Genomic DNA, 144,179 nt, shown 5'->3' with positions numbered 1-144,179 from the left:
CTCTTCTAATCAGCCAATATGTGGAAAAGGGAAGATATCAAATCGGTGCCCCCATTCCCCACTTGATTCTTTGTGTTTTTCCAGCTGTGTTTGAGCTATCATGAACAGCTAAGAAGCATTTTACCTTCAGTCCCTCATTTTTTTGCAATAACCCTGACGGTTTCAACTCATAAAATACCGGTTATAAATACTTGTGATTCCATTATGCTACTGTTTTACCAGGATGTACTAATAACGGCTGGCATAGGCAAGATGTTGTAAAAGTTGAATTTAATAGAACTATTTGGTGAGATTGTGCGGTAAGTCATAACTTCCCTAACACACAAAACTCTAGCAGTTTGTTTCTTAGAATAGTGCTTTTGATATCATTTATGGTGATTATGGCAAATATTTCTGTATGTATTTTAGATCCTCCTGCAAGCAGGAACTCGTGAAGAAGCCTCATTGGCTTATCAAAGCCGCAAGCTGACCGAAGTCAGTCTCTTACATTCATATTTAACGTCCATGATTACGAATTGTCAATTGTCAACAACTCTGTATCTGGACGACACACATTAATCTTGGAGTGACTCGAACCGGGGACCTTATGATTGGAAGGCAACGGCGTTAACCACTGACCTAACACTAACACTCCATATAGCTTTAAAGCACAAATAAGCATGTCATGCATATTCAGATTTCAGAATTATTTAAACTATGTAAAGCTTAAGGGACCCTTACTTAAACATAGCTGACCTATAAGATAGGCATCTAAGCATGCAGAATAGTAGAGTTGCTATTAAGGCCATGTTGTTTTAGAAAAGTCTTCTAAATCGTTTAGAAAAAAAAAGGTCATGGTGTTTTTCCGTGTTACTTCCTAAAAGCACAGAGGAGAGAGAGGGGGGTAGAGAAGAAGATGTTTTGCTTGTTTTTGTGCGGGGCATCTCTGTGTGATCATTAATATGGGGAAACACATTTGCATATTAATTTGTAATAATTTGTGACTGGGATTCTTCTAACTGTTTGACAATTAACCAATACTTTTGGGATGAAACAGTGAATTACACCTTTGCAGCTATTCAGGGAAAATTTAGGAAAGATCAGGGAATAAATTAAAGTTTTGTTTCTCGAAAGACGAAAAAGACAAAATATGCTTAAATGAGAAATGTTCAGAAAACAAACGAGAAAGTGTCAAACTATTGGATAAAGAAAAGAAGAAAACAAATATAAGAAGTTATGAAGAAATTGTCGACTCTGATATTTTGGTGTCTACATTTGCGCTGCGTTTTGTCCAGCCAACGCTCCCCCTCCCCACCCCACTCCCCAGTGGCGTAGGAAGGTACTTTTGAGTGGGGGGGGGCGGAAGACTGATGGCCGGCCTGGGGAGGGGTCTAAGGGGAGGGGTCTAAGGGGAGGGGGTGTCCCCCTCTGCTGCTAAGCATTTGCATGTAGAGTGGGCCTATGTATAGGACCCTATACGTAAGGCCACACGTACCGAGGTCGACCCCTCCTAATTGTTCTGTTGGACATGGGTACTATTGTACTATATATCATGATTAAAACTGAGTTCACCAAGAACCCTCCGTAGTTCTTGTAAGTGGGTACAAATGCGTGCTACCCGTAAACATGAAGATTTTGGAATATTATTTCATAATTAGAGTAAAACGTTTCGTTTCGTTTATTTGGTTTATCACTTCACGAATAAACACAACAGATTCAACATAACATAAATTGTTATTACAGAAATTATAGCCTACATGAGGGAAAGGAAGTGCACATGCAGAAACCCCGGCAGGGGCTTGAAGATGTGCACTCCCGTATACAATACACAAAAACATCGAAAACATGAACAACTACTAGCCAAATATAAACGTATATAAAGTAATAAACAATGGTGATTTGCGTCACGGTAAGCTTTTAACATAAAGGCCCTATATTCAATGCTGATTTGTCGCCTTCGTAGAAGGAAGTCAATTATGATAATTTTCTATGGTGGGTTTCACGCAACGTTACCTCTTGCAGTAACTATTAGCAATATATATTATACATGGACAACCTGAAACGTGATTCCCTATTAGCAGTGGCGTAGGAAGGTACTTTTGAGTGGGGGGGGGGGGCTGAAGACTGATGGCCGGCCTGGGGGAGGGGTCTAAGGGGAGGGGGTGTCCCCCTCCCCTTTGGATTTTTTTTGCATTTCCAGGTGGCCTCAGATGCAATTTGGTGCAATATAGCACACTTCAACACCCACTCCATTTTGTAAAGAATTTTGCATTTTCACCTGGCCTTAGATGCAATTTGGGCTTCAAATGAGATTTTTTTCTCATTTGGAAATGAAAAAGGGGTTTTCTGACTTGCGGAGCGGGGGGGGGGGCGGAACGATACTTCCGCACCCCCCCATATTTTTCACTGCGCCCCCCAGCCCCCCGGTTCCTACGCCCTTGCCACTCCACTCGCCTACCATATTCATTGATGGGCAGAATCATACATGAGTTATGGAATCGACTCCAAATAGTAATGTTTGTGTTGAGGTTGTAAAGTTTGCTCTTTTTTGTAATCTTGTTTGTTAGATAAAACACTTTCTCGTTTCTAACATCTATGAAAACAACACTGCTTCTCAATCGTACCATGTCAAATGGTCCATAGGATTGGACATAACTCCCCCCCCCCTCTACCACCACACACCCACACACGTGAAGTAATCACTAACGACTCTGCCTCCAGTTTGCCATGATGGGTTTTTCTTTCCGTAACTTCCAAGTTTTGAATAAACTAAATTTATGCCGTACTTTTTTTATCCTTAAATGATGTTGTCTGTTAATTCTCTCTGCTCAAATAGGTAAACCCTCCTCTTCCCCCTCACATTCCACACGATTTTAAACCTGTGTCGGGTCCCTGCATGTTTAGTCCACACTTATCCTGCTGTGTTACATTTAAAAAACATTAAAATCCCCATCCCCTCTTAGGGCCCGTTTATACTGTTGCACCTTTGCTTGCTACGTCACTTACCCGAAGAAAAAAGGGTTCAATATTTGACGGTTAACCAATTAATTATTTCATTATAAATCGTCTTATGGGTTAATTATTTAGACAGTTAACCGGTTATTGAAAATCGAAATGTTTTCTTCTTCTCATGAATAGCTCATACAAGTATCCGTACATTCGACCACCGATTTTTAAAGTTGGTTTCCTCCATATTGTGACAATATCTTGACCGCATAACACTGCATATGGTAAGATAAACACACAGTAAAGAAGTTTGCTACTCTTATCGTCGTATTTCAGTTGTGGTAAAATGTGATTGAGTAATGAATTTTGTCTTGATATATCATGTTAGGCCAAACCTGCCATAGACGTGTTATATTGTAACATTAGGGTCATAGTTTTCAATTTTGGAAGGTGTGTTTGCGTTTTCTTCCCACAAAGTGGGGACACTAAAGCTACGGTGTCTCTTAAGTGTCAAATTACTTGATATGTGACATAGATGGTGCACTCTGCTTTCCTTGGACTGTCATATTAGAGTTCAATTCTGCCAAAAGTCCCTCTTTAACGATCATTTACTGAACAATTCTAGGAAGGTGTGTTAGTTTTGATGAAACCTTCCAATCGACATTACTTGCTTACACTAATATATGACTGAATCAAGCTTACCTATACGCATAGTCAGCCTTACTGGTAAGAGGGAACAATGTCTAAGTTTTGTGCCCCATTTTTTAAGAGTCCGGATATTTAAGAGTAATTAACCCGTGTATTGATATGATTTTCATGACAGCTAATCAGCAAAGGAGTATGTTCAATGTATTCGACAAAGGGGGCGACATGTGCAACATATGCCCACATCCCCCATCCCCACCCCCAAACACACATAACTGACTCCGCTTCCTCTAATGCATAAACGTAGCAAACTATTCATCCTAGTTTGGTTGCATATGGTAGCAAATTGGATACATATTTAATTGTTTAACGTTAATTTTGTATTAATTTCTCTTTTCTCATTCTCCATCAGTCAGCCCACAATCTAAGAAGCTCGTTTTCCGAAAATTTCATTCCATTTTTTTTGTAACCTGCTTTCAAAATCTTTGTAAGGCAAATAGTAAGTTTGTGGACACGTGGGTAAACCGACCTGAAGGGAGCCAGAAGGGGTAAGTGGGCCACAGCTCCGAGGCATGGGGTTAATCAAGGGTCCGAAGAAGTATATAGGCCTATGGGATAAGCTAAAATGAAATGTATAAATATTTTCATAAAGAAGATCTGAATGGGCGGGGGGGGGGGGAGTGGGAAGTGACATTACTGTCCTGAGGGGAGAGAAGTAGAAAGGTTAGTGGGTAAACTATAGTCACGCAGCACGAGGTAGTTGACATGCGCATGACGGCATGAGAGAGGAGTGCAAGGGAGAGAGAGTCCTTTAAGTAAAGAGAGATAAAAGAATTGTGACTGTCAAATAAACCACAATTAAAAACAAACATGGTAGAAAAATATAGTAGGTGACATTTACATTTTGTATTACTGTTTAATTTGTATGAAACTGTTACAGAATTCCATTTTCAAGTTGTGACCATTTAACATCCATACCTGCATGAGTATGTGATTGTTGGCAAACCTGTATGAAAACAGCGGTGTTATGTTTTCTCTGTCTGGTGGTGCAGTGTGTGATGTAGTACCACTTGCACGAAATGGTTACAAATTTCATGAAAGTTATGATGAAAGTCCAAGTATAGGTAAACAGATTTTTTTTTTAAACTTTGCGCTACTCATTTTGTTTATTTATTATTGCTATTCATCCCAGAGATTTCGAACACAGTTTACTGTAATTTAATTAGGAAATATAACTGTATCACGTCGTCGGATAATCCCGGTTAAAAAAAATCTGTGTATACGTTTTCGTATCCGGTTAATGTAAAGTAAAACGATTTTTTTTTTACAAAATTTATATCATCATATATTTGTGAAGTTTAGTCCTTTAATGCAGAAGTCTAAATAGAAGTTTAAATATTTCCACGAAAATATCGAGATTTATTTTTGTGTAAATGTTTTTTTAATTGGGTTATACCAAACATTAACAATTCTAACGTCACTAATTTGCATTGAAAATTCCTCAGGAGAATCAAAACGATCTTATTCAATATTACGTTAACAGCATTTACATTGTTTTTTGGCTGTTCATGATTCGTCCTGCACGGTTTCCCACATTTGATCACTGAACTGGATAATCATGTATAGCCTATATTTGTATATACCAACAATGGTATTTTTTCATATTCCGTCTTTGGCCTAATCAATATGTCACTGGATTTGATTTTTGGTTTAGCTTTTACAAAATAATGGGACAATCATATCATTCACTATTAAAATCTGTTATTGTTGTCACTGTGACAGTCGTCGTACAAATTATCTTCGTTGTCTGCACTTCTGTTGAATTCTCGTGGCGCTAAGTAGCACTCTTCTCTATTTGCAAAGGTGTTATTGGTCATATTGCCATCAATACTCCTCCTTGGCAGCGGGGCTTCATTCTCTTTTGTTTTGTATAGTTTGTAACAAACAACTGCAAGACAAACAACGACAATGACCAGAATAACAGAGAGCAAAATAATAGCAATTAATAGAGGGCGTTTGAAGGTTCCTTCAGTGTTAGGCGATCTTATTTCGTCATCAACCATTACCGTCTGCACGATGGTTAAGTTTTGCCCGTTTGAAACTGTACACAGGTAATCCCCTTCTAAATCTTCATGAATGTTGTTGATGACAAGGGAACAATTGAGACAGGTCCGGACATGGATTGAGGACGTCACCTCCCCCTGGGCGGGGTTTCCTACCGGAATCTGCCAATCGACATCCACGATTGGAGGGTCTGCACCAGTTACAGGACAGAGTAAAATTAAAGTGCTTCCTTCAAGGACTTCTAGAGTCAGATTAGCATTCTGGTCAAGCTTTGGTCCACAAATAAATTCGTTTTTGGAAAGAGATGACAGAGGACGTCCATTCACAAAGGCTGGAATCTCACAAATCGGTTCTACTGAGTTATTATTGTTCAGGAATCTTCTAAGACGAGATGTGGTTAAGCTAACATATCTCTGACTGCAATCACAATTCCAAGGGTTTTCATCTAGGATGAGAGTAACATTATCATGATGAACATTTTCAATGTCCTCTTCTTGAAATCCAGAAATGTTGTTGCCGTGTAGGTTGATGACGTAATTTCCCACATCACCGTTTCTGTCATTATCAACAAACCAAGAGACCGCTGTGAAATTAGTCAGGTCGTTGTTGTTCAATAAAAGATAGATTTCGCGGATGGAAGAAGCCACAATACGGACAGCAGTTAGATGAATGTTTACTAGCTTGTTAAAAGACAAGTCCATGGTAACTCTCTGAGTCATGCATTCGTCGGAAACATTCATGGACATGGCTTCATGCTCCACATATGACAGGTCGTTAGATGACAGATCCAGCACTATGCGAACATGTTTCACCATTGCGTCGCAAGTCAAGTTTAAGGCGATGGCACCCTCTGGTAAACGTTGAATGGCGTTATGTGAGAGATTTATTAAGAGGTATGTATCAGAGATACATGCACGAGGCTCCCAACATAGGTCCACTGTAGCGATTTGATTGTGACTAAAGTCATAGATGCCTCCATGTAAAGGTGTTGCTAAATCAGTTATATTGTTGTTCACAAAGTTCACCTGTTGGAAGTATTCTAGATTTCCACAAACGCTGAAATTTGAAAGTCCCAGGCCACTGCAGTCCAGTGTATCGTTAGCCTCATTGCAATAACTTGTGCAGTTATATCCACATAAGGCTTGCCCAACGTCCATGTGAAATAAAGCTATCTCAAGTAACATGAATATAGGAATAACTAAATGATACATCTTGATTTTTAATTTCCGCTGCGAAAATTCCAAGATCTCTTTGAAAAGTTATAAACTGAATATGCTAAGTTTCGCCAGTTCTATACCATCCCGGCGTTTGGTATACATTGCTGTTTGGGCGTTACGGTGTGTGTTGCAACGATCACTCAAACAGGCTGTGCACTATTTTTATTTCCTGCATTGAAGTGGATGCTATCTTATCTCTTCTGTAAATCGTGTTTTATTTAATATTCCTGAACAAAGATGTTATTTCAAGAGGTTCCCGAGTGTTCTTCGCTGATTTAGGCGATCTTGTAGTATTTGATTAACCTCGGTTGGTATGTCGTTGATAACCTATCAAACAAGTTGTTGTGAAAAATAAGTTGATCAGTGATTTACTCCTTTAAATATTAATTCTTCTAACAATCAATTGATGCATTGGAAATACTGGGGATAACCACAACTTGTGGAAGAAAAACTGCCGTTTCTGCGGGTCTCCACTATGCACCCCCCCCCCATTCCCGCACCACCCGCGGTTTTTTGACATTGTCCATGGAAATATTGGTAGTGTCCTCAAATGTTGACGTTGTTTACAATGTAAGCCTAGGTGAACAATCCGTCCCGTTCATCGGTGGCCCGACATCACGCCCTTGCTGCGTTAACCCTTTGAATCACGTTGTCCTGGCTACTCAGTCTGTTTTTACCTCCATGGTTTTACATTTAAACCATGATGACAGTTCCTCAGAAACAATCAAAAATGAAAGAGGCAACGCTTATCAGGTGAAATCAATGCTAACTTCTAGAAGGCAATTAAAAGAGTTTCGAGTGCACATGTTGTTGGAATCTATCTGTGCAGACCGTTTCCGGTGTTAACAATAATTGATGAAAGAAAAATTAATCATTTTGACTCAGAGCTAACCAGGCTAGGCTATTGAAAATGTTCCAACATAGGCTATTGGATAAACATAAACAATTTGCCGATGATCATGATGCTAGATGTCATCATCATTTCTGTGTTAAAGAAGCCTTCCACCAAGTTAAAATACTTCAATGGTAAATATTTACAGAACACATGTGACACTGTGATTCTTCTTCTATTTTTAGGATGATGTCATACATTTAAATATTAGTTGAACCATTAATAACATTCCTTCTTCTAGCTCCACAGCACAATGGTTCCCGGTGTGGATACACATGTACTTCCTTATGTTTATAGCAACTTGTTCCCGGCTTGAATACTGTAACCATTGTAGAAGATCAACTCTAGTTCAGTATAAAGTTTGATTCTGGTTTTCTTACAAAGGGACTATTTCTCTGTAATTTTTTGGCAAAAATTTTGTGTATTATAACTTGAAACGTACAAGTAAGATTATGATGTTGACTGTAAACCTTATCAGGAGACTATATATGCATTGGAAGCTTAACAATTACTCCCCAAGAGGGAGTGGCATAGCTTCTTGGGATAGCATAGTATTACCTACCTAGTAGTTTTTGATCATTACATTATGAAGACTTGGCTCAGCTTATCTATAGATCGAAGCTATCATCTCTGGGCTGAATGCTTTCTCTAGTGATTCTGAAAGGGGGAAGGGGAGGGGGGATGCACTGTTTTGTCCGTTGGTTATAGCAGATTCTGATCCAATTGACAGAAATAATATTTTGATATGCAGGTTTATGAACAGAGAAATTTCAATGTAATAGTCAAAATACTCTTTTCCTACGAGAAAGTGGTATGCAAAATTTGGCTCTTCTCATTAGCCGATATGTGGAAAAGGGAAGATAGTTGTGTCAAAAACATCATATCAAATCGGTTCCCCTCCCCCCCACCCCCTCTGTTGATTCCGTTTGGAAGCTAAGAAGCATTTCTGCCTTCAGTCCCTCATTTTTTTGCAATAATCCTGACGGTTTCAACTCATAAAGTACCGGTTATAAATACTTGTGATACCTTTATGCTATTGTTATGCCAGGATGTACTAATAACCGCCCGCATAGTCAAGATGTTGTAGCAGTTGAATTTAATAGAACTATTTGGTGAGATATTTGTGCGGTAAGTCTTAAATTCCCTAACACACAAAACTCTAGCAGTTTCTTTCTTAGAATAGTGCTTTTGATATCATTTATGGTGATTATGGCAAATATTTCTGTATGTATTTTAGATCCTCCTGCAAGCAGGATCTAGCAAAGAAGCCTCATTGGCTTATCAAAGCCGCAAGCTGACCGAAGTCAGTCTCTTACATTCATATTTAAAGTCCATGATTATGAATTGTCAATTGTCAACAACTCTGTATCTGGACGACATACATTAATCTGGGAGTAACTCGAACCGTGGACCGTATGATTGGAAGGCAACGGCGTTAACCACTGACCTAACACTAACACTCCATATATCTTTATAGCACAAATAAGCATGTCATGCATATTCAGATTTCAGAATTATTTAAACTATGCAAGGCTTAAGGGACCTTTACTTAAACATAGCTGACCTATAAGATAGGCATCTAAGCATGCAGAATTGTAGAGTTGCTATTAAGGCCATGTTGTTGTAGAAAAGTCTTCTAAATCGTTTAGAAAAAAAGGTCATGGTGTTTTTCCGTGTTACTTCCGAAAAGCACAGAGGAGAGAGAGGGAGGTAGAGAAGATGTTTTTGTGCGGGGCATCTCTGTGTGATCATTAATATGGGGAAACACATTTGCATATTAATTTGTAATAATTTGTGACTGGGATTCTTCTAACTGTTTGACAATTAACCAATACTTTTGGGATGAAACAGTGAATTACACCTTTGCAGCTATTCAGGGAAAATTTAGGAAAGATCAGGGAATAAATTAAAGTTTTGTTTCTCGAAAGACGAAAAAGACAAAATATGCTTAAATGAGAAATGTTCAGTAAGTAAGCAAACGAGAAAGTGTCAAACTATTGGATAAAGAAAAGAAGAAAAGAAATGAAAGAAGTTATGAAGAAATGGTCGACTCTGATATTTTGGTGTCTACATTTGCGCAGCGTTTTGTCCAGCCAACCCTCCCCCTCCCCACCCCACCCCACTCCCCTCGCCTACCATATTCATTGATGGGCAGAATCATACATGAGTTATGGAATCGACTCCAAAGAGTAATGTTTGTGTTGGGGTTGTAAAGTTTGCTCTTTTTTGTAATCTTGTTTGTTAGATAAAACACTTTCTCGCTTCTAACATCTATGAAAACAACACTGCTTCTCAATTGTACCATGTCAAATGGTCCATAGGATTTGGACATAACCCCCCCCCCTCTACCACCACACACCCACACACGTGAAGTAATCTCTAAGGACTCGCCCTCTTGGTGATGGGTTTTCTATCCGCAACTTCCAATTTTTGAATAAACTAAATTTATGCCATACTTTTTTATCCTTAAATGATGTTGCCTTTAATTTCTCTCTGCTCAAATAGGTAAACCCTCTTCTTCCCCCGCACATTCCACACGATTTTAAACCTGTGTCGGGTCCCTGCATGTTTAGTCCACACTTATCCTGCTGTGTTACATTTAAAAAAAACATTAAAATCCCCCTCCCCCTCCCCTCTTAGGGCCCGTTTATACTGTTGCACCTTTCCTTGCTACGTCACTTACCCGAAGAAAAAAAAGGTTCAATATTTGACGGTTGACCAATTAATTATTTCATTATAAATCGTCTAATGGGTTAATTATTTAGACAGTTAACCGGTTATTGAAAATCGAAATGTTTTCTTCTTCTCATGAATAGCCCATACAAGTATCCGTACATTTGACCACCGATTTTTAAAGTTGGTTTCCTCCATATTGTGACAATATCTTGACCGCATAACACTGCATATGGTAAGATAATCACACAGTAAAGACGTTTGTTACTCTTATCGTCGTATTTCAGTTGTGGTAATATGTGATTGAGTAATGAATTTTGTGTTGATATATCATGTTAGGCCAAACATGCCATAGACGTGTTATATTGTAACATTAGGGTCATAGTTTTCAATTTTGGAAGGTGTGTTTGCGTTTTCTTCCCACAAAGTGGGGACACTAAAGCTACGGTGTCTCTTAAGTGTCAAATTACTTGATATGTGACATGGATGGTGCACTCTGCTTTCCTTGGACTGTCATGTTAAAGTTCAATTCTGCCAAAAGTCACTCTTTAACGATCATTTGCTGAACAATTCTAGGAAGGTATGTTAGTTTTGATGAAACCTTCCAGGTGTCCACCATAATGAGGTGAATTAGGTGGCTGCCTTCTGAGGGCAAAATATTAAGAGACATTTGTGAAGAAATCAAGTGAACAATATACTATATAGGTATAGGAAATTTAATTTCCAAATGCTTTCTTTGTACTGAGCTGGGAATATGTAATTATTTATATGGCCATGTACGTGGAGGGGTGCAGAGCTGCGTGTGTATATCCAAAGCTTAGGGACCGTGACGGCCGTCGGGCGATCGATGATGTATCATATACCAGGGGCGTGTGTAAAGTTGGGAGGGGTGGGGGGGGGGGCGGATGCCTCCATCGTCTGTCGGGGAAAAATTTTCAGCAGGAGAATATTTTCACATTCAGTCGGGGAAGAATTTGTCCACGCCCGGGCACACATCCTCAAGGGTGTTTGGTGTTGTATGTGGTGTGGCGGGTGTGTGTGATGTTGTGTGTGGTGTGCGGCGGGTTATATGGCGTACACCAAATTCATGAGTATATCAATTCCTGTGGCACAATATCTGACACTTACATCATCAAAAATGTGTCTGTTATCAGTTTGATATAATTATGACTCATATATTGCTGTACTTGAAACCTGTGTAGTTGAAAAGGACTTGTTTTTGACTGATTTACTTCAAGCAAGGCTAAAAGAATTTCCCGCCTTGCAAAATCTTGTCCAGTAGCAAACTCTCAACGACCTAACATCATTGTAACATTTTCTGAAAGATAACTTCTCTATCTTTCCAAATCCGTTTTTCGATCAAACTGCGCTAAAGTTCAATACAGGGGAATTTGAAATGCAGCGTTTGGTCAAGATAAATTGGTGGGGACACGGTATATCATGTCCCCACCACTGAAAAAGTTGGTGGGGACGCGTCCCGCTGTTCCCACCAAGATCTGCACCCATGCGCCATTCTCCTCTCAATCATATCAATTTGGCCTTCAACAATTTAACGATAAGAGGAGTGGGCATAGAAGGAGCTGGAAACTCTTTTATTATGATAATATTTAATATAAACAAGCAAAGCGAGCATATTCTACCTAATCGCTTTGTGGAAGCAATAATAAGGAAGTGATATTTCAGAGACTATTCGATTCCAATAATTGCAGTCATCTATTCGTATTGTATCGATACACATACAAAGTGTAGAGACATGATATGATTCATAGTTTCAGGTCCCTTGTGGCCTTTTCCCTTGCATGTGTGTGTAATTACTTGCTTACACTAATATATGACTGAATCAAGCTTACCCTATACACATGGTCAGCCTTACTGGTGTGAGGGAACAATGTCTAAGTTTTGTGCCCATTTTTTAAGAGTCCGGGTTTTGAGTGTAATTAACACGTTTATTGATATGCCTTTTCATGACAGCTAATCAGCAAAGGAGTATGTTCAATGTATTCGACAAAGGGGGCGACATGTGCAACATACCACATCCCCCATCCCCACCCCCAAACACACATAACTGACTCCGCTTCCTCTATTGCATAAACGTAGCAAACTATTCATCCTAGTTTGGTTGCATATGGTAGCAAATTGGATACATAATTAATTGTTTAACGTTAATTTTGTATTAATTTCTCTTTTCTCATTCTCCATCAGTCAGCCCACAATCTAAAAAGCTCGTTTTCCGAAAATTTCATTCCATTTTTTTTTGTAACCTGCTTTCAAAATCTTTGTAAGGCAAATAGTAAGTTTGTGGACAAGTGGGTAAACCGACCCGAAGGGAGCCAGAAGGGGTAAGTGGGCCACAGCTCCGAGGCATGGGGTTAATCAAGGGTCCGAAGAAGTATATAGGCCTATGGGATAAGCTAAAATGAAATGTATAAATATTTTCATAAAGAAGATCTGAATGGGCGGGGGGGGGGGGGAGTGGGAAGTGACATTACTGTCATGAGGGGAGAGAAGTAGAAAGGTTAGTGGGTAAACTATAGTCACGCAGCACGAGGTAGTTGACATGCGCATGACGGCATGAGAGAGGAGTGCAAGGGAGAGAGAGTCCTTTAAGTAAAGAGAGATAAAAGAATTGTGACTGTCAAATAAACCACAATTAAAAACAAACATGGTAGAAAAATATAGTAGTGACATTTACATTTTGTATTACTGTTTAATTTGTATGAAACTGTTACAGAATTCCATTTTCAAGTTGTGACCATTTGGCATCCATACCTGCATGAGTATGTGATTGTTGGCAAACCTGTATGAAAACAGCGGTGTTATGTTTTCTCTGTCTGGTGGTGCAGTGTGTGATGTAGTACCACTTGCACGAAATGGTTACAAATTTCATGAAAGTTATGATGAAAGTCCAAATATAGGTAAACAGATTTTTTTTTTAAACTTTGCGCTACTCATTTTGTTTATTTATTATTGCTATTCATCCCAGAGAGTTCAAACACAGTTTACTGTAATTTAATTAGGAAATATAACTGTATCACGTCGTCGGATAATCCCGGTTAAAAAAAATCTGTGTATACGTTTTCGTATCCGGTTAATGTAAAGTAAAACGATTTTTTTTTTACAAAATTTATATCATCATATATTTGTGAAGTTTAGTCCTTTAATGCAGAAGTCTGTTAAAATATTTCCACGAAAATATCGAGATTTATATTTGTGTAAATGTTTTTATTAATTGGGTTATACCAAACATTAACAATTCTAACGTCACTAATTTGCATTGAAAATTCCTCAGGAGAATCAAAATGATCTTATTCAATATCACGATAACAGCATTTACATTGTTTTTTGGCTGTTCATGATTCGTCCTGCACGGTTTCCCACATTTGATCACTGAACTGGATAATCATGTATAGCCTATATTTGTATATACCAACAATGGTATTTTTCATATTCCGTCTTTTGCCTAATCAATTTGACACTGGATTTGATTTTTGGTTTAGCTTTTACAAAATAATGGGACAATCATATCATTCACTATTAAAATCTGTTATTGTTGTCACTGTGACAGTCGTCGTACACATTATCTTCGTTGTCTGCACTTCTGTTGAATTCTCGTGGCGCTAAGTAGCACTCTTCTCTATTTGCAAAGGTGTTATTGGTCACATCGTCATTAATACTCCTCCTTGGCAGCGGGGCTTCATTCTCTTTTGTTTTGTATAGTTTGTAACAAACAACTGCAAGACAAACAACGACAATGACCAGAATAACAGAAAGAAAACTAACAACAATTAATAGGAGGCGTTTGTAGGTTCCTTCAGTGTCAGGCGATCTTATTTCGTCATCAACCATTACCGTCTGCACGATGGTTAAGTTTTGCCCGTTTGAAACTGTACACAGGTAATCCCCTTCTAAATCTTCATGAATGTTGTTGATGACCAGGGAACAATTGAGACAGGTCCGGACATGGATTGAGGACGGCACCTCCCCCTGGGCGGGGTTTCCTACCGGAATCTGCCAATCGACATCCACGATTGGAGGGTCTGCACCAGTTACAGGACAGAGTAAAATTAAAGTGCTTCCTTCAAGGACTTCTAGAGTCAGATTAGCATTCTGGTCAAGCTTTGGTCCACAAATAAATTCATTTTCGGAGAGAGATGATAGAGGGCGTCCATTAACAATGAACGGAGCCTCACAAATCGGTTCAACTGACATATAATAGTTCAGGAATCTTCGAAGACGAGATGTGTTTAAGCTTACATATCTCTGACTGCAATCACAATTCCAAGGGTTTCCATCCAGGATGAGATTCACATTATCATGAAGAACATTTTCAATGTCCTCTTCTTGAAATCCAGAAATGTTGTTGCCGTGTAGGTTGATGACGTAATTTCCCACATCACCGTTTCTGTCATTATCAACAAACGAAGAGATCGCTGTGAAATTAGTCAGGTCGTTGTTGTTCAATAAAAGATAGATTTCGCCGATGGAAGAAGCCACAATACGGACAGCAGTTGGATGAATGTTTACAAGCTTGTTAAAAGACAAGTCCATGGTAACTCTCTGAGTCATGCATTCGTCGGAAACATTCATGGACATGGCTTCATGCTCCACATATGACAGGTCGTTAGATGACAGATCCAGCACTATGCGAACATGTTTCACAATTGCGTCGCAAGTCAAGTTTAAGGCGATGGCACCCTCTGGTAAACGTTGAATGGCGTTATGTGAGAGATTTATTAAGAGGTATGTATCAGAGATACGTGCACGAAGCTCCCAACATAGGTCCACTGCAGTGATTTGATTGTGACTAAAGTCATAGATGCCTCCATGTAAAGGTGTTGCTAAATCAGTTATATTGTTGTTCACACAGTTCACCTGTTGGAAGTATTCTAGATTTCCACAAACGCTGAAATTTGAAAGTCCCAGGCCACTACAGTCCAGTGTATCGCTAGCCTCATTGCAATAACATGTGCAGTTATATCCAGCGACGTAGCCAGGAATTTGAAAGGGGGGGGGGGAGTACTTTCTGCGACTGATATGGATTTTCAAAATTGTAGGCACGACTATCTGAGCGGAGCGCCACCATCGGTTGGCGCGGAGCGTACAAGAAAATGTTTGGTTTTACAAACCCCCCAGATGGCCGGAAACGGCCCTTCCCGAATGTTCATTCTGGTTCCATGGCCTCTTGCTAACTTGAGACACCTCATTCAATATCACTTTTAAACCAAAAAACAAACGAGTTAAAATAGTACGTAATTCAATACTACATAATGTTCGGTATTTAAAATTAGCAAAGTACATGTACAGAGTAGTCTTACTTTTCAACTGCTGATACTTGTAGATACATATATAGATAGGCCAGTAATGTCTTTGATACAACTATAGCCAGTAATTGTCTTTGATACAACTGTAAATGTTTAAGTTAGCCTAATATTAGAGAAGGCGAGACCTATCCGGCGATTGCCATCTGATGCAAATTTCTCAACTGTTTTCTCAACTGAAATATTATCTGCGTAAACGGGTTCTTAACTAGATGTTAAAAAACTGACAAGATCGGATTCTAGACTTTTTCGGCGGGTAGAGTGTTGAATGAAACGGCACGCGATAGAAATGACAGCCTAAATTAGAAGACTAGGTCACCTAATTTAGCCATATTCTTGCTACGTTCATTTCAATAGTTATTCCTGTCTGGACTCTTAAACTCGTCCAGCAAGCTTATGGATTTGAAATATGGGTGTTTTCATAAAAGATAACTTGGCCAAAAAAAGTGTGTAGGCCCGGGCCTACAGTGCTACATACAGGCTACGCCCCTGATCACGGATATCATATTATCAGCAGATTTTGTTTCCTGTTTGAATTCTTTTACATGTTCTTTACATAATATATCAGAAAGACAAACATAGTGCTCTTTTACAATTTTTCCAGTAGGATGATTCTTGTTTATTGTCCAATGTCTGGACTTTAATACATTTGACGAACTTAACTGATGGACAATATAAACTTTCATATTTTGTAATATAGCCAGATATGCAGTGGCCTAAAAACAAATATCGTTATCGTTAACAGTGTAATAATTATTTAAAGGAAGTGCGTATCACGTACGATTGCTATAGCTTAGCTTCATAACATGCTGTTCGTGCACAACTTAGGACGAATCATAGAAAGGATGAAAACGAACGTTGTCGACGTTGTTGTGCATACGGTTCGTGACATTCCATAGAGTGCGGTTAGGTAGGCAATATGTATTTTATTACGCAGTAGCCAACTGTAGGCTTGTAATAGGCTATCTATGCTAAATTTAGCTAATTGCATCTGCCAAACTAAGTTAGTAGTTGAATCAGTAGGCGTGAATGTTACTACGATTAAAATCGAGTTAACGGAGCTGACGAGTATTCAAGATCAAAAGAGCACTGACAAAATACCCTGCTAAAAAACAACAGATAAAAAAAAAAAAAAAAAATCGAAACTGAAAGGGGGGAGCAGTCGCTCCCCCTGCTCCCCCCCTGGCTACGTCCCTGGTTATATCCACATAAGGCTTGCCCAACGTCCATGTGAAATAAAGCTATCTCAAGTAACATGAATAAAGGCATAACTAAATGATACATCTTGATTTTTAATTTCCGCTGCGAAAATTCCAAGATCTCTTTGAAAAGTTATAAACTGAATATGCTAAGTTTCGCCAGTTCTACACCATCCCGGCGTTCGGTATACATTGCTGTTTGGGCGTTACGTGTGTGTTGCAACGATCACTCCTCAATCAGGCTGTGCACTATTTTTATTTCCTGCATTGAAGTGGATGCTATCTTATCTCTACTGTAAATCGTGCTTTATTTAATATTCCTGAACAAAGATGTTATTTCAAGAGGTTCTCGAGTGTTCTTCGCTGATTTAGGCGATCTTGTAGTATTTGATTAACCTCGGTTGGTATGTCGTTGATAACCTATCAAACAAGTTGTTGTGAAAAATAAGTTGATCAGTGATTTACTCCTTTAAATATTAATTCTTCGAACAATCAATTGGTGCATTGGAAATACTGGGGATAACCACAACTTGTGGAAGAAAAACTGCCGTTTCTGCGGGTCTCCACTATGCACCCCCCCCATTCCCGCACCACCCGCGGTTTTTTGACATTGTCCATGGAAATATTGGTAGTGTCCTCAAATGTTGACGTTGTTTACAATGTAAGCCTAGGTGAACAATCCGTCCCGTTCATCGGTGGCCTGACATGACGCCCTTGCTGCCTTTAAACGACGAGAAATTAACAATCACGTTGTCCTGGCTACTCAGTCTGTTTTTACCTCCATGGCTTTACATATAAACCATGATGACAGTTCCTCAGAAACAATCAAAAATGAAAGAGGCAAGGCTTATCAGGTGAAATCAATGCTAACTTCAATTCGGAGGAAATTAAAAGAGTTTCGAGTGCACATTTTGTTGGAATCTATCTGTGCAGACCGTTTCCGGTGTTAACAATAATTGATGAAAGAAAAATTAATCATTTCGACTCAGAGCTAACCAGGCTAGGCTATTGAAAATGTTCCAACATAGCCAATTGGATAAACATAAACAATTTGCCGATGATCATGAGGATAGATGTCTTCATCTTTTCTGTGTTAAAGAAGCCTTCCACCAAGTTAAAATACTTCAATGGTAAATATTTACAGAGCACATGTGACACTGTGACTCTTCTTCTATTTTTAGGATGATGTCATACATTTAAATATTAGTTGAACCATTAATAACATTCATCCTTCTAGCTCCACAGCCAAGGGCGTAGGAACCGGGGGGCTGGGGGGGGGCGCCAGCCCCCCCAGTGAAAAATGTGGAGGGGCGGAAGTATCATTCCGCCCCCCGGTTCGCAAGTCAGAAAACCCCTTTTTCATTTCCAAATGAGAAAAAAATCTCATTTGGAGCACCAAATTGCATCTTAGGCCAGGTGAAAATACAAAATTAAGTTTACAAAATGGAGTGGGTGTTGAAGTGTGCTATATTGCACCAAATTGCATCTGAGGCCACCTGGAAATGCAAAAAATTCCAAAGGGGAGGGGGACACCCCCTCCCCTTAGACCCCTCCCCAGGCCGGCCATCAGTCTTCAGCCCCCCCCCACTCAAAAGTACCTTCCTACGCCACTGTCCACAGCACAATGGTTCCCGGTTTGGATACACGTGTACTTCCTTATGTTTATAGCAACTTGTTCCCGGCTTGAATACTGTACTGCGTTTAGGTTTATAGCCACTTGTTCGTATAAATATAGTACCTGGTTCTAACTATATAAATTGAAGTATTATGCACTTAACATTGCTGAGTCACCCTGTGACACACCTGCACAACACTTGTTATTACGAGGTGCGACGTGAGAATTTACTAAATAATGGGAACTATATCTATCCGTCCATTCGTCCATCCGTCCATCCTTCATCCATCTATCCATCACTTCAATGTACTCAACCCATAGACTCAGACACTCCTCCCCTCCGGTGACATTCCTTTTTCCTGTTTAGTTATGTTTTTGTTTTGTTTTGGAATAATTTGAAGTAATGTAACTTGCACGGTTAAGCATGTTCAAAGTCAGTTCAAAGCCGGTAACCTTCAAGTCATATCATGTATATACATTGGTCGCCAAGAAAACGAAAAAAAGGAGAGGGAAGTAGGGTATGTGTACATGTTATATTCACAGCTAACAACAGCAAAGTTTATATCTTTGCAGTGTGTAGGTTTTTCGCAGGGTATACAATGTGGTAGTGTGCGTCGATTGTGCTGGCGAGAGGGTGTGGGAAGGAGCGAGTTAACTATCTCGCTCAGCTCTCTTTCCCTGAACATTTACCCTTTCGTTACACGATTTACTAAAAAGACGAGAGCATAATTTCCATGAAATAATACTAAATTTACTTCCTCCTATACAATGCATCCCAGCGTGAGACAACCTTAATGGGCGAACTATTTTAGCGCAATCATTTCGCATCAATTGATATAGAACGAACTTTTCTGTTATCGTAACGTGCTATGGGTTCAGTGTTCGTTATTGCTAGGCCTACAGTGTGACCATGTTGTTTTCTCACCTGATGGAAAGAGGAAGTGATAGAGAGAGAGGTGGAGAGAGCGTAAAAAGAGAAAGAAATCGTTTCCAATATGCTCAAAAGAAAGTGTTCCCAAAAGAAGATAACTTTCTTTTTGATTTCCTGTTATAACCTATTTTCATGATGACGTGATTAAAAAGTACAACATAATAGAAACGTGTAACTTAATCACTTTTCATTGGTTAAAGGCATTGAAGTGCCGCCCTCTGAAAAAAAATTAACTTTCCGTTGCTTGCAATGGAGAAGTTATTTTGCTACTCGCTACAAAATGCAGACAGTAATGAAACGTGATACCTTGTTATCTTTCATCTGGACCCGAGATGTCCATCGCTGCTATGTACACTGTGCTGTGGGTATTGACCGTAGCTGTATGTATTGACTGTACAATATTGTCTAATTACCGACGGAAGCAATCGGTGTGTGTATTTTCTGCAGAGGATCGATGGTGGTGTCTAACAATTCTGTTGCACCTCATTCGAAACTAGGTCAGATGACCGGCATCATAAGTTTCTTTGTGCGCGAGTCTTCACTCCCTTTAATCTAAACAAGTCAATTCTGTAGTGTCTTTCTGGCCCGGGGGAAAGTATACCTAAAAACTACAAAATAACTCGAATGACAGACAAACCCAATGACAACTGTGTAACGTAATTGTATTTTTGTTCTGCTTTGGAATATAGCACGCTTGGCTTTTATATTGAATGAATAACATACAAGTTAAGAAAACATATGATTAGCAAAAGATCCTTATCAATGCAAACTACTTACTCATGAAATACTAACTGAAAGAAGCCCAATATAGAATTTACTCCTATGACGATATAGTAAAGAAACTTCACATAGATCGATATAGTATAACAGTTCCAGGAGAACTAATAACTAAACACGAACCGGTATCCCAATACGTTAGGTCATGACGTTCGCATGCCCCATGGGCCCATTGTCGAGGTCAGTCCGGTTAGGTTCGAAGCTGTTGCATGCATTCCTCTAGATTTACCAACTCTTTGCTTTTCAAATCTATGGTAATCCATTTTTGCCTGTTATCTTTTATTTAGAAAGTATCAATATCGCAATATATCTTAGAAATCCGACGAGGGAATGATAAATGTGAGTTCATGTTAGATTCTACTCACGAAGACGCAATTGAAAGTTACAAGTACCTAACCTCTCCCAATATACATACTCCTGGGAGGTTAATACCTAAAATAGCTATACACAGTTGACAGATTTGATTGCAATTGAATACAGTCATGCACGCTCCAAGTAGCTGAAAAGCTGAAATTTAGTTAACAACAGCACACTTACGTTTATCAAAAGATTAGGTGAAAAAAGAAAACTATGTTTTTCCATGAAATTGCATAGGAAACACTGTTTATCGCTCACTTTATTTTAACTTTCCTCTACTCGGCTCGTAACCCACCTTGAAGCTTTCGAAACCAGTTTTTGTTTTACTTTATTCCTTTTCGTTTTTGAACACTGTTTGTGAAGTATCATGCAGAGGTAACAGTGGTTTTAAGGTTTGCGAACGTGTGACGTCACATTGTCATTGGGAGATGAAAGCTCTTTTTTTCCTTTGTTTTTCTTTTTTTTTCAAAGTGTACGTAAACCAGTGTGTTATTAATATAAACAATGCCTGTTTTACTTCAAATTAGAACTTGAACATTTTCATTGAATCAGCATATTGGAAAACTCAATATATATCAATAAAAAAGAACAGACAGGAATAAATATATAAGTAAAATAAATCAAATTACAGCATAATTGGCTCGTTAATGTATATGTTATGTTTAGACTTATTCTAGTCTCCGGTCTTGTTATAAAATCCACGGTATCTCACGTATGCAATTTTAGTTTTGTGATGTGTTTTGTGGGATGTGTTCGTGATTAACAGAAACTTCCATCACCCGAGCTAACTGTGATCATGACTGCTTGCAGCTTCTACATTATCTAATCATTCTAACACTAATTTCTTCAATTAACAGGATAGTAAGAGGAAACACATGATAAAGCTGACATCGGAATCAGAAGCTTATATGCAAATTAGCCATTTAATTTAAAAAAAGAACAGAGCAGGTTGTTCCAACTGTGCCTCTATTGCAAAATGTTCTGCTGGAAGATTCATTTAAGTCTAGACAGTTTTTAGGTACTATATACCGCTAACTATATGGAACTTCGCCATTGAAATTCATACAATAATACAACATGATATGCATGGCTTAAATGAACCAAATTCTATCCCCATTCAACGCACACACATCAATGCAACTGATTTGTACAAGTTAACTGTTTTAAACGCGTTTCTCCGTTTTCCTTCTTTCTTTCATTGTTTACCTACTGTTTACGTAAATGTGGTTTATGTTAATGTTTACGTAAGGTACTTCATCTTCTTCATTTCTGTGAGTCTTGAACACGTCTGGCTTCAAGTAATAGTGTTCGTTGTCTTCAATGGATTCCTTCTCGGCCACATGGTCGCAATATCGGTCTGAACCAGGTGCATTGTGGGCTGTTTCAGATTTGCTCTTTGGTGGCAGCGGGATTTCCTTGTCAGTTGGTTTGTGCGATTTATAACGAACAACAATCAGAGAAACTATGGCAACGACCAGAATCAAAAGGATGATTAAAAGTAGTAAGAGAGGGCGTTTGACGGCTTTAGTCGAGTCACATGACGTAGTATACGACGCACTAGTAGTTGTGTAGACACCAGCTCTTATGACGTCATCCACCATCACCCTTTGCATTATTGTTAAGTTTTGTCCATTTGAAACTGTACATTGGTAAACCCCCTCTAAGCTCTTTTCTATGTTGTTAATTACCAAATAGCAATTGAAACAGGTCCGAACGTAGATAAATGACACTTGTGGCCCATTGGCGAGGCTTCCAGAAGGAATCTGCCAATCAACACTCGTTACTGGAGGGTCTGCCCCAATTGCAGGACAGAGTAGCCGTAAAGTGTCTCCAGCACTAATATTGACACTGAGATTTGCATTCTGGTCAAGCTTTGGTTCACAAATAAATTCATCTTTTGAGAGAGATAACATCTGACGTCCCTTCGTAAAATAAGGAGCTTCACAAATTGCTTCCACTGAGTTATTATTGTTCAGGAATCTTCGAAGACGAGATGTATTAAAGCTTACATATCTCTGACTGCAATCACAATTCCAAGGGTTTCCATCTAGGATGAGATTAACATCATCATGGAGAACATTTTCAATGTCCTCTTCATGAAATCCAGAAATATTGTTATCGCGAAGGTTGATGACGTAATATTCAGAATCCAATTTATCATCATCAACAAATGAAGAGACTGTAAAATTATTCAACTTGTTGTTATTCCATAGAAGATGGATTTCATGGATTGAAGCCCTGGCGAGAAATGCATTTGGATGAACGGAAAGTAACTTGTTAAACGACAGATTTAGTGTGATTCGTTTAATGCATCTTCCTGGAAGGTCAGATATCACGATGGATGTCCTCTCCAAATATTTCATTTTATTAAATGACAGATTTATCACGATTCGTCCTATCAGTAACGGAAAATATTGAATGGCAATTCCTTCTCTCGACAGACGCCTCATGGCGTTATGTGAAAGATCTAGCAGATAGTCATTACAGCTATATGGTCTAGGCTGCCAAGATACACGAACTGTATTGATCCGATTATAACTCAAGTCATTGCTGCATCCAGTTAATAGCGTTACTAACTCAGTGATATCATTCTGGGTCAAGTTCACCTCTTGGAAATCACCGAGGGATCCACATTCGGGGACAGTTGTAAATTGCCGATTGCTACAGTCTATTAACGTAGGCCTACTGGGATCAGCATTACATCTACAAGGGCAGTCGGCACCACAGGTAGTTTGCGCGATGTTGATGTCGAAGAAAGCAATAGAAAGGACCATCGATAAAGATATAACTGAATTATGAAACATCTTGGTGTTTGTCGTCGCTTCTTGTTCCAAGAATATAAAGCACGTTTTGTTCCAAAAAATAAAGTTGGATTTCTCATAAGTTTTAACTTCAATATGATGAGATGACAATATGAAATTATTATCCAGATCTTGTCTCGTTTTGATCTAGCTATAGTTATCTGTAGGCTATACTGTTGGTTTTGTCTTCCTTCCGTGTACTAAAATGTACAATAAGAACGACTTAGGCCGTACTTCCTTTTGAATAATGTATTACTCGATCATATAGAGAAGTGTGTCCAACTTCATTGACTATAATAATCACCACCAAGAATCAAATATATTAAGTATCACTAATATCAAATAGGTCTACTACTCCTCTCCAATATTTTGGCACGTTTATCGAGTCGGCTTGCTTGGTAATTCAAGTTTTGTGTATTTCAATAGTTGATCAATCTTTCGTTGAATGACACTATCCCTTCGCCACAGAACTTGAAGTGTCAATCATCGGGATAGACTGTTCGGTGATATTAACCTTTATCAATCAAGTTGAACAACGATAATAACATTCTCGTTCCAAGGCAAACGGTTCATGTTTCCTGACAGGAAACCTTTCACTCATAATGATTTTGGGATCCAGCACTTCCTTGTATGCTTGATTTCGAATGATTTGCTCCAAACTTAATTTAGTTTGCATGAAAAGGTAATGAAACAAACATCAGATATGTTGCGTGTCCCTAAGGTTTGTCGGGAATAGGGCGGAGGGTGTGATGTGATATTTTCACCTACTAAATTCGTTTCATCCCGTAATTAGTAAGTCTCAAATACCCCAAGACGTCATAACTTCCAAACAGAAACTTCCCAAAGTTAATGGATGCTTACACCACCCTATGAACATTTGAAGAAAAAAAATGTTATCCAGTTTTACCCTCATTTTTATCGTCATCCGTCCAAAATTTAGTTGTCAAAAAGTTGAAATTTCGACCGCCCAAAAGAAATCAATATAATTAACAAGTAAAAGTAAAATGAAATATCACCAAATTTTGAGATTAAGTCAAAAATGTCGATTCAAAATATCAACATTGCGATTTAAAATGAAGTTTTGACGGGGTTTATCTAGAGAAGAAACATTTTTCTAATTTATTTCCGATGTTCTTACTAAGCTTCCGTAGAATCTACAATATCAAATTATCTGAACATGATATACTATACCGATTTATAACACCGTCTTCCTGTCGTTTTAACCTGAATAAATTGAAAGTATGATACAAAAACTAGTTTAATATCCGTTATATTTACTTTTCCTTGTATCCCGAATATAAATGGACACTGATACATAATACCATTTGTCGAACCTATGAATGCAAGTCAGAAAATAAGCAACTGATGATGGCGTTATTCAAAAATATATATATAGATACCATTCAGTAAGAATTATGTTTAACTAAACATATTTATTTGCATTAGTTTACTTGTTAACTAGATATTCCACGAGGTTAAACAGTACTCGTTTGAACATGCCACGAAAATATTTACAGGACATATGTGATTGATTGCCTAAATATACATTTCCTTTACCCAAATAAAATATATCTATTATATTTATTTATGCTTTTCTTCCGAATATTAATGAATCATTGTGCATAATACAATTTGTATAACCAACGTATACTGCAAGCCAAAATATTTCATGCTATAAGCAGTTGTTAATGGAATTACTGAAAATTTACATTAATCTTTCTACTTAATTGAATATATTTTTAAAAATTGTAATCGCTTTACTTGTTAATAAGATCTTCATGGAGATTAAACAGTGTTTTTTCTTCGAACTATTTAAATTTACAACCATTAAGCAAGTTTCATGAATAGCCTGTTTCATTTCTATGATCAGAAATCACAGAAAGAAGAACAAACGTGATAATTATATTATGAATTAAAAGTTGTTGTCTAAATTACTTTTAATTAAGCATAGCTATAGTAAGATACAATGTCATTGTTACCTAGAAATATTGAAAAGATTTGTCATTCTTCTAAAATCTCATTACTGGTTTCACTTTTTTTCATCCCATATCCTTTTAAAATTGACGTTTTATCCCTGTAATTATACAACCCAGGTGAGAAACCGAACTCACGATATGGGTATTACTTCATCTGTGTCTGATGGTGAATGATAAATTACTTCAATCATGAGTACTTTCAAACCTTAGGCAAAAAGTATCCAGATCGAACACATTTTATGTTAGAGAACCATTTTATACGTAGTGAGTTGGAATGAATATATATATATATATATATATTTATATATATATATATATATATATATATATATATATATATATATATATATATATATATATATATATATATATATATATGAATTAGATATAAATGATGAATTAGATCGGCCTGTTATCACACAGTTAATCTTGTTAGTTTAAAACTTGCTTTATTTATATTGATTTGTTTCATCACAATTTAAAGTGTGAAAGGAAGTCTCCTATATAAAACCTGCAAGGCTTAACAAAGTAGGAGACTCCCCAAAAAGAAAAAAGAGAGAAAAACTTAAGAATAGAAAAGAAACGTTAATAGTAGGATCTACAATGATGAAATAATCGAATTGACGCTAATTGAAATTAATAATCTTAATAAAAAATCCTAATAATCTTTACAATGATCTTAATCACAAACACACACAAGAATAAATCCATCAATAGTGAAAAATAATTTCAGTTTGGAGATTCCTTTTGAATACAGAGTAAGAAGGCTTATTCTTAACATTATCCTGGAGAGTATACCACGTTTTTATAGCACGCATACGAGGGCAAATACGAGGGCGAAGACGAGGGCGAGCACGAATACGAGGGCTTTGATGAACATTCAGCCATCTTAACTTCAGACTGTGGATAGTCACTTGGAAAAATAAAAAAAACGCACCGATGAAGCTGTGTGTAGTTAGAACATAACTCTGCGGAAAATGAGTTTCAGTTGCGTAAAATACGCTGAAGTAGTTTACCTGCAATGATTGGATGAAACCCTCTAGAATGTTGTAAACTGTACTACACTACAATGAATCTGCACAGTGAAAACAAAGAAGATGAACCAGTGTTAGTAATATGAAACCTGACGACGACGACACTTAACAATTTAGTTAACTATAGTCTATAGCTTATGTAAACTTATTGTTACTTATTTGACAATGAAAAAAACAATTCATGATCAATTGATGAATTGTTATGTTTTTCAGTGATTTGTTGTCATTCATTTACGTACACAGCACCATTAATTCCATCGAGTTCATAAATATCTTCAGTTTCTTTCGTATCTTTCGTCTTTGAACTTTTTGGTTTTATGTAGCCATCCTCGTCTTTGTCGACATCAAAGGCCTTGTTTTCAGCACTGACGTCATGGCTTGGTAAACCAGGTGCATTCTGGGAGGTTTCATTCTTACCCTTCTGTGGCAGCGGGATTTCATTCTCTTTTGTTTTGTATAATTTATAACAAACAACTACAAGACAGACAACGACAATGACCAGAATAACAGAAAGAAATATAACAACAATTAATAGAGGGCGTTTGGAGGTTCCTACAGTCTTAGGTGACGTCGTTGTGTAGCCTGCAGCCATCGGTGTACTATCGTCAGCTACTGTTACCTTCTGTACGATGGTCAAATTTCGCCCGTTTGAAACAGTACACTGGTAGGACCCTTCCAAGACTTTCTGTATGTTGCTGATTACCAGGGAACAATTGAAACAGGTCCGAACATGGATGAATGACATCTCCTCCCCCTGGGCGGGGCTTCCTGAGGGAATCTGCCAATCGACATTCGCGATCGGTGGGTCTGCGCCAATTACAGGACAGGTTAACTTTAACGTGTCTCCAGCATTGACGTGTACATCTAGATTTGCATTCTGATCAGGCTTTGGTGCACAGACAAAATCACTCTCGGAAAGTGATAACAGAGGACGTCCATTCACAAAGGCTGGAATCTCACAAATCGGTTCTACTGAGTTATTATTGTTCAGGAATCTTCTAAGACGAGATGTATTTAAGCTTACATATCTCTGACTGCAATCACAATTCCAAGGGTTTTCATCTAGGATGAGATTCACATGATCAGGAAGAACATTTTCAATGTCCTCTTCATGAAATCCAGAAATGTTGTTGCCGTGTAGGTCGATGAGGTAATAGTCTTGAACGGATCTAATATTATTATGAAACGAAGAGACGGTGAAGTTATGAATATTGTTGTTATTTAACAAAAGATGGATTACCCTGAAGTCAAAAAACAAGCGGATTGCAGTTGATTGAACTGCTAGTATTTTGTTAAAAGAGAAGTCGATTAGTAAGTCAATATAGCTGCCACCCAAGTTTTGTACGAAGATGGATGTTTCCTCCAAATACTCTATCTTATTAAATGACAGATCGATCACAAGGCGTACCACTGCTCTGTTGAAATTTTGGAAAAAAATTCCAGTTCTTGATGAAAGAAGAATGGCGTTATGTGAAATGTCTAAGTAGAAGTTACCACACTGAGAAGAACCAGGAAGCCAATTTACTTGGACTGAATTTATCTGATTATGACTAAAGTCGTAGCTGCATTCTTCCAATCTTGTCTCTAACTGAGATATCTCATTCTTGGTAAAGTTGACATTTTGGAAGTTATATAGTGATCCACAAACACTGAAGTTTGAAAGTCCCAAACCACTACAGTCCAACGTCCTCGTGACACTGTTACAAAAACAAGGACAGTTAGATCCGCAGAGAGTTTGTCCAAAGTTTACGTTGAATAAAACGGTAAAAAGTAACACCAATAAAGAAATAACCGAGCAATACATCTTGAATCTTCCTTCCTATTAATAAAAACTTGAAAAGTCTGTAACTATGCCGTCGATGTATTTTACTAACTATCCTGTCAGATTGTCCAATGGTAGTAGAATAAAAAATCGTTTTTATTCCGACCGTTGCGTTCGGAAATAATTCACCAAATAATATACACTTATATGTAGCCTTTAACTATATACTATGCAATACTGTATACTATATATGTATTTAACTTCCGTTTACCAAGTCTGCAGTTAATACTGCATATATATATCATACCAACCGCACATAATATTACTGTTCAGTCCACCTGTCACGCTTCGGCGTTTAGTAATAATAATAATAATAATATAAAGCATTTATATAGCGCCTAACATCACAAAGGCCACTAAGCGCTTTACAGTAAAAGGTGAAACAGAAAAATGCAAAACTACAAAACTGCAAAATATCAATCAACGTATAAAAACACTAAAAAAACACCTAAAAGAACAGGAGATACAAATAGACATGGTAAAAAGGCGGATAAAGGTATAAGAAAGTTAAAGTATGGAAAAAGTTATGAAATGTCATTGTTAAAAAGATATGTTTTTAAACGGCTCTTAAAAACAGTCACAGATGGAGCGGTTCTGATGTCAACCGGGAGCTTGTTCCAAATGTCTGGGGCTGCTGCTGCAAAGGCTCGGTGACCGTAGAAAGACGTGTTGGTGTTCTTGGGGGGCTCCAGTAGGGCAAGAGATGCAGAACGAAGTAACCGGGGTGGTGTGTAAGGCAATAAAAGTTCAGAGATGTAAGTAGGTCCCTGATTGTTAAGGGCTTTGTATGTAAGAAGCGAGACTTTGAAAACAACCCTGTCTCTAATCGGTAGCCAATGTAAATCTCGGAGAACTGGTGTAATGTGATGATGGTCATTGCGCTTTATCTTAGTGACAAGTCTCGCTGCAGCATTCTGAACTAACTGGAGTCTCCCAAGGTCACGAGCCGGAAGACCATAAAATAAACTATTGCAATAATCCAAACGGGACGTTACAAAAGCGTGTACAAGGCGTTCTGTTGATGAATTATCGAGGAAGTGACGTATTTTGCCGATTTTGTATAATGAAAATGAAGCGTTTCGAGCAACTTCTCTGACATGACCTCTCATCTGTAGAGTGTTGTCAAGCGTGACTCCGAGGTCTTTCACAGCTGCAGACGGATGAATTTCGGCTCCGCATATAGATATATTTGGAAAAGGGGGAGATTTCTTGAACCTAGACGTAAGATGAAGAACTTCGGTTTTGGATTCGTTCAACATAAGCTTGTTTTTCACACTCCATGTTTTAATGTCAGCGATACATATCTCCAGTCTATGAATCGCATTGCCGCGATCCATCGGGTCCAAGACGAGGTACAATTGTGTGTCATCGGCGTAGATCATATGTTCGATACCATGGGACTTTATTATATCGGCGATAGGTGCTGTATACATGGTAAAAATGGAGGGACCGGCTACTGATCCTTGTGGTACACCTTCATTAATTGAATATTCATCGGACTGAACACCATTGATGTTAATTGCCTGAACTCGGTCTCTGAGATACGAAGAGAACCAATCAAGAGCTGTCCCACCAATGCCGTAGCGATCATGTAAGCGATGAAGTAAAATGTCATGGTCGATCGTATCAAAAGCCGCTGAAAAATCCAATAGTATTAAAGCCGCGTCCTGGTGATGGTCGACTGCTTGGAGGAGGTCATTGTAGACGCGGAGTAAAGCAGTTTCAGTACTATGGAATTTACGGTAAGCAGACTGCTTCTCGGCCATCAGGTTATTACGTTGAAGGTATTCATAAATTTGAGAGAAACCGACTCGTTCGATGGTCTTGAATAAAAACTTCAAGTTGGATATTGGTCTGTAATTATTGAGATCATTCTTACAGAGGTTGGCCTTCCTAAGCAATGGTGTAACTCTGGAGGTTTTCAAAGAGGACGGTATCTTTCCAGATGTCAAAGATTGGTTTACAATCCGCGTGATGCAAGGGAGTACAGCCTCGATGCATTCCTTCAGAAGATCTGTTGGTAGCGGATCCAAGGATGATGATTTCATGGACGATTTCATAATGACGTCGCGAATTTGACCAACTGTCGCAGCTGTGAAATTAGTGAAAGAGCACTGACACAGATCCTCAATGTAAACAGGTGAGTCATCATCATGCATCCGACCGTGAAGATCCTTAATCTTAATCGTCGAAAAAGCTTGCAAACTTATTTGCTAGTGTTTTAGCACACGTAAAGTCTGGTAAAATACGGCTTCTGGTGTTATCAGGATTAGAAATTTTGTCAACAAGGCGGAATAATTGACGGTCATCGCAGTCGGCAATACATCTTTGGTGGTGAGCCCGCTTAGCATCGTTAAGCATTTGACGATAAGTCTTACACTGTTCATGAAAAATTTGTCTGTGTACTTCCAGGCCTGATGCAAGCCACTTCCGTTCACAACGGCGCTTGACACGTTTCGCTTGACGCAGTAAACATGACCTGTTTTTGTTTTTACAGTTCAGGTTCCTGCAGTGGCCCTAGTGAGTGGTACAAAGAACGCTTCATCACAAGACAAATTTGAACCCCGAGGTTGGTCAGCCGTGAAACCACTTGGTAACTGACAAGGTAATATCCTGTTTTACACCATGGAGGCGGTAAAAACAGTTTTTACCTCCATTTTTACACATACAAAACACCTATCTTTATTTCTAGCAGATACCGGATGCGCGCATGATTGTGATATAGGCCTATATCATTAACAGAATAAAATAAGAACTTCATACAGTTAACGAAACTTGAAACGACATTATTAAATGTTTAAAGCCCTTTAAAGACAGGAAACTTAATGTATTACTTGGATTTGGAATTTTAACCGCTCACTATGTTTAGTTTAGTTTAATTTCCTTTATTTGGGTTCATAATTATGGTCAACGTGGACGTCATCAAATTTTTGTCTATGTTCATCTGGTTATTTCCATTAGTTCACGTTTTCATGCATTCCTCAGTCAAATAAATGTACAATAACTACAACTATTATTTTAGGGGATGAATCACAACGGACGAGTGACGACACTCTGGTACGGGGTAGTTAAATGTTTCTTACCAGTTCGTCTTAGCAATTTCCTCTGAGTATAGGCTACTAGCATATAATGTCCCTGTTATGCAGGCTGGTACAACATTTACGTTTGTCGTCAATAAAAATGCCACAAATGCACACCAATGACATTTCTCTTTCCTTTTCATTTTCGGAGTTTTGGAAATCTACGGCACAGTAACCCAAGGAGTTATAACTACAGGAGAAACGTCTTACAAAATGTATCATTCTTTGTACCGAGAAAAGCAAGTATCAACCTAAAGCCATTTTCTAACGCAGAGTGTTCGGCATATGGTTGCTTTGAGTGAAGCGGAAGGAAGACTAAGTCATCGTTGCGAACTTGAAAGAAACATTGCGAACTTCACACGATGAAACATCCTGGGGGCCGGCGAGAGAAGGACGAAGAAATTAGGTCGGTTCAATATGAAATCTTGTAAATAAGTGCTTATTGTGGTCTAGGTTCATTACAGCTTTATTTGTACTACTGGTCGCTATAGAAATAGCAAAGCAAAATTAATTGTTGACATAACTTAATTAGAGTGATAATGGCATCAAATAAATGAACTATTCTATTCATCTTGCCTTTCACCCCAATAGAAATGAACCATAATACCCAATTTAAAACAAATGCAAGCGATAATGACACATGTTATTTACACTTGTGAATGGCAATTCCTAACACAAAATTGATGTATCGTATTTCTTGACTGATTTAAAAGATTTTTCTTGGTGCTATAAGAGCGTTTAAATTTGGAATTTTCTGATTTTCTGAGACTGGACAGAACGTTAAATACTTCTGGTCATTCCTTCTGTTAGTTGAGACAGTCAATAGGCTTATATTCTGATGAACAATTTCGACCAACGATTAATGGGATACCAATAAGCGCAATTTAATGTACAGGATTAGTGTACAGGATGATTCACAGTCACGTGACAGTAGCGCTAGATATTATTTTGAACGTAATGGAGTAAATTTGTGGACAATTATAAATGACTTCGTTCAAGTACTTTTATGATAATTCCGTTTCCTTTCCTTAATGTCATTTGCTTAAAATGCTGCACTCAGACTGTCAGTCTTGTGTCAACCAACGCTGTCAACAACAAAATGCTGCTAAAAATCATTCAAAGGGATATGTAGTATTTAATCGGCATATGACGTGAACTTTCTCTACAACTTTAACGTTTTTGCGCGTGAGTCATTTCAATTCCGTTTTGTCGAATTAAATTGACATATGTAAGTTTCTCGCGCTCTGATTGGATGAAATCGACGTCTGTGTATACCATAAGTCCCGAAATCGACATTTGTCGAAATTAAAATTGACATATGTCGGTTTCGTGCTATGATTAAATTATATATATGCATATTCATAGGCCCCAGTTGAAATTAGAAAACGTTATGTTCACACCGTTCTTTTCATCAACATTTGCATAAATGCCAAAATTGCAAACCATAACCATGAGGGAAATACAGCATAAAGGACCAGTAGTATCTTGATATCCATTTTAATTGTGTTGTAAGTATCACTATCTTTGCAAACTAGCTAGGGTAACCTTACCGGGCAGCTTTTTAATTTATCAATGCCAAAGTCAACATAGCATAGCAAGGCTTGTATAGTCTTTCCCACATGTCGATTTCATCCAATCGGAGCGTTTGAAAATAACATGTGACAATGATCGTCCAATGAGAGCACGAAAAGCCGACGTATGTCAATTGAATTTGACGTATGTCAATTGAATTCGAAATATGTCGATTTCGTCAAATTGGAGCACAAGAGAATGTAACATTTGACATTGATCGTCCAATGAGACCACGAGAAACTTACATATATCAATTTAAATCGACATATTTCGATTTCTTCCAATCAGAGCGATAGAAAAGAACATGTGATACTGGTCGTGCAATGAAAACACAAGAAACCGACACATGGCAATTAATTTGACATTTGTCGATTTCTTCCCACGCTTACCCACGCCTCCCACCCCCCTCACCCCCACCCACTGCCCGGCTTTGGACCTTTTTCGTCTCGATAAATATGCATGAGGTATTCTGCCCTCTTTAAGCCAACACTTAAAATTGACTATCATGGAACCTCATTGTTTACTTGTAATCAGTGAAAGCTATCCTAACAAACCACTGTTGGTATATTAATTAGATTTCAATTCTTCCAGAAGAATTAAAATTAAAATAGAAACTAACCGCAATAAAAAGAGAAGAAAATGAAACATAGAATGGCTAACATTTTGTCACTCTATTGTGCAAAAGAACTATAATAAAAAACCTTTTTACGATGTAGACGCATATACTTTGTTGATAAATTAAAGTTTTAGTCAAATATCATTCTAATCTATTTTAAATTAAGAATCGAACTACCTTAATAAATTCATGTTTAGAAGAAACGGATTCTTTCAAACCAGAAAAGTAATTATGAAAAGCGTCTGATTGTCAAGCAGCCTTTGTTGACTATTATTCGATTGAAAGTTTAAAAATCTACCTTGAAAGAGTAACAGCTAACTTAAGAAGAACAAGGATCTTTCAAAAACAGAAGTAAATGATGAATAAGACCAACTGTGTTATCACACAATTAATCTTCTTTGTTTTAATACTTGCTTTGATGAACATTCAGCCATCTTGACTTCAGACTGATTAAACTGAAATGTTCCTTCCTAAAGAAAAGTTATACGCCATCATTTGCAATCTACCGTATTTGACAAACGCTTTACTAAAAACATATCATGTTTTGAGACAACTTGGGTCAGTTTAAAGATGTTCAAGGTTCATGATATGTTTTGAACTGAGTTGAACTGAATTTATTTTCTACATTCCATTATTTTACATTTTGAACAGTATAGGATAAATATAAATGGTATCAAATACAGTAAACAGTAAATATAGAGTATTGAAATAATATATATGTGAGATGGAAGTAGAAGAACCAGAAATAAGTGGATACTTTTCTGGTCTGGTCCCTTTGTAACAAAGAAAGTGCAAAGTACTTTCTTTTTTGCAAATTAACCGAACCAAGCAGGATACCGCTAGAAAGCAAATGTCTTTATTATTCTTTATTCTGTACAGAAATTATTTAATTTGGTTAGTTATTATTGTTGTCATTGATTAACGTACACATCACCGTTAATTTCATCGAGTTCATAAATATCTTCAGTTTCTTTCGATTCTTTAGTCTTTGAACTTTTTGGTTTTAAGTACTCATCCTCATCTATGTCGACATCAAAGGCCTTGTTTTTCACACTGACGTCATATCTTGGTAAACCAGGTGCATTCTGGGAAGTTTCATTCTTACCCTTCTGTGGAAGCGGGATTTCATTCTCTTTTGTTTTGTATAATTTATAACAAACAACAACAAGACAGACAACGACAATGACCAGAATAACAGAAAGAAATATAACAACAATTAATAGAGGGCGTTTGGAGGTTCCTACAGTCTTAGGTGACTCGTTCAACGACGTCGTTGTGTAGCCCGCAGTTATCGGTGTACTGTCGTCAGCTACTGTTACCTTCTGTACGATGGTCAAATTTCGCCCGTTTGAAACAGTACACTGGTAAGACCCTTCCAAGACTTTCTGTATGTTGCTGATTACCAGGGAACAATTGAAACAGGTCCGAACATGGATTAATGACATCTCCTCCCCCCGGGCGGGGCTTCCTGTGGTAATCTGCCAATCGACATTCGCGATCGGTGGGTCTGCGCCAATTACAGGACAGATTAACTTTAACGTGTCTCCAGCATCGACGTGTACATCTAGATTTGCATTCTGATCAGGTTTTGGTGCACAGACAAACTCACTCTCGGAAAGAGATAACAGAGGGCGTCCATTCACAAAGGCTGGAATCTCACAAATCGGCTCCACTGAGTTATTATTGTTCAGGAATCTTCTAAGACGAGATGTATTTAAGCTTACATATCTCTGACTGCAATCACAATTCCAAGGGTTTTCATCTAGGATGAGAGTAACATTATCATGAAGAACATTTTCAATGTCCTCTTCTTGAAATCCAGAAATGTTGTTGCCGTGTAGGTCGATGAGGTAATAGTCTTCATCGGATCTAATATTATCATTAAACGAAGAGACGGTAAAGTTATGAATATTGTTGTTATTTAACAAAAGATGGGTTTCCCTGATGTTTGTTGATATAACGCGGATTGCAGATGAATGAACTGATAGTATTCTGTTAAAAGATAAGTCGATTAGTATTCTCTCAATATAACTGGAACGCAAGTTTTGTACGATGATGGATGCTTCCTCCAAATACTCTATCTTATTAAATGACAGATCGATCACAAAGCGTTCCGCCGTTCCATAAATAAGAACAGCAATTGCACTTTCTGATAAACGTAGAATGGCGTTATGTGAAAGGTCTAAGTTGAAGTTACCACATTGGATAGCAAGAGATAGCCAATTTACTTGGACTGAATTGATCTGATTATGACTAAAGTCGTAGCTGCATTCTTCCAAACTTGTCTCTAACTGAGATATCTCATTCTTGGTAAAGTTCACATTTTGAAAGTTACTTAGTGATCCACAAACATTGAGGTCTGAAAGTCCCAAACCACTACAGTCCAACGTTCTCGTGACATTGCTACAAGAACACGGACAGTTAGATCCACAGAGAGTTTGTCCAAAGTTTACGTTGAATAAAACAGTAAAAAGTAACACCGAAAAAGAAATAACTGAGCAATACATCTTGAATCGTCCTTCCTAATAATACAATTTTGAAACGTCTGTAACAAACGTCATCGATTTCTTGTAATAATAATCCTGTCAGATTATAAATCGTTTTTAATCACAACCGTTGCGTTCGGAAATAATTGATCAAATACTATACACTTATATGTAGCCTTTAACTATATACTATGCAATGCAATACTGTATACTATTTATGTATTTAACTTCCGTGTACCAAGTTGGCAGTTAATACTACGTATATATTATACCAACCGCACATAATATTACTAAAGTCCACCAAAAATTCATGCTCTAAGCGATAGGCAAACATGAACTGTTTTCATATGGAAATTATAAACGGCCCGTTGCTGTTGTATACGCACAGGAAGCGTTTCGATTTCACTCTCCGAAATTGCAGTGGAGCACTGCACACTGTGCTGTGTTCAGATTAGCCACGTAAAGGAGGACTTCAAAACTTTCTTACGATGCTTTTGATTTTCTGGTGAAAAGTACGAGCCTTAATATTGACCAATCAAGTCGAATTTTATATCACTAGAGAGAGGAGTTAACGAACTTTACTTCATTCCCAGCAAGCACAATGTAAGCATTGAGAGATAGGGACGTTTTAAGACGTTCACTGCTTTCCGAAGTGGTATTTAAATTTTTCAGATTATAAAGCACATGGTTTAGTTCACACGCATCATAAAGAACGACACATCATTGTAAAAAGGACACAATATTCTTCAAAATGATATAAGACTTATTTTGTAGCGATATTTGCTGCGTAACGAGGTGTTTATACCGAGTCCCGCAAGGATTCAGTATCACGTTTTTACAGTTCAGGATCCTGCAGTGGCCCTAGTGAGTGGTACAAAGAACCCTTCATCAAAAAGCAAGTTTAAACCCCGAGGTTGGTCAGCCTTGAAACCACTTGGTAACTCACAAGGTAGCATCCTCCTTTACACATACAAAACAGGTATCTTCATTTCTAGTAGATATCGTGATGCGCGCATGATTGTGATGTAGACATACACTATTAATAGAACAAAATAACTTCGTCATAGAGTTAACGAATCTTGAATAAACAAAGCCCTTTAAAGACAGGAAACTGAATGTATGCTCAAGAAGAATTGGAATTAGAAACTAAGCGTAAAAACAAAGAAAGTGAAACATAAAATGGCTATAAGATATCGTCACTATATCGGGCAAAAAGCTATGATAATAAACCTTTTACGATATAGACTCGTATATTTTGTTGATGGATTAACGTTTAAGTCAAAATTCAGTCTAATTCATTTTATATTAAGAATCAAACTACCTAGTTAATGAATACATTTTAGAAGAAACGGATTCTTTCAAACCAGAAAAGTAATTATGAAAAGCGTCTGATTATCAAGCAGCCATTGTTGACTATTATTCCAATGAAAGTCTGAAAAATCTACCTTGAATGATTAACAGCTCACTTTAGAAGAACAAGGGTCTTTCAAAAACAGAAGTAAATGTTGAATGTGACCGACTGTGTTATCACACAGTAAAACTTCTTTGTTTTAATACTTGCTTTGATGAACATTCAGCAATATTCTTGACTTCAGACTGATCAAACTGAAATGTTCCTTCCTAAAGAAAAGTTATACGCCATCATTTGCAATCTACCGTATTTGACAAACGCTTTACTAAAAGCATATCATGTTTTGAGACAACTTGGGTCAGTTTAATGATGTTCAAGGTTCATGATATGTTTTGAATTGAATTGAATTTATTTTCTACATTTCATTATTTTACATTTTGAACAGTATAGGATAAATATAGATGGTATCAAATACAGTAAACAGTAAATATAGAGTATTGAAATAATATATATGTGAGATGGAAGTAGAGGAACCAGAAATAAGTGGATACTTTTCTGGTCTGGTCCCTTTGTAACAAAGAAAGTGCAATGTACTTTCTTTGTTTGCAAATTAACCGAACCAAGCAGGACACCGCTAGAAAGCAAATGTCTTTATTATTCTTTATTCTGTACAGAAATTATTTAATTTGTTTAGTTTTTAAGTGATTTGTTATCATTCATTAACGTATACAGCACGGTTAATTTCACCGACTTCATAAATATCTTCAGTTTCTTTAGTTTCTTTCGTCTTTGACCTTTTTGGTTTTAAGTACTCATCCTCGTCTACGTCGACATCAAAGGCCTTGTTTTTCACACTGACGTCATATCTTGGTAAACCAGGTGCATTCTGGGAAGTTTCATTCTTACCCTTCTGTGGAAGCGGGATTTCATTCTCTTTTGTTTTGTGTAATTTATAACAAACAACTACAAGACAGACAACGACAATGACCAGAATAACGGAAAGAAATATAACAACAATTAATAGAAAGCGTTTGGATTTTCCTACAGTCTTAGGTGACTTGTTGAACGACGTCGTTGTGTAGCCTGCAGTTATCGGTGTACTGTCGTCAGCTACTGTGACCTTTTGTACGATGGTCAAATTTCGCCCGTTTGAAACAGTACACTGGTAAGACCCTTCCAAGACTTTCTGTATGTTGCTGATTACCAGGGAACAATTGAAACAGGTCCGAACATGGATTAATGACATCTCCTCCCCCTGGGCGGGGCTTCCCGTGGTAATCTGCCAATCGACATTCGCGATCGGTGGGTCTGCGCCAATTACAGGACAGGTTAACTTTAACGTGTCTCCTGCATTGACGTGTACATCTAGATTTACATTCTGATCAGCCTTCGGTGCACAGACAAAATCACTCTCGGAAAGTGATAACAGAGGGCGTCCATTCACAAAGGCTGGAATCTCACAAATCGGTTCTACTGAGTTATTATAGTTCAGGAATCTTCGAAGACGAGATGTATTTAAGCTTACATATCTCTGACTGCAATCACAATTCCAAGGGTTTTCATCTAGGATGAGAGTAACATTATCATGAAGAACATTTTCAATGTCGTCTTCATGAAATCCAGAAATGTTGTTGCCATGTAGGTCGATGAGGTAATAGTCTTCAATGTCAATACTATAACCAATAAACGAAGAGACGGTGAAGTTATGAAGAATGTTGTTATTTAATAAAAGTTGGATTACCCTGATGTATGTACTAGCACTGACGCGGATTGCAGTTGGATGAACTGATAGTATCCTGTTAAAAGATAAGTCGATTAGTATTACCACAACGTTATAGTTGGGAAACACCTCTGATACGAAGATGGATCCTTCCTCCAAATACTCTATCCTATTAAATGACAGATCGATCACAACGCGTACCGCTTCTGCTTCATTATAAAATTGGAAAATAATTGCACTTTCTGATAAACGAAGAATTGCGTTATGTGAAAGGTCTAAGTGCAATTTACCACATTGAGAAGAACCAGATAGCCAATTTACTTGGACTGAATTTATCTGATTATGACTAAAGTCGTAGCTGCATTTAGTCAAACTTGTCTCTAACTGAGATATCTCATTCTTGGTAAAGTTCACATTTTGAAAGTTACTTAGTGATCCACAAACACTGAAGTTTGAAAGTCCAAAACCAATACAGTCCAACGTTCTCGTCACATTGCTACAAAAACAAGGACAGTTAGATCCACAGAGAGTTTGTCCAAAGTTTACGTTGAATAAAACGGTAAAAAGTAACACCAATAAAGAAATAACTGAGTAATACATCTTGAATCGTCCTTCCTAATAATACAATTTTGAAAAGTCTGTAACAATGTCATCGATGTATTGTAATAATGATCCTGTCAGATTGTTTAATGGTAGTAGAATAAAAAATCGTTTTTAATCACAACCGTTGCGTTCGGAAATAATTCACCAAATACTATACACTTATATGTAGCCTTTAACTATATACTATGCAATACTGTATACTATATATGTATTTAACTTCCGTGTACCAAGTTGGCAGTTAATACTACACATATATCATACCAACCGCACATAATATTACCAAAGTCCACCAAAAATTCATGCTCTAAGCGATAGGCAAACATGAACTGTTTTCATATGGAAATTATAAACGGCCCGTTGTCGGAGAATTAATCGCTGTTGTATACGCACAGGAAGCGTTTCGGTTTCCCTCTCCGAAATTGCAGTGGAGCACTGCACACTGTGCTGTGTTCAGATTAGCCACGTAAAGGAGGACCTCAAAACTTTCTTACGATGCTTTTGATTTTCTGGTGAAAAGTACGAGCCTTAATATTGACCAATCAAGTCGAATTTTATATCACTAGAGAGAGGAGTTAACGAACTTTACTTCATTCCCAGCAAGCACAATGTAAGCATTGAGAGATAGGGACGTTTTAAAGACGTTCACTGCTTTCCGAAGTGGTTTTTACTTTCTCAGATTAGAAAATACGGGGTTTAGTTCACACGCATAATAAATAACGACACATCATTGTAAAGAGGACACCATATTCTTCAAAATGATATAATAGATAGTTTTCTGAGTACTATACTTAAAAAGTTATGAAAAGAGCCATTTTAACCTAGTTTAACTAAAGACTTATTTTGTAGCGATATTTGCTGTGTAACGAGGTGTTTATACCGAGTCCCGCAAGGATTCAGTATCATGTTTTTACAGTTCAGGATCCTGCAGTGGCCCTAGTGAGTGGTACAAAGAACGCTTCATCAAAAAGCAAGTTTAAACCCCGAGGTTGGTCAGCCGTGAAACCACTTGGTAACTCACAAGGCAGGGGCGGGATTTGAGTTGTGAAAGTGGGGGGACAAACCTGCCATCAAGACTATCTAAGCGGAGCGCCACCATCGGTTGGCGCGGAGCGTACAAGAAATTTTTTGGCTTTACAAACCCTCCATATGGCCGGAAACTGCACTTCCCGAGTGCTCTAAGCTGCATGCACCACTGATCTGTACACTAACGTTAGTGTACAGATCAGTGGCATGTACCCATCCTTAAAATATGGATCTCATGTCTGCAATTGTATCTAGATAGTTAATTATCATTTAAAAATTTGAAGAGGATTGATAGTATAACGTATGGTCAGATGGTGATGTACAAATTTTGATATACGTCACTATCTAAGCGGAGCGCCATCATCGGTTGGCAAGGAGCGTCGAAATTTAAGCAAAAGGGAAATCCTAGATCAGCAAATATAACACCTCTGGTAACAATAAATCACATCTAGACAGTTCTTTCCCCCTAAAATTATTAGTATATTGTGCATTCTACCGATCAAGAATATGTTCAGCACCCACTTCGAAATTCTCCCCGCGGCCCCCACTTCTTGGAGCACTTGGCAAATATTGGGGGCTGAACATACCTTCACCCCCCCACCCCACTTTTATGCAAAACCAAACGTAAGTGTTTCATTCATCATCGAGAATAGATCCGAAAACGGAACTCAAAGCCGCACATTATTTTATCGGCCCTACCGAAACTGCCGAGTGCTGTATACTGTAACAATGTATTTAATGTGTTACTGTGTTAGTGCCAATTTGTAATTTACATTATTCGATTTGCATGCATCATTCAAGGATTTCGAGCAGTAAAGAAACTGCATTGCCATTGCATATTGTTGAATTACACGGGGGGAGGGGTGTCATGTGTCAGTATATTGAATTTAATTATTGATATACCCAATATGCAAATTTGGCTTTCGTAAATCGTTTCTCAATTCAAATCTCAATCTCAAATCAATTCCTGAAGCTAGGATGTAGCACATGCCGCGGATTCATCACATGCAGAATTGAATCGCTAGTTTGTTAGCTCCGGATTCGTAACCTGTGCTGCGAACCATGTGCTAGCTCTAGCTCCAGTTATTCTGCATGCTTCATGCTACTATGTTAATCACAAATTCGACTTAGATTCGAATCAAATAGGCCTATTTTGATAGAGCTGTTGTGGGGGAATAATTTCGATTAGGGTTGTGCACATTTGTCTGCAAAAACGACAAAAAAAAACTAAGGTCCTGGAAAAAGTGGGGCAAATGCCCCCTCTTGCCCCCCCCCCCCCCCGTAATCCCGCCCATGTCACAAGGTAATATCCTCCTTTACACTTACTAAACAGGTATCTTCATTTCTAGTAGATATCGTGATGCGCGCATGATTGTGATGTAGACATACACTATTAATAGAACAAAATAACTTCGTCATAGAGTTAACGAATCTTGGATAAACAAAGCCCTTTAAAGACAGGAAACTGAATGTATGCTCAAGAAGAATTGGAATTAGAAACTAAGCGTAAAAACAAAGAAAGTGAAACATAAAATGGCTATAAGATATCGTCACTCTATCGGGCAAAAAGCTATGATAATAAACCTTTTACGATATAGACTCGTATATTTTGTTGATAGATTAAAGTTTAAGTCAAAATTCAGTCTAATTCATTTTATATTAAGAATCAAACTACCTAGTTAATGAATACATTTGAGAAGAAACGGATTCTTTCAGACCAGAAAAGTAATTATGAAAAGCGTCTGATTATCAAGCAGCCATTGTTGACTATTATTCCAATGAAAGTTTGAAAAGTCTACCTTGAATGATTAACAGCTAGCATTAGAAGAACGAGGTTCTTTCAAAAACAGAAGTAAATGATGAATAAGACCAACCGTGTTATCACACAATTAATCTTGTTTGTTTTAATACTTGCTTTGATGAACATTCAGCCATCTTGACTTCAGACTGATTGAATTGAAATGTTCCTTAAGTTCCTAAAGAAAAGTTATACGCCATCATTTGCAATCTACCGTATTTGACAAACGCTTTACTAAAAACATATCATGTTTTGAGACAACTTGGGTCAGTTTATTTAATATAGTTTATGACTCAATAGCTGTTCAAAGATGGTATGTTTGAAAATTTACCGAACCGAGCAGGATACCGCTATAGAACACAAATGTCTTTATTATTCTTTATTCTGTACAGAAATTATTTAATTGTTTAGTTTTAAGTGATTTGTTGTCATTAATTAACGTATACAGCACCGTTAATTTCATCGAGTTCATAAATATCTTCAGTTTCTTTCGTTTCATTAGTCTTTGAACTTTTTGGTTTCATGTACCCATCCTCTTGTTTGTCGTCATCAAAGGCCTTGTTTTCCACACTGACGTCATATCTTGGTAAACCAGGTGCATTTTGGGAGGTTTCATTCTTACCCTTCTGTGGCAGCGGGATATCATTCTCTTTTGTTTTGTATAGTTTATAACAAACAACTACAAGACAAACAACGACAATGACCAGAATAACAGAAAGAAATATAACAACAATTAATAGAGGGCGTTTGGGTGCTAAGATAGGGTCACGTGACTCGTTTAACGAAGTCGTTTTGCAGCACTGATCTGTACAGATCAGTGTTTTGCAGCCCTCAGTTACCGATGTCATGACTTCATCTACCATTACCGTCTGCACGATGGTTAAACTTTGCCCGTTCGAAACAGTGCATTGGTAGGCACCTTCCAAGACTTTCTGTATGTTGTTGATTACCAGCGAACAATTGAGACAGGTCCGAACATGGATTGATGACGTCTCCTCTCCTTGGGCGGGACTTCCTGAAGGAATCTGCCAATCAACATTCGCGATCGGTGGGTCTGCGCCAATTACAGGACAGGTTAACTGCAGTGTGTCCCCAGCATTGACTCGTTCGTTTAGGTTAATATTTTGGTTAAGCCTTGGTTCACAGACAAGTTCGTTCTCGGAAAGTGATAATAGGGAACGTCCATTCACAAACTCCGGAACCTCGCAAATCGGTTCCATTGAGATACCATCCTTTAAGAATCTTCGAAGACGAGATGTGGTTAAGCTTACATATCTCTGACTACAATCACAATTCCAAGGGTTTCCATCTAGGATGAGGTTAACATCATCATGGAAAACATATTCGATATCCTCTTCATGAAATCCAGAAATGTTGTTGTTTTAAAGATTGATGACGTAATAATCATAAACGTTTCCGACATTATCAAGAAATGAAGAGACATTGAAATTACTAAGATTATTGTTATTTAACACAAGATGCAATTCATCAAACGAAAAATCGATAAGGACAGCACTTGGATGAACAAATAATAACTTGTTAAAGGACAAGTCAATTGCTAAAGTTACTTGGGATCGTATGGTGCGAATGTTATTTAAAGAAATGAATCCATGCTCTAAATATTCCATGTTATTAAACGACAGATCTATTACTAGTAAACGTTCCACCCTGATACGATCATAATCCACAATAAGTGCACGTTTAGATGAATATTGAAGTGCGTTATGTGAGAGATTTAATAGGTAAGTTTCACATGACGATCGACAACGCCGAACCGAAACTGCTACTGAATTTATTTGATTTTGACTAGTCATGGATGCATCCACATAAAGTTGTAGTTAACTCAGTTATATCGTTGTTGGTAAAGTTTACCACTTCGAAGTCCTCAAATGGTCCACAGACGGTTAAGTTTGACAATCCCAGGCTACTACAGTCCAAGGTATTGCCATCACAAGTACAAGCACAGTCCGATCCACAGATAGTTTGCGCCAAGTTGATATCGAATAAATATAGACAAATTATCAACAACAACAAAGATATAATTGAATGATACATCTTGGTGTTGTCTTATATATTAATTATTTATTTATAATATTATTTATTATATATTATATATAACGGAACAATTAGGAGGGGGTCGACCTCCAGTATACAACAGCTATCTTAACGGTTAATATTGTCATTAGCTATTATTTTGGTACATAGAATGCCTAATAATTGGGCCAAATTGTAGAAAACATTCTAGAAAATAGATCTTCCGTGTAGCCGGCTACAATGGCTCACCACTCCTGCTCAGACAATAACATATATGCAAGTGGAGCCAACAGAGCCACAGAGTTGTAATATATTATTGAGTGACATTTTCTACATAATTTAGGCAGCATATGGTGGAACCGAGAATTCGAACACCTAAGCCGATCAAATGGCATAAAAGTGTTTTGATCAGTAAAGCACTGTCTTGACGTTTTTTCTCGATTGAAATGGCATATTAAACTAGGTTAACTTTCTGCAACATGACGAAAGTTATTTTAGGGGCGTTCGAACTTTGATACCCATTCAACTTTCGGTCTTGTCAGTGTACAACTATAGAATACTCCGCCCACAGGCCCACCAGCACTTATGGTCGCCCCATCAGCAGGCCCACGAACGTTTTCTATCCTAAACACCGTCCTCACAGAACACACAATTTACAAGATAAAACATTTCAGGGTGGCTGTGATGTATATTGACCCACTCTTTTGAATCTTATATTGATATTGATTTCACTGGTGAATTGTTGTTCACTGGTGGACTGGTGTCTAATTCATTCTCCATTTCTCAACAAACAAGTAGACGTTTTAACTGTGGACACAACCAGTGGGTATTTGGATTGAGAACGAAGGTCCTGGATGAGTCCTGAATTGTCGAGGTCTTTAAAAGTGTACACCATAATCTAAAACCGAGACTTGGAGTACACTAGCAGCCAATGTAGATCATGTAGAATTGGTGTGATGTGTTCGTACCGTCGAGTGCTTGTCACTAGTTGTGTCAGTTACATATGTGTAAAACGTATGATGATATTACAATAGTGAGTGTTACTGCAGTCGTTAATTTCTGTTGGCGTGAAACATCAAATTATTTAACTTCCCTCTTCGAAGCCAGCAATTAACTCAGTATTGAAAATATCTCGAGTACCTTACAAAATATTCTCGACCAGTTACGGTTCATCGGTTTGTATACCGATGACTTGACTGTATAGGGTTCCTACTCAGGGTAAAAGACCTTTTAAGCTGAATTGTTCTCTCCATGCCAGATTAATCAGCACGGTGGATCCTATTACTGAATGCACTTTATATTCAATACTATTGTTTACATATAATTTGAGTTCCTTAATATTGTGTGAAGGGAAAAGTTTGAAACAAATTATTGTTTTGGTATGAAAATAACATGATGACATCATCGTATATGTTATGTATGTATATATATATATATATATATTATATATATATATATATATATATATATATATATATATATATATATATATATACAGTCTACTGTATGTAACCTAGCTAATATACGAAGCTCTGTATGGACGGTGTTTACCTGTGTGCATGTTGAATTGTATGCTTGACAGCCTATCATGCTCTTTCTCTACGTATACATATGGGGAAGTCAAAAGAATGGGAAGCTAGAAGCTAAGCCCCCCTCACCCACCCCCTCCCCATGGCAGATAGAATAATACAAAATATCCAAGTGTACAGTATAAATTAAATTTATAACATGTGGTGGTTGTGGTGTAGGCCTGATATGTGCAGGTGCAAATTCTTAATTCATTCAACGTTGTTTCTCAGCATCCGCCACTTTACTCAATTCACAAAGGTCATGGGGCACGACTGCTATGAGAACCCTTCCCTGGACGACTTAATATCATAGCCCTCCCCACCCCCCCCATTCCCCACCCCATTCCCCACCCAACCTACTACATAGACAAGATGGTTGCGCACCTTGCTTTAGTTGTTTTACAGGCGTTAGGCCAATTTACGACCTCGTATAGAGTGGGGCATATATGTGCTGATACAAACATCTTCACACAGCTAAATGTTTCTATTTCTCTTAATGTTATGGTGAGTCGATGGTAGGGAATATTTGTCATATAGCCTTGAGCCAGGGATGGAGGCGTGCAGCTGTTTTGCACAATCAGTTTCTCAGAACGGACAGTGGGTCTTGAATTGAGGGTTTCGGTTATACCCAAAACCATTTATGGGAAGTGAATGGACGGGATGTGAGGGTGTAGTGGTCGAGTGGGAGATTCACAAGCAGGGCTTGGGGAATGTCGTCATACCATGTTGCATCTTAAAGTTGACAATTTCATTTTCTTTCTTTTTCAAATAAAAGGCGAAATTACTCACTTCCCATGTAATTTGTGATTTTAACATGTATTCGATTGATCACTCAATGGTTGCGCCATTCACTGGCCCACTCAGAAGGCCCACCCGCACCCATGGTCGCCCCTTCAGCAGGCCCACGAACGTTTTCGACCCCAAACACTGTCCTCACAGAACTTCTGACGTCTGTCGTCATCGATGCAAGGTCGCTGCCTACCACGGAAATAGTGGAAAATAATATTGACACAATTTACAGGATGAAACTTTTCAAAGTGGCTGTGATGTATATTGGCCAACTCTCTTAAATCTTATAGCGCTGTATATATCTCCACTGAGTAAATAATCACTAGCAACAATACACTGGGTATTGATTTCACTGGTGGACTGTTGCTGGTGTCCAATTCATTCTTCATATTCTCAACAAACAAAGGATGATTCAAACGTAATAGAAAACACCAACAATAGGAGTGGTTAATAACAATAGGCTAATGTTCAGAAGGACCCAAGTCAAGAATTGTACTGCGATATATTCACAATGAAAGGGATTAAATGTTGTTTATCTTTCCCCTTCTCTTTGTACGTATTACATTTTTAAAAGGAGACGTCTGGAAAGCATAGACTGCATGAGATAAGCGTTGCGTGGTTGTATAGATCGAGAAAAAGAAGTGAAGAAGAAGAAGAAGAAGTATCAAGGAAAACTTTAAGAAACTATACGTAAGTATTCATTTTTTAAATTTTTATTTCACAATTGTGACACAAAAAGTAGTTTAAGCCTTTGCTGCAATTGTTTACAATTACTTTCAAGTCTTCATGTTAGTGACTTTTAATTCAGGGGTGGCCGGAGGACTGAGTTGAAGTTATATTTTTATTTCAATCATTTGCTTAAAACAAACAAACAAGAATCAAGATGGATATTCAATCCAAAGAACTTTCAAAGTAATTCCTGACATGTATAATATTTGTGCTGCCTTTTCCTCTGATCAACAAAGGCTCAGCCCTTTTTTAGGAGATATATGTGGGAGTTAATCTACACCCTTCCACTCCCTGCAGCACCAGCTTTATACCACTCTACCCCCTGTCACCAGGAAAAGGCCTCGCTACCCCCCCCCCCCCCCCCCCCACCTCCCCGCCAACACACACACACAAATGGTTTGATTTTATATGTAGATAAAGTAATATATGAAAGGATGTAAGGTATCATATAGTGTATAATTCGAAACTGGTATTTAGTTGCATATATTTACGGTTATTGTGAATAAGAGTAGGAGATAATTCTCTAATTAAGCACTTTATCTTCCCGATAAAACTCACGTTTATACGGTCTCATGCCACATGCATGTTCTATTGTGAACACAAAGGATGTGAACACAAAGGATGTGAATTCAAAGGATTTGAACACAAAGGAAGATGATGAATGAGACCATATTTGAGTTGTTTCATTGTATGCCTATATATATTATAGTCATAGCCTTATAGCCAATACGTTCTGGTATAGGCATATTTGACTTTCAGTATTTTTGTATAACAAATATATGTCAACAAGATTTTTGCTCCTCCCCCCCCTCCTTCTGTACAGAATAAAGTCATCATATTTTTTTCTTTCAAAGTATGATTTTGAGGGTTTAAACTTTTCTTTCCTTTTTTTGTCGGGATTAAAATACCAGAAATAGGTGACGTATATAGTATTTCGTTATGAATGTAATGCGTTATGAATCTTTGGAATCCGAAGAAACAAACGATCGTGCAATTTGCGACAACATCCAGGTAAGCATTTCAATTTTGGAGATTGAACCATGATATTACGAATTATCTTTGATTTGTGGTATCGCCCATCCCATTTGTTGCACGGCGTATTCAAGATTTAAAGGAACGTGAAATTATCTTGCTTTCCGTAGATATATTTATTTGGAAGTTTTTTCACTGTTCTGGATGTTCCAACTCATTACGATTTCAATTATATATATATATATATATATATATATATATATATATATATATATATATATATATATATATATATATATATATATATATATATATATCTATATTCTTCATTGTTTATGTCATAATGCGGCATATGGTTTTTAGTGAAGAGCACAAACCCGGAACAGATATTGCCCTTAAACAGTCATAGAATACTCACGCGATATATTTTTAACGTTGTATGCAATCAATGTTAATTTATATCATAGACATTCTTCATAGACATTTATTAGATACTCCTCTCATGGTCATTTCCTATGCCGGAAAAATCCAAACAAGTTATCAACTGATTGAATTCGGTTTCATTTTCTATTTCACACGCTGTAACAATGTGTTTGTAAAATGTTGCTAGACATTGCCACCAATTTCCCTGCAAAATAGGAAAGATAACAGCAGTATAGGGAAGTGGAGAATGTGTGTACATCCTCAACTTCCCTATACTGCATAAGAGTCGCCATACGAGGGTCATGACTCTCTTTTCCCTTTCTATTCTGCTGTACTCATAACGTAACCACAAGGTGACTGGGAGTCTCCTTGGCAGATATCCAACTAACTACCAAACTAGCGTTCCATGAGAAAACAATGGTTAAAGTAAGCAGGGGCGTATCCAGGATTTTCTTACCCGGGGGCGCGAATTACCATCTAAGCGGAGCGCCACCATTGGTTGGCGCGCAGCGTACAGGAAAATTTCTGGTTTTGACACACCCAGATCACCGGAAATGGCACATCTCGGGCTTGAAAATGACCAACTAGATGTTCACTATTGCCTGAGTAACCAAGTTTTTTCCCAATATTTTTTTTCTCCATCCGTAACCTTTGTGAAGATTGTCACCAGTCACACATCATGTTCGACCTTATCGCAGATCTCCTGTGGATCATTGCTTTTGTAGGTGATTCTATGCCGCGGCCCACAATACCCGTCAGCCCCACTTTTCAAGGTTTAAAGCCCATTATTCGTTCAGAATTTGAAAATTCATACTTCTCGTGAAATCAATTCACTTAAAAACATACCCATAATGTTGCACAAAATTTCATCTATGGACAGCCAATGCAGAAAAACCTCCATGTTTAGGAATGTTTGTCATGGAAATTTCGAAAATTCAGACACAGTTGACATATTGGTGCATGGGCGCAGATCAGTCTTGGATAATGCGGTGGGGACGCGTGTCTGTTCTCTGATACTATCTAAGCGGAGCGCGACCATGGGTTCGCGCGTAGCGCACAAGAAATTTTTGGCAAATACTCCTCCCAGATCGCCGGAAACAACATTTCCCAGACCCAATGATGCTCCCATACATCCTTAAGTTTTAGATCTCGTGGCTTAGAAATTTAGTTTGGGGCATGGCAAATGCATGGGCGTCTGCAGAAAAAAAAACTCCAAGTAGACTTTTGTATACGATGGGTCTGGTTTTGTAACTCATCGGGAAGCGATTAGAGGGGTGGGCGTAGGGTTGCGGGGCGCGCGTTTTCATGCAGATGGGAACAATCTCAAGAAGTGATGGGTGCGTCGCCTCCCCCCCCCCTCCCGCCGGCAATGATATGCCTTTGGATCCAATACATGATATTCACAGGAAATGTGCTCAATTCTCAAATCGCATGCGGAATTTATTTTTAGATTCATTGTATGAGTTACGGTTCTAGGGGTGGGTAACAATTAGCATTCAGTTCGCGTTGTATAACATTTTAACTCTGCAAGACAGACAGTGTTGCATCGAAAGACATATGTCTAGTGCAGTTCGCATATAGATCCTGGGCTAATACCGAAGGCATGTTCCCCGACGACTCGGTCGAGTTCAAGAACAGCCACAGTTGGTTTCATAGCACAATTTTACAATTGTTTAAGGCGTCCATACACACACACGCGTCATGATATACTATATATAGTATATATATATATATATATACATTAGTGAGAGAGGAAAAATGGAAACGTCAAAAATGGAGTTGTCGGTGTATGGGGTAAGCTGAGGCGCACGCCCCTTCCGAAATCCTCGATCCGTCACTGGCTACCCTGTGTATATAATAGGGATCAGAGCTGTAATTATGACTGTTCCTCTTTCTCTTCCCGGTGTCTTGGCGTTTATCTTCTACTCCCTCCCTTTCTCCTTTTTCTCTCCTTCTTCTTTTTCTTTTCCCTTCCTTCCTCTCCTTCCTCCTCTTTCCCCGTTCTTTTTTCCCTTTTTTCTTATCTCTCTTTTTCTCTCCTCTTTTTCTTACCCGGGGGGCTCTCGCCCTCAAAGCCCCCCCTGGATACGCGCCTGGTAAGGATTACTCATCGCGCTCGTAGGGTAATCAACTTTTCCACTGTGTACATTTTTTATTTGTGTACATTTCTTAAGAAAAATTACGTTTTTTACTTATTTCAGTGACAGAAAGATTTTATGAGAGAGAGGGAGAGAGTGATCCACTTCTAGACATACCCTTTCCTTGGATATGCCCGTGATAGCCATACCACTTAAAGGCATTGAAGACTCGTCCCAAACCGCGTGCCGCCCTCTCTAATAAAACATATATATAAAAACAGTTAACTTTCCGTTGCTTGCAAGTGAAGTTTTTTCTTGTCGCTACAAAATGCAGAGAGTAATGAAACGTGATACCTTGTTATCTTTTATCTGGACCTGAGATGCCCATCGCTGCTATGTACACTGTGTTGTGGGTAATGACCGTAGCTGCACGTATTAACTGTATATACACTAGTGTCTAATTACTGACGGTAGCAAGCTGTGTGTGCATTTGCTGGGATCGATTGTGGTGTCTAACACTTATGTCACACCTCATTCGAAACTAGGTCAGATTACCGGCATCAGACGTGTCTTTGTGCGCGAGTCTTCACTCTCTTGAATGATTTGATGGGAACAACGACTTCCATTTCGAATGGGAGACTGTGACAATGAAAGACTCAACGGCTAATTATGTACCTAACTGACATTTGTAAAATCTTCCTGTGTTTCAGTTTCCAGCCGGTTCCTTACAGAGCAGAGCCGTGCCAAGAGTGTGTTTCTTTACGGACTTGCCTAAATAACGAATTCCGAAATTTTGATCGAGATTTGTTAAAACGGGTGACACCGGTTGTCTATGATGCACCGCCTTCTCTCAGCGGTAAGTATAAACCAACTTCCTTATAGCATGTATGGATTGGGTTGGATAACCCCTCGCCTTTAATTTACTTCAATCACCTTTTTTTGGCATTGAAATTGGTCAATTGGGTCAACATTGAGGGGGGGGGGGGACAAATCTATTTGCGTTTTGCAGGTGATATATACTACCAATGAAAAGTTGTTTAAAAAAAATGTTAAGGGGTGGGGTGGGCCAGTCGGTCTGAGTGCCATATAGTCACTTTTGAGACCGAACATACAGACGGAAGTTTTAATTAGCCAAATCCTAACGAAGATGGACAGGTATTTCTAGTTCCTTTTTTATTTCTCGAATTTCGACCTCAACCGTTTTATAATCAGCCAAAAAATTCATTTATACTTCTACATGGTTAAAAAAGAGAGAAAGAAACCTGTCCTGTGGAATATTTCCCAGTTAGTTTTCTGTAATTCATTCACTTTCTTCTACTCTTGCCCACTTTCCGCCCCAAAATAGTTATAACCGACCCCCTCCCCCCCGTCCCCCCGGTCCCTACCCAGTAATGGATTTCGACCATCGTAACAATTTAGAGACTTACGATGTATAATCCTCCGCACTATTTTGATAAATAAATATTTCTTCACATATTAACCAATGCTTGTTTACAATCTTCGAATCAACTATTTTAAATTGAGAACCATTAATATATAGCAACGTTCGTTTCTTAATTTAGTCATCAACACAGAGAAAAGAATCCACAGACAGGAAAGAGCAAGATCGTCATGGAAGAAGGGTAAAACTTTATCTGTGGCTAGTATGGACGTGTCGTCGTCATCTTCCGACGAGACATCATCGCAGGTTAACAGCGAGAAATCAAACTCCCTAAACGGAGATTGAGTAGATGAGACAACCCTGGCAAAGAAAGTAACATGTTACGGTGTAAGATTACATGCTAGGGGGGGGGGGGGCAGAAATAACAACACAGTGATGCATTATTAGGGGTTGCGATTCTGGGTCGGAGATATACGTATCCCACATTAATGAAGACCTTAGAAATGCACTTTATTATACATTAAGAAGTGTCCCCTTTTGGTGGTAGGAGGTGGGGGGGGGGGGTGGATGGGGAGGTGGGGCACAAACATCGTTGTCACGAATGTTTGTATCCTATGTGAAATGTATACATTGATGTACTTTTTAAGGTAGTGACATTATCGACGAGAGAGCTATGAAACTTTTTAACTTGGCCTAACAGTCGTTTGATACCAACACATATTTGAAAAGGTTCTAATTGAAAAAGAAAGTTCAAGAAACCTTTTTTTATGTGAAATGAAACGATGTCAGTTATATTCAAGAATGAATAATCCGATTGTGAGATTAACAAATAAGAACGCTTTTTCGAAATTTGCATCAACCGAAAGCCTATTAGACCCTTCCGAAAAATGTGTTTAATTCGTTGCTAATAATTAACGGTAGTAATTCGTTGCTACGATTAGTTAATTCTTTCCAAAGAAGTAATTAATTCGTCAGAACGATTAGAAATTGTTCCGAATGGTATTAAGTAGGTTATCGTAGGATTCTGTTCAATATATCCTAACATTTCATCCAAAATGAAAGCTTGGCAGGTCGCATATCACTTTAAATTAAGCAAACTGTATGCGACGAATAGAAAATGTTTCTGAACAGGCGACGGTGTGTGAGAATAGCATCGAATCATTAGTTACTTGCAAATCAAACATTGATTTGGAGGCGGCGAGGGGAGGGAGGGGTGGGGGTATGTAAAGTTTCTTAGTATCAACAACAATTGCAGTTTTGAATTTCATCGTTTGGATTCGCACTTCATTCACTAAACCTGGCTACCGAATTCCAACATTGCAGCTGCTATTTTAAAATATTTTTGTAATCTAAGAATTTTGGAAATCATGAGAGGAAATTAAAACAAACCAAAAGAGCTCTGTAGATCTTGAGAATTAAACCTTTTATTGCTATTTCAACCCCAAAATATAAAACTTGTAAACTATGTGCAAAAATAACATACAAATCCAGTATAATCAGGCAATGCAACAATAATTGAAATTGTATTTAGACAAAAATATTTCTTTCGAACATATGTGGAAGACAAAAACCAAACCACATTTTTGTTTATGTTATTTTTTACTCCAAATCATGTGTGATTGACTTCAATACACATCATATCAAAATATATACCGAAATTAAAGCTATACATCTCCCATATACATAGAGTACCAGAAACAAGGTGTTACTTGATGGTAACAGGGTATATTACATTATTGTGGAGTGTTCGCTCTGTAGTTAACGCCGGTGCCTTTCAATCATAAGGTCCCTGGTTCGAGTCACTCCAAGATTAAAGACCAACTATGGAGACTTTTCGATGAACATAAAATCCCACCATTTTGCATGTATGTAATCCTTAACTCACTCCAATTACATTGCTGTAATTAACTTTACCAATTTCGGACGTTAAATACGTGAAAAATGGGAAGAAAAGTCAGCTTTTTATGAAACCTATTTCAGACATTCCTGAAACATTCCGAAGACATCATGTGACTCTGTGACGTCACTGTTTGTATACCTCACTCACAACAATACTTTTAGTGTGTAAAGTCGTATACTTGAGCTGCCAAAATTAAACATCAACGATCTTACTCCTTTTCCCCGAAATGCCACAATTCTGTGTTGTTGGAGGTTGCAGTTATACCTCATCCAACAAAAGCATCAGCTTTTTTAGATTTCCGAGTAAAAAAACCGACGTAAAACGCCGCAGACTTTGGATCCATTTTTTGAGATCCACGCGGAAAGATTTTTCAGCACCCGGAGTATCTGATGCCCATGAGTCCACATGCATGACACTGCCTCTGTGTATGCTGCAAATGTCTCATTCTGCGAAAATTATATACCGTCGATAGCTGTGTCGGACCATGGTCGGACATAGCCACTGATCTGTACACTAACTGTTAGTGTACAGATCAGTGGACATAGCTAATGTGAAGTTGACCGTAAACAAGCTCTGGACGTCCTTACATGTAACATTATATCACGCAATTGACAGTATACAGGCGCGTATCCAGGGGGGGGGGCGTTGGGGGCGCGCGCCCCCGGGTAAGAAAAAGAGGAGAGCAAAAAAGAGAACAAAAAAGAAAAAAGAGAGGAAAAAAGAGGAGGAGGAGGAGGAGGAGGAGGAGGGGGAGGGGAGGAGGAGGAGGAGGAGGAGGAGAAGAAGAAGAAGAGGAGGAAGGAGGAGGAGGAGGAGAGGAAGGAAGGGAAAAGAAAAAGAAGAAAAAGAGAAAAAGGAGAAAAGGAGGGAGTTAAAGTAAAACGCCAAGACACCAGGAGGAGAAAGAGGAACAGTGACATCATTACAGCGCTGATCCCTATTATATACACAGGTTAGCCACTGACGGATCAATGATTTCGTAAGGGGCGTGTGACTCACCCCTATCTCGTATGTTATGTATCGTACGTTTAGTGTCAACAATAGTATCCTTCTACAATGTGTTCATAATTCATATGACCCATTGGTTAGGTGGTCCAAGGCGCGCTACTCTTTATTAGGGCCTAAAGTGATAGTTTCAGGTCCCGGTACATTAATTTAAAAAAATGATGAAGTAGTGGTCATTTTAGTTGGTTAAGAACTATTTGGACCTGCAAGATGCATTATAGTACCCTTCTACATAGTCATTAGAGTTCATATGACTAAACCTCTTTCCACGACCAAATGTTGAAAATCTTGTAAGCAAGCTTTTGTCTTGCCAGAGGTGTTACGTCGATGCCATTGTCGAATACGTAACTGAATAGGTAGCAGTTACTCATTCGCGAATATCGAACGAGGAACGTGGAATAAGTATCTAACTTCACATCGGTCAAAGTTTAAGCTAAGGAGCGCGAATTATGATCTGTATATAAAGCTCACGAAAGGTTGCACGAGCAGTTCGCTTCCTGGCAGCCGTTGGCTAACAATTCATACGTAATTGTAATTTGTAGCCTATTCTGTACGGGTAGTAACTGCCAAAGAATTTGAATGGCGAAGGTTGTTCATTTTGTTTTGTGGAGCAAGTTAGTACTTCACATTGTTTGAATTAGCGAGCGTGAGAAATTAGGCTAGCATATCATATAATAGTATCGCTTAGGCCTAACGATAGGCTAGCTCATGTAGGCACTGGCGTCTATAGTAATTTGGATTGTAACCTAGGCCTAATATGATATTCACTAGACAATTAACGTAAGTAAAGTAAGTCACTTTATATCTTCCGACAAAATACTAGACCTAGCTGGTTGGGCCTAATTACTTTCTGGTTAAGGCTAGTACAGTTAGGGTAGGCCTAACTTAATTAATTGTCTTTCAAATTCCTATCAGACTAAGTAGCCTACCATAGCCTAGGCTATGCCATCTAGCCTAGCACTTAACAGTAACACATTCTCAAGAAACTAACTCGCAACCGGAAAAATTAGCTTAGGATGAAAGCTCTCTCTTTGCTTTTTTTTTCCAGCATGACAGGCCGGCTCCTGTTAGATATTTAATTATTTTTATAGGGTTGAAACAAACGTTTTTCAGGGGAGGAAAGAAAGACGGCTTGGCTGTGGAAAGAATTCATTTAGGTAGTGAAGCAACTATACGTAGTAAATGTATCTTATGATTTAAGAGAGTTTGGTGAAAGAAAGGAACATATTTCAAAGAGACACTTATAGTAATTGAAGAAACTGGTAAATGGGAAAACAACAATTTTAGGGGAGGAACCAAGGAAGGCATATACCTATACTATAGGCTAAAGTTTCTATGTTATTTCATTCCCACAATGAATGCCATACAACCCATAACCACTATGGATTCCACGCATGTTAATTACCCCATTTTCGCATACAAACAAACGGGCCTATTCACAAACACTTTTCATCTTTCAATCACTGAACATTTACACAAGTACAGTACAGTAAGGTACCTGGTCACAATTTTCTAATTCCTTCATACTGTACTATCACAACTTTCTTTAGCTTACTCTACAAAGAAAATAGGCCATCAGAGCCTACAGTACAGAACAATAGTCACCTCCAATGAAAATAGTATGTTAGTTTCCTTAACCATGTTATTTTTCACCCTTAACGTTACCTTTCTCCCTTAAATCTTTCCCTACAGTTATTCCACTTACAACATCTATTCTTTCCACATAGTCTAGCCAATATGCCTCCCATGAAAAACCTTACTTAACTCCCCTGAGGAAAATAACGTTGTTAGGGGAGGGAACAAATGGCTCCAGGCTAGACCTACCACCAAATGAAAATGGGAAAACCTAGGCTAGCCTACCAAAGCGGAGGCTAGATAGAGATCAGGACGAACTAGCTTATCCTAGGCTTGTTATACAAGCAAAGGTACTTTGTAAAATGAAATTCTCAAGCAATTAGGCCTAGCTCTGTGGTCTAATTGATGTTGGTGATGGTTCAAGTATGGAGAAAACTCTATATGCAAGCTGATGTTACCTAGCGTAGGCAACTAAATTGATATACATGTATTAATTTGATCAACTAGCATAATTTTGACCTGAAGCTAGGCTTAACAGTATTGGTCCAACTCTCGGCATATCTTTATCAGATCATAGACTTCTTTTGATGCCTAAGGCATGATTTTATAGTCGGCAGAACTGTTTCACTGAAACTTTGATCATTATTAAACCGAATTCAAACTTTGCTAAGTCGACCTCTCATTGTTGAGTAATTGTCTTTAATTTGGTTTTTAATTTGAAAACATTGCAGATTAAGTTGTGAGGAACACAACTCATGGTAAACACATATTAAGAGTATTGAGAGATAAGTACAATATATAGTATCTCTGTCCTTGTCCAGTGATATAGAATATTATTATGCAGGTGCTAGAAGTCATGGAAGCACATGAGGGTTTACCATGAATATACCAATATGTTGTTGGTAATTGTGTAAGGCCGAAAAGCCAGTTTTCATCTTTGCTAAGTGTACATGTTGTAGCTTAAGTGTCGGTCCTTATTTCACTTGTCAAGTTTCTCGTTTCAAGAATGATGTTTATTTCAGAAATTTTTCAATTTTCCAGTTCTTCATGAATGTGCTTGCTAAGTTTGTTTTAACTAGTACATGCTCTCAAAAATTGTTTGGCTGATGAAATGTTCTCAAAATTGTGTTCAATTCATTCCTTACTATTGGCTTGACCATTATAGTGAACAATGTACATCAAAGGAAGTTTTGGCATTTTGTGAAGTACTCCATATGTAGGTTTGATAGCAATGTCTAGTAAGGTTCATTAATAAGTCATATATTGCAAGTATTAAAAATAAACAGGCACTTAGTAACAAAATGAGGTACAGTTTATTCTTGTTTGTAAACATTCATCGGAAAGGTACAGTATCTGCATACGCAAACTGGAAGATGATCTTATGTAAAACTACTAAAATACTACTAAAATTTATTTCACACCATAGCCATAGGTATATATATACATATTGCTTTTATATTTGTCTTTACAGCATTGCATTGGCCACACTGATTCACAAGAAGACTCCATGAACTGACTAATATCCTGCTGGAGGTCTGAGACATTGAAGATTCTGTAATGCTTCCGTTTGGGTATGCAGTTTACTATAGTAACACAGAAATATTTAAGCTCTGGTATTCGCTTCGTTTATTTCTGCCGTTAAACCACAATGATGTACATTTGTTTATACATAGTTATATCAATGAGGCAGCAGTCAGGGTTGTTTAGGTAGTCAGGGGGAGGGAGGAAGGGAGGGAGTGGATAAAAATGAGTCTAGTTGCAATGTCTATCATTTTTTTTTTTTTTTTTTTGGCATCTTTTACAGTACTGTCTCAGGTGAAAGAAGAAGATGAAGAAAATGTCAGGAAAATTGTGAATATTGGATATCTGTAATGAAGCTGGATCAGGTTTAGAACAAGTGGTTGAAAGATCATTAACACCAAATATGAGAAGATCCTTCAAGCCTGTCCTCTACAGGGAGATCTGGAAGTGTTATCTCGAGGTGATTTAACAGAAATTGGAGAAAAAGTAAGATTCAAGGGAAACATCAATGTGAGCCAGTATCATGAACATCAGTCTTGTCCTCTCAACAGTTGATTGTTGCCAAGATCAGTGCTTAATGTAGGAGACATGGTGCCTTAGCCTGTTGGAACCAGTCAGTATTTGGTGTGGTGTGTTTTTGTGAAAAATGTACGAGACATCATGGTGCCTTAGCCTGTTGGAACCATTCAGTATTTGGTGTGGTCTGTTTTTGTGTTAAATGTACGAGACACGCCTTAGCATGTTGGAACCAGTCAGTATTCGGTGTGGTCTTTTTTTTAGCTAAATGTACGAGACACGGTGCATTAGCCTATTGAAAAAAGTCAGTAATTGGTGTGGTGTGTTTTTGTGCTAAATGTAGGAGACACGGTGCCGTAGCCTGTTGGAACCAGTCGGTAGTTGGTGTAGTCAGTTTTCGTGCTAAATGTACGAGACACAGTGCCTTAGACTGTTGGAACCAGTCGGTATTTGGTGTGGTAAGGTTTTGTGCTAAATGTACGAGACACAGTGCCTTATCACGTTGGAACCAGTCGGTATTTGGTGTGGTCTGTTTTTGTGCTAAATGTACGAGACACAGTGCCTTAGACTGTTGGAACCAGTCAGATAGTGGCATGAGAAGCTAATTAAAGTAGTCTGTTTTTGTGCTAAATTATTAAGACATGGTACCTTAGTTTATTGGTATTAGTTTTTAATTAGTGTTGTCTGTTTTGTGCCAAATGTAGGAGACATTGTGCCTTAGCCTGTTTGAACCAGTCAGTATTTGGTGTTGCCTGTTTTTGTGCTAAATGTATAAGACCTCAGCCTTAGCCTATTGGAACCAGTCGGTAATTGGTGTGGTGTGTTTGTATTAAATTGATAAGTTCTGCCTTAGTTTATTGATATGAGTTGCTACTTAGTGTGGTCTGTTTTGCGCTAAATTAATGAAACCCGTTGCCTTAGTTTGTTGGAATGAATTTGTAATAAGTATTTTGGTTGTCTTAAAGTAATAAGACATTGTCCCTAGTTTGATGGAACGAGTTGGTATTTAGTGAGGTCTTTTTTGAGAGTTGTTCAAACCAGTGTCCAATAACTTCTACTGACCATATAATTCCATTTCTTTCACAAATTGCCCCTCTAGAAGAGTACACATCTTTTGTCTCACGGCTGACAGTTTGGTTGTTAACAGGGTTTGACTTTTTTACTTTTGCTGTTACTTTGAAGAAAAGTGACTAATTTGTTATGTATTCCTCTGCTTTCATCAGAGATCTGTGGCCTATGTTGCTCAACAAGCTTGGATCCAAAATGATACCGTGAGAGGAAGCGTTCTGTTTGGTAAAGATCTCAACTCCACCAAATACGAGAAGATCCTTCAAGCCTGTCCTCTACAGAGAGATCTGGAATTGTTATTTGGAGGTGATTTAACAGAAATTGGAGAAAAATTAAATTTCAAGGGAAACATCATTGTGCGCCAGAATCATTAACATCAGTCTTGTCCTCTCGACAGTTGATTGTTGTCAAGATCAGTGCTAAATGTAGGAGACGCGGTGCCTTAGCCTGTTGGAAGCATTCGGTATTTGGTGTTGTCTGTTTTTGTGCTAAATGTACGAGACATGGTACCTTAGCCTGTTGGAACCAGTCGGTATTTGGTGTTGTCTGTTTTCGTGCTAAACCTACGAGACACTGTGCCTTAGCCTGATGGAAGCAGTCGGTATTTGGTGTGGTCTGTTTCGTGATAAATTAAAGAGACATTGTGCCTTAGTTTGGTGGAATGAGTAGCTAATTAGTGTGATCTGTTTGTGCTATCAAGTTAATTGAAGAGGAGTGCTGTGATAATTTGTTGGTAATAAGTGTGGTGTGTTTGTATTAAATTTATAAGTTTTGCCTTAGTTTATTGATATGAGTTGCTAACTAGTGTGGTCTGTTTTGTGCTAAATTAATGAAACCCGGTGCCTTAGTTTGTTGGAATCATTGTGTAGTTAGTAATTCGGTTGTCTTAAATTGATGATTGTTGCCTTAGATTGTTGGAAAGAGTTGCCAATTAGTGTGGTCTGGGTTGTGGTAAATTAAAAAGACAGTTGATTGTTGTCAAGATCAGAAAACTCAAAGATGAGCTGATTTGATGGAAAAACACCAGCTTAGCTGGAAAGCTGTCAAGGTTAGTCATAAGAAAGAAAGGTTCCTAAAAATGTAATATATATTTACTTATGTTTCCACCAGTAAAGTTTCAATCACAGCCTAAACTTTGGTGGAAGTAGTTGCTTATTAGTGTTTAATGTTTTGTGCTAAATGTATGAGACTTACTTTGAAGAAAATTTGCTAATTTCTTTTGCATTCCTCTCCTTTCATTAGGGATCTGAGGATTATGTTGGTCAACAGTTAGCTTTTTGACATAGCGCCACCCCATCATCCTTCACTCTGTTACTTACCCGCCATTTACAAAACGTACGCGTCCTTGGATACCAACACAACGCTACCGAGTACACTTTCGATTCATAGTGTGTCTCTTCAAAAGGAGTTCCTATTCTTTCCGTCTGCCGTCTTAGGCTGGAGACTAATTCTTTCTGGTAAGTGAAGTCTATGATCAATTTCATTGTATAGAAGCCATTTAAAAACCGTAGGGAGGGGCTGTTTTGCTAATATGACAACCCCTTACCCACCTATAACCGCCCCCCTAGTCGAAAACCTAAACCTTTCTGATTTTGGCATAGACATTAATGACTGGATCCCTGTACAAAAATAGCAGAAAAAGACAAAGTCCAAACTCTGTTGAAATAAACCCATCTCCTAACTCCAAACCAACCACCAAAAAGTCTGCTCAAACAATCATTGTATCAGGAATCTTACCAGAACTATCAAAAAACCCAATAACACTTGCTAAACTAATCAATGAAGAAAAACCAAATGCCATGATCTCAAATATAAACCGTCTTCGTAGTAACAACATCCTAATCACCCCCATGGCCCTAAATCTGCAAATATCCTCATGAAACCATGGACTAAACTAGGCAACCCCAAACCAAGAATCCCCCAAAAAGTAAGACTTGAGAAACTTCTCCGTAGTACCCTGTGGCATAAACCCTTAAATTCAAATGAAAGATATTGAACAAGAACTCAAGGACCAAGAATACACCCTTAATACAACTTAAAGACTCATTAGCCATGCCACAAACAATCCAACTTGGAAAGTAAAAATAACGTTTGAAGAACAAGAACCTCAACAATCCCTAATCAAACAAGGTTTCTACTTAGGATACTATAAACACAAGACAGAAGAATACCACGAACCCCCCCAAATCACTCAATGTTTAAAATGTCAACTTTTTGGACACACCCACCATACTTGCCAAAATCAAACCAGATGTGGCAAAAACCACAGAGTTGAAGACTGTCCCAAACCAAAAGAAAACATAATGTGCCAATTGCTCAGGGACTCATGCCACCCTTTACAAAGGATGCCCAAAATTTAAACAAGCTAAAACTGAAGCCAATAACAAACAACAACAACAAAGAACCTAAACGAATGTAACCAAATGTACCCCTAAAATTGAAATAAGAAATAAAATCGCCATTGAAGAAAAACTTAATATCGCAACCTTTGTAATTGAATTAGTACAATGCACCTTCCAAAAAGCCGACATTAATATTAAATCCGACGACCTTGCCAGTTATGCCACTGTGTTAACACTAAAACACCTAAACTTAAATATCCCCAAAACTGGAATTATGGAACATCTCCACCAACCTTCAATATTTAGCCCTCTTCAATCACCTACATGACAAGCACACTCCCTCCTTCGGTCAAGTTCCTCCACCTAAACATCAACAGTATCCTTCCAAAATTAAGCCTCCTACTTAGTATATTCACCAACCACTCTCCTGATATCATTTCGTTAAATGAAACTAAACTAAATACAGATTCCCACCTTAGCATCCCTGGTTACCAAACTTTCAGACATGATATCTTTCGCTCTATGGGAGGGGTACTTATTGCTGAAAAAAAAACAACCTCAAAGCCACCCTCCTCCCAAATCCAACCCAAACAAACAATTGAAATTGTACTCGAAAGAGACAATAAACCTCTCCACATTACTAGCTATAATAGTCCCCAAATGAGCCCATATCCACGTACAATAAAAAAAAGTTCTAATAAAAATACGATACTACTAGGAGATCTAAATGCCCACCACATCATTTTTGGTAGCACCAAAATATCTGAAAAAGGCATATCCCTCTTAGAAATATGTGATAAACACAACTTAACAATAATTAACCAAAATACCAAAACTAGGATAAACCCAATAAACAATTTTACTGAACTACTTGACTACGCCATAACCTCGAATCACCTTGCAACTAAAACTCATTCTATTCAAATCCTAGAAGATGACCTAATCAGTGACCATTTTCCACTCCTTTTTGAGCTAGACATAAACCTCAGTCGCATCCAAAATATCGAATTAACGTATAATTACAATAAAACAGGCTGGACATCATTTAAAAAGGAACTCGTAACAAACAACACTATCCCCAATTAAGGATTCTTGTTTTTCAAAAGGCAAAATGCAAGATGGACTATATATGAAAGATGAATACCAAAAAATTAAGAAAAGAAATAGGGTTGGGGGAGGGGGAAACAGGCAGAGACCATCATGCTACTACCCTGTTAATTTTGTGTAGGACCCTGGTTAGTTTAAAAGGAAGAAATCCCTTTAGTACCCTTGAGTTTATGAAAGGTTTCTTCTTTGGGATAACGGTGGAGAGACATATCGATGTTCTCTTTTGGGTCTGATCGTCAAGAAAATGCAGATTAAACTGTCCATTTGGAACCTGGGAATTGAACCCTGCTACTGGAACAAATGATTTCCATCAGAGCATAGACAATGATTCAGAGAAATATGGCATTTATATTAATAATCTGTTGTTTTCTTTCCCAAATTTTTCTCTTTGGTTATACAATGAGTGAAAAGATTAATTCAGTTGGAAGCAGCACCGCCCTTTTTCACCCCCTCTTTTTTTGGGGGGGGGGTGGAGAGACCTATTAGCCCTTAGGGTCTGAAAATATTACAATAGGAGTATTGTAGTGGACAGGACAGACAACAGTTATTTTTGCTCGTAGCTGAATGTATGATGTCCAGGGATCACAAGGAAGTATCAAAAGCCCGATCAAAAAATGCCGTTTTTTTGTACTATCGAAATTTGTCAGAATAAAGAAATTGAAAGCCAAAATAAAAAGAGTTTATCTGGCCTTGTAGACTGCAATTTAACCAGTCTCTGTCTTCTCCAAATAATAGAAAGTGGGTATCCATTTCTGTTTGTGACAGCAACAATAAAAAATGACTGCAAATTATCAAGTTTTTGTAAACTTTCTCTATTCAGAGATTCAAATCTCAAATTCCACTCCAATATACCCCCCTAGGCTACTTATGAACTGTCAGGTAGCTCAAGCTGACAAACTTACTACAAAGATGAGAATAGGCATTATGTGGTTCCTAATTGAATGACATTTCTCACAACTAATTGAATTGACTTCCCCCACCCTCCGACTACTCTCACCCATAGAAAATAACCTCCACCCAAGAATACTTTAAAAAAAAAAATGCCATGGCTTACCAAGAACCTCTTTTCGTTAATTTTCAGATTCCAATGAACCTTCCATCAGCAAAGGAATGGCTCAACTCGGTCTGAAGTACAATCGACCGCTGGTGGAAAGGCTGGACCGGTACAATGCCAACCAGCCGGACCTTGCCACCAAGCCCAACTTCACGGCATTCCCACCGGACTTCAAGCTGTCACCGTGCAAACCGCTCTTCTTTGACATATTGCTGAACCACATAGAGTTTCCCTTCTTAGACGAGAAACTGAAACAGAATAAATCGGCCGCGCAGGGGGGTTTGGGTGGGTTCCTGCATGAATGGTGGAGTGGTGGTGGAAAGTAACTCTAGATTTTCCAAGATGTCGGAAAAAGGATCAAAAGATCACGTCTCTCTGGGATCAAATGCGATCCCCAGTGGGAATGCCAGCAGGGGAATAGGAGTGATATCTTTTACCAACCATGTTATTTTTCTTTTTTTACTCTCTTCTTTGGTCTTCCTTGTTACAGTATGTATGTGTTGGCATTATACAGTTACATGATTATATCTGCATGTATTGCATGTCGTGGTTCCGGGTACATTCAGGTGAGGCACCCACAGATTGATATATCACATTTCATAAACATCCATCATAAGACCACAGGAATGACACACGTCAGGTCAAATGGGTTAGTCCAGGTTATTTGGAACTTCAAATGGATGTAACTCCTTTCCCCTTAATCTGCGTCCGTGAGGTCTTTTGTATACATAAGCCGGTAGTATTTGGGAGGGCTCTCACTCTTCTCCTGCGTGTGCTGTTATCATCGTTTATTTAAGTTTTATTGGATTTTAGTTGTTTTTTATAGTAGAGAAAACTACACCTTGTTGCATTGCAAACACAAAGATGGGGGAAGGCCAAAAAGAATAACGCTCACTTTTTTAACGTGGCTTGTCAAAAAAAATTGAAGAATATTCAAAATGGGAATTGGAATTCTATATATTTTGGATTTGGTGTTTGTGTGTTAATCTCGTTTAGAGAAAAAGAAGAAAAAACAGCATCTTTAATCGATGGGGCTCTAAAGTTTTAAAAATGGGTTTCGGTTGTTGATTTCTTGGTCTACAAACATTGTGGTGCTTGATCGACTGACACTTTATGGGGATGTTAAGGTGACTGAATTTGATATTGGCAGGAGTTATGGATGGTAGTTGGAAGGACCAGGGGTGGGGGGGGGTGGTGAGGCGAAGGATCGAGAAGGAGAAATGAAAGTGAAGAGGGAGAATCTTTGAATTGAATTTTCAGTTTGCAGCAGCACAGGTTTACTGCATGAAAAGGCTATATTTAAAGAAACTTTCAATAATGCATTCTTCGTGTATATAATTTGGTTGTGGTAGTCGGAGCGGCGGGGGGGGGGGGGGGTGATTGAGACGGCAATGAAAGGGAGCAACCTTTCCACATTTATGTTGTTTGTGCTATGGTAGTATCGTTTCCTTTTTCAAACTGGAGGGCAAAAATGTAAAAGTTAAGAGTTATCTAAAACTAGTTCAAAATCAGATTTAGTTAATTAATGAAAGTTAAAGAAAATGATATTGATGGTAGCAGGGGTGCCATGGTATTATTGTAAACTGAATCATCAATCAGCCATGGAAGGCCACCTCCTTCTTATTGGGAACTTATTGTCAAGCAAACCTATGGATTCAAGCCCTGTCTGGCAAAAGTAAGATGGGGTTATTATTTTTATCTAGGAGAAATCCATTCTTTTTCCCCTCATGTGAAAATGGTCTTCCAAATGTTTAAAAAAAAATGTCCAAAAAGAATATACCGTTGTGAATTGGATAGCCACCTGGTGTGAAGTAAAAGGCCATAGGGCATATCCCATATGTACATGTGACTGCTTAGCATCATTTAATAGCTGCCTTCCAGGCTGATATTATAAATAATAGAAACATTATAGAAACTAACTGCCTGTTGTTAACCAACCATCTCAATAGTAGATGCAGGTATCACTGAGAATGTTTATGAAAGATGTATTGCATGTTTTGATTAGTATTTGATAAGGGATAACCTGTTACTGGACAGGTAGTTGAAGGGTATTAACTGTGGTGGGAGGGATGAAGAAACATCCTGTCCATGAACTGATTTGTCATTAAAAAAAGAAGTTATTTCCAAGCATCACTCTCTTTTTTTTTCTTCTTTTTACTGGAGTATTGTAAAAGGAAAAGCAGTGGTTGAGTTTGAGCCAGGGACCTTGAGATGCAAAAGCAAAAGTCTTTACCACTAGACCATAAGGTGGGCCTCTGGTTTCAAAAGCTTTACAAATATTTAAAGATCCTGCTGTTTGGACTTAAGTCTTTTTTGTAAAAGATTTTCTCCACTACTCCATTTGTCCACACGTGAACCTTGTCAGGGGGAGGGGTGGCGGCGAACTCCACTTGTCCGCGCCTTTACCTTGTCAGGGGGCCGGGGGCGGCGACATCACCTTGTCCACACCTTTCCCCTGTCTCCCCTTTGGTACTCACCTTATCCACCTGTCAGGAGGAGGGGGACCGCCCGCCTTCGGGATTCACCTTATCCACTTGTCAGAACTCCTTTTGCAAAACTCACCTGGGACTTGAACCGAAGCAATCCAAACCAATTGCTTACTGAACGATGGAACTACCAATTGCACCATTTCGGTTCCCTCTGGAGAAACTTTGTTTCTTATATTTATACTCCCACTCCCTCCAGAGAGTAGAAAAGTAAAAGGCTCTGCCTGGACATGAACAGCAGACATGGAGCTTGTCTGGGAATCGAACCGGAGACATGTAGTTTGTCTGTCTCTCTCCAGTCCAGAGCACTACCAACTGCGCCACTAGAACTGTTGAAAATTAATGCTCGTTTCTAATATTTAAACTTCAAAGTCCAGAATGGAATCAGTAAAAGAGCAAAAATATAAAATGCTCTGTCTGGGGTTCGAACCGGAGACATAGAGTTTGTCTGTATCTCCAGTCCAGAGCACTACCAACTGCGCCACTAGAACTGTTGAGAATTAATGCTCGTTTCTAATATTTAAACTTCAAAGTCCAGAATGGAATCAGTAAAAGAGCAAAAATATAAAATGCTCTGTCTGGGGTTCGAACCGGAGACATGTAGTTTGTCTGTCTCTCTCCAGTCCAGAGCACTACCAACTGCGCCACTAGAACTGTTGAAAATTAATGCTCGTTTCTAATATTTAAACTTCAAAGTCCAGAATGGAATCAGTAAAAGAGCAAAAATATAAAATGCTCTGTCTGGGGTTCGAACCGGAGACATGGAGTTAGTCTGTCTCTCTCCAGTACAGAGCACTACCAACTGCGCCACTGGAACTGTTGAGAATTAGTGCTCGTTTCTAATATTTAAACTTCAAAGTCCAGAATGGAAGAAGGAAAAGAACAGAAAATCAAAATGCTCAGTCTGGGGATCGAACCGGAGACATGGAGTTTGTCTGTGTCTCTCCAGTCCAGAGCACTACCAACTGCGCCACTAGAACTGTTGAGAATTAATGCTCGTTTCTAATATTTAATCTTCACAACATTAGGAGGCAAATAAATAGTAAATCAAATGCATCCTCTGGTGTTTGAGCTCAAGACAAGGAGTATGTCTCATTTCTTTCAGTTTATTGACAATTTCTTTGTACAAAACAATAATAAATATGTAAAATTTTACAACATAACAACTGTGCCACAGTAACTGTAAATTGAGAAATGATAGGCTTTTCTAATATTTTAACTGCAAAATGAGGAAAAGAAATACCAAATCAATACATCCTCTGGAAGTTGAATTCTAGACAGAGAGTTTGTCTTACTTTCTAAGTACACATCACTAACCACTGTAACTGTTTAGAAATAATTATTAGTTATTTGATTTAATTTATTTTGTTTTTTTTTTCCCACGTGCAAATATACAATGTGAAAGGAAGTCTTCTATAAAGCATACAATAGCTTAACAATGTAAATGACTTTGGTCAGCAAAGCATTATTTGGACAATATCCCCAACAAACAGTAAACCAGCGTCGTAAAAGCTTTTTGTCATAAACAATGGTATTATCAATTTCTAATAAAATTATTGGGAATTTGTTCACCCAAGTCTTCCGAAGGTTTCTTAAAGGTAGCTAAGCTTACTCAAAACCATACAAATTTGTCCAATGAAGGTATTTTTAAAAAAACAGGAAATATCCTGGTCATGAACATTACAATTAAAAAGCAACTCTTTACCGGACGGCGACAGAGAGGAATGAAAAAAGAGCTTCCAATACCCCGTGTTGGCATTATTACAATAACGCTTGACCCAAGAGGTTTTGAGAGCACCAACAAAGCTGTGAACATATATTATTTTTAAACCTCCCTTTTCAATGGGGTTAAACATAGTAAGTCTCCTTACTTTATCAGTTTTCCCGTTCGAAATAAATCAAAAATAGTACTTTGGATCTTATCAATAAAATCTTTTGGAGGGCTAGGCAGATTCCTTTGGGACCACGTATCTCCCGAACAGAAGAAGATATGGACCTGGGAGTTGCAAATTTGGGCTCCTGAGCATCGATTACTCCCTGGTACGTCATTTGGGCGAAATCGATCTGGGGTCAATTTTTTGCAATTTTTATTTGCGCCAAAAATAGGTGTTTTGTCTTGAAAAGTTAAAAAAGTACCTCTTTTTGGTACCCAATTCCTAAATAAACTTCAGATTCGTAATCAGCGTGTCGCGAAGTACCAGAAAAGATACACATTTATCGACTTTTCGACAACAAGTTTTTTCACCTCAAAATAAAGTAAGACCGAAAAACTTTTTACGACGAACAAAGGCTTAAAATCTTTTGTTGTCCCTAAAAGTTTTTCGTTTTTCTATTGTTCCTCTGAAGTTGCAAACTGAGCGAAAAAAGTGTCATAAGAGTGCGCTCGACGCATCTTGCTAGTGATACGTGATTGTAAAGCAGTCAAATCAAACCTTTGTTTGTCATCTTGAGTTTTATCTTAACATTTATGAATAAATGGGTCAGTTTTAGCAAAAACTGCAAGGAGTACGTACCCATTACGGTTTTTTAGGTGAAAAACTTTTTGTCGCAAAGGCGATATATTTTACAATAAAGGATATTGCAGGACACCATCACTTATAAAGGACATTATTTTACTACAAAGGATATTGACATTATTTTACTGAAAGGATACCCTGGAACACTATTTCATATAAATTAAAGGAAACTATTTTGTTGGGATCGGACATTCATAATACCATTTATTGGGTTCAACTATACTGATGTCGTAGAATATCTGATGTCGTGGAAGATCTGAGGTCGCAGAATACTTGATGTCACCAGCAGGCCAACTCACCAGAACAGACTTTTGAATAGTCGTGTGTATTTCTCTATATTTTGGGTGCGCACCTCACGACTGTAAGTTTTTTCATTTTATTCTTTGACTGGGCCCAGATCGGCTGTACATTGTTTGTTATTCATAATTATAATTTCTTTTGATCCAATCCAGTTGAGTTCTCCATTTTTTTTATGTGTCTTGCTCTGTGTTTGGTCATCACACCAAACCCAGAGTTTTCTGATCAAGAACAAACATTTATTTTCAGTGGCTAACACCCTTACATACAGTATAGATCTACTGTTAAAAAATGAAAACTTCTTATAGTGTGGTGTTATATAAGTGTAGATAACACCAGTTGAGAATCCCAGTTCAAACTATTAAAACATAAGCAGTAAAACATAGTTCACCCAGTTTAACCCAGCAAAACATAGTTGATCCAGTAAAACATAGTTGAACCAGTTGGACCCAGTAAAACATAGTTGAACCAGTTGGACCCAGTAAACAGTGTTGAACCAGTTGGACCCAGTAAAACATAGTTGAACTTGGACCATGCAGTTGGACCCAGTAGAACATAGTTGAACCCAGTAAATCATAGTTGAACCAGTTGGGAACCCCAGTTCACCCATTTCAACGTAGTTCAAATTTGGGCCAATTTCCGTATAGAAAATTTCAGTTGAACCCAGTTCAAAAGTTCAACTGGAATTTCCACTAGGGTTGGAATTGGGTGTTGTGTGCATGGGGCGTGCAAGGGGGCAAAAAAATGATTTATGATTTATGAAAAAAATAGAAATCATATAAACGAAAAGCCTTTCCCGGTCAGATAATTACACAAAATTGGTGTATAACAAAGACAAGGGTGTCTTCTACTCCACGTCTAATTTTAATGTCGATGGGTGTTTCAGAGAGGACAAGAGAGGGGGCTGAAAAGAGGGGGTTTTCCAAATTGTGCACTTATAAAGAACACATATTTCTATCGGGTCCTTTGGGCCACCTATCTCCCGAACGGAAGCAGATATGGACCTGGGAGATGCAAATTTGGGCTCCTGAGCATCGGTTAACCCCTGTTACGTCATTTGGGCGAAATCGATTTTGGATCGATTTTTGGCAAAAACTGCAAATCAGGTTTTTTGCCCCCCACGCCCCCAACCAACTTAAATAGCAATAAACAGACAAACTACCAAACTATTGCAGCTGCTATTTTAAAATCTATTTGTAATCTAAGAATTTTGGAAATCATGAGAGGAAATTAAAACAAACCAAAAGAGCTCTGTAGATCTTGAGAATTAAACCTTTTATTGCTATTTCAACCCCACTAAATATAAAACTTGTAAACTATGTGCAAAAATAACATACAAATCCAGTATAATCAGGCAATGCAACAATAATTGAAATTGTATTTAGACAAAAATATTTCTTTCGTACATATGTGGAAGACAAAAACCAAACCATATTTTCTTTTATGTTAATTTTTACTCAAATTCATGTGCGATTGACTTCAATACACATCATATCAAAATATACACCGAAATTAAAGCTATACATCTCCCATATACATAGAGTACCAGAAACAAGGTGTTACTTGATGGTAACAGCGTATATTACATTATTGTGGAGTGTTAGCTCAGTGGTTAACATAGGTGCCTTTCAATCATAAGGTCCCCGGTTTGAGTCACTCCAAGATTAATGTATGTCGTCCAGTTACAGAGTTGTTGACAATGTATAATCATGGACGTTAAATATGAATCTAAATGGCTGACTTCGGTCATCTTGCGGCTTTGATAAGCCAATGATGGCTTCTTTGCGAGTTCCTACTTGCAGGTGGATCTAAAATACATACATACATACATAAATTGTTGGCTATTAGTTATTTCAAATTGCAGTTATGGAATGGCGGTTTTTGTTTTCCTTGTTCTATTAGTGTCTTGCTTGCCCTATGTCTGATCGTTTGAAATGGCAAAGGGACTAAACATAGAAACTTATTTCTGTAATTTCAAGTTACTTTAGTTATTGTCAATGTATAAATGAACCAATTAAATTCCTTTGACTGAAGACCCATATAAACATCAAATTGATATTTATATCCCAGTACAACAACTCTTTTACCGAATTGCAAACACAAATATAAACACCAGAGTGTTCGCTGATTGATGGCTATAATCTTTGATACTTTCTACAACAAATGTTGACCAACTTAATGAGAGAAATGTCATCATCTGTGCTTCATTTAATACTTTTAATGAACCTGACATGGTAGTTGGTAAAGAGATTTACTTCTGTGGTACTTATAGTGAAAGCCCAGACACTTTCAAGGAAGGAAGAACTCTCTTTTATATTTCAAAATATAAAATGGTCTTACTGTCTCAAATCTCATCCAATATGACAGTTTTATTCAGCTGTTTATATTTCAACATGAAATTAGGCAAAACAAAGAATAAAATAAAAAATATTAATTCCCTTGATATGTAGTACTGCACTTTTCATAATCAATGGAAAAATAGACTAAACTATTTCCATTTATAAGCCAGAGGTATTTACAGGTTCACATCTCAAATTATTTTGCAGGTTTAATTCAGCTATTTATCATGAACACTACAGTTACAAAATATTCTAAATTCCCTGGGTACTCAAATGCTACACTTGAGTTGTTGATAATCAAATACAGAATACAATAACTTATCAACCCTCCAGTGATGTTTTTTCAACTACAAAATTCAAATATTTTGTAAAGTCTCAAACCAAATTTTTACGTATTTTAATTATGCAGCTGATTGTGACTAACATGTCACATGGCAAAGATACCACTAGCCTCGATATTTTGTTCTGAACCTGACTTTTAAAATAATTGATTGAGAACAGAAGATACAACCCTCACTATTATTTACAGAGCTTCTCTGTTGTTTTGAAGTCTCATATTCAACGAATCTACTAATCAGGCTTATCACAACCATGTAAGAAGGGCAAGTTCGGGCTTCAGAAAGTGAGAATATTTTAATATTTCATTTCTTCTATGACATACAGCTGCATCAAAATGTTCATTTCCACAATCTGCTGGTAACAAACACCATCGTCATTAAAGACACGAGATAGTGTTCTATTTCACAATTTAATCTTTTAAAGAACCTTTATGATCTTATTGATATAAATACTGCATGCTTCGTTAACAAATCTTAAAATAACAAGCTAACATTTTTGTCTCAACTAATAATGTTATCCTCAACAACGCTACAAGACATGCTGGTAACATTCGCTGTTGTCCAGCTCGTATACGAACTATGGAATATTTAGCTTAAGATATCGTGCCTGCAGACTTGGAATACAATATCAACAGATATTAACATGTTAAAGTCTGCTTCACTTTGTACAATAATAACAACTAAACAATACGTTGAACGTTATTAATATTATATCTCTCATAACACTGTTTGACAGAGCTTATAAATGGAACTCATATTATGTATCTAATTAGCACTTGATATATTATACAATAATCGACAAGAAATTCAAATTATTAAATCAATCTCAAGTAACTGTGAACAAAAACGTAAATTTATCTTTTGTTTCTGTTTGGTTGTGGGTATTCTACATTTTTAGGTTTTATAGAACAGTTCCTCTCACACCTCTCAATCCTCCATATTGTTATATGTTATGTTTGTTAGGTTTTATAGAAGACTTCCTTTCACAGCTAATTTCATACACATTCTTATATGTTATGTTTACTGTATTTTTACCTGTCAGTTACAAAAAACAAAACAAGTAAAACTTGAACTGACTTGAATAGAATTGAATTGTTTTCATATTACATTACAATAGTATTGTGTACTATAGCATATGAATCAGCTGTCCATAGGAACTCCAGCCCTTAAGCATTTCGACGTGCACACATACATGTAGTGACAACATCAGAGAGATTTTGGGGAAAGGGAGAAGGAGGAGGAGGGGTTAGGGTAGTGACCCCGGTCAGCACTAATTTGACACTCAGTTCTTACTTCCTAGCACCGATCAGAAATTGATAACTTTCTGACCAGCGCCCACTGATTGTCATAAACAGTACTTACGGTAAATGAATAAAAAAAGAGAACCAGGACATTTTAACTCAATTACCCGAGTCAGCCATGACATTGAAGAAAAACCGGCAACCAACACTCCACCTGGTCCTGGCTTCACCCCTGCTTGCACCCCTAATATGTGATCTCAAATCTCAACGGCAATTAGCTGCAAACAAACAGAGGCAAAGTTTGGAAATCAAATTGTGGGCAGACGCTAAGATTATCTTTGAGCTCCAAAATGACTACCATTTTTGTTTAAGTTCTCTCCCCATTATGCAATATTGTTAATGTATCAGCCTCAGTTGTTGATTCATTGCAGATTACTTTTATTAGCAAAGATTCAAAGTTTATTGTTAATACTGTCATTGATACCATGATCGCTTATATGTCTATCCACAAAGCACTAGCATTTCAACTTTATTGGTAAATAAAGCCTTGCATAAATAAAAATTAACAATCCTGGTTTAACACCACAAAATTCCTCAAGCTACAGACATTTCCAAGTTACCTATAGGTGGCAACTTCAACTGTCAATATCTAAAAAAACGGTACATAGGAACTGAATGCAAATTTCACTAGAATGCTTAGATTATGTTCCTCTTTAACATATGAAAAAGAAATTTTGACCTGGACTATTCTTTGAATCATTAGGCAAAGAGGAACATGAAATGAACAATCAAACAGCAAGATATCAGCAACTTTTTTTAAAATGTTTATAGGCGACTGCAAAATGCAGGCCTCGGAAATCAGGTTACGATACTAGCTAAATGCTAGAGGATTTTGCCGTTTGCCAGTAGATAAAAGACAAGACAAGGCATTGGCAACTTTCCAACTTGCTAGTAGACATTAAGAACAACTTTACAATGCATTACAAATATTTGTCAGGGACAACAGTTGTTCGGTGCCGTTCTATGGGTGCTCTGTTGCTCATATGAAGATGAAACAACATGCATGGTTTTGGTTGAATTGTTAGAATTGATAACATAAAGGATTTTGATGAACATTAAGAGCTGCATCGAGAAGCGGGCACCGCCATCAGTATTTGTGAAGATTTAGCATATTTCAAAGCTCAATATCTGAAAACCAGAAAAGCTATCAAATATTCGCTATTCAAAGACTATCAAATGATGCATACATTTTTCTTACCTCAAGTCACTCCTAAAAGCAAAGCAGATAAGCAATCCCCAGATATATGTTCAATTGTATCAATGATCCAAATCAAGTAGGTTTACTTAGCCACAAAATGGAGACACATTTGCTCTCGTCTCTCCTCTTTTACTTATATATATTTCAGATGCATTTAAGGAACAAAAACAAAACAGGAGGCAGGATAACTCCAGGGAGAGTCACCGTAGCAACAGACCTGATACAAGTGACTGGAACTGTCATCATCTGTGGCATCGATGGGTTTTGAATGTTGTAGACAAAATTAGCGTTATGACATGCAGCACCTATAAAAAATAAATAAATAAAGACAGGATTAAAGTGTAGCAGTGGACAGTTAAGGGAGAGGGTGTAAGTCATGTGCACATACAGTAAATTACTGCCAAAGTGTGACTCTTTAACGACCCGGAAGAGAAAAAAGAGGAATCAATTTAACAAATCGGGCAACCATCATTATGTTATTGGATAGCAGTCAATTTGTGCAGATACTGGTATCGTCTTTGGAGTATCTTTCATTCCATCAAAACACCCTGCACATTCATTATACAATTTATACAGACTTGCCTATCATGTTATAGCACAACTCAAATATAACGCATGAATATGTATGTAAAAAATATGTATAAAAAATGTATAAAAAATATGTATATGAAATAATATGTATGAAAACCTTGAACGAAGGAAACACAAACACCAACCATCATTATTGGTGACTGAGAGATAACCATAGGCGTAGGAGCCTAATTTGATTTGGGGGGGCTGTAACGACTTGCCCGAAAAATAAACCAAAGGTTTTTTGAGCGCTACGCGCGCATTTAACATGTTAATGTGCATATCATATAGGCGTTCATTGGTTATTACATCACATGCCAATAACATACAATCTTTTTCAGTGTTATTACCCTTCCATATTGGTTATCATTATTGGGGAAGTTGTTACAATAATAATGATCATAATAATATAAGTTTAATCATTGGAAAACACATTGCAAATTATTTTTCTTTCAGTAGGTGCCCGAAAATTTCTCAGCATATTGCCCGAATTTTCCCAAAATTTTGGGATGGGGGCTGCAGCCCCTGCCTCCTACGCCTATGGAGATAACTGTCATGAACGACTCCATCCCCAACCCCCCAACCCCCATGCCCTCCCCACCTCCACAGCTAAAGAGACACAAACACCAACCATCATTATTAGACCAAGTAGTTGTCATGAACGATTTCCCCAAGCTGCTAAGAAAAATGTTGTTCCATTTGGGAGATATCATGGATTATAAATTCTAATTACACCTAATCTTTCTGATATTTCTTTTAAATATTATTATCTGACATCTATATACTTTTACCTCTTTTAACACCAAGATCTTATTGCCTAGAGTCACTTTTGAAGGTTGACTTAGATTGTGACTAAAAAATATATATATTTTATCAGTAGGAGTTGTGAGTAAACCCAAATTTTTGTTTTATTAGTAGGAATTGTGAAAAAATCAGCAAAATGTTATGCAAAATAGGCAAAATGCTACGCACAATAGGCAAATTGCTACATGAATGAAAAATTTGTATAAACAGTTTTTGCATGCTGAAATATTACTAATCTCAGTATTTTATGATAAATAATTTCCATAAAACCGAAACATGCTACCCAAAATGTGAGCACTAAAGTTTTCCCCATTGTTCACGATTTACTAACACACATACATAAAGAAGGAGAGGTTCTTTATTAAAATCCTTCCCCTACCACTTTATGATTTGTATCGATGAAATTGTAGTCACCGTAGATCCATAGTCACACTGTTTGCAAGGCAAGTTACGTTTGCTTCATTTATGGATCACCACCAAGTAATGACCAGATAGTTTGGTGGGTAGAACCCTAAGGACACTTGTTTTATTACCATTCTAGCCAAATATTTCTCTCTCCTTAAGTTTGTTTATTATTTCCCCAGTCACCTTTGAGGTACAAAGTTGTTCCCATTTTCAACTTACCATACGTGCCATTTATTGTTGCTGCTACGACTGCTCCTGAGAAGTCGGGGTAATGTCGAACGATCCTCTTAATCGCATTAGTACAGGCATCGTCAGGGTTTATCCCCATCCTCATCTGTTCCACGACGAAGAAACTAAACAGACCAAAGGGAAATAAATTCAGTTTTCCAATTAATAATGTATTCCGTTAAGAAATAGTCTAAAAGATGGCTAATCTGTGGACCTATCATGATCTCATGGAGTACTGACACGGAGCAAATCGATCACAGTTCCACAATGATGCAAGTCCCGTCAAAAAGGTTAGGATCTTTGGGTATCCGGGAATAACCTCCTTGCAAACAACAGCACAGCGGTGGCTCGCAAATTTACGGTACAGCATGAACCACGTCGATGTGGACGAAAAAAGGTTCCACCAAGAAAAGTTGCATATATTCAATTCTTGAGGGAGGAGGTAGAGTTTAATAATTGAAACGGTATCTTATCATTATGTCTTTATCACACTCCTAATGTCATGTTAGGATCACTAATTATTCTCCAGATCAAGGTGATGACATAAATATGACATAAAACTAACATTGTATTTTGTGCATGTTTTTGTTCCTTCTGTTACTGCTACTTGTCATTTAGCCTCTGAAGAAGATCCTGCTAGGATCGAAACGTCAGGCCAACTTACTTTTACACATTCTCTTACACTGGCTCTCTAGTGGATAAGCAGTTTGCTAACAGTTTTATTTTATTATAAAACTAACATGTCTGTATGCTTTCAATCTCACAGCAGATCACATCCCAACAACGACCCTATTAGCTAGGCCCTCTCAAGAAAGTTCAACTCTGTAATTAGCGAAAAAGGCAGTGTCTTACTTCGAGACTAGAAAATAACAGATTTTCTGTTAACAGCTCAGGTGAAAAAAATTTATGAATTATACTACCCTGTAGATGGAGTAAAAACTGATACCTAAAATGAGGCCTTCTTTATTTATGTAAGAATATTCACAATTTTTCATCGTCAGTTTTAAATCTGGCAACTTCACCTCACTTGTTGGTATAATTGGAATAATAAGAACATATTAGGATACCTCTATCACTTACACTGTAAATTGCAGATCAATTGGAACTTAGGTTTCTGCCTTAAGTTATCCTTTTCACATAATGTTCATCCTATATTACTGTGCCAATTGCTATCAACAACTAACTAACCAGAACTGAATGTTATATCTCCCAGATTTAAAAGCCAATCTTTTCTGGCATAAAGTCACCAATGTCCAAACTCCAATTTGATAGAACTGTAATGTTAAAATTTCAGGAGATCTTTGAAGTTTTTTTTTTTCTTTACCATCAACGTTTAGTCATATTTAGAAACGATACAAAACACTTGGTTTAGGATCTCACTGAATGGGACTATGCAAAACTTTATAAAAAAAGGGAAATAATCCTACTATGTTTTTTATGGTTTAATAAAGATAACGTTTTCAAAGTGTCAAAACTTCAAACAAACCGACTCATAAATTTCTGTTTTGTGAAAATACTGAGTCAGCTGAAAATAAAGACTTTCTACGAAGATTTCGTAAATTTAAAAAGGACACACCTCGGAAGGAAACGCATCATGATGTCACCGTCTCCAGTCGCGGCTGCTCCCCCAACATCGTTGTCGGCGTATCCCCCCGCACCGGGGATGGGTGAGTCTCCTACTCGACTGTAACAACAAGGAATGAAACACGAAGAAGAAGATGGCTTAGACATCGTATCTATCTAATACCTCCATACTATCATAACTGGCCGTTTATTGATCACCATCTCCATCTAAGAGCTGCGAAGCTCAGTTGAAAGAGCAATCCTGATATTAGCATGGAACCTGTTCAAGCCAAGAACTTCTTTTTGTTTGCTACTTCACAAATCTCCACAATACTGTAACACAAGTCATCTTTTGTTACTGAATATGTTGTCCGTACAAAATCATCTCCATTGCAGTAAAAGTCTTTATAAAGGTTTCCATGGTTACATAACCACTGCTTGTTACTATTTCAGAACAGCACTAATGCTCTTACATCTAACAACAAAGACACAGTGTTGTGTACAGGCAACCTTAGTTACATAACCACAGCTTGTTATTGTTTCAGAACAGCACTAGAAGTGTATTTCTACTATAACAATGAAGAAATAGTGTTGTGCACAGGCTTCCCTAGATACACTGAATATGATAACTGCTTTCTTTCTACTGTTCCAGAATCATAGATCTAAGTGTGTGCTCATACTTTTGTATGCAAGAACACCGACAAGAAAGTGCTAACAGTTAAGAAAAAGAAGAGAAACGAAAAAAAAATACAAAAAGGTAACTATGGTCCAATTCTAAAGGTAAGTTTGGTTGGAATGCATTTTCTTCATGAACATTACCCATGAACTTTATGATTGAGGCCATTGGTCGAAACTCCAGCAGCGACATTATTCATTCGGTCTATGGCAATCATACCAATCGTGTCGTGGTTTTCTTGGGAGATGTCCTGATTGGCCGTGGGAGGAGTCATTTTTACGCCGCCCGGAGATGGCTTATAGGGTCCACAGGACTTGGATGGATCAGGCCATACATTCTGAACAGACAATGGAAACACAGCTGTCAAAGCAACTAGATACCAGGAAACAAGAGAGTAACTAACAAACAGACCTTCACAATCGTTTCCGTAATATCTTGATTCCATCCGATGCTAAATTCTCAGGTCGGGTCTATTAGTTTGAAGGAGTGGTTTCATTGAAAATAATTAATTAAATGATTTAACATCTTACTGTTATTCACCATGATTACCAACTCACAGGTCTGTGCTTATCATTTCCCATTTCAAGTCATTAATCTGTCTTCATTAATATCAGAATAATGATTAAAGTCACAGGAATGTCTTTTAAAATTGAAACAGTTTCTGTTTATACAGCCAGTTAAAAATTCATGTACTTTCATTTAATTGCAAATGACAAATGACATTAAGTTACACATTACATTAAATCGCAAATTACATTATAGATAGTGTTTTTACTTTATTGTACTATAGGTGTAAACAAGATACTTTTTAAGACCATAAAAAAAGAACTCAATTAAATTTCCAATTCATGTTTGAAATCAAAACAAACTTAATTGGGACTAAAATCTCCTAACAAGAACAGATGGATCATACATTTATCCTTTTATGACTATAAAAAGAGAAGAACAAATAAAACGATGCAACAACTACACCTAAAATGCAGAGATGTAAACAATCAATATCTCTCACCTTCCAAAAATTTGGTTGGCAATTATTTTTCTTCCATTCATTGAAGGCCTCTCTGAAAGCACGACAAAAGTAACAATGTCACACACAGTAACATGTTTACAGAAAATAATAAAACCCCTCACATCTGGCATCTTTATTTCATCACAGATAAGGAAAGAACTAAACCTTTCAGCTATGTTTAATTCGGTAGAGCTCATAACACGATGTTCAAGAGACTCATATTACATAAATTCGTACAAACCACATGTAAGAGAAGCAGAATAACAGCAGGAAGGTGCAACAAAGATGAAAGAAACTAAAGACATATTTTGTACAAATAATTCAGTGGTACAGTGGAAGATGTTATATTGTAATGATCACAAGAAGTGATACATCCTTGCACTTTCAAGGGACAATCAAATGTACTTTACATTAATATATTATCCTACGGAATATAAATCATAACTATTTCTGAACTTGTGAATCAAGCACCAGGATAATATATTTCAACTCTGCAATTTTTTTCCTCGACAGTTAAACCCTGAAGCGGGCCTAAAAAGTGGCACATATTTACATATATATAAATATATATATATATATATGCATATATATGTATATATATATATATATATATATTTATATATATATATATATATATATATATATATATATATCTTGAGAACCACATCTTAAGAAAAATTTATGCCAAAAGTCGTCACAACTTACACCGATTTATTTGTTGAAAGAGATTCTTCTTTGAATCCGATCGCTACGGCAAATTTAGTAGCTGTGAAGGAAAGATAACAAAAATCTGAAATTCGAAATTAAGAACACATTTAGCTTTCAAACACAAGGAGGTTAAGGGGAAGCAAGGGGAAAGGGGAGGTAAGAGTAAGAGAGGGGGGCACAAAACAGTGTACTGACATGACGTTTTAAAAAACAATTACACCTGAAAAACAAAGGGGTTTGTGATTCCTGCCACACTTTTTATGTTGGGTACAGTTTCTTCCAAAACAAACTTTATTTTCTGGAAGAAACTGGAAACCAGCATTTATGAGAAAAAAAAATTATAAAGTAAACTTTAAAATTGTGAGGAGAAAGTTTGATCAGGGAGAGAGGTTAGCAGCTCCTTGATTTTATTGTCTGTCATCTACAGGTAAACTCATTTAAGTGGGTGCTCAATCAGTGAGGCACTTCACTGTCCTGGGATCTATTTGTTATAAATTGATAACCCCTTTGACCCCAGTTCTGGACAGAGAACTTACTTAGATCAGCTTTTCTCATCTTATGATCGATGTGAACACAGTGGTTCTATACCTGAAGTAAGGTATACTGTAGCAATAGCAACTGCAGTAGGGTTATAACTTAACACTATGTTCTGGATGACTAAAAGTCTCTTGAAAAGTTTCGTAAATTTTCATCACTAAAGTTCTCATTAAAGTTTCAATATTTGAATAAATTTTATAAACAATGTACCGACACACTAAGTGAAATATATATATATACCAGCTGTCAGTATTTATAGGGCTTTACAGCTATAGAGATTACTTCACAGATAAGCTCAAGATACAAAAAAAAAAAACAATTAAATTGAACCAACCTGATTCACCGACCAAAAGGGTGTGCTTTGAAAAATTCATCACCGCCCGTGCGACTGAAATGGCATCCTTCACCCTCCGTAGATCTCCAACGGCTCCAATCTGCATAGTCTTGCTACATGTGAAGAGAAAGAATTTAAGACAAATAACTTTGAAATGTTGAAAAATGGAAAGAAAAGAGACAAAGCATCTATTGTAAACAGCTCTTGATTATTTAGCACAATTATTTTCTGAGTTGGGACAATTTTCCTGTAAAGAAATTTCTTTGTCAACAATGAACCACACACCCCCTACCCCGCTCCCTACTATCTCATCCATCCAACACTCAATAAAAAAGTAGAACAAATTTTCAGGGTACAAGTACCTTTGCACTATTAGCTATATAAGCAAGTAAGAAATAGCTAGAGTAAAGTGGAATTCATGGAGAAAGACAGACAGACAGACAGAGAGAGACAGACAGACAGAGAGAGAGACAGACAGAGAGACAGACAGACAGAAATCAAATTAAATAAAATTAAACTTTTGATACGCTTGTAGACAAGAGCTGAGCAAAAGGGATCTTTATTGTTGAGAACTTTACAGAGCTTATTAGAATGGACACTGACTGAAACAAACTTATTCTAGATCCGAGGCAGTCTGTCCTCACCAATGCACGAAAGCTCCCAAAAGAGAAGAGAATGATAAGAATATTGACTAACCCATCCATGACCATGGCATCCAGAGTGGTCTCCCCAATATCATCAGGGCTGAAAAAATTTGAAAAAAGAAAGAAAGATTTATGGTATTAGACAAAGTCATGTCTGTATTCAATAACGCAACACTTTACATGTTACCCATATTCCTAGATTCACTGATATAGCTAGAAACATAATGTCCTGAAGGATTTTTTTGTTTGTCTCTCCGAAATTGACACTACTTATTGCGCTACCTCTTCCATAGGTGCAGCACCTCCTGTGAACATGCTACATAATTTCGGCTACTTGTGTTCTGGTCTGGAACGCATCAGGTTTATAACAATGTCCATTGTGACACAAGACAGAATGAAAGAAAACAAATAACAGAACAAAAAGCCAGCCACCATGTACAGATACAACTGTTTCAGCTCTCAGATTATGTATTCCACTAACCAGGACAGGTGCCCATTTTCAGTCTCAACAAATGTTTGATGTCGTTAGGGCAAGAAATTACATAATTAATGAACAATGGAAAACTGACAGCAGGAAAATTAGAAGCAAATTTGAAAAGAAACAATAAAGGTTTAATTATTAAAGAATAAGATTTGACCAGTGTGTACCTTCAGGAAGGACTGTGCTTTACCAAACGGACTTTATATCCAGCCCTCAGTTGGTGGAACTCCCTACATATTCTGCCATTTGTTTTGCTGGGAATACCACTCAGAAGCCACAATACACAATTACAAAAATGATAAATGTTAATTTTACGCAATTTTAATATTGCCATTTCTTTTTAATTTTTATGTTCAACGCTTTTATAGACCTCAGAAGAGAATTATGATGGAAGTTGTGTTTTAGGGGTACAACAGATCATTGAGATTGATTTAAATTACTTACTGGTTTCCGTAACCCACTGATCCATCGCACTGAAGTTCTTCACAGGCTGAGCAACCCTGAACGACAATATCTATTGCTGGTGCCCCAGCATCTAAAGGCTGCCAAGCTGTAATATGAAGCAAGAAAGAAAATACTTTGAATACTGAATGTTTTTATATACAATTTTGCAATTAAAGTGCAAAAAAAAAAAAACCCAAAACAGAATGCAAAAATGCATAGAAGTTTTGATGACTTCATTAGAATAGGATGCTGCTTGTTCACCAGAAACAGCTCTTCTAATATAGATGTCCTGATAATTTCTACCATGAGATATCATGTTTAAAGGTTTCAGGGTTTTACAGCGGGTCACCCAGATGACCTTTGACCTCCACCAAAAATGATCTGGATGCCAAGTATGAAAAATATCCATGCTTCTTAACTTGAGATATCGTGTTTACAAGGTTTTCAGTATTTGACCTCTGGTGACCTTTGACTTCCACTAGAAAGAACATAGTTCTATTACTCAATATAACACATCCACATGATACATATGAGAAGTATCGATGCTTCCTATCTTGAGATATAGTGTTTGCAAGGTTTTCAGTGTTTGACCTCTGCTGGCCTCAGATGACCATTGACCTGCACCACAAACAATAAGGTTCTTTCTCTCAATGTGACATATGTACATACAAAGTATGAAATGTATCCATGATTCCGCTCTTGAGATACCATGTTTACAATGTTTTCAGTTTTTGACAGCTGGTGATCTCGCATTACCTTTGACCTCCGAGAAAAACAATAGCCTTCCTCTTCCTAACATGACACATCCACATGATACGTATGATATCCATTCTTCATAACATGAGATATAGTGTTTACAAGGTTACAAGCCTACCCAGGACAAACAAAAAATAGTCAACTGTGGTAGGGTACATCGATTGAAAACAACATACTGTCAACAACCTGCTGTAAATGTTATCAACTTTCACACCTCTATTATAAATTAAAGAAATGTATTTTAGATCCTCCTGCAAGCAGGAACTCGCGAAGAAGCCTCATTGGCTTATCAAAGCCGCAAGCTGACCGAAGTCAGTCTCTTACATTCATATTTAACGTCCATGATTATGAATTGTCAATTGTCAACAACTCTGTAACTGGACGACATACATTAATCTGGGAGTGACTCGAACCGGGGACCTTATGATTGAAAGGCACCTGCGTTAGCCACTGAGCTAACACTCCTAAATGAATTCAATGGAACTGAAACCAATCATTAGCATAATTGTAGCATTTTTCTGACGTGGTATCTACGATATTTAGTACTCACTTTGAGAGGTTGCCATGGAAAAATTCCATGTATTGATGATGAGAGGTAAGAGATCTCCATTCATAGCCAAACCGATGGGTAAGTACAGCTGAAGACACAGTAAGACTGAGGCAAGATGTTGCTTTCCTATCATCTTCATTGTGTTGATATTTTTTAATGCTACTTAACAGAAACCTTGAATAACAGAAACAAAAGAAAGAAAGAAAAGAGTGGCAGTTCAAAAGTGCAACATTTGCAGAAGTACCACAGATTGATTTCACTGTTATGAGCATTCACATTGCTGCAATACTTTTAAAATGGTACATGAAATAGGCAGAGGGTTTTCAACCACAAAAGGTTTGGAATTGCTACTCTCAAGGCATCATCAGTGGCGGAGCTAGGGGTATTGGTCAGAGGGGGCGAGAATGGTCTGTAGGGGCGCTTTCGACACTATCTAAGCGGAGCGCCACCACAGGTTGGCGCAGAGCGTACAGAATTTTTTTGAGTAGAGATACTCCCTAGATAGCTGGAAATGACCCTTTCCGGGCATTGCTAATTTGCAGATAAACGAAGAATAATTAGCCGTAAGAGCATTTTGTCAGAAAATGACACCAACAAAATGTGACAAATGTCAATAGGTAGATGAGAGCGCAATGAATTCAATAATCGCGAATAAGTAAAAAGTGGCAAAAAGCTGAAAAGGGCGCCAGCAGTCCATTTGAGTCTGTCAGGGGGGGCATTCGCCCCCTGACTATATGGACGCTCCGCCACTGGGCATCATACCCGAGCAACATTTACAATTGCACCAGAGAGGTGAGGTCAAGGGGCAAGCCAAGGGCCTCTTCATGTACATAAATTAAGTACTACTACCAGCGTTTTCTGTATGTATCATTGTAACCGTATGTGTATCTTCACCATCAGGTGAGACCTTGACAACTAAGAGTTCATGAATTTCTTGGCAAAATCCATTTCCATCCACTGTTGACCACTATAAAGTAGTTCATAAGATTTAAGGGTTACTGGACTTCTTACATTCTGTAATGTTTGGTTTTAAGTACTTAAAAGTATGGAAAATTCACAAACATTTTCAATGGCTAAACTTAACTTTGTATAAAGTTTGTATTGCCTGATTAAAAGGGCTGAGTGCTTAAAGAAGGTAAAGTAAGAGTCAGAGTATGATTTTTAACTTCCTTTGAAATTTGATTTTACAGGACTCAATATACTTGTAAACTGTCAATTCAGATTGTCTTTGAAAGTCACATGAGAAGAGTGGACCAATCTGGTTCTTTTACTTGGGTGTCGAAGAAATATGTCTCTAATAACCAATTCCTCATATTACCCATGTTTTATCGTATCGTCTGAACTATCCTTGTGTGATCCTCTCTTTGGTGTGTATTCTCTTTGATGCTGCATTACATAAAGTGATTCCCAATTTAGGGAATGGGGATTACATTATGGCAGAAATTAAATGTACCTTTACCGACATTAAAGGAAAGGGCCCAATTCCTTTCTCACCACTGCACCACAGTATGTGATGATATATCATAAGGCTCAAACAATCAGAACTGCCAACATATTGAAACACGTAACATGAGGGATGTCTATTTAACAACTGCCATTTGGAAGTTTTATGAACAAGCAAGGAATTTCTACTGTTGCGATCATTTTCAAAGTGGGCATTATGTTTAAGTGAAATCCTTTAACAGAGTATAGTCCATAGGATAAAACGTTATACTAGACTTTCCATACTGGCTACAACAACCTTAGGTTAGAGAAGCAAGTTACAAAACAAACATTGCATAATTAGATACACTGATTTATTTGGTCCAACAGGAGCACACATATATGCACTTTAGTTTAGTAATTCCCAAGGGTTAGGAAGCCATGGAACCTCATTTTGAACCCTATCTATGTGATGATCCTAGATGAACACCGGCTCACCAAGCCTTCTCTTTTCGAACTGAACAAAACCCAAATTTGCAAACAAGAAATACCTAATCCACAATAGACAACGCTGCAATTTTGCAATGCACAAATTTGAATAGGTCAAAACAATCTGGTTCCTGGAAAGGATTTGAACCTACGTATAAAGAGTCGAAAGTTAGTAGTACTAGTACGTAGTAGCCATAAATCTAGGCCGACGTTGGCATAGGCCTTAGGCTGCAGTAAGTCTAACGTGGGGCGAAGTCACCGCGTAGATGACCTAGTCTAGACTAAGTTAGAGCCTGGCCAGATAATATAATATAGCTTAACTAGCCTTAGTTAGGACTAGGGCCTAGTCTAAATACGTTAGGTTACTAACTTATAATAACTCAATACAACAAGTTTGACAAACAACTTGGAACTTTGATTTTTGAAGGGGAGAGCAGATATGTCGTCAAGACGAAGAAGATACTGAAATTCGTCAATGCAGCTTACTGTTTCTTCTACTATTGTGTCTTTTTGACTCTTGAAAATGGTGAGCGACTTCACGGTTTAACTATGTTTACAGATCAATTTCCTACTGGAACTGGCTTACAGTAGTAGTAGTGGTTCTGTTTATGTTGATACATGTGACAAAATCAGATCTCTGCCCCTATTTTGCGCAACTGTTCCTATATTGCGCCCTCTTTTCGTACGAACCACAATATGGCCGTGGGTAAAAATAAACGCCTCTCGAAAGGAGGCAAGAAAGGCTCCAAAAAGAAAGTGTAAGCACGAATATCTATACTGTTTAATAAATATAACTTCTATCTTTCGGTATGAGTGAAAAATAAGTAAACTGTTGTCGTGATGAAGAAGATAAATCATGATTCTGTGTTAAGCCCGTAGACGTCAATTGTTATAACGTCAAGTTAGGCTCTGCCAAATTACGTTATTCACAATAGCCTAATGTTAAACTACCAAGTTGCACATTTTGAAGTCTTCATAAACATAGCCTACGGTAGACCGCATATTACTAGTAGTTAGGTATTAAGAGTTACTTCGCCAATCGATAGCTTACATTCTTATGTAGGCTAGGTAGTGAATATGGGCAAAGGATATTGTTTTGGTGGCCCAGCCCTGAGCCTTATCCCAGTTTTGTGCACATAGCAGAACAACAGTGTTACTGTTGAGTGTTGGCCTATACAAACTGGCCTAAGGACAGGCAGCTCAAACTTTATGTTCATGAATGATGTTAATAATGTTCATGTTACATAACTTGAGCATTCAGTGTGCAAAACAAGAGATATTCTATCAGTAAAAGTATTTATTTTAACTTGGAGCAAACTTCCTACCTGATACCTAGTCGTAAGAAATGATCGAATTGATGCTCTGGTCACTGAATACTGCTGATGACATATCAAAGAGGGGTTCATCATTCACATATTAAAATTTCAGTGTTTGATTTGATGGTGAGATTGCCCAATTTTTCCCATTTAGTCACAATTTAGTATGGGATCTCAACCTCAGAAATTTGGTGAACAATACACATTACATAATACCATAGTACTAACCTACTCCTAAACTAGTTGTACTTTTTACTAAAAGTACTTTACTAAAAGTACTTACTAAAAGTACTTTTTACTTTGTTAGTCCTGACCTATGTCTTCTTAATTGTGCCTATTAGTAAAGTGTTGTTGTGTCAATGCAGCAAATTAAATGTCTTCCAAATGTTCCGAAAGCAATGAATTGATAAATTTATCCTCTTATTTTTGATCAGCATTGACCCTTTTACCCGTAAGGAATGGTACGATGTAAAGGCTCCAGCCATGTTCAACGTAAGGAACGTTGGTAAAACCTTAGTCACCAGGACCATTGGAACAAGTAAGTATTTAGTTTCTTATTTTGTTGAAATGATGGTTGTTGGAATTGTGTCAAACTTCTCAACCGCTTATATTTTTGTTTTGCCAAATAAATTATACTTTCACAAACAGTGAGGGGTAGGGGCCTGGGCCACCTTTTTTAAATATTCATTTTGACACCAAAAACAAGTTAAAACAAATGTTTGTTCAACACTTTTAAGGGAAATAGTGGGAAGCTTGTCTCATTGTATTCCTCACTTTTTACCAATATTTACCTTGTTATGTATCACTTTTTTGTCATATTAGTTTTGGTGAACCTTGGTTTTGGCTCGTCTGGTTTCTCTTAGGCTTCTTATAAGGCTTGTTCTTGGGAGTTTTGATGCCTTAGGCAAGTCTTCAGTCTGTTCATTTGTGACTTAGCCAACTTAGTATGTCAGAATCACAATGTAGAATTTTCTTTAACACTTGTTGTGGCAGAAGACCCAGTCTGAATGTGCCTTTAAGTTCTGAGTATAAAGGCATATTTCCAACCATTTAATATCTAATATCTGGTGAAAGATGAATTCTGCCACAAATCACTGTCACTATTTGTAAATATTTGCAGGATTATTATAGATCACTAGCAGAAATGGTTATTTTCAAATAAATACAAAAACAAATTTAGTTTCAACAGGATATTTCAGTAATCTGTACAACGTAGTCTTTTGTTTATCTTAATGAAGGGACGCGGAGGGGAAGTCGAAGGAAGGGTCAGCCTGCTCGTTAAGACCAGATTCAGAGACAGCAGTATACGATTTCACCAATTTATTCAGGGTAGAAAACAGAAAACGTAGAGAACAGGAAAGCATAGAAAGCAGCCCCTGCAATATCAAAGTGACAAAATACAAAATATATGAACAATAAAAGTTACGACATACAATACGATATGGAACACTGGCAGTTACCATAAGTTGAAAACACTATAATACAATGGTATGAGATATAACTCGAATAAATAACGCATACATATCCTCAGAAAACCTAGCACAATTCACACAACCCTACGGTGATGTTTGCTTATAAAATCATAAAGAAAAGTAATCAATGTAATCAACTATATCACAAACTATGACAACACAACAACCATCTTAGTGTTACAGAGATAAATATAAAATAGGAACACATTCGTAGTGAACTGAAACTCGTAGTCTAAATGACATTTTACCAACCTCGCATAATCTCAGAAATCTAATATCTCAACAACACAAACTAATAAAGGATAACAAGCTACTATTAAAAGTTGAAGTACATTCCCAACAGATACTCTTTAATACAGAAGGTGAATTATGGAATGATAATCTCTCTTGTTAAACCAGCTCTAGGTGAAATAAGACAACCAGATCAAATCAAAAAACAAAATATCAACATTAAAATGGAACAAAATAACAACAACTCCTTTAACTGTACAAACTGCTTGACTCTCTATACCTACTCACCAAGCCAAATATGTCAATTACAAGTTGTGCCCTCGTAGACAGACCTTCACCATCGCACAACCGAGTAGCCTGAATTAATAAAACCAACATACAGCTAATGATATATTGTTCATAAAACACTATAAAAGAATGGTGAACAATGTGTTACTGACCATAGTAAACCTTATCACTTAAATCATATAAACAACAAACAATGAACAAGAGAACATTTATAACTAAAAAGATATAAACCACTGCAAAATCCTTATAACCAGTGTTACGTCGCTATACAGAATTGTAATATGCACTGATCCTTAAATACATATTGTGACAATCATCTTAATCTTACATTATTCTTTTAATGAGGTTCAACATATTAACAGTAAAATATTAATAACACAGAAAGAAACACTGCTGAATGATCAGTACAATTACTCCCTACCATGCCTATATAACCACAATGTGAACAGTCTAGGCTTATCCCTCTGATTCTTGCCAAAAGGTGTAACCTAGGGCCTCCAAGAATTGATGAAATTATCAATTATACATACTGAATTTGTAACATGGAATATGGATAAATAAAATATAAAATTAAGCTTACATAAGATATAAATTGAGTGTTCACATGCTGTAATATGAAGCTGAATAAATCACATCGAAATTTCATACAAATAGAAACTCTTAACTTTGTAACGTTAAATTTCGTGGAACTGATACCCACACACTATTTAAGTGACCAACTTTGCACTTAGACAATATCGTGATTATACATAATTTCAATCAATATCTTATAGCCTCATTTTAAACCAAAACAACAACTAAAGAAACAGGTGTGACAATATTAAAAATTTACTCACCAACAGAACCAAAATTAACTCTTTATCATCGTTTTATACTGGAAACGGACAACTTTTCTTCTCTGATTCTAATAAAGACCATGCTCCTTGAAATTCCCACATGCAACTCCTACCCACGCCAAGCCAGGAGGGTGCATTAGCATAAACTCAGGCTAACAAGCGCATGGATATTCTTAATAATTACATCCAAACCCCATATTACTTCAGAGAATTGACTATAGCACCAAATTATAAGTATTTTTTAAACATGTATACATAAGAAAGTAAGAATCAATAGTAAAACAGACTTACAGGATGAAATTTAAGCAGCACTACTTTAGCTTAAAGATGTATCTACATTAACAAAATCAGGGAAAGTGAGGTTATAGACAAAGAGATGCTGTTGACCACATGCTGCCCATGTGGACCAAGCTATGAATAATTCATGAGCCAGTCAATTGCAGAAGAACAATAACATGATTGTACTAAGGACCTATTTTCAACTCACTACATTAATTTATGATTGTTACTCTTCAGAGATGGCTGCCGATGGTCTGAAGGGACGTGTGTTTGAGGTCTCCCAGGCAGATCTTCAAAACGACGAAGGTGCATTCCGAAAGTTCAGTCTGATCGTTGAGGATGTTAGAGGCAAGAACTGTCTGACCAACTTCCACGGGATGACTCTGACCAGGGACAAGTATTGCTCTATGGTCAAGAAATGGCAGGTGAGATAATCCAAGTAACAGAGACGTCAATCACCAAGTCTCATGGAAGATAATATGATATGTGAAATATAACTCAGTTCAAGATAAACTGTCATTCAGTGATGTCAGAGTTGAAACTTCTCTTAGGATGGCTTTTTTGGTACTTTTGGGAAGGTGAGAGGGGGGGGGGTAAATTAAAGTGGGGAACTTTTCTTTTTATACATGTTGAGGGGAGGGGCTGGATAATGACTGGAAGTGGTCACATTCAATGTTGTGCAGGACATTGAAGTTGCCTGCACTGAATTTGATGTGTTGATGTCTTCCTTTGATTGTTCTTACTAGACCTTGATCGATGCCAGTGTGGACCTGAAGACCTCTGACGGTTACTTTCTCCGCATCTTCTGCATCGGCTTCACCAAGAAGCGACAGAACCAGATCAAGAAGACTTCCTACGCCCAGACACAGCAAGTCCGAAGGATCAGGGACAGGATGATCAACATCATCACAAAGGAATGCCAGAACAATGACCTGAAAGAGGTGGTCAACAAACTCCTCCCCGACAGCATTGCCCACGACATTGAGAAGGCCTGTCACAGCATCTACCCACTCCACGATGTCTACATCAGGAAGGTCAAGGTCCTGAGGAAACCCAAGTTTGATAGTATGTTCACCATTTAAATTACATTGCTGCCAGTGGTAAATAAGCTCCTGAGCAGCTAAATGGTTGTTGCAACCATGCAATATTGTATTCAGATCAATGAGAAACCTTGTAGCCAAATAATGTGTGAATATTATTACATTGCTGGCGAGGGACATTGCAAACTTACAACCTGAATTAAGACACAGCTTCCTGTGTCCTTTCTGTTGATTTCTGTTATTTACGATAACCATGCCCACACATACACAAAAAAAAAGAAGCTATTGCCTGGCTATAGTTGCCAGTGGATTTCACTGGCAGCCAGTAGAGAAAAATATACAAAAGGATTTTTCTGCCTGTAGACATTAAGAACATAGTTACATGATAAATCTGTTAACAATCACCAGTCGAAGAATTGGCATATCTGTACCTGACATAAGTCCTGTATTAACGCTTATAATCAGTAAATATTATTGGACTGCTATCATAAGCCTGTACAATAGCCGATTTCTTTGGTAATTCAGGAAAATGCCAGTGGGAACTTGATATTTTAGCAAGTGGCTGAAATGGTGAAATTCTAGGCCGGAAATGGTGAAATTCTAGGCCTGTAACAATCTCAAAGTAGAATGTTTGTAGTAATTTCCACCTGATTGTCCTTCCCTCTTTTAGATGAATAGTTGTTTCAGTGAGGTATATTTTTTTTTCCCCTCATTCAGTTGGTCGTCTGTTGGAGTTGCACGGTGAAGGAGCAACAAAGACAACTGGAACAGAAGGTGAAGAGGGCGCTGCAGTGGAACGGCCAGAAGGGTACGAACCACCCATCCAAGACAGCGTATGAGATCGTTGATATGAAGTTTTGAAAGAAATGTACATTCTTGAAATTGGTGACAATTCAAAGGAGATTAAAAAGAACGAAAAATAAATCAGTCCGTATTTTGTCTACTTTTTTTTTTTGTCGTAGATAACTTTGTTTATACTTTTCATGATTTATAAAATTAGTTATTTGAACAGATCTGAAACAATAAATTATCATAACAAGTTTGAAACAAGTAAAAGCAAAGCAATGAAAGACTTTTTTTATTTGGACGGACTTTTCCTGGAATAGCTGGTCTAGCATAGAATATGGAATTCAATATAAAGGATTAATATAAAGTATTCTAATTAGTTCACAAACCTGAGGACTCTGCAGAGACTACTATATAATATTGGAATTTCAAAGGAAATATCTAAAATATAAATATCACCTCATTAACAATTCAATCAATACATTGTTAAAGGAGAGAATCTGACATCACCAGTATGTATAGGACATACTGTAGGGTACATAAAACACATACTTTAAACTTCAAACAAAACTGTTAGCAATCTGCTTATCCATTAAATACTTTTTAAAATTACATTTTGTTGCTTTGCACTTGCCTGAAGGGTTGTCTCTTCAAATGGATTTGAATACTGATGAGTTCATAGCTATGCAAATAGGAGTCCATGTGTGTGCTATAGTGTCAGTAAGTTTATTTCATTGAGTAACCTAATTTTGAACAAAACAGCTGAAATAGGATGATGGTTGGATTTTGCTGTTTATAGATAGCGACCTTGGGTCAATTGCAACTTAAGCATTATTAATAAGAGATCAAGGATGCTAAGAAAAAAATCCAAAAATGTACTTCGATATTTTGCAAGCACAACCAAATTGTTATCTTTGGTTTGAGAGAGAGATTGTATGGCATCACATCAATTTCCAAATAATGCCACACTGGTTGTTTATATATATTTCCCAATAGTATGTTATTATGGAAAGGAGGGATAACCAAAACTAAAGAAAGTGGTGAACATTTGACTTTTCATATATACAAGCCGGGAGGGAGAAAAGAAATTAGTTGTGGTTTTCACATTGATCGACCACAAAATCGTTATTTGCATATCTATATCGAACTGCTACACATGGAAGGTGTGAACATAACCTAATATAAAGAGATGCAATACAAAGATGCAAGATAAAGATGCAATACTAGTTATACAGAATGAAGATAAATTACCAAGGTCATCCCATAGCAAACATGAAATGAGGTTGAAAAACATTACTCTATAAAACTAAGTTACTCTTAAATATATACTAATATCTTAAACTGTACAGTCCCCATTATAGATATCTATTTTATAAAAGTGTAATTGTCATTTAACTTAAAATTGATTGTAAATCATCTACAAATGAAAAATTGATCACATGGATTTCAACTGTTTAAGAATTTCTGTGATGCAGTGATTTAGCGATTTGAAATTTCACGATCATTTTGACCCCTTCTTTGAGGAGCGCATGTCACGGAAATACAAAGAATTCTGGACAAAGATCTAAATATTGTGTTAAAAAGCTGCACTTAAATTTCATTACACAAGATAATCAGATCACTAAAATTCTATGGGACATTCTTAAATGAACATGCTTAACCATAAGCAACATTTCAAAAGCATTTTTCAATAAATCGAGCAGGATTTTGTCATACAATTCGGAAAGACATGATTCCATGGACACCCTGGCTCAGATCATGTTCCTAGTCATAAGTACCTCTCATACCTGATGCTTAGGTCTACTTTGAGTAGCCACAGTTCACTACAATTACATGTATCCTAACAGTCTTCAGAGTTGAATAGTCATGGTGGTGCAGCATAAGTGACATCAGAGAATTGCAAATTTTACCCCAACACTCCCCTCTCCCTCTTTTTCCCAGTTATATTAGTCTTGCTGATTTCCAGGGTGTTACTAAAACGAATGACAATTGCATTACACACAACGAATGACAATATGTTGTACACACTAAAAAATTGCGTTGACTAAAATGAATGACAGCACAGACAATAAAAGCCACGCAAACCGAGTGGACGCGAAGTGCGTGGCTTACAGATCTAATAAAGTACGGACAAGATACAAACGCACCTTATAGTAAGCGAAATTGTAAGTCTGATTTTAAAAAGTAAATTTAACATCATTTTACCGATTTTAATTGTTAGAAACTAACAATACTATAATCTTGAAACGGCTAAAAATTTCAGGAAGAGTCCTTATATTGGACATTTCTATGGGAAAAAAAAAGATTTTTTTTTTAAAGGGGGTGCCAAAGGGGGTGTAAAATACACCAAATCCCTGCAACCACGTAACATGCGATTTTCCTCAAATCATTTTTGCGTAGAAAAACCAATAACCGCATTTACTCCACTCCGTTAATCATTCTATCTCTTCTCACCCCCGTCCTTCGCTGTAATTCGCTCTCATTCACGAATGATAATTAACCCTGTACAAAGTCAAATGTCATTCGTTTTAGTTTGTCCTTGATTTACATATCTCCATGACAGTTTATGTAAAGAAAAAGTCCTTCCCACCCTTTCATTAATTTCTTTTCCAATATCCATTAGCCTACACACCATACTGGCTGTTGGTTTATTCAGGGTCCTGGTGTATTTCAATACAGACATTATTATCTATTTTAAAAAAGATACCCCTGCCCACCTTCCTCTAACTCTACCACCCAGTCACCTATATCGTGGCTTCACCCACTGGGGTTACTGACAGATCAGAGCTTCGTTCTCTTACTACTGTACATGCCTATCCAGCTTACACTTCTATGCTCGTCGACCGCCTCTACTCCCCGGCAGTTCAATTATCCTTCTCTTCATCTGAGCTGCTGGAGGATGATGAATCCTTTCTCTTTCTCTGTGTTGACAATTTATCTTTTAATTCTGCAATTTCTGATGTAAGAAAAGTAAGACAAAAACCATCATGCTTGTACTTCTTTCACAAAAGAACCCTGGTAGTACTTCAACCAATGCTGTAGCCACTAGCTCCCTACAAATTGTTCAGACTATCTTCCAAAAGGGCTACATTATAAACACTAATGCTGCTATGCTGTAAACACTGGCAACACATAAACTTGTTGCCCATGAATGTAGTTAAAAAGGAATGAAATTCTAGCACAATTTTGTATCTCTCCCTTTCTCTCCCTTTCCGAAAAACAAGTTTCTCAGAGGGGGGTCATCTCCTATCACATCCCCCCAAAGGATGGACATTAGTCAACTTTGGTGCATGTCCACCCCCCCCCCCTCCCTCAATAGAAAAATGGACAGGCCTAACTTCACTGATCTACTAGTAACTCGGTAGGCCAGCTGAAGTGCACAGGATTGCAATGCCTAACACATTTGTCTCCACTCTGTGAATCCCTCTTACATTTTTGGCATTACAGTTGCAGTGGTGCATTCTGGGATTAGTTTACAAACTAGCTAAATGAATGATAATGTAAATGTGCTAAACATCTTAAATGACAACATTTGTGATACCCTACCTTGCTTCAGTCCCTGATTTTCGAGCTCCAACTCGGAATTTCTGCTCGAAAGGAAAATGGCATCTTGGACCGCATCTTCAAGCAGAGCTCGGTATCGCTGTTCGAGAGCAACCTTTTGTTCTTCAAACACCTCTCTGTAGTTTCGGAAAGTCTGAAGAGATGAAAAACGACGGTTTGAGACTAAAACAAAGCTAAACAGAATGTGAAATTTGTTGATCATGTGATGGAAAATTCTATATAAAAAGTAACTGCTCAAGAAAAACTGCAAAAAAAGCAAACTTAAGTTCCCAATATTTGTTGATGAGATAATAACAGGAAGAGACTGACCCTACCTCAAACTTCCTTTTTTTTTTTAATTTACCTGAAAATTTTGCAATTTCTGTATTTCCAGTTCTTCTTTGTGTTTATTATAGGACTCTTTCAGTTCCTCTAGGACAAGTTTCTTTTCTGCATCGATGGCCTGCAGTTGCATGGTGACCACTCGCCTCTCCTCTCTCTCCCGAGCAAGATTGATCTCCATCTGCATGGCCTCGTCTTTAGAATACGTGAAACCTTCAGCATTTTTGAGCTAAAGATAAAAAAAATATGTAAATAGGTTATTTTATTGACAAGAAATGTCATCATAGATGGTATTTTATCCAATCCTGAAAATTGGAAGTATCTAGAATTTTGATTGGAAAAGAAAGGATAAATTTTATGCAAAAGATGTTTCACATGGACTCTTCGCACTCCTTAAAATGTTAATTATAATAATCAATTACCAGGGTTCAGATGAAACCTTTAAAAACATACTTAAAAATTATCATATCTTGAGGTTTTTGGCTAAAGTTTATAAAATGCCTGGTTGGAATTCCATTTGAATGGAAGTGAAGATGCTAGCATGATTATAACACTGACTTCGAAATAGTAAGAAAACTTTCATAAAACTAGTATGGTAGAAGTTCAATGAAATTCCAACCAGTGATTCCAGGCAGTAATGTCCCTTGTTTTACCAAGGGAGTCACCTAATTACCTAGCCATTATATGTGCCCATTTGTTCTTGCTAGAATTACTTTTGATGAGAGATAAGTGTCGCATCGAGGAGCATGTCATGGTTACGAACAGAAGAAGATTAACAAACAAGACTTTATTGATATGAAAGCAGGAGATCTCACCTGTATCTCTGCTTTCTGGTGGTCTACTTCCATCTTCATCCGTTCTAACTCATCCTCCAGCATCAAAGCATTCTCTGCCTCTAACTTCTTCCTCTCCTCTGCTCTGGCCAACCGGCGAAGCTCGGAGTTATGTTGTAGGTCTGATTGCTGACTTCGCATATCCTGTTAAAAGTCCAAGGGAATGTAAAATTTCATCAAGATTGGTTTACAAAATCAAAGGAAAATTTGATAGTGATAAGATGATCTGAACCAAACCTAACCCCACCAACCCCCCCACCACTTCAAACAAAAGGAAAATTAATGCAGTCATCATCATGAAGATATGTAAACTTTACAAGTGTTGAGTTGTAAAAACAATGTGGGGAGAGGAAATGGGGAGGGGAAAGAAGGTGTAGGGGGGAACCTCTAATGTGTCCTTACTTTTATTAAAGGTAATACAACCCTCTCCACAACCATGATACTAATTATATTAACACATTGTCTTGAAAAACATAACCGTCTTGACCTTACTGGTGATATATTTATAGTACCATCTTGACTTTACTGGTGAAACTTAAAGAATTGTTCCTTGTAGCAAAATGGAATCATATACCTCACAGGATGTTTTAGGGAAAGTAAAGCCTGACCCTGGCAGAACCTGACAGAAACATGAATACGAAGCCCCTCATCCTTTATAATTAGTGATTAGTGATAAGATAATTAACAGATAGTCTATTATCTCTGACCTCCTTCTCCTTCTTCTGTCTGTCCTGTAATTCCTTCAGCTGTTTCTTGACTTCTTTTAACGACTCTCCTTCTCTCTTGACCTTCTCCTTTAATTCATGGATGGCGTTCACTTTTGCTTTCGTCTCCTCCTCCGTCGCTTTACCTTCAAAGAGCAAAACAAGAAACAAAACAAAAAAAATCTAATTTGTATGCAACGAGGAAACTGCAGAGTGTTCATCTTATACCAAAGTCCAAAAAAAGCCCACATTGGAGGTTTTGTCTTTCCCAAGCTAGGTTGAATCGACCAGAGAACTTTTATAAGAGGGTAAGTGCATCTTCTGGTATCACACTTCACAAAATGCCAAGAAACTTTGATAAGAGGGTAAGTGCAGATTGGCCTGTAATTCACGGCGGTAGGGTTAAAAATCACAAATTAATGATGACTATAGATCTACTATTTGTCCTGCAAAGAAACTATTATCTTCTGGTATCACACTTCAAAAAATGCCAAGAAACTTTGGTTGTAAACGTGCAATCCAAAGAATTGTATAATCGAAGAGAAACTGAATATAATTATTTCACTCAATGACATAATACTGTTTTAGTAACCAGTTTGTTTACTTTGAGATACTTGTAATGGAATTGATAAAGCTACTCACCACTCTCTGCCATCTTGGTGTATTCCACAATTCTGAGTTGTAAGTCTTCTTTCAAAGAATCCACTAATTTTCTCTTCTCTTTGTACTCAGTTTGAAGCTGATAGTGCAAGGGGAGCCAGAAATGCCAAAAATATAGTAACGAAACACAGAATTAATTAATGAATGCCAACATATCTGACATGTACCTGTCCTCTGTTTTGAGAAATAAGGAACAATGCATTGCTTATGACAAACAAAGGAAGGTGGGGGGAGGGCAAAGGGGAGGGGAGAGGGTTGAATATTGAACAAACTGTTCCATGCAATATGTAATAACAACAGGTAGGATACTAAAAAAAAACAGACATTAATATTAATTTGAATTTTCTTAATGGGCCTTGTTAAGTGAACATTACTTATATACTTGTGTTTATTTTAATCATGTGTTTATTTTGTAGCTTTTCTATTTTTGTAAAGCGCATTGATGCCGGTGTTTATCGCACTATATACATGTTTTGTATTATTATTATCATATGGGGATACTCCACATTAGCGACAGTCTGTTTATTCTGGTACAAAAGGTGTAGTCTAACTCACTACAAGGAAATTGCAATGCTGATGCCATGATCGTTAACTAGCTATGCATAAATAAATTTATTCTATTAACAAAAACAGTTGTTCTGCATAAATTTCTAATCAATCCAACTGCTTACCAAATCCTTTTCATTCTGCATCACCATCATCCTCTCCTGGATCTGCTTGTTGTCACGGCGCAAACTCTCGGCCATGACCCACTGGAGGATGCCCTGAAGCATAAACATCATAAAATATTTGCAAATCTGTCTTGTAAAAGCAGTTATAAAAGGGTATTTTTCGTAAACATCAAATGTGCACTTTACAGTATTCAAGTAAGGAATAGAAGAGATGGACAACCCCAGTTTTTGTGGGTTTCACTGTAGACGAAGCCCACCGTAGCCCACCGTAGCCCACCATAGCCCACTGTAGCCAAGCACTAGCAAGGCCTTATATACAACTGCAGTTTCACTCCAAGTTTCTATGTGATATGAACTGTAACCAGAGTTCCGGTAGAAATTAGCAAACAGCTAATCAGTATCAAAAGTTGTGACCGTTTCCAGTGATAAGTTGATAAATATTACCTTCTTTGCCAGGTTCAATTTTCTGTCTTCCTCGTACTGCATCGAAAATCTCTCTTTTGCTTCCCAGGTTTGAGTCTTAGCAACTTGCAAGTCTTTGATCAGATCCTAAGAGAGTTTGAAAGATGAACGACAAACTTAATGAATAAACTGATAATGCCTTTATTAACATTTCTGCTGCGTGCATTGTGGGTACTAAGGAAAATTGTATCTGACTCATAATTTATGTGATTTATGTTTTCAGTTCAAATTTGTATTCTTATTTTCACATTGGCAAAGTGTTACGTTATACATATAATTTTATAAATGAGTATAAAGGATAAAGCAAAATAGTAGCTCCAAATATGCTGATTTTGACATACTATTTAAAAAAAAAATAGAAACTATGTAATGATGCAAGTGATCTTCAAGACAGGAGAAAGAATTTTAGAAGAAGAAATATTTATAGATAGAACAAAATAGGAGAGATAACAACAACCAAAACTCAAAGAAATTAATTTAACATTAATGTACTGTTCTTTGTAACATACATTCTACCTGAAGTGTGTTCACATATTGTGAGAGCACATACACTGTCAAGTTAATTGTGATAGGTTTTTATAATATTTAAGCCACCACAGAATCAGGACGATGTTCAAATTCTTCAAAGATAACTTAATTGGCCACCAAAATTGCTGTGATCAATTTTAATTAGAACTTTACTGATTTGCAAACAAAGAAAGAATTACAGGCACAAGTTATTACAAATGTGTGTCTAACTTATTGTCACTATGGCAACTATAATCTCCACTAATTCCAAAAAAAAGGGGGGGAAGGGATTATTCCAGTGCTTAAAATGCAGGATAGGATAGGTCAGTTTCTTTATTTTTTTCCCTTGATTGCAGCAGGTGATTAGGTTAGGTTAGGCTAGTGATACAAAGATAGCTCAATTACATTGCTTAGTTTACACTTGAGTATATATGTTGAAAGGGAGAACAGTGAGAACCACTCAATCTGATGTAATGCATGGAGATGTGATAAATATTTTATGATTTGTTTCTGCAAAGAAACATTTCAACTATAAGTATGTAATGTGGCTAAAATATTTTAGTTCCTCTTCTGCAATGACTTTGATACATTGACAACAGGTGTAAGTTGAATTTAATGGGAGATATCTGCATGAAGACCCACCTGCATTCTTGAAACATCCTCTTTGCTTGATGGATCAGAAAGGTTACTTGCAGATAATTTTTCCCTCAGGCGGCTAATTTCTTCTCTCAGCTCATTTCTAAGTCTATCACTATCATCCTGGAAGTAGAATGAAAGAGAGACAGGTATAAACTCAATTGTCATTTTAACTGAACCATTCCACTGTAAAACAGCCAAAAGAAATTAAACTATGTTTCTTACACAAAAATGCCGTCAGTTATAGCATGATTTGCTTCTCAGAGCTGAAATATATATTTTTTTGAAATTTGACTTTACAACATTGTGATATATGACTTACGAGAAACTTACTGAAACGAGAGCAAGCAAAACTAATTGATAGAACTTAAGTATTCTGCTCAGCCTATACGGCCTAGTTTTGAAGATCAACAAAACTGGTTCTCATGCATGTCTAAAAAAAACTGCATCTATTCTAAGTGAAGGAAATTACCTCGTAAATTGTATTTCAGAATGAGTCTGGTATTTACTAAATAACTCATCTTTTTCTTACTCGTAAATGTGCAATTTAGGTTTAATTTTGTTTCGAATGATCAAACTCCAATGTTAAATGACACTGAATTACCGGAAAACATTTTGTCTTACCTTCAACACGAGTCCACCTAAACCACACACAGTAACAACCTAATGTAATGTCAACTTTCAACAATACATTCAATCAATCAATCGATCGATCATAAATATAGTTATCGATCTGCTTTTCAGAGTTGTGAAACCTTGGCGACCATTCTGAGAGATAAACTTACTTAGCATCTTGCAAGTTTAAACAGACTTGCCACAAACTGTTCGTCGCTCGCAAGTTGTATCTTTCTGAAGCCACAGAAGGATTTGCGTGACGACAAATACCATAGCAACATGATATTCATCGGTCAAACAAATAAAAATTTACCAGGCTTGAAATATTCTTTAAATGATAAAAAACGGTTGTTGGAAGTTGTAAATCTGGATACATAATGACAAGCAACATTTTATCAATAGAGTTTAAATTTAACTGAGGGAAATACCACGAACCAGTCACACTACAGTGCAGGCAAAGCTACACGACAAGAGTCGTGTATCAGCTTGATTTACAGTTGATTTACACAATCAAACTTAGACTGAAGCAAACCCGCATCTTTTAATTTCTTGAAATCAACTGACCAGATTTTTCTTTATGACATTTTCGATGTTCCTGCAGTACTGTGCATGTTCCAGAGTATTCTGAGATTCATTGTAGCAGGTATCTGCAGGCGAGACTGTCGCAAACACCAGAGAGGAACAGTTCCCTCCGAGTGCATCCTAAAAATGAAGGGAAAAAAGCAAAAGATAACAGAATTGGGGTGAGAAATCATACCAAATATGCCAGGTTTAATTATTTTGTTTTTCCATTTGATCGAGGGAGTCAGTGTCAATGTAAGCATTGAATAATATGCTGCGAATCAGTCTGTTGAAATATCAAGTAATATAAACAAATTACTTGTAGATTGGGCGTCAAGGCTAATACTGTCAATTTTAATAGGCAGATGTAACGAAGGAACCTAAAAACGACTAGTTTGTAAATATTTATAACTAGTCTCTTCCATTTGAACATTTAGTTGTGCCTCGAGTAACCATAATTTTTTTGGCTAGAGTAAATTACTAACGCGATTGTTCCATTCACTTTATATTTCAAATTTAAGTATCTCAATTCATGGCAGTTTACAAATAATGATAACAGGGCACTAGATTATAGTTGAAAAGTTTAAAACATAATGGCATTTATTGAAGTTGGTCAAAATAGCCTATTACACAATCCTCCAAAACCAGTTCTTAACACAATTGTGTTAAACTACGGGTCTATAGAAATTGGCCAGACTTTAGGCTTGGTTGTCTAGAATCGGATCTCCTCCCAAAAAACTACAGAGTACAAAATATTGCCAGAACATTACCAATATTTTTTACACAACACCATAAGTAACTTCTACACACCACCAAAGCATGGTCGAAATTAGCCATATTTTGAGCACATCATTTTCTCAAATCAGTTCTAAATGACACACCTGAATTGGGCAACAGTATCACACACTGTGGTATGGAAATATTTAGCTAGGTCTTAAAAGAAGAAAGCAGTTGCATCAATGTTTACTTCAAATAGTTGTTGTTTTGTCATGTACGATTATATTTTCCAGCTTCTCCAACAAGATGAGTCAAGCTATACAGGCTATGTCCTGTAAGAGGTCCATGAAATTTCTTTTCATATTAAAAAAATGAGTAAATATATCAGCCAGCTGGCTTAAACAGTTATTGACGAGAATGTTGTCACTCCTGACAAGGACTTTCTCTAGAAATTTTAAACATCTTTTGTGACGAGAAAGTACCAAAATAGCTCCTTGGCGAGTATATCTAATGTCAAGAGATAATGAAAAGTGGTAATCGCAATCAACTGCGTTAAACAAAACAAAAATATTAAAAATGGTTAATTAACCTGCAATAGTCTTGTGATGATTGAATTTCTGTAAGGAACATGACCACCTTTCGATCTGGGATCTCCCAACGCTCTGATAACATTTCCAAATGTCACTAAGCTGTAAACAAACCAACAAAAAAAAAAAAAAAATTAAGAATAGAGATACGAGACTGTCATTAGATAATCAACCTAGATTAACTAAGATATATATCCAGAAAATCGGGTCTATGGGAATTCTTACAACCTTTCTCCTTCAGATATTTTGATGGGAATGGTCTATACTTCATGTTGAAAAGGGGCTCATGCTTGTGGAACAAGAAGAAAAGTAGAGGAACATCTTGTGCAAAATGTCCCATGAAAAAATAAAGAATAAAATAATGAAACAACTTCCAGGGTATGCTGTATTGCAATTGAAACAAACATATTTATTGCCAGTTTCATCTTAGCCAAAATTACTGAGAATACAAATTTTCTATGCCAGTCTGATGAGTTGAAAAAAGTTTAAGAAAAAGTTTTTGGTCATTACAAGTACCAGCTTAAACCGAAACAATGTTACTTTCAACATTTAAAAGTTAAATAGTTTACAACATATACATGCACTGGCTTTTCAGTAGATAGGTAGTTTAACCAAACAATCCGATCGCTTTCTCTAAATGACTTGTCAAGTTACATAAAGATATGCTTTAAATTCTACTTCCTAATTAATATTTCTGGGTTTGAATACAAGTGTTTCTTCAGATGTATTAAATATGATCTGAAGAACTAGAGCTTAGTCAATTTTATATTATTCGCTTGTTAAAAAAACACTGTCAGGTTATTCTCTTTAACATTAGGATGATTATATGAAGTGAAGCATCTTAGCTTCCAAATATGAAAATTACACCAATATTGGTAATCTTTAGTTAAACTTTTACAAAATTTATACTAGCACCGAAAGTTGAATTTCACTGGTCAGTTCACTGATTAATAGTGAATTAACCCTTCCCCAATGCCAGGAATCCAGGGCTTAAGCACTGGTCACATTCCAGGAGAGTGGTTTATTGAGATATTTGGAAGAGTTGAGCATCATGCTAAATATAAGAGAGCAATTATTAAAGTGATCTTTAATGGATGAAACGCTGAGAACAAAGAGAAATAAAATCATCCTTTTTCTTACCCTTCATCTTCATTCTGAACACCCTCTGAGCCTGTAAGAGAATTAGAAGAAAGGTGAAGTTACTTCTATCGATCGGTTGCTAGATTGAACTTTTGTTCATGAGAGATTCAGATTATTGGAAAGTAGAGAGTTAAAACTCTACCCAGGAGGGTTTAATGTATGACAAGTCTAACAAATGGTAGCACCTACAGCTATAACCGTATTTAAACTAGGTGAAAAGATACTAACTTAAATGTCAATTTAAGTTTGACTATTGAACAACTCTGTCGGAAATAAACCCAAAACTCAAAAATAGTTGGTCTTACTCCTGAACGAGGAAGGATGTTTTTGAGCTGTACTGATGCATTCACTGTACTAAATTATGACCAACTGTGGCCGTGGATAAATGCTGCTGATAGCAGAACTCTTGATCTAACCCCTCCCCCCCCCCCCTCCCATTCACGACTGTCGTGCTGATCTGACCACCAGAAGCAAATCTGGTGGAAGCTCCAGTAAAGCAAAATAGGTTTGGTTTGTCTATCACTTGACAACTGGGCATTCGGTACCCTTAGCGATGTAAGGCACTGCCTATGGATATTCTTGGAATGCAAGTGAACAGTCCAAGTTATTTGAACTGGCCTGGGACAGATGAAATCCAATACTTGGCTGATTCCTGTGACTGGGTTAGTCGTTCCGATCAGTATTTACCTGCTAGATCAATAATCTGTATTCTGCTTCGGAGAGCATGGCTGCCATTTTGGCCTTTCTGTTCTACAGTGATTGTGAATATTCCATGAGCCCTGTTTGGACAAATTTAAAAAAGTTTAAATGATTATCATAGAGGATGAACAAAAACAAGTCTTAATATCGTACATAAGGAAGGTACAACTAAAAGTACTGAGGTATATTCCATAGCAAAATAGTCCAATAAGATATAGCCAAATTTATTGGTCTGGCGACCAATGGCATAGCACCAAATTAATCAGTTTTCTTCCCACTACGTGGAGAATATCATGGTTGGGACAGCAAAGAAGCTCAGGGCTAACAACCTGTGACGAAAAAAAATATAGACAAATCATAACATCACAAATGAATCTACAATGCAATGAAGGAATGGAATGATATGGATTCAATATTTACCTAGCCCTGTGTTTCCTGACATCAGAGGCCCCAGCCTTCCTGGCTCTGTTTCCCTGGTCGTAATATTTGGCCAGGTCTTCACCGGAGTGGACAACAAACTCAGAGAGCCCATCGACATATCTGCATTGAATAAGACAGATAAGTTAATGAATTCTAGAAATATAAGCAGCTGCTGCTATTAGTTGAAAATACTAAGAATGGAATCCATCATAGTACAATAAATTCACACAACTCAGACAAGGAATGCCGAAAGGTTCTAGCTGCAAAGAGTCTGAATTCACCAAAGACTGTAACTTATTTTGAAATTGGATTGGCTATTAAAGTGCAATAAGAGTTAGGAAAAATGCTCTGGCTTGCAGCTTTGTCTGTAATGCTCGTCTGAAGTTTAACAACGGAATTTTAAAATCTTTGATACAATTAGAGTACATTAGAGTACCATGAGATCTCATGTTATCACCTTGGCAATCCGGGATTCAACCAATACACAAGCATTATACTAAAATTTGCCATCGGTTATGTACCATCTATACCATAGACATAGGGTAACATGGCAGTAAAAACTTACCAATTACCCCTCTACCCACTCAGAACCCCCCACCCCCATTTTTTATCCCAGGACTTCTTAAATATTGCTGTCTTTCAATACTTACATGCCAAGTTGAGGGTGCTGTCGTATCTTCATTGTATCAGAGTGAGGATTGAGAAGATCAGTCATTGTTCTATCAAAAATCTTTAAGGCAAGAAATTAAAAGAAAGCAGAAAAATAAGATAACACCATAAATTCTTTCCAAACTGTTTAAACTACAATGGATAAAGAAAAAACCCATTTCCCTCTTCATTATAAAGAGAATTCAAACAGGAAATGTCTCTGCTGAATCAGAAATACATCGCCTCAGTTCCATTTTGTATCAAAATTTTGTGCACACACTCAATTTTCAAAAACATTTACTGGAACATAAATACTGGCGACGTGGTGAAGACGCCGAAAGCAAGATCGTAAAAATTGACTTGACCGATACTGGACTATCTATGTTATATCTAGCTTGACTATGAAAGAGATTGATCACGGCCATATTTAAAGCCTGTATTGAAAGGACATGTAAACTAGTTATAGCATGCCCATTTTGACCTATAGATAGCAGTATTAAGTTAATGGATACATATATATAGCATTAATGTAAAATATACTAACCTTATGTACAAACTATAAATCAACTTTAAATGGTCAGGAGCAAATGCTGAGAGTCATTATGTATATTTAAATGCTTAGTTTAGTCAGAAATATTCTGACTTGTGGAACTGTTCATCAAATTAAAAGTAAAAACGGGGTAGCTTTTTGGTGAATACTATTTCTTCACCTATGACGACACAACCAATACTCTCTTTAGGATATCACAAGACTCACCTCTAAGTGAGACACTGTCACTAAATACTTGTTTGTGGATTCACCAAGATGTTTGAACAAACTCCTGTTTAGCTGGAAGAAAAATGAAAATGAAGAAGAAACAGAAAATGTTTAGTTTTCTGACAAGTATATGTCACACACACACACACAAAATGATCAGCTCTGCTTTCTTTCTTTTCCAATGCAACTGCAAAGCGCTCCCAACAACAACAGAAGAGCAATGATTTTCACTTTGGCTTAGTACCCAATAGGTCACACTTCCAACAATGCTAAACAATGGTTTAAACTATACCCACCCTCCCTCCTCCCCCCTCCCACCTCTCCTCTGGCCCTCTTCCCAATCTCAAAACTGTGTCAGGGGTCCTGTGTTATAATGTTCCTGAACATACTTAAGACGAGCCATAAAAGCTGAACCACAGTAATATACCTAACATAGGCACTATGCAAGAACTACTGAGGGTTTACGCTGTACACTAGGACATCCTTTTGGTAGATACCTGACCTACACAATTATTTTACTGTAGGCTAACGTCCACAACTTTGAACATTCACGATACAAACACCATAGCACATATGTTATGTTAGAACGATACTTGGTAATCATTATAAATATCATATTACTTACCATAGGCACTATGCCAGGACTTTCTACAGAGCCAGTCAGGAGATGTGTTTTACCACTATTAGTCTGTCCGTACGCAAGGAATGCCACATTGATACCTTCCATGGATTTCTTCAGCAAAGGCTCACATTGTTCTTTAAAAATCTGGCTCTGAATTGAGTGAAAGGGACAAATAACATTGAAATTGAAAGTTTGTCAATTGCTGTGACGTTATAATGACCCAAGGATACAGTACGTTAACAGAGAATACAGAAATCTCCCAACGAAAGAAAATTTTGCCTGCCTTGTAAGTGGATGAGGGAGGTGGGGGGTGTGATTGAGGCTGGGGTAAGACCAAAAGCCGTAGAATCTTGTCTACTTAATGAGGGAGTGACTGAGGCTTTAGAATTTAGTTTAAAACATCTGAAAAGGGGTAGGAATGGGATTTCATGGCAAGTGTGAGGCGATCAATGAAGTAAGGAAGTAAGGCACAACAAAGATCTGTAAAGGGAATTGTAATGATTGACCTGCAATGTGGACCAGCATCTAAGAAATTCATGAAAACTTTATATGAAACAACAGAAGAAAAAATTGTACCTATTTGGTAAAAACCTTTGGTCTAAAACTTTTTTTGGACTAATGAAAATCAAAGAAAGATGACAGATATCTATACATACTGCAACTAGTAAAATACTTACTGTTCTAACATCCCAGAAATAGCTGGCATCAAATACAAATGTACTTTCCTGTAATAGAAAAGAAGGGAGGAAAATGCACATTAATTGGAACTGCTTAAAGGTATGCTGCATTGGCCCCAAATATGCTAGATATTCAAATATGGTCACCTTTGGTCAAAATTTCTTAGACTGTTTTTATTACAACCTTCGAGGAAAGTTTCCTTACTGGGACATTCGGTCACCTTGTGTGTTCCTTAAAAATGTCTGAGAACAATTTGGAGAGTAAAGACCTCCAGTAAAAGTACTTTTTGAAAACATCTAGCAATTATAGCAAGCTATAATTTGGGGCCTATACTGACTGTGACCTTTAACACTATTAAGGAGTTGATCTATCAACATGTATCTATATAGATATTGATTATTAGTATTTTGTTTCATCTCAATTGTACAGTATGTATACACTATGGCAATATTGTGTTAAGATCACTTTGAGTGGACCTCCAGAAATGCAAACATCTGATCAAAACTGATTTACCAAATTCAAGTTATGAGCAACTGAGTCCAATTGCACTAAAATTGATCATTGTTTAGTGACAATATTGCCCAAGACTGGAACTAATGTCAAAATAAATCCCAGCAATTTCTGACAGCCATAACAAGATGTATCTTCTTAAGCTTAAATTACTTTCAAACATTTAATAAGTTTACTTTGTTATGTAGCATTAGTCAGTCAAGTCAGGAGTAACTGGTTGCAATGTAATAATCTTGACAACATTTAGTAACTGCACAATAAATTGTTTCAATACAACATTGTTTATTACATTAAAAAAAGAGTATAAATACTCATGACATTACTTTACCTTGCCAGCTCCTCCTTGTTGTGGATTTTGTATTGTTAGTTTGTCTCCAGCCATCTTGATGATTCTTGTGGCCCCTTTGGCATTTTCCGAATCGATAAAAGGTCTGCATCTTGCTATAACTTGGACAAGTTCTTTGGTAGTCTGACACAAGAGAAATTAGAAGAGAGGTCTTCAATAGGTAATGCTTTTTAGCTGAAAAGCAATATCGTCACAAACTATAAGGGAGCTTAATTTTAATTTTACTTTATTTTATTTGATGACCTTCTAGTCATACCAGTCTACCAGATCTTTGCTGGTGCTCTGTTATTTTTACAGGAATGACCCCAAAAATCCTACCCAATGTGATAGGATATTACATACAGCTGACAAGCCTTATTGGAGAGCACAGTTTTAAGGTTTGGACTAATTTTTCAACCATTTCTGTTATGTACTATGGTTTAATCCCATCCCATTGATCCCATTGATGTTGTTTGCCAGTGAGCACTTCTTAAGAGGGATATATTTCCATATAGAACTTTGCAGAAAATGATTTCATAAATTGTATGACAATTCTGTTTCTCCTTTCCCATGCAGCAAAGGTTCAACATACATAAGTAAAGATATAAATGTGAATATAATTTACAAACAACATTGTCTAGATATAATTTTGTAAAAGTTTTCATTTAATGGGAAACAAATATATGAATGAAAATTAAATGAATGAAAATATCAATGTGCATAGCTCTTGATTAATCCGGGTAAATACTATCTAGGCTAAGCAAAATGCAGACCCATTTTGCATTTATTAATATTTCTGCAGAACTCTTTTTAGGCTAGGTAAGTGGATCCTCATTTACCCCATTTGGATCTGTAGGCTATCTGTCCTTGTCATAATGAGTTACCACTACAATCTAGTCTAATGTTACAAGTCACATGCATTAGCTTTTAAATCGCCTAACTAATGTTAGGCTAATGAAATCCGTTTGGGTCACTGATGTTACTGTATGTAACAGCTATTATGGAAAGTGAAGGGGGTATTCAGCGATTTAAAATGAATTTCCAGAATTACACCGACACCATTACGCATTGCTTTCTTGTTATCTCAGATAATGGTGAGAAAATCTTGCAGCGCATGCAACATTTGGGATCTGTGTTCTATGGAAAACTGAAGTTACTGGTAAAACACTAATCTAGCCAAACCAACAGGCCATTGCAGCGTACAGTAGCATGTAGAGCCTACAGGATCATACGAAACAGGTGGATAGTACTACAGTACAGTACTGTACTACTACGTACTAGCCTAAATTAGGCATCATGATCTCATAACACTTAACGTTTCATCTAAACATGCTTCGAAGTTTGTGAGGTATATAAAAGATATTTACCATCCTTCCAATTCAAATTTCTATTATCGAATGTAGCTGGTATTTTCTCAAGCGAATATAGTCGCAAACAATTTCAATGAAACCCAAAGTTCCACCTGAAGCTTACGTTAAAGTTTACATAGCTCCAAGACAACTTTGACGTCACTGAAATAGTACAGTTGGAAGTCTGACCTCAATATATGACCGTTACTAGCAAATTTTCGAGCACAGCTACTTGACCCGGAAGTAATTGTTTCGCGCAAATCCGGTTCTACGGACTTCGGTTCGCTACTTCCATGTATGGATGTAATCGGTAAAATTCGCAAACATCCCAATGTCATTCGGGTTTACGAGTATCGTAGCTCGATAAAGGATACTTTAGAGACTCAAATACGATCATTTCCGGAAAGAAACGAAGATTTTACCAATAGAACAGTGCATTTTCTTATCGACGACCAACGCAAAAACATAAAGGTAAGTCAAATCGAGTCGACGTCTATCGTTATGTGACTTTCGCGTCTTAGACAACTTTTAACCGTAAAAATAGCATTTTTGTAATATATAAGCTTGAATCTTACTCATATTTTTCAGAAAAGTTGTAACTCCCCCGAAAAGTGTGATTTTTTGGTCAACGAAAATGGTGCTCCTATGTGCTTTTGGTTGCCCCTAATACATGTATCCTAACGTACATAATACACATATACACGAAAGCACCGTATCCTATAACGTGCAGCCTAGCGCTATATGTCGACTATGATGTAGCTAGTGCTAGATTTGCAACGTCTCGTATTTTTCGTAATCTTTCTATTCGGCATAGATTCCCTTCATTTTTTTTGCGTTAATATGGAAAAATCAGGGAGTTGATAAGTCACGGTACTACTTATGGCTACTAAATAGTTAAAATTTAAAATTTCGAGGGCATAGCGGACAGTAATATTACTGTACTAGGCCCCTAGTACAAGCCTAGGCTAGCCTATAGGCCTAGTACTTTTGTATTTACTAAAGTAATATACTACAAGTTTTTACTACAGGTAGGCCCTAGCCTAGTTTTAGTAATACTAGAATACCTGCATAGTTTAGTCCAATTTTAATAATGGACTAAGGCCTATAACCTTTAGTTCTTAGCCTACGCCTTCTCGTCCTTGTGTAATAATTCTAAGGGGCCTGTTCTTAAGATTTGGACTGCATAAGATACAATTTAGTATTATTATTATTTTACAAAAATTATTAGTAGTACAAGTAGACTGCCTTTGTACTATGTATAAATTAAGATCATGGCTTATGATGAGTTTTATTAAAGCTGGACTGGGTGAAAATTTCCGCCATCCTGGGATCGGGATCCATTTCAATGTCACTTTGTTACAAGTGTTCAAGACCGGTATTAGATCCATGCATTTCTAGGCCCAATTCCCTATGCTTAATATGTAGAGCAAGATACGTAACACAGAAATAAAACTAGCTTGCTTTATACTGCTTACACTTTATACTTATTGCTATTACAGTTAGACCTACTGCTGGTACTTGAGAACAATTGCACCTCATAGAGCCATGTAGTTGTACATAGCTACTTATAATTCCAGGTGACTTAAAACAATATCAGGGATCATTTTGTGACAACATGTTTTGCTGTTAACGAGAGTTTACGATCTTTTTATTGTTATGTTGTTTTCTATGATAGGTACAGTAGTAGAAGTACTTAGTTAGTCATTCACGTACAGTCTTCCCTATTTCTCTAAGGTGCTTTCCCATGTATATATGACCAAAAAAAAGTTATTCCCAAAAAGAAGAAAATTTTCATTCACTATTAGATTTGTTTTGTTATGTATAATGACTAACATTGCAAAATGCAGTTCCACTGGTATTAAGTATTAGCCCAGAGAGCTTCCAGAGTTTATTACATCCTCATGTTTATTATCCTCATATCTGAAGTCTTCATATAAGAGTTTATTTATAGAAATCTGTTAATAAATGTAGTCTCACATTCTATTTAATACTATATATCTTTAAGTTCCTAGCTCTCTTATATCTACCCGTAGTAAGAAGGAATGCAGCCTGTGGATCAGTTAAGTGCCTGTTGTTACAACTCTGCTCCAAACTATTGTTTGTTTAATCAGGTTGTATTATTAGTGTGCTACCTTTAAGCAATTTTGTTTTCTATATATGTGTAATTTACATTTTTCCTCAGTTTCTGTTATACTCTTATAGAAAGAACAAGTTGTGTGCAGCAACAGGCTGTAATATTTATGTGCTGATTTTGGAACCATTTCTTGGGAATTGTCGGTACTTAAATTGGTTAATTTAGTCGTGACAACTGACCAATATGGCTGGAACAACAGAAAATATGACGTGGAAAATTAACAAAATGGATGGCTCGAACTGGCTGACATGGAATTTCCAGATGAGACATTTGTTTCTTGCAAAAGGCCTGTGGGCTATGAGGATGGCTCAGGAAAGTTGGGGGTTACTGTATGTGAGAAGTAGAAGAGTGCAAACTTGAAAAAGACACAACTGGCATATTTCACCATTGTGCTTGCAATAGCATCTAGTCAGCTGGAATTAATTACAACAAGTGAGAAACCTAGTGATGCTTAGGATGCCTTGCGTACTCTGTTCGAAAAGGATTCTCTAACCAACAAAATTCAGCTCAAGAAAAAGTACCTCAGAACTGAAATGGCAGAGGGCAAGTCAGTTGGAAATAATTTGAATTATATGAAAGGAAGTATGGATCGTTGGGCTGCTATTGGTGCTCCTATTTCTGAAGAAGATCAGGTTGTTAAAGTTATATGTCAAGTTTGGACTTATTTATTTACTTTCTACTCTTACCTTTTACTTTTATATATTTGTCTTTTAATTTTAATCTTATGCTATATGTCACAGGTATATCTCACCATTTCAAAGTTACAAAACTATCCATCCTGCCACCTGAACTGTTTTTGCTATGTCATGCCTTCACTATGCCACCTTGAAATACCCCTTCCAGTCATAATGCACTTGACATTGTGTGTGATTTTTTTTCAGACAACATTATTGTATGAAGTCTTCACAGTATGAAGTGTGTTTCATTTCAAGAAGTATTCAAATTTTGTTAAGCTATTCCTTCCATTTGAACAAAGTATTTCACTTTGAAGTGATCGAAGTAATTTATATTTCATGCCCATATTTTCACAGGACATTAAAACATGTTCTTTCATGGAGAGTGTCACACAAATGTTTTTTGTTTTCTTTTTTCTGTTGCTTAAAGTGCCTTATTGTTACAGTTATAAAATCAATAAAAGACCAGGCAACTCTATTTCCACTGTTGACTTATGTTCTACTATGCATGTGCAAAAGAAAAAGAAAACAGCCCTACTCAAAATATTTGGTCAGAGTATCCATAGAACGTAATGTATCCAAACACGTCCTGTGTACTGAAAGTCAGCTTTTAATTAAAGTCCCCATATGTGGCAAAACCACCTCATCCCTCCAAAATACCCTAACTCTTCCCAAAGCTGGTGAACACCACACCCATCCCAAAGCTGGGAAACTCCAAACCCTTCCCCAAATCCGCTAAGCCACACATTCCCTCCCCAAAACCCCTAAAAACACCACACCCCTCCCCTAAACAACACACCCCTACCCAAGCCACAGTACTTAACTTCAATATTGGCAAGCAGTTATGTAGTGTGATACATGAACCAAACAAGGATTGGTATTGACTGGAAAACTGTTAACTGATATTTATTGATGAATATAAGCAACAGATGAGTACCCAGCTTTGCAGAATCTCACTGAGTAAGGGCTACTGTGGAATTATGGTAAGTGGGTAAGTATAAATCATTTGGTATTGTAGGAATAAATCATTCGGAATTGTTGGAAGTTCCTTACAAAGCAACTAGAAATAAGGTTTGGCCTAGGCCATGTTACCTTTGTATATTCAATGTGGTATGACCCCTTCAGTTTTGACAACAGACTCAGGAAAATTTGTGTTACCTTAATAGTTACCACCATTAATTTAGCTAGAAAGGAAACACCATCTCCCTTGCCCCCTCCCCCATTTTGTCTCTCTTACCCCTCCCATACGCAGCTCTCAGTAATTTCACATTTTACCTAATCATATATTAGAATTTGGGACAAAATTTCTTCCAAACCTTAGCACAACTTAAATTACTTAATTTCACGCCACAAAACCTAACATTCCTAATAGACCGTACACTAAAGGAATGGGTTCCACTACATTGAAAACGATTTGAATGAAGTCTTGTCGGTAGTAGCCCATAGCATGAAAACGGCTTGGCGAAAGTCTACCTAATTTCAAAATGGCGGCGACAGCAACAAAATCGCCGAGTCGAGGTAATCGTTTTGTGACTGGCCGTCTTAGACAACCATTTCACCGAAACTTTACAGCATCATGTAGGAGAGTACAAGATCCACAAATGGGAGAACTTTTTTGCTGTAACTCTCTTTCGTTGGTTCGTTTTGGCCTATTTTGTGTCAGTTAGGAATACATGTGTGAGGACGAAGTTGGATTGCAATCGTTGTTTCATAGGTTTTCGTTGATTTTTTCTCGGGTATCTTTGCCCTACCATACATTGGAATTACTTTTAATCCATTCTGTGAGGTTCCGGTAAGTTGTAAACTATCAATGTCTGTAAATTCTGTGAGTGAAACGTAGGACCGACTTTACGTTAAATGCGGGCAAATTCAAATTTAATGATATGCGTGATCGTTGATCATTCTTCGAGGTCACGGGGTCAGACTTCCAACTGAGTAAGGGTAACTAATATATGCAATATATATGATACTCAACATTGTTCGCTTCTATTATATGTAAAAAATATTATTTTAATTACAAATAAACTAACCCAAATTGAATAATAAATTAATTTTACGCGAAAATATTTTTCATCCATTTATAATTTTTAAAACACTTTGTACATGCCTGTCATGGAGCCCTCCACTGTATTTCAACTTTTAGAAATAGTGTGAAACGATGTAGAGACTGGTTATTTATCTTCATCACTGACTCTGAATTTATTTACCTCTATAATTGAATAACAAGAAAACGAGCAATATGGTTGAGGTAACGAAAACTTTTTGAAAAGGAGGGTAGTCAGCAATGTCTAGTTTGATCGCGCTACAATTTTTCCACATACCGTTAGCCTACCATGCAACCGTGTAACATTAGGCCATTGAAAGACGCACACTAAGTTAAGATAAATATAAGTACTGTTCAATACAGCCTAACTTGAGTCTGACATACACTGATGATTATCGAACTATTAGTAGAAGTAACAGGACATACCGTTAGGCAAGGAAAACCACTTAGACTGCAACTTGGTGTTCAAGATTTTAATGTCTGTAAATCATGTAAAAGAATAGGTGGCATCACATGAGCATGACAGAACATTCACACTCACAGACCACATAGATACAGGACAGTACTTTGTGTGATCCATTTTGTGGAATAATTAAGTGGTGTAATGACAAAAAAAATGTCACATTCAAGGAAACATAGTATCTAGACAATACTTTTAAACCAGCAGTTGGAAATATTCTAAGCTTCCATTACATTGTCTGTCTTGGAAATATATGCCTTTGACCTAGTTGACAAGGAAAGATATGTGATACTATTAGTGTTATGCCATTTATCTGTGTAAAATTTAAATATATAACTTTCTGTTTCTTTCTTCTTTTTAATGTAAAGGATGTCAGTAAGCACTCTGTGCATACTTTGGTCTTTAGGTCGCTGAAGAGATCTCATGATATGTTCATTGCCAACAATGTCCAGCCAGTGTTGTCCGATGATGCTGCGTAAGTTTATGAAGTGAAATAATGCTCTTAAAACATCAACCAGTCTTTTTACACAGTACCACACAAGCATTGTTATAATAGTTCATATTCTTTTTGCAGGGTTACACAGGATATACTGTCTGGTTAAAATTAGCCAAAAGTGGAAAATATTGGGAAATAATTAGAAATTAATCAATTAATCATATATGATTATAAACTTTTTTCTTTAGCTTACTTTGCAATTTAAAGTGTAACAACCAGAATAACATATAAGCCTAAATGAGGGTTACATTCCATCGTTATAACATAATTTGCATCTCAAAGAAATATTTTAACTTATAAATAAGAAAAGTTAGATCCAAGACTTCCATTAAAGGCACATTGTTATGTCTAAACATTCCAATATTTTTTGGTGACTGTATAACATTCTTTCAATTTAAAATGCCACAATTGAAGTAAAACATTAAGCCTCCCTGTCTTTGTTCTATCATTGTTCCTTTATAGAATAAAAATCAAGTTGTCCTGTAAAGCCAAGGATCAGTATGGTCCAATTATGGACTTGCCAGAAACAAAGAGAGAGATGAGAAAACAGAATATGCAGCAACAACAACAGCTAGAAGCACAACCTACAGGACACTATGGTAGGAAGTCACCATTTGGTATAAGTTATTTAATGTTGGAGCTAAAAGATATCACAGATTGGGAAATACAATTTTTTTTTTTTTTTTTGGAATGCCACCCAGTTGGGACAATTTTGTTTTTCTAAACTGTACTTTGATGTTTCAGTTCAAAGCACTTGTATTGACTGTTTGATCAGAATGGATATCCTGTTCCTATCAGAAAAAATGTTACATATTTTTTATACTGTCAGTGCAAGTGCTTTGAAGCATGATATGAAGGGACAATATAGTTTGGTAATTAGCACTAGAAAATTGTCCCAAGATGGCTGGAGAACAGTGCAGATGATTAATAATTGTGTCATTGTTAGAAGGATGTGTTAGTTATGCTGTGTTTATTCTGAAGTTTCAAATGTCCACATCTTCCTTAATGGGGAATGGTCTTTTGGGCTCCTACAGTATGGGATGTTAATTCTAAACTGAAACACATGTCACCAAGCAACTTGATATGATGGCAATAAAATATCACCACTTTGCACCCAAGCACCCTTAATTAAATGCAAATACTTTATTTCAATATTATAATCTGTTTCTTTTTTGTAATAAAGTAATTGTAAGTCCTAATCGTGAAGATGCATTTAATGAAGTTCTTGTCTCTCAAAAAGAATAAAATGTGTACATACCATACCATAAGTATCTTGTGTGTGCTTTCTTCATAATGTGACAACTTTCCCCTTACTCTAGATTAATGCCACCCTGAGTATGTTTGATCTGCATCCAGGCATCAACTGTGCTTTTATAAACAATGTTCTTTCTTTCACGCAGATTACAATGACATTCCCACACAAATAGAAGGTGGCTATCCATACCCTAATGCACCAGGTAGGTAAAATAAAAGTTGTCAAATGGTGTATTCTGATGCATATTTCGACTGTGAATAAGGTCTAAATGCAAGGTTGTTTAAGTACTTTCTATTGATTTTTTGTGTTGTTGAAGTGGGATGGAAGAGAGGGAAGGGACGGGGGATGGGAAAGGCGGGGGGTGTGAATACCATGTAGCTTAGTCTAATTCTTACCCAACTGAATGTAAAACAAAAATGGAGCTGATCCAATTTGTCCCTACTAACCATGTAGCTGGGGTCAGTGTCCCCCTGCTGCCACCCACCCTCCCTCCCCCCTCCCATGCATAACTCCACTGTCAGATTTTAGTTGCAGTTATAGTTTCTTTGTGAACAATTCTTGGTGGTGTCATCAGATCACAACTTGCAAGCTTATTTCGGTATTAATAAGTAGGTGTGATTACTTTGCTGAATTAATACTTATGAAAAGTTATGTTTTATGTGTAATTTTTTGTCATTTATTTTCAGGCGTCGAACTATCAGATCGTTCTGCAGTAAACCACCCTCCCCTTAACCAAGGTTCTGTTAATAATGTCATGAACAACTTTCCGGATACACCACAACCTCAGTGAGTTTTATAATCAAACCATGTTAATCAATTGTTCGCACTCAGCTTGTCCACAATTTAAAATTTAATGTGAGGATTTAGGCTTTCAAAAATGTTGGAAATTTGAAGATCATTTCTCGGTAACTATTGAGTGTACAACTTTGTGCATGTGTGTGTACTTTAGCTTTTCTTATAGGTGTAGAGTATGGTTTCTTTTTAAGTTTCCTGGAAGGAATGTCTCATTTCATGGTGCATAATTGTGGCAGATTTAGTGGTAAGTACAGGGTGAAGTGGAATTCACTTCTTGTGAATTTCTTGCAAACAGTTAGATGGAGAGAAAAAAAAGGTTGATTGCTACATCAATAGATTGTGCTGTTTCTGTACACAGAACCTGATTATTGTATTATATGTTAAAGAAAATGTATGAACCCACAAAATGCCATGCAAAATGCAAACATCTAATCTTCTTCCTGTTCATATTTTGACTTCATCCATTGTCTTCATAAGTTTCTGATTCCTATTATTTCCCCAAGTCGAGCCGTTTCCTTGAGTACCGATAGAAATGTGAGGATATGAATTTAAATTCCGACAACACAAGTGCTTTTCTTTTCCCACAGATAATGTCTCATAATTTTTCTATAAATATATTTTTCTGTTTTACCTTTTCAGGACTGCATATGGGGTGAATGATATTAAGCAGCATGCAGGCATTCCTGAGAGAGCGCTACCACCATCGCAGGTTGGTTCAGTGCTGGAAAATCGACCAAAAAAAAAAATTGCATATGACTAAATAATTAACTTATAAATGGTTAACCGTACTATGTAATAGTGTACCTCGTCATTTTCTTGTGTAACAATTGTGTGTGAGTGTGTGTGTCCAAAAGTATCATTCTTGATGCAGATTGCAGACTGAAACTTTGATGCCATTTGTTGCCCCTATAGAAGAAATCTCCGATTGCTGATGTCCCTCTTGCAGAACAAACAAGGAGCTGTTCTGTGATCAGTTTAAATCAGAAAAGCTCATGTTGCTTGCATGTTGTTAAGGTTTTGGGTCAAGAAAATTACCAAGAACTTTGCAAGTATCTCTTTTTTCCATTTTTGATATTTTTATGATATCTGTTTGCTTTTGTAGGCTCTTATTGCAGTTTCTGACAAAACAAAGAACTCACAAGCTCTCATGCCTAGAAAAGCTCCCACAATGCCCAAACCTAAGTGGCACCCTCCTTGGAAACTCTATCGTGTCATCAGCGGTCACATCGGCTGGGTTCGTAGTCTGGCGATTGAACCAGCCAATCAGTGGTTTGTGTCTGGTTCAAACGACAGGACCATTAAAATCTGGGATTTGGTGAGTATTGTGACATGAAAAGATGGTGATGTAATTCGATTTTTATGTTTTGAAGGAAGGGTAGTCGGGGGGGGGGGGGGGGAATTTGGTATTAATCATGGTCATGTTCATAGATTTGTATGATGGGATTAAAGGTTTCCTTGGATGCACTGTTGAGGTCAGTTAACCAATTCTATATGATACGATGATGTGAAGCGATTATCAGTATTTGCATTGTCAGAAAACTTGCAGATATTTGTCTCGAATTGACACTGACATTTCACCTAAGTTACATTGCACATTTATCGTCTTTGAAAGTAGATTGCGCTAAATATTTTTGTGCATTACAACATATTCTTGTCTCTACAGGCGAGCGGTACTTTGAAGTTATCCCTTACCGGTCACGTTAGTGCTGTCAGAGGCCTGGCTGTCAGCAAACGACATCCGTATCTCTTTTCTGCCGGAGAAGATAAAATGGTGAAATGTTGGGATCTGGAGCAAAATAAGGTAGACAAATCTAACTTACAAGTGAAGCGTTCACTTCTAAAACTAAATGTTGACACCATGGTTAAATAGGACACTTTGTTATATATACATTCTTTTCATGGTGTGCATTCCTCTGGGTGTATGGGACTTGTGAAAGATGTCTTTGATTTGGTATTTGGGTAAATCTGTTACGGATAGTGAAAGAGTATATTGTTACCTTGATCGTTAGTTGTCAAATATCTTGCAAGTTGTTGCCTAAGACAGTGCAAAGGAAAGAATGTTCACTTCAGCTTTTAAACTGCGGGTGAGAGTGATTATGGGTGTTAAGCTCACAGCGAGGATGTAATTATTTCCCATTAAAATGATTTACCCTGCTGGACGAGCCAAATCTGGGCCGCCCTTCTGTTTTTTTGTTATCCTGTTTTGGAATCTTTGGGGATATAGGAAATATGATAGCTTTGTTCATCCATAGGTTTCACATTGCATGTTATAAATCTATGTTGATATCTCATCACAACTACTACAGCCTCTCTGTTGTTTCATTTTGTTTTTGTTGTTGCTAGGTGATAAGGCATTACCACGGTCACCTCAGTGCCTGTTTCGACCTAGCCTTACATCCTACCATTGATATCTTAGCTACTTGCGGTAGAGATTCTTCAATCAGGATCTGGGATATGAGGACAAAGGCCTGCATCCACACACTGACTGGTCACACTAATACAGTAGCCAGCATACAGTGTCAGAGCTCAGAACCTCAGATCGTCAGTGGAAGCCACGATGCAACCATCAGATTGTGGGATCTGGCCGCAGGAAAGTCCAGGGCGACGTTGACGAACCATAAGAAGGGTGTCCGTTCAGTAGTTTTACATCCAAAACTGTAAGTCACGGACAGCAATTAATGGGAAATGGACAGTTTTGGTTACATCCAGGCAGTTTTTTTCATTTCTAGCTCATGTATAAAAGACTGAAGCTTTCAATTTGATTGGATTGGAAGTTGTTGTCTGATTAATTACTGTCATTGGATACTCTCCATGCTACAATTGCAGTAATTATATCTCGCAGAGAGACATATTAGAATAACCTTTTTCGTACAAATATCACAAAGTTTGAAATTTTTGGCATGAAGCATCTTGCATCAGTAGTGAAACAAACTATACATGTATTTAGTAATGAACCGGGCTACAGACATGAAGCAGTATTAATAAAAGTACAAGAATCATCTAAACTATTAGTTATGATGTTGGCTAAAAGATATGTATGATTAATAATGAAATACACTCTACATATAATGAAGTGCTCTACACATATAGAATGTTAGTATGAAAAAAGTTCTTTAATTATAGCAAGTTTTATTCAGGAAGTGCACTGAATGCATAAAGTATTAGTAATGAACTCCTCGTTAGCAAATGCCGTGATAGAAATGCAGTGCATTACTAATGAATGTACACCAAACATATGAATAAATTATAATGTAGCAATGTTGCATTTAGTTACAACAAAGTTCTCTAAACATACATAGTTGTAGTAGTAATGATATTTGAACTGTCGTAATAGCCTCTGCCTTCCTCATCAGAAGTAGTAATGATATGCGACCAGTCGTAATAGCCTCTGCCTTCTCATCATTCTTTCCCCCTGTGCGTAGATACATGATGGCGTCTGCATCTCCAGATAACATCAAACAGTGGCGATTTCCAGAGGGTAACTTCACCCAGAATCTCAGTGGACATAATGCCATCATCAACTGTTTAGCAGTCAATGCTGATGGTGTCTTAGTATCTGGAGGTAGGTCGACAAATTAAAAAAAACATTGTTCCTTTTATCACCTCATGTCAGTATGGATCAGTATATTTTTAAAGGTAATTTTAAGGGTATTTTGAGGGTAACTTCACCCAGAATCTCCAAAAAGATTTGTAGAACAGAATCTTAGGAATTAAAATTAATAAAAAGTAATATGGAAATAATAAAAGTGATAAATACCAAGAATATTTAGTAAATGTCATAGATTGTAAAGATCAATCACTAAGAACATCAAATAAGAAAAATTGAAAGAGTACAAAGATTATAACAAAATGTTTTAATACCCAAAATTGGATAGAAAGAGCTGCTCTGTATATAAATCAAATTTTTAAGGAGACGTATCAGAAAAACTAGGTTATATTGCAGGACTTCTTAAATTGTACTTTGCGGTCTTGCTCAAAACCAACTAAATGCCCAAGGCATCACTTCATGAGGAGAGTTCAGCAAAGTTTTGAATACTTTTGGTACTAAATTGACATAAATATATGACCTACTTACATTTGTGTAAATAACCATTTTGGTATTCAAAATAATTGCTCAAGAGTTTGAGACTAATCTTTACCGGTTGTTTGGTCCACCCTTACATAATACAGGTGATAATGGTACCATTCACTTGTGGGACTGGAAGACTGGCTATAATTTCCAAAGGACACAGGCGCCCGCCCAGCCGGGTTCTATCGACAGCGAATCGGGTATTTTCGCCATGAAATTTGATAACAGTGGCAGCAGACTACTGACTGCAGAGGCTGACAAGACCATCAAGATTTACAAGGAAGATGATGAAGCGGTGAGTAAACCTGTCACCATATCCCTCATCCCTTCCACACTATGTGTCTTGACCCACCCACCTCAAGGTGGGTCACCAAGAACAAATGGTGGGTCACAAGTGGTGGGTTATGAAAGAAGACAGATGTTGACTAATCTGTTTCTGATGGAATTATACAAATAACTTCCCTCCATGTCATAAAAAGTTTTTAAGTAAATGTTATTATGTTTTCTGTTTATGGCAGATTTGTTTACAATCATCATGGATTTATATACACTGGGTGGTTTTATAAATTTATTATTTACGTAGAAATTTATGGGCCATGTCTCGCCTAGGGAAGTCACAACTATGGGCCAGTAATAAAAATAATAAATAGCAACAGGGTAGCTGGGTTCTGATGGATCTTTCAGAGTTCTGTTTTTGGTGTTATTTTTAGGTCCTTCATTGAGTTACCTCAGTCTTCAGCTTTCCATTTTCCTAGTGATCAAAGAAAATATACTCTTGCTTTAACTAAACTAGTTGTCTCATTTGGGATAGAATTTGATGACAGGCAACTCATGTTGATCTAGAATTTGCCAATTCCAATGTAGTTGACTTTTTAATCATGTACACGCAAAAGTTCATGCTGTGTTTGTTATTGTGGTCACTCCAATTATCCCCCTTCTCCCCTTCCACTTCTCCCCACCCCCTTGGCCCTCCCCCTTCCCTCCATCCCCCCAATTTATGGATAAATATCCCCCTTTCAACTCATACTGCCAGTGACTAATTCTTAATTCGTGATGTCTTTTCATTCCTCCCGCATAGACCGAGGAGACACATCCACTCAATTGGAAACCAGAAATTTTGAGGAAGAAAAAGTACTGAGGAATGACATATTTAGTCTATGAGCTGAGATGTCGAACCTGTCATGGGTGTCAAAAGAGTGAAGACGGATTCAAGTTAATTGCATTTTCTCTCTGATTCGCGTCCAGGGACGGAGAACATCAATCTATGAACATTTGCTACCGCTCTCCCTGTGCCGTGATGCCTAAACGTGACATGCTTGCACAGACCTTGATGAAACCGGCAATGTTGTTCTTAGTTTCTCTCAAGGTTGAGCCCAAGGCCTCTGCGTAGTTTGATACAATATTCCTGTTTTTGTAGTAATATTGCTGAGGTATCAGGCCGATATGGTATAGACTCGCAAGGTAGAAACGGATTGAAATATTACCGTTTATGAAATATTGATGATGGATGATGAAAATATCATAAGTAACTCAAAAGGAATGACTTTTTTTTCAATTGAGTATGATCAGTGGCCATTGTACACATTTAACTATGCTCTGCTATAGAAAATTTTTGCTTTGCTATAGAACATTTTAAGGTGGCACTGTTTACTATTCTAATACACAAAAAGGTTTTCTTACACTGTAGAAATTCTCTGCACAGTTTGAAACAATTACAGTAACCTTGGAAGGTCGGGGGGGGGGGGGGGGTTGGTGGGGTCCATGATGTAATAAAATTGTAAAATAAAGAAAAATGACATTCCTGACTTTTCATTTCTTTGTGTCATTGTGTTTTAATGTGTAAATAAAATTGGTTGTTAGTACTTTTTATATGCTCTATGCCTTTATGACATTTATGGAATCTAATTTAGATGAAGAGCAAAATAGGCCAATAAATAGGTAAACAAAATCAATTTCATCTAGCCAGTTCTGTAACTGTTAGTTTGCAACAATCAATTTTGACCTTCTCTTTCTTTCTAAGAAAAAACGTATATCTGATATATTTGGACAATTTTTGTTGACAAAAAGTCCTGATGAAGATATAAAACATGTCATTTGTTTCCCCTGTGAGAACAACAGTGTATTGATCTATCACTGTATAATCTAAAAAACAACAGAACAAATCAATATTTCTGGACACTATTTTTTGTTTGAAAGATGGATTGTGGTTTGTATTCTGTAAAGGTACCTGTCCTTGTGTCGTTCACTTGATGTCCTCATAACACACAGAATGAATTAAGATTCAAACCAATGAGGTAAGTGATTTGCATATGACAGGTGTAGCAAATTAGGTAATTGTATTTGTATAGCAACCGGTTTGCAAACTTTTAGGCCCGGGACCCTGGGTTGACTTTATAGGCGTACGGGACCATTTCAGTTTGGGGGGGGTAGAACTTTTTGTGCCCGAAAGTTCCCGTGACACTATCTAAGCAGAGCGCCACCATCGGTTGGCGTGTAGCGTACAAGAAAATTTTTGGCAAACAATGCCTCTCAGATTGCCGGAAACGGCACTTCTGAGGCCTTGCAAGTTACATCTAAACATTCTTTATTTAATAATCTCACGTTTTAGAAATTTACACTTCCCCAAAAATTTGGTAAATTAGAAGAAGAAAAACAGGTAAATATCACTTTGAAGGGGAAAAATGGGACAGTATATTTTTTAAGCTTCTATTTAGTTACCTTATTTATTGTTTGAACACAGTACTCAGCTACCTCCAGGAAAACATACATTGTTCCAGGGGCGTATCCAGGATTTTGTAACCCGGGGGCGCGAATTACTATCTTAGCGGAGCGCCACCATCGGTTGGCGCGCAGCGTCCTAGAAAATTTCTGGTTTTGATACCCCCCCCCCCAGATCACCGGAAATGGCACTTTTCGGGCTTGAAAATGACCAACCAGATGTACACTTTTTGCCTGAGAACTAAGTATTTCCCAATAGCTTTTTTTCCCCATCCATAACCTTTTTGAAGATTGTCACCAGTCACACATTATGTTCGACCTCATCGCATGTCCTGTGGATCATTGCTTTTGTAGGTGATTCTACGTCGCGGCCCACAATAGCCTACCCGACAGTCCACTTTTGAAGGTTTTAAGCCCATTATTTGTTCAGAATTTGAAAATTCATATTTCTCGTGAATAAACTCACTTCAAAACATACCAATAATGTTGCAAAAAAATTCATCTATGGACAACCAATATAGAAAAACCTCCTTGAACTCCTAACAGACCGGCCAAAATTGCACGAGTAAAGGAAAATATGATGAAGAATGTTGGTCAGGAAATTTTCGAAAATTCAGACAGTTCATTTATTGGTGTACAAATATTAAAACCTCTTATAACGGCTATTATAAAACTTGGTTGAAGGAAATGAAACAAATACCAGATATTTCCGAAACCGAACACTACACACATAGGCGTAGGAGGCGGGGGGCTGCCACCCCCCCCCCAATATTTTTTTTCCTGAAAATTCGGGCAATATGATGAGAATTTTTCGGGCACCTATACTGAAAGAAAAATAAATTGCAAGACATAGCTACATCTAAAGGTAATTAATTAAAATCACCTCCTTGGTAATTAAAATAAAGTTCTAAGCTTTGCCGACTAATTAGCCATTACTAATGTAAAAGATGCTTTTTCTCCATCTACTTAAGACATTTCGTTGTTTAGATTGGCATCCCGCGGTGTACTGCGCAACTTTCAGGGACCGTACGGTACACGATGGCCTGCGATGCAATAACCGACGCTTGCTTATATGATATTGACATTAACATGTTGAACGCGAGCGGAGCGCGAAAAATATTGGTTACATATTTTACGGGCAAGTCGTTACAGCTCCCCAAATCAAATTGGGCTCCCTCGCCTTTGACTACACACACATACAGTTTTGAAGCTTTTCACCCTGGAACGCCATTTTCATGCTCATTGATATGCTATGATATCTGCTGTTTGCTTAACAAATTCGAACAGGCGCGTAGCGAGGATTTTCCAAGGGAGGGGCGAAGTCTGTAGGCAAACTATCTAAGCGTAGCGCCACTATGAGTTGGCGCGAAGCGTACAAAACATTTTGGCCGAAAATTCCTCCCAGATCGCTGGAAATGACACTTCCCATGCCTTGTTAGTTGTATGTAATCATTTTCTATTTTAAAATTACTAGCGATATCATAAAAAAATATGCTCGGGGGGGGGGGGGGTGGTCGCCCCCTTCCCGAAATGCGTCATGTTCCCCGACGACTCGGTCGAGTTCGAGACCAGCCACAGTTGGTTTCATGGCACAGTTGTACAATAATTTAAGGCGTCCATACACACACACACGCTTTATGATAGACCATATATAGTATATTATATAAAGATACATTAGTGAGAGAGGAAAATGGAAACGTCAAAAATGGAGTTGTCGGTGTAAGGGGTAGGGTGAGGTGCACACCCCTTCCGAAATCCTCGATCCGTCACTGGCTACCCTGTGTTTATAATAGGGATCAGCGCTATAATGATGTCACTGTTCCTCGTTCTCTTCCCGATGTCTTGGCGTTTTCTTTTACTCCCTCCTTTCTCTCTTTCTTCTTTTTCTTTTCCCTTCCTTCCTCTCCTCCTCCTCTTTATCCCCTCTTTTTTCTCCTCTTTTTTTTCTCTCCTCTTTTTTTTCTCTCCTCTTTTTTTTCTCTCCTCTTTTTTTTCTCTCCTCTTTTTTTTCTCTCCTCTTTTTTTTCTCTCCTCTTTTTTTTCTCTCCTCTTTTTTTTCTCTCCTCTTTTTTTTCTCTCCTCTTTTTCTTACCCGTGGGGCGCGCGCCCCCAACGCCCCCCATGGATACGCGCCTGGTTTTGGACGCGGTTTTGTTCATCCGCCAATATTTGTCTGTTTATTGCTAATTAAGTTGGTTGGGGGCGTGGGGGAAAAAAACCTGATTTGCAAAACTGACCAAAAATCGATCCAAAATCGATTTCGCCCAAATGATGTAACAGGGGTTAACCGATGCTCAGGAGCCCAAATTTGCAACTCCCAGGTCCATATCTGCTTCCGTTCGGGAGATACGTGCTCCCAAAGGACCCGATAGAAATACGTGTTCTTTATAAGTGCAAAATTTGGAAAACCCCCTCTTTTCAGCCCCTCTCTTGTCCTCTCTGAAACACCCATCGACATTAAAATTAGAAGTGGAGTAGAAGACACACTTGTCTTTGTTATACACCAATTTCGTGTAATTATCTGACCGGGAAAGGCTTTTTGTCTATATGATTTCTATTTGCGCCAAAAAATAGGTGTTTTGTCTTGAAAAAGTTAAAAAAGTACCTCTTTTTGGTACCCAATTCCAAAATAAACTTCAGATTCGTAATCAGCGTGTCGCGAACTACCAGAATAGATACACATTTATCGCCTTTGCGCCCTCTTATGACACTTTTTTCGCTCAGTTTGCAACTTCATAGGGACAATAGAAAAGCGAAAAACTTTTAGGGACAACAAAAGATTTTAAACCTTTGTTCGTCGTAAAAGTTTTTCGGTCTTACTTTATTTTGAGGTGAAAAAACTTGTTGTCGCAAAGTCGATAAATGTGTATCTTTTCTGGTAGTTCGCGACACGCTGATTACGAATCTGAAGTTTATTTTGGAATTGGGTACCAAAAAGAGGTACTTTTTTAACTTTTCAGACAAAAGACCTATTTTTGGCGCAAATAAAAATTGCCAAAAATTGACCCCAAATCGATTTCGCCCAAAAGACGTAACAGGGAGCAATCGATGCTCAGGAGCCCAAATCTGCAACTCCCAGGTCCATATCTGCTTCCGTTCGGGAGATACGTGGTCCCAAAGGAATCTGCCTAGCCCTCCAAAAGATTTTATTGATAAGATCCAAAGTACTATTTTTGATTTATTTCGAACGGGAAAACTGATAAAGTAAGGAGACTTACTATGTTTAACCCCATTGAAAAGGGGGGTTTAAAAATAATATATGTTCACAGCTTTGTTGGTGCTCTCAAAACCTCTTGGGTCAAGCGTTATTGTAATAATGCCAACACGGGGTATTGGAAGCTCTTTTTTTTAATTGTAATTTTCATGACCAGGATATTTCCTGTATTTGAAAATACCTTCATTGGACAAATTTGTATAGTTTTGAGTAAGCTTAGCTACCTTTAAGAAACCTTCGGAAGACTTGGGTGAGCAAATCCCCAATAATTTTATTAGAATTGATAATACCATTGTTTATGACAAAAAGCTTTTACGACGCTGGTTTACCGTTTGTTAGGGATATGTCTTTGCCAGATGGGAAGCAATTGTCCAAATAATGCTTTTTCTGACCAAAGTCTTTTACATTGTTAGGCTATTGTATGCTTTATAGAAGACTTCCTTTCACATTGTATATTTGCACGTGAAAAACAAAACAAAACAAAATAAATCAAATCAAATAACTAATAATTATTTCTAAACAGTTACAGTGGTTAGTGCTATGTAGTTAGAAAGTAAGACAAACTCATTGTCTAGAATTCAACTCCCAGAGGATGTATTGATTTGGTATTTCTTTTCCTCATTTTGCAGTTAAAATATTAGAAAAGCCTATCATTTCTCAATTAACAGTTACTGTGGCGCAGTTGTTATGTTGTAAAATTGTGCATATTTATTATTGTTTTGTACAAAGAAATTGTCAATAAACTGAAAAAAATGACACATACTCCTTGTCTTGAGTTCAAACACCAGAGGATGCATTTGATTTTCTATTTATTTGCTTCCTAATGTTGTGAAGATTAAATATTAGAAACGAATATTAATTCTCAACAGTTCTAGTGGCGCAGTTGGTAGTGCTCTGGACTGGAGAGACACAGACAAATTCCATGTCTCCGGTTCGATCCCCAGACAGAGCATTTTGATTTTCTGTTCTTTTCCTTCTTCCATTCTGGACTTTGAAGTTTAAATATTAGAAACGAGCACTAATTCTCAACAGTTCTAGTGGCGCAGTTGGTAGTGGACTGGAGAGACACAGACAAACTCCATGTCTCCGGTTCGATCCCCAGACAGAGCATTTTGATTTTCTGTTCTTTTCCTTCTTCCATTCTGAAGTTTAAATATTAGAAACGAGCACTAATTCTCAACAGTTCTAGTGGCACAGTTGGTAGTGCTCTGGACTGGAGAGAGACAGACAAACTCTGTGTCTCCGGTTCGATCCCCAGTCAGAGCATTTTGATTTTTTGCTCTTTTACTGATTCCTTTCTGGACTTTGAAGTTTAAATATTAGAAACGAGCATTAATTCTCAACAGTTCTAGTGGCGCAGTTGGTAGTGCTCTGGACTGGAGACACAGACAAACTCCATGTCTCCGGTTTGAACCCCAGACAGAGCACTTTATATTTTTGCTCTTTTACTGATTCCTTTCTGGACTTCGAAGTTTAAATATTAGAAACGAGCATTAATTCTCAACAGTTCTAGTGGCACAGTTGGTAGTGCTCTGGACTGGAGAGACAGACAAACTCCATGTCTCCGGTTCGATCCCCAGACAGAGCATTTTATATTTTTGCTCTTTTACTGATTCCATTCTGGACTTTGAAGTTTAAATATTAGAAACGAGCATTAATTCTCAACAGTTCTAGTGGCGCAGTTGGTAGTGCTCTAGACTGGAGAGACAGACAAACTCCATGTCTCTGGTTCGAACCCCAGACAGAGCATTTTATATTTTTGCTCTTTTACTGATTCCTTTCTGGACTTCGAAGTTTAAATATTAGAAACGAGCATTAATTCTCAACAGTTCTAGTGGCACAGTTGGTAGTGCTCTGGACTGGAGAGACAGACAAACTCCATGTCTCCGGTTCGAACCCCAGACAGAGCATTTTATATTTTTGCTCTTTTACTGATTCCATTTTGGACTTTGAAGTTTAAATATTAGAAACGAGCATTAATTCTCAACAGTTCTAGTGGCGCAGTTGGTAGTGCTCTGGACTGGAGAGACAGACAAACTCCATGTCTCTGGTTCGAACCCCAGACAGAGCATTTTATATTTTTGCTCTTTTACTGATTCCATTCTGGACTTTGAAGTTTAAATATTAGAAACGAGCATTAATTCTCAACAGTTCTAGTGGCGCAGTTGGTAGTGCTCTGGACTGGAGAGAGACAGACAAACTCCATGTCTCTGGTTCGATTCCCAGACAAGCTCCATGTCTGCTGTTCATGTCCAGGCAGAGCCTTTTACTTTTCTACTCTCTGGAGGGAGTGGAAGTATAAATATAAGAAACGAAGTTTCTCCAGAGGGAACCGAAATGGTGCAATTGGTAGTTCCATCGTTCAGTAAGCGATTGGTTTGGATTGCATCGGTTCAAGTCCCAGGTGAGTATTCGCAAAAGGAGTTCTGACAAGTGGATAAGGTGAATCCCGAAGGCGGGCGGCCCCCTCCTCCTGACAGGTGGATAAGGTGAGTACCGAAGGGGAGACAGGGGAAAGGTGTGGACAAGGTGATGTCGCCGCCCCCTCCCCCTGACAAGATAAAGGCGCGGACAAGTGGAGTTCGCCGCCACCCCTCCCCCTGACAAGGTTCACGCGTGGACAAATGGAGTTCGCCGCCACCCCTCCCCCCTGACTAGCTATTCGGGGGGTGAGGGAGTAGTGGAGAAAATCTTTTACAAAAAAAGACTAAGTCCAAACAGCAGGAACTTTAAATATTTGTAAAGCTTTTGAAACCTGAGGCCCACCTAATGGTCTAGTGGCAAAGACTTTTGCTTTTGCATCTCAAGGTCCCTGGCTCAAACTCAACCACTGCTTTTCCTTTTACAATACTCCAGTAAAAGGAAGAAAAAAAAGAGTGATGCTTGGAAATAACTTTTTTTTTTTAATGACAAATCAGTTCATGGACAGGATGTTTCTTCATCCCTCCCACCACAGTTAATACCCTTCTGTCCAGTAACAGGTTATCACTTATCAAATACTAATCAAAACATGCAATACATCTTTCATAAACATTCTTAGTGATACCTGCATCTACTATTCAGATGGTTGGGTGACAACAGACAGTTAGTTTCTATAATGTTTCTATTACTTATAATATCAGCCTGGAAGGCAGTTATTAAATGATGCTAAGCAGTCACATGTACATATGGGATATGGCCTATGGCCTTTTACTTCACACCAGGTGGCTATCCAATTCACACGGGTACATTCTTTTTGGACATTTTTTTTGAAACATTTGGAAGACCATTTTCACATGAGGGGAAAAAGAATGGATTTCTCCTAGATAAAAATAATAACCCCATCTTACTTCAGCCAGACAGGGCTTGAATCCATAGGTTTGCTTGACAATAAGTTCCCAATAAAAAGGAGGTGGCCTTCCATGGATGATTGATGATTCAGTCTACAATAATACCATGGCACCCCTGCTACCATCAATATCATTTTCTTTAACTTTCATTAATTAACTAAATCTGATTTTGAATTAGTTTTAGATAACTCTTAACTTTTACATTTTTGCCCTCCAGTTTGCAAAAGGAAACGATACTACCATAGCACAAACAACATAAACGTGGAAAGGTTGCTCCCTTTCATTGCCGTCTCAATCACCCCCCCCCCTCCCCGCTACCAACTACCACACCCCAAATTATATACACGAAGAGTGCACTATTGAAAGTTTCTCTAAATAAAGCCTTATCAGTAAAACTGTGCTACTGCAAACTGAAAATTCAATTCAAAGATTCTCCCTCTTCACTTTCATTTCTCCTTCTCGATCCTTCACCTCACCACCCCCCCCCCCCCACCCCTGGTCCTTCCAACTACCATCCATAACTCCTGCCAATATCAAATTCAGTCACCTTAACATCCCCATAAAGTGTCAGTCGGTCAAGCACCACAATGTTTGTAGACCAAGAAATCAACAACCAAAACCCATTTTTAAAACTTTAAAGCCCCACCAAATCCAAAATATATAGAATTCCAATTCCCATTTTGAATATTCTTCAATTTTTTTTTGCCAAGCCACGTTAAAAAGGTGAGTGTTATTCTTTTTGGCCTTCCCCAATCTTTGTGTTTGCATTGCAACAAGGTGTAGTTTTCTCTACTAAAAAACAGATAAAATCAAATAAAACTTAAATAAAAGATGATAACAGCACACGCAGGAGAAGAGTGAGAGCCCTCCCAAATTCTACCGGCTTATGTATACAAAAGACCTCACGGACGCCGATTTGAAGTTCCAAATAACCTGGACTAACCCATTTGACCTGACGTGTGTCATTCCTTTGGTCTTATGATGGATGTTTATGAAATGTGATATATCAATCTGTGGGTGCCTCACCTGAATGTACCCGGAACCACGACATGCAATACATGCAGATATAATCATGTAACTGTATAATGCCAACACATACATACTGTAACAACGAAGACCAAAGAAGCGAGTAAAAAAAGAAAAATAACATGGTTGGTAAAAGATATCACTCCTATTCGCCTGCTGACATTCCCACTGGGCATCGTATTTGATCCCAGAGAGACGCGACCTTTCGATCCTTTTTCCGACATCTTGGAAAATCTAGAGTTACTTTTCACCACCACTCCACCATCCATGCAGGAACCCACCCAAACCCCCCTGCGCGGCCGATTTATTCTGTTTCAGTTTCTCGTCCAAGGAGGGAAACTCTATATGGTTCAGCATTATGTCAAAGAAGAGCGGTTTGCACGGTGACAGCTTTAAGTCCGGTGGGAATGCCGTGAAGTTGGGCTTAGCGGCAAGGTCCGGCTGGTTGGTGTTGTACCTGTCCAGCCTTTCCACCAGCGGTTGATTGTCCTTCAGACCAAGTTGTGCCATTCCTTTGCTGATGGAAGGTTCATTGGAAACTGAAAATTAACGCAAAGAGGTTCTTGGTATGCCATGGCCTTGTTTTTTTTAAAGTATTCTTGGGTGGAGGGTATTTTCTATGGGTGAGAGTAGTCGGAGGGTGGGGGAAGTCAATTCAATTAGTTGTAAGAAATGTCATTCAATTAGGAACCACATAAGGCCTATTCTCATCTTTGTAGTAAATTTTTCAGCTTGAGCTACCTGACAGTTCATAAGTAGGAGGGTATATTGGAGTGGAATTTGAGATTTGAATCCCTGAATAGAGAAAGTTTACAAAAACTTGATAATTTGCAGTCATTTTTTGTTGTTGCTGTCACAAACAGAAATGGATACCCACTTTCTATTATTTGGAGAAGACAGAAACTGGTTCAATTGCAGTCTACAAGGCCAGATAAACTCTTTTTATTTTGGTTTTCAATTTCTTTATTCTGACAAATTTCGACAGTACAAAAAAACGGCATTTTAGATCGGGCTTTTGATACTTCCTTGTGATCCCTGGACATCATACAATTAGCTACGAGCAAAAATAACTGTTGTCTGTCCTGTCCACTACAATACTCCTATTGTAATATTTTCAGACCCTAAGGGCTAATAGGTCTCTCCACCCCCCCTCCCCCCCCCCCAAAAAAAAAGGGGTGAAAAAGGGCGGTGCTGCTTCCAACTGAATTAATCTTTTCACTCATTGTTTAACCAAAGAGAAAAATTTGGGAAAGAAAACAACAGATTATTAATATAAATGCCATATTTCTCTGAATCATTGTCTATGCTCTGATGGAAAACATTTGTTCCAGTAGCAGGGTTCAATTCCCAGGTTCCAAATGGACTCGGCAGTTTAATCTGCATTTTCCTGACGATCAGACCCAAAAGAGAACATCGATATGTCTCTCCACCGTTATCCCAAAGAAGAAACCTTTCAGAAACACAAGGGTACTAAAGGGATTTCTTCCTTTTAAACTAACCAGGGTCCTACACAAAATTAACAGGGTAGTAGCATGATGGTCTCTGCCTGATTCCCCCTTCCCCAACCCTATTTCTTTTCTTAATTTTTTGGTATTCATCCTTTCATATATAGTCCATGTTGCATTTTGCCTTTTGAAAAACAAGAATCCTTAATCTTCATCCAAAGCAGCAAAAAGTTTATTTCCAAACACAGTAAATTGATTATTATGATATTATTATAAGTACATACCTAGAATGGAAGCCACCTGAGCAGAGTACTTCAAGCCATTGATATCTTGCGCAAGAGTGTCCAATTCCTCTACCTCCACCTACCGATTAAATGAAACCAAAATCTAATCATGATGTCTTCCACATTCAGTTTTTCAGAGAGTGTCACTACCCGACAAGCCCTATAGGGTTTTTTAGTACACTTCCTTTCACAAGTTTTGTTTCTTATCTCCTTCTATGTCATATGTCATACTTATGTTAAGATAGAACAAAAATAAATAAATGAAATGAAATAAATGAATTAGTTACCTTTTTTTTTAATTCGAGTAAATGTTTTGTTTTTGTTGTCGTTGATATCGAATCAAAAGGAGTTTAACCCCTGGTCAACCTGGCGAGAGGTCCTACGGGGGATAATAAGTTTGTTTTTATAGAATAGACATTTTTTTTTTCTTGGAAAAGTTGTCTATGTTCAGTCAGGGAATTGCTGGTAAATGAAGTCTTATATATTTACATTGGACAGGATAGCCATAATCATACCCGAGGTTGGAGTCGAAGAGCCAATTAGGGAGGGATTTCTAAAGGAGAGGAATTTCTAAGTACTGAGGATTGTGGAGACGGCGTGGTTTCTATTGTTTGGGTAGGGAGTGGTTGTGGTTTCTATTGTTTGGTAAGGGAGTGGTTGCTACTTTATGTTTTAATTAATCGGTCATTGTTGGAGTTGTTTGTTTTGTTCTGTATATATAGTATACTTGAAGTCGGGGCCTAGACCCATTTAGGAAAGGATTTTTTTAATGGAATGAAACTTTAAGTAGTAACAATTGTGAATACAGATAGGGTTTGGTTTTTGAGTAGTGAGTTGTTGCAACTTTGTATTTCAGGGGGAGGTCTTCAATCAAAGGGTCGTTCTCGAGGTTGTTTTTGTATAACTTGGTGTTGAATTCTTCAAGTCGGGTGAAAGTAGATTTTGTGTTTCCTGCACGGAGAACGTACAAAGTAGCAATATAGGTAGGGATTTTGAGTGCGAGTCGATAGGCTGTGGTGTGGATTCTGTTTAAAATTTGTTTATAGGGATTAGAGATGGTAAGCAGGTAAATGCTCCCGTAACTGAGAATCGGTTTTACTTTGGATTTATAGATTTGGATAATGGTTTTCGGAGGGAAGTTATATTTGTGTGAGAGAATTTGAATGGATTTAAGTTGGGACCAGCAGCGTCCTGCAGTTCTGTTACAATGTAGATTAAATGATAATTTGCTATCGAAAGTGGTACCGAGAAAGGTTGCTTTAGGAGTAGCAGTGATTGAGGTTTTGAAAGATTAATTTTGGAAATATGGTGTTGGTTTTTTGAGTTTATTATGGAGAAATTGGCTAAGTTAGATTTTGAGGGATTTATTTTTGTTCTCCACATCGAGCACCAATTTTCGAGATGTGTAATTGCTTTTTTAATATTTAGTTCCGTCATATAGATATTTTTACTGGTGCTCCAAATGGCTATGTTGTCAGTGTACTGAATATAGTTGCATTTAGATAGGGGGGATGTTCAAATCATTAACAAATAGGGTGTAGGGGAGGGGGTTGAGAACAGTGCCCTGTGGAGTACCTGCACGAAGTGGAATAGGTTTTGATGGTTGGTTTTTGTAGCATATTTTTGCATTGCGCTCACTAATGAAAGAGGAAAGAAGTCTGGTGTTACTGGAGGGGAGATTAAAGGTAAGTAGTTAAATTCTTATGCCGTTGTGCCAAGTTTTGTCGAACGCCTTTTCGGCATCAAGGAAGAGGGCAGTGGTATCATGTTTTTTATGAAGCCGATGCAAATTTCTTCGGAAAGACGGAAAGTTTGGTTTATTGTAGATTTGTGTGCATGGAATTAGCCTGATTGATACGGGCAAAGTGATTATTTTGCTCTAGGTGGGTTCTGGTGCAGCTTTCTATAATTCTTTCGAAAATCTTACCTAAGGCTGGCAGGAGACTAATTGGTCGATAGTTTTGAATTTTGGTGTGTCTTTACTTAGTTTCGGTATTAAAATCATTTTGGCGGATTTCCACAGGGTTTGGAAATAAGGAGTTCGTTTAATAATGGGAAAATATGAGAATTAATGAATATCGGAGGCCGACGGAGGGGAATCTTTTAGCATTAGGTCATTTATGTTGTCAAGACCAGGGAAGGAGGCATTTTTGCATACTTAGTGGCACTATACTAATTGTCTATATCTATTTCTTTGAGTAGAGGGATCTTTTTGTTGAGACATCCTTAGAAGTCGGGGATAAAGCTGGTTGCATTACAGATAATTGTACGGTCTATTTCGTGTTGGAATCTGTTATCGTATGGAGGGCCATCTAAGATATCGAATATAGTTTTCAAGTACCATTCAATAAGCTTTATTTGGTCTTAAGTTTTTGTGATCAGGTTACCTACTTTATCTCTAAGGCATTGGTCTGTATTACCTGTGGTTGTTATGGGTTTATGATATTTTTTAAATTTTTTCCAAAAGTGTTTTGGATTTTTGTCATTAATGATTGAATCTCATTTGTTTTGGACTCGGTTTTCGTCGACCGCCGATATTTGTCTATTCATTGTTTTTTAAGTTGGTTAATTTGGGTTTTTAGAGTTACATCTGGGGAGATCATATAGGAACTATGTAGGCGACATCTGAGTTAACTAGTGTAAGAATAATCCTATTAAGTTTTAGGTTTCTGTTTTATTTTTAAGGGGCAGTGTTTTTTGAAGGTATTAAAGATATGTTGGGCAATGCTGTCACAATATATGCCGATGTAATTTACCTTGTTGTTGTGGTAATTGGGGATAGTGTTGTTTGTTACAAGTTCCTTTTTAAATGATGTCCAGTCTGTTTTATTGTAATCATACGTTAATTCGTTATTTTGGATGCGACTGAGGTTTATGTCTAGCTCAAAAAGGAGTGGAAAATGGTCACTGATTAGGTCATCTTCTAGGATTTGAATAGAATGAGTTTTAGTTGCAAGGTGATTTGAGATTATGGCGTAGTCAAGTAGTTCAGTATTATTGTTTATTGGGTTTATCCTAGTTTTGGTATTTTGGTTAATTATTGTTAAGTTGTGTGTATCACATATTTCTAAGAGGGATATGCCTTTTTCAGATATTTTGGTGCTACCAAAAATGATGTGGTGGGCATTTAGATCTCCTAGTAGTATTGTATTTTTATTAGAACTTTTTTATTGTGGATATGGGGGCTCATTTGGGGACTATAATAGCTAATAATGTGGAGAGGTTTATTGTCTCTTTCGAGTACAATTTCAATTGTTTGTTTGGGTTGGGTTTGGGAGGAGGGTGGCTTTGAGGTTGTTTTTTCCAGCAATAAGTACTCCTCCCATAGAGCGAGAGATATCGTGTCTGAAAGTTTGGTAACCAGGGATGTTAAGGTGGGAATCTGTATTTAGTTTAGTTTCGTTTAACAAAATGATATCCGGGGAGTGGTTGGTGAATATACTAAGTGGGAGGCTTAATTTTGGAAGGATACTGTTGATGTTTAGGTGGAGGAACTTGACCGAAGGAGGGAGTGTGCTTGTCATGTAGGTGATTGAGGAGGGCTAAATATTGAAGGTTGGTGGAGATGTTCCATAATTACAGTTTTGGGGATATTTAAGTTTCAGTGTTTTAGTGTTAACACGGTGGCATAACTGACAAGGTCGTCGGATTTAATATTAATGTCGGGTAATGAAGGTTTATTGCACTAATTCAATTACAAAGGTTGCATTATTAAGTTTTTCTTCAGTGGCGATTTTATTTCTTATTTCAATTTTAGGGGTAGATTTGGTTACATTCTTTTAGGTTCTTTGTTGTTGTTGTTTGTTATTAGCTTCAGTTTTAGCTTCTTTAAATTTTGGGCTTCCTTTGTAAAGGGCGGCATGAGTCCCTGAGCAATTGGCACATTATGTTTTCTTTTGGTTTGGGACAGTCTTCAACTCTGTGGTTTTCGCCACATCTGAGACATCTGGTTTGATTTTTGCAAGTATGGTGGGTGTGTCCAAAAAGTTGACATTTGAAACATTGAGTGATTTGGGGGGGGGGGGGGGGGTTCGTGGTATTCTTCTGTTTTGTGTTTATAGTATCCTAAGTAGAAACCTTGTTTGATTAGGGATTGTTGAGGTTCTTGTTCTTCAAACGTTATTTTTACTTTCCAAGTTGGATTGTTTGTGGCATGACTAATGAGTCTTTAAGTTGTATTGGGGGTGTATTCTTGGTCTTTGAGTTCTTGTTCAATATCTTTGATTTGAATTTCAGGGTTTATGCCACAGGGTTCTATGGAGAAGTTTCTTTGTCTTACTTTTTTTTGGATTCTTGGTTTGGGGTTGCCTAGTTTAGTCCATGGTTTCAGGAGGATATTTGCAGATTTAGAGTCATGGGGGTGATTAGGATGTTGTTACTCTGAAGACGGTTTATATTTGAGCTAATGGCATTTGGTTTTTCTTCATTGATTAGTTTAGCAAGTGTTATTGGGTTTTTTGATAGTTCTAGTAAGATTCCTGATACATGTGATTGTTTGAGCGGACTTTTTGGTGGTTGGTTTGGAGTTAGGAGATTGGTTATTTCAACAGAGTTTGGACTTTGTCTTTTTCTGCTATTCTTGTACAGGGATCCAGTCATTAATGTCTATGCCAAAATCAGAGAGGTTTAGGTTTTTGACTAGGGGGGCGGTTATAGGTGGGTAAGGGGTTGTCATATTGGCAAAACAGCCCCTCCCTACGGGTTTTAAATGGCTTCTATACAATGAAATTGATCATAGACTTCACTTACCAGAAAGAATTAGTCTCCAGCCTAAGACGGAAAGACGGCAGACGGAAAGAATAGGAACTCCTTTTGAAGAGACACACTATGAATCGAAAGTGTACTCGGTAGCGTTGTGTTGGTATCCAAGGACGCGTACGTTTTGTAAATGGCGGGTAAGTAATAGAGTGAAGGATGACGGGGTGGCGCTATATCAAAAAGCTAACTGTTGACCAACATAATCCTCAGATCCCTAATGAAAGGAGAGGAATGCAAGAGAAATTAGCCAATTTTCTTCAAAGTAAGTCTCGTACATTTAGCACAAAACATTAAACACTAATAAGCAACTAATTACAACAAAGTTTAGGCTGTGATTGAAACTTTACTGGTGGAAACATAAGTAAATATTTATTACATTTTTAGGAACCTTTCTTTCTTATGATTAACCTTGACTGTATATTGCAGCTTTCCAGCTTAGCTGGTGTTTTTCCATCAAATCAGCTCATCTTTGAGTTTTCTGATCTTGACGATAATCAACTGTCTTTTTAATTTACCACAACCCAGACCACACTAATTGGCAACTCTTTCCAACAATCTAAGGCAACAATCATCAATTTAAGACAACCAAATTACTAACTACAAAATGATTCCAACAAACTAAGGCACCGGGTCTCATTAATTTAGCACAACACAGACCACACTAGTTAGCAACTCATATCAATAAACTAAGGCAAAACTTATAAATTTAATACAAACACACCACACTAATTACCAACAAATTATCACAGCACTCCTCTTCAATTAAGCACAAACAGACCACACTAATTAGCTACTCATTCCACCCAACTAAGGCACAATGTCTCTTCATTTATCACGAAACAGACCACACCAATTACCAACTGGTTCCAGCAGGCTAAGGCACAGTGTCTCGTAGGTTTAGCACAAAAACAGACAACACCAAATACCGACTGGTTCCAACAGGCTAAGGCACCGTGTCTCGTACAGTAAGCACAAAAACAGACAACACCAAATACCGAATGCTTCCAACAGGCTAAGGCACTGCATCTCCTACATTTAGCCCTGATCTTGACAACAATCAACTGTTGAGAGGACAAGACTGATGTTAATGATTCTGGCTCACAAAGATGTTTCCCTTGAAACTTAATTTTTCTCCAATTTCTGTTAAATAACCTCCAGATAACAATTCCAGATCTCTCTGTAGAGGACAGGCTTGAAGGATCTTCTCGTATTTGGTGGAGTTGAGATCTTTACCAAACAGAACATTTCCTCTCACGGTATCATTTTGGATCCAAGCTTGTTGAGCAACATAGGCCACAGATCTCTGATGAAAGGAGAGGAATACATAACAAATTAGTCACTTTCCTTCAAAGTATCAGCAAAAGTAAAAAAGTCAAACCCTGTTAACAACCAAACTGTCAGCCGTGAGACAAAAGATGTGTACTCTTCTAGAGGGGCAATTTGTGAAAGAAATGGAATTATATGGTCAGATCAAAGTTATTGGACACTGGTTTGAACAACTCTCAAAAAAGACCTCACTAAATACCAACTCGTTCCATCAAACTAGGTACAATGTCTTATTACTTTAAGACAACCAAAATACTTATTACAAATTCATTCCAACAACCTAAGGCAACGGGTTTCATTAAGTTAGCACAAAACAGACCACACTAATTAGCAACTCATATCAATAAACTAAGGCTGAACTTATCAATTTAATACAAACACACCACACCAATTACCGACTGGTTCCAATAGGCTCAGGCTGAGGTCTTATACATTTAGCACAATAACAGGCAACACCAAATACCGACTGGTTCAAACAGGCTAAGGCACAATGTCTCCTACATTTGGCACAAAACAGACAACACTAATTAAAAACTAATACCAATAAACTAAGGTACCATGTCTTAGTAATTTAGCACAAAAACAGACTACATTAATTAGCATCTCATGCCACTAAAGTAAGACACCAATTAGCTTCATTTTGATGTTGTCATGGTTGCTTGGAATGAGTGGAATGTGTAACTCTGTACAATCTTTATCATGGAACTTGTTCAGCCTTTCTGTAAGAATAGTAATTTAGCACAAAAAAAACCACATCAAATACCTACTGGTTCCAACAGTCTAAGGCACCGTGTCTCTAACATTAAGCACAAAAACAAGAAATTACCAAATATCGACTGGTTCCAACAGTCTAAGGCACTGTGTCTCGTACATTTAGCACAAAAACAGACCACACCAAATACCGACTGGTTCCAACATGCTAAGGCACCGTGTCTCGTACATTTAGCACAAAAACTTACCACACCAAATACCGACTGGTTCCAACAGTCTAAGGCACTGTGTCTCATACATTTAGAACAAAACTGACCACTCCAAATACAGACTGGTTCCAACAGGCTAAGGCACTGTGTCTCCTACATTTAGCACAAAAACAGACCACACCGAATACTGACTGGTTCCAACATGCTAAGGCGTGTCTCGTACATTTAACACAAAAACAGACCACACCAAATACTGAATGGTCCCAACAGGCTAAGGCACCATGTCTCGTACATTTAGCACAAAAACACACCACACCAAATACCGACTGGTTCCAACAGGCTAAGGCACTGTGTCTCGTACATTTAGCACAAAAACACACCACACCAAATACCGACTGGTTCCAACAGGCTAAGGCACTGTGTCTCCTACATAAAGCACTGATCTTGGCAACAATCAACTGTTGAGAGGACAAGACTGATGTTCATGATACTGGCTCACACTGATGTTGCCCTTGAATCTTACTTTTTCTCCAATTTCTGTTAAATCACCTCGAGATAACACTTCCAGATCTCTCTGTAGAGGACAGGCTTGAAGGATCTTCTCGTATTTGGTGGAGTTAATGATCCTTCAACCACTTGTTCTAAACCTGATCCAGCTTCATTACAGACATCCAAGATTCACAATTTTCCTGAGATTTTCTTCACCTTCTTCTTTCACCTGAGACAATACTGTAAAAGATAAGAAGATTTCATATATTGGAAAGCAGATACTGTAGACATTGCAACTAGACTCATTTTTATCCACTCCCTCCCTTCCTCCCTCCCCATGACTACCTAAACAACCCTGACTGCTGCCTCATTGATATAACTATGTATAAACAAATGTACATCATTGTGGTTTAACGGCAGAAATAAACGAAACGCATACCAGAGCTTAAATATTTCTGTGTTACTATAGTAAACTGCATACCCAAACGGAAGCATTACAGAATCTTCAATGTCTCAGACCTCCAGCAGGATATTAGTCAGTTCATGAAGTCTTCTTGTGAATCAGTGTGGCCAATGCAATGCTGTAAAGACAAATATAAAAGCAATATGTATATATATACCTACAGGTATGGTGTGAAATAAGTTTTAGTAGTATTTTAGTAGTTTTACATAAGATCATCTTCCAGTTTGCGTATGCAGATACTGTACCTTTCCGATGAATGTTTACAAACAAGAATAAATTGTACGTCTTTTTGTTACTAAGTGCCTGTTTATTTTTAGTACTTGCAATATATGACTTATTAATGAACCTTACTAGACATTGCTATCAAACCTACATATGGAGTACTTCACAAAATGCCAAAACTTCCTTTGATGTACATTGTTCACTATAATGGTCAAGCCAATAGTAAGGAATGAATTGAACACAATTTTGAGAACATTTCATCAGCCAAACAATTTTTGAGAGCATGTACTAGTTAAAACAAACTAAGCAAGCACATTCATGAAGAACTGGAAAATTGAAAAATTTCTGAAATAAACATCATTCTTGAAACGAGAAACTTGACAAGTGAAATAAGGACCGACACTTAAGCTACTGTACAACATGTACACTTAGCAAAGATGAAAACTGGCTTTTCGGCCTTATACAAGTACCAACAACATATTGGTATATTCATGGTAAACCCTCATGTGCTTCCATGACTTCTAGCACCTGCGTAATAATATTCTATATCAATGAACAAGGACAGAGATACTATATATGGTACTTATATCTCTCAATACTCTTAATATGTGTTTACCATGAGTTGTGTTCCTCACAACTTAATCAATGTTTTCAAATTAAAAACCAAATTAAAGACAATTACTCAACAATGGAGAGGTCGACTTAGCAAAGTTTGAATTCGGTTTAATAATAATCAAAGTTTCAGTGAAACAGTTCTGCCGACTATAAAATCATGCCATAGGCATCAAAAGAAGTCTATGATCTGATAAAAATATGCCGAGAGTTGGACCAATACTGTTAAGCCTAGCTACAGGTCAAAATTATGCTAGTTGATCAAAAGAATACATGTATATCAATTTAGTTGCCTACGCTAGGTAACATCAGCTTGCATAGAGAGTTTTCTCCATACTTGAACCATCACCAACATCAATTAGACCACAGAGCTAGGCCTAATTGCTTGAGAATTTCATTTTACAAAGTACCTTTGCTTGTATAACAAGACTAGGATAAGCTAGTTCGTCCTGATCTCTATCTAGCCTCCGCTTTGGTAGGCTAGCCTAGGTTTTCCCATTTTCAATTGGTGGTAGGCCTAGCCTGGGGCCATTTGTTCCCTCCCCTAACAACGTTATTTT

The 144,179-nt window shown here is 37.5% G+C and overlaps 8 protein-coding genes and 1 long non-coding RNA gene across 19 annotated transcripts in view; 5 read left to right on the top strand and 4 right to left on the bottom strand.

Moving 5' to 3' along the window:
• The window catches only part of LOC139980326 (uncharacterized), a 27,823-nt gene extending 26,865 nt beyond the window's left edge, over positions 1–958 (top strand). Inside the window, exon 18 of the mRNA XM_071991924.1 lies at positions 1–958. This exon is cut by the window's left edge and continues 2,423 nt beyond it. The gene's annotated coding sequence lies outside the window, so the exon portion shown is untranslated.
• Positions 959–13,092: 12,134 nt separating this feature from the next.
• On the bottom strand, positions 13,093–17,196 carry LOC139979869 (uncharacterized). Its single transcript, XM_071991043.1, has 2 exons — positions 16,942–17,196; positions 13,093–15,397 (listed from the first exon to the last, which is right to left on the bottom strand). The coding sequence occupies exons 1-2, from the start codon at positions 17,016–17,018 to the stop codon at positions 13,951–13,953; spliced, it is 1,524 nt and encodes a 507-aa protein (XP_071847144.1). The 5' UTR covers positions 17,019–17,196; the 3' UTR covers positions 13,093–13,950.
• Positions 17,197–20,110: 2,914 nt separating this feature from the next.
• On the bottom strand, positions 20,111–23,499 carry LOC139979608 (uncharacterized). The gene has a single exon (XM_071990577.1). The coding sequence runs from the start codon at positions 23,415–23,417 to the stop codon at positions 21,816–21,818; it is 1,602 nt and encodes a 533-aa protein (XP_071846678.1). The 5' UTR covers positions 23,418–23,499; the 3' UTR covers positions 20,111–21,815.
• A 25,066-nt stretch (positions 23,500–48,565) lies between these two features.
• LOC139980102 (uncharacterized) lies at positions 48,566–54,979 on the top strand. The gene is made up of 3 exons (XM_071991479.1): positions 48,566–48,626; positions 51,799–51,944; positions 52,651–54,979. Exons 1-3 carry the CDS (start codon positions 48,571–48,573, stop codon positions 52,812–52,814), a joined length of 366 nt encoding a protein of 121 aa, XP_071847580.1. The 5' UTR covers positions 48,566–48,570; the 3' UTR covers positions 52,815–54,979.
• Positions 54,980–55,195: 216 nt separating this feature from the next.
• On the top strand, positions 55,196–66,774 carry LOC139979844 (uncharacterized). Of its 10 annotated transcripts, none has more exons than XR_011797363.1 (6): positions 55,196–55,321; positions 58,421–58,520; positions 58,754–58,956; positions 60,210–60,360; positions 61,297–61,511; positions 64,585–66,772. It is a non-coding gene; the product is annotated as an uncharacterized lncRNA (long non-coding RNA). The 10 variants fall into 10 exon arrangements; XR_011797364.1 differs by lacking the exon at positions 55,196–55,321 and adding an exon at positions 55,751–55,962 and having other exon boundaries at positions 60,210–60,410; positions 64,585–66,774; XR_011797357.1 differs by lacking the exon at positions 55,196–55,321 and adding an exon at positions 55,767–55,899.
• A 4,342-nt stretch (positions 66,775–71,116) lies between these two features.
• Positions 71,117–87,271, bottom strand: LOC139979662 (N(4)-(Beta-N-acetylglucosaminyl)-L-asparaginase-like). Of its 2 annotated transcripts, none has more exons than XM_071990678.1 (12): positions 87,139–87,271; positions 84,742–84,915; positions 83,436–83,541; positions 82,563–82,610; positions 81,867–81,979; positions 80,993–81,053; positions 80,288–80,339; positions 79,422–79,615; positions 78,616–78,723; positions 77,031–77,164; positions 75,250–75,337; positions 71,117–74,052 (listed from the first exon to the last, which is right to left on the bottom strand). In XM_071990678.1, the coding sequence occupies exons 2-12, from the start codon at positions 84,878–84,880 to the stop codon at positions 74,049–74,051; spliced, it is 1,047 nt and encodes a 348-aa protein (XP_071846779.1). In that variant the 5' UTR covers positions 84,881–84,915; positions 87,139–87,271; the 3' UTR covers positions 71,117–74,048. The 2 variants fall into 2 exon arrangements, with proteins under 2 accessions (XP_071846779.1, XP_071846780.1); XM_071990679.1 differs by lacking the exon at positions 87,139–87,271 and adding an exon at positions 87,023–87,041.
• LOC139979663 (small ribosomal subunit protein eS1-like) lies at positions 87,256–93,038 on the top strand. The gene is made up of 5 exons (XM_071990680.1): positions 87,256–87,410; positions 88,403–88,506; positions 91,312–91,499; positions 91,821–92,139; positions 92,832–93,038. The coding sequence occupies exons 1-5, from the start codon at positions 87,349–87,351 to the stop codon at positions 92,951–92,953; spliced, it is 795 nt and encodes a 264-aa protein (XP_071846781.1). The 5' UTR covers positions 87,256–87,348; the 3' UTR covers positions 92,954–93,038.
• Positions 93,039–93,046: 8 nt separating this feature from the next.
• LOC139979660 (kinesin-like protein KIF13A) lies at positions 93,047–111,049 on the bottom strand. Its single transcript, XM_071990676.1, has 20 exons — positions 110,905–111,049; positions 109,541–109,681; positions 108,702–108,749; positions 108,028–108,174; positions 107,403–107,474; positions 106,648–106,727; positions 105,998–106,117; positions 105,566–105,657; positions 104,879–104,909; positions 103,741–103,840; positions 102,438–102,575; positions 101,265–101,381; positions 100,098–100,202; positions 99,654–99,746; positions 98,965–99,061; positions 98,326–98,468; positions 97,601–97,762; positions 96,808–97,014; positions 96,447–96,597; positions 93,047–95,856 (listed from the first exon to the last, which is right to left on the bottom strand). Exons 1-20 carry the CDS (start codon positions 110,905–110,907, stop codon positions 95,765–95,767), a joined length of 2,139 nt encoding a protein of 712 aa, XP_071846777.1. The 5' UTR covers positions 110,908–111,049; the 3' UTR covers positions 93,047–95,764.
• Positions 111,050–115,782: 4,733 nt separating this feature from the next.
• Positions 115,783–124,540, top strand: LOC139979661 (pleiotropic regulator 1-like). Its single transcript, XM_071990677.1, has 12 exons — positions 115,783–115,942; positions 116,567–116,673; positions 117,157–117,293; positions 118,095–118,151; positions 118,636–118,735; positions 119,384–119,453; positions 119,847–120,059; positions 120,408–120,545; positions 121,088–121,401; positions 122,167–122,306; positions 122,915–123,108; positions 123,892–124,540. The coding sequence occupies exons 1-12, from the start codon at positions 115,934–115,936 to the stop codon at positions 123,949–123,951; spliced, it is 1,539 nt and encodes a 512-aa protein (XP_071846778.1). The 5' UTR covers positions 115,783–115,933; the 3' UTR covers positions 123,952–124,540.
• Positions 124,541–144,179: the final 19,639 nt, after the last annotated feature.

The sequence above is a fragment of the Apostichopus japonicus genome, chromosome 14 (genome assembly GCF_037975245.1).
Source record: "Apostichopus japonicus isolate 1M-3 chromosome 14, ASM3797524v1, whole genome shotgun sequence".
Lineage (NCBI taxonomy): Eukaryota > Metazoa > Echinodermata > Holothuroidea > Aspidochirotida > Stichopodidae > Apostichopus > Apostichopus japonicus.
This window is presented reverse-complemented; position numbering and strand designations above follow the sequence as displayed.

Coding starts and splice junctions, on each gene's coding strand:
- LOC139979869 (XM_071991043.1), bottom strand. CDS start 17,018: ATGTATCATTTAGTTATGCCTTTATTCATGTTACTTGAGATAGCTTTA. Junction 15,398..16,941: donor GACGTTGGGCAAGCCTTATG/TGGATATAACCA, acceptor TGGCTACGTCGC/TGGATATAACTGCACATGTT.
- LOC139979608 (XM_071990577.1), bottom strand. CDS start 23,417: ATGTTTCATAATTCAGTTATATCTTTATCGATGGTCCTTTCTATTGCT.
- LOC139980102 (XM_071991479.1), top strand. CDS start 48,571: ATGAATCTTTGGAATCCGAAGAAACAAACGATCGTGCAATTTGCGACA. Junction 48,627..51,798: donor CAATTTGCGACAACATCCAG/GTAAGCATTTCA, acceptor CCTGTGTTTCAG/TTTCCAGCCGGTTCCTTACA. Junction 51,945..52,650: donor TGCACCGCCTTCTCTCAGCG/GTAAGTATAAAC, acceptor TTCTTAATTTAG/TCATCAACACAGAGAAAAGA.
- LOC139979662 (XM_071990678.1), bottom strand. CDS start 84,880: ATGAAGATGATAGGAAAGCAACATCTTGCCTCAGTCTTACTGTGTCTT. Junction 83,542..84,741: donor TTCCATGGCAACCTCTCAAA/GTGAGTACTAAA, acceptor TTCATATTACAG/CTTGGCAGCCTTTAGATGCT. Junction 82,611..83,435: donor TCAGTGGGTTACGGAAACCA/GTAAGTAATTTA, acceptor AAATTTTTTCAG/CCCTGATGATATTGGGGAGA.
- LOC139979663 (XM_071990680.1), top strand. CDS start 87,349: ATGGCCGTGGGTAAAAATAAACGCCTCTCGAAAGGAGGCAAGAAAGGC. Junction 87,411..88,402: donor AAAGGCTCCAAAAAGAAAGT/GTAAGCACGAAT, acceptor ATTTTTGATCAG/CATTGACCCTTTTACCCGTA. Junction 88,507..91,311: donor CACCAGGACCATTGGAACAA/GTAAGTATTTAG, acceptor GTTACTCTTCAG/AGATGGCTGCCGATGGTCTG.
- LOC139979660 (XM_071990676.1), bottom strand. Junction 108,750..109,540: donor AACAAGGAGGAGCTGGCAAG/GTAAAGTAATGT, acceptor TTTCTATTACAG/GAAAGTACATTTGTATTTGA. Junction 97,015..97,600: donor ACCAGAAAGCAGAGATACAG/GTGAGATCTCCT, acceptor TTTTATCTTTAG/CTCAAAAATGCTGAAGGTTT.
- LOC139979661 (XM_071990677.1), top strand. Junction 120,546..121,087: donor GGGATCTGGAGCAAAATAAG/GTAGACAAATCT, acceptor TGTTGTTGCTAG/GTGATAAGGCATTACCACGG. Junction 122,307..122,914: donor TGGTGTCTTAGTATCTGGAG/GTAGGTCGACAA, acceptor TACATAATACAG/GTGATAATGGTACCATTCAC.